Raw genomic sequence first — 133,290 nt, 5'->3', positions numbered from 1 at the left:
TTTTCACAATTCCCGCTGACAAATTATCATAAAAGGAAAATAAAATAAAGTTGCAAGTCTAAATTTTAATTTCACGAGGAACTCAAAATTTGGAACTCCCAAATCTGATAAAGCATTTGACAGTGACAATGAATATGGTAATAATTTTTTTTAATTATTAAGTTTTGATACATTCAAACCGTTTAATGAGAAGTTTAAAATAGTACTGGTTTTTCAGGTGTTCTGAATAGCAGGTTATGTCTACATCATTATCACAATTAGTCCTAGATGAGTCTTATATCTGTTTCCATCTTTCCCATTCCACTGACGTTTCCCTAATCAGCCCCTCGCCATATGCTGCCTGGGCTGTTACAGTAATTTCTACTTAACTTCCTCCTCAAAGTCATTTCACTGCCACTATCAAGACCTCTCTCCTGTTTTGGCCTATTTCCAACACACATTTAAGTCATCTAGGGAGAGCCTTTACTCTGACTCCATGCTGGTGATGACAATTTGGTTTTCTACGTATAGTGGGCTACAGGGAGAGTATATTGCTCTTTCTGATGCTCACATTTCTCATTATTAATGAACACACTGACATCCTCGTTTTACCTATCAGTATCATTTTTGGCCAATATCAATGCACCTTTCAAAGACAGTCCCACCCATAGTGTGCTGACCGTGTCAGACTTTTGATCCTGAGACTAGTAATTAGACCCTGGACCACTTTTATTTCCCCCACGTTGTGAATACCACTCTGAGATGGGGATTTGCATGCAGGAAGCCCACTGGGACTAGCACCTGTAATTAGGGTGGAGTTCAACTGCAAGGCATTTGTAACAGAGGCCATAGCCTCTGGCGAGCTCTGGAGCTGCGATGGCTCTTCAGAATTGTCTCGCCTCCAACAGGGGGCCCTGCCTCTATAATCCCACATCAGCCAATCACCAGATGTGGGCTGCCCCCAGAGATGAGGCATAACTTTGAGCTGGATGGCTCCCTTGCTAAGAAGGGCAATGGCTGTGAGCAGTCAGTGGCAATAGGCCACCAGCTGGGGAAATGAATGCCCTTTCCTGAAGGAGTTCTCACAGATGTTCCAGAGAACCTCTGTGCACCTGGGGGAAGGTCTCTCTGGTATTGATTGCTTGCATCACTCATTTGTATCACTCTGCACTTGCTTTTTTTTTTTTTTTTTTTGGAGACAGAGTCTTGCTCTGTTGCCCAGGCTGGAGTAGAGTGGCGCAATCTTGGCTCACGGCAACCTCCGCCTCCCAGGCTCAAGTGATTCTCCTGCCTCAGCCTCCTGAATAGCTGTGATTACAGGCGCCCGCCACCTTACCTGGCTAATTTTTGTACTTTTAGTAGAGACAAGGGTTTCGCCATGTTGGCCAGGCTGGTCTTGAACTCCTGGCATCAAGTGATCCACCCGCCTCAGCCTCCCGAAGTGCCGGAATTACAGCTGTGAGCCACTGCGCCTGACTTTCTTTGAACCTTAGAATACACTGCGAGGCTAGGATCTATGTCTCTTTATTTTTGAATCCATACCTAGCACGGTATCTGGTATGAGGAAGAGCTATACATTTTTGCTGAATACAGTTTTAAAGTTTGGTTAAATTTTATGTTTTTACTATTTTAGATGCAGGCTTTATTTCCTTATTTACTTTCTCTTAGTCACCAAAACATGTTTCTATTTCATTTCTAAGACATAAAATTTGAAACACTCACAGCTTGTATGTTATGTCAAGAAATTTGTCTACAGACATACCTTTAATCTTGATTAGTTTTTATCACTTGTTTTACATCTAAAACAGTGATGTCCAATAGAATTATTGGCTATGATTAAAATGTTCTAATATACACAGTCTAGTGTGGACCGTGATCTGCTCTAATTTGGCGTCATGATTGGGTGCTCTGTACCAAGAACATAGTCCCTGGTTTCGTAGGCTGAGCAGGAATGCAGAACCTGTTTGATCAGGAGCTGTGATGGATGCGACTCCTAGTGAGGAAAGTCAGATGCTAGTTCTCTAGGCATAGGGCAATTTTCTCTGACTACACCACACACCCATTCCAGAAATTCACTGCAAGTCAGCAGTTTCCTCAGTAGTGGATGGACTGGAAATTGCTTTGGCCTAGTTCCGTTCCCTATGGCCTCAAGTGTGGGATATTTATTTAGTGAGATCACTGAATAACTGGGGTTTTGCTTGTGGTATTTGAGTTGAAGCAAAATAAATTAGATGACGTTCACCTGTTGATATGGTTTGGCTCTGTATCCCCACCCAAATCTCATCTCGAATTGTAATCCCTGTATGTCAAGGGAGAGAGGTGATTGGATCATGGGGGCAGTTTTTCTCATGTTGTTTTCGCGATAGTGAGTGAGTTCTCAGGAGATCTGATGGTTTTATAAGGGGTTCTTACCCTTTCGCTCTCTCTTTTCCTTCCTGCCACTTTGTGAAGAAGGTGCTTGCTTCCCCTTCGCCTTCCATCATGATTGTGAGTTTCCTAAGGCCTCCCCAGCCATGTGAAACTGTGAGTCAATTAAAACTCTTTCCTTTGTATTACCCAGTCTTGGTAGTATATAGCAGTGTGAAAACAGACTGATACACCTGTCCATCCTATCTTACTTTCTGGCTCAAGGACATTTTAATTCGTTTAATCTTTTTTTTGTTTCCATTTCTAAAAGTCATAAATTTAATCCTAAAACTTTGCAGTTATTAAAAGAAAATCTTTTTTTTTCTCTCAAGATATATTCTAACAAGGTTGTCCACTTGATTGGAATAGTCTTTTCATTTAAAAAATGAAAATAAGAAAAGGATGCAATCAGTGAGTTATTTTCAATATTGAAAAAAACAGGTTTAAACCTCAAAATCTTTGAGCTTTACAAATTCTTAAAATTATATTCTAGTATCAGCAATGAGTATTGTAATATTAATATTAAAAAAACTAAGTTTTATCTAAGAAATGTTTGCAGAAATTCACACTAGATCAGCAATTTATTCAACATCAGGATTTTCTGTGTTCTATTTCCATTTGTGATGATATTTCCAGTTATATAATCTTTTCCTAGAGAAAGATGAATAATGTGAATTAAATGTGTCAGTTAAATGGATATGAATCTTTCTCTTGATATAAACACTTCACACAAAATTATTTTCAGGACATCCTTGGTAGTTGCCTAATTAGGTTATTGAACGATTTTTTAAAAATCCGTATTAGTGTTCTGCATTTAACTATAATCTACAGCTTTCTCCCCATTATTTGAATCCCAGCAATTCCAATAATGAGAACACTGTGTCTCATCCGTGTGCCAAACCCATCCGGTAGTAGCTGCTATAAAAAGAGGAAGGGAGGAGCAACCAGTACCCAAGTCAAGAAGCCCCTGACTTTGTCATATAAATTTAACAGAGTGGCATGCAAATGTTGACATTTGTCTATCCTTATTGAAGCAAAAATGTCACACCTCATTTGAAAGCCCTGCACATTGTCTCACCATAATTTGGAATCTGAAGGCTAATTCTGATTATATCAGGGAGCAAGGGCTGCACATTAGCCCCATAGAAGACCACCAAGTACAATCCCTCTCCATCTTCTTTCTTTGAAAGAAAGTCTAATTGTTTGAAATGTATTAAATCCATTTCAAGGTGAATTGCTATTGCAGTCAGTCACAGAAGGTAGTAAATCTCAAAGTGGGAGAATATATACTTATGATTTTTTAAACTCAAATAAATGTTTCATGTTGGACTGCTATATGAAATCATGAAAAATGAACTTGGAAAAATACGAAAAATGTATGCTTCATGCTTCTAGTACATTTAAATACCAGATTTTAGTGTGATATACAGTGATGGTTACCATAACAACACAGTCATCCAAGGCCTCAATTATGCATATAAGAAAACTGTCAGTGAAGTAGAACAGCCTCTGGTTGGAAATAACTATCTTTCTCATAGTCACCTAGTATTTCACCTTCACATCAATTTTCTAGATTTGGACTCTGAAAATTGCTGATCATCTATCCAAGTTGTAGATTCTGAGCCATTTCTCTTGATCAGTCCTGGAATACTAGAGCAAAAGAAGATAAACACAGTAAATGTGAGTCAGGCCCCCTTTTCTCAATGACTTAAGAACTCAGCATAACTGATGAGATGGAGTTGAAGCAAATGCTTCAATTAGGGAAAGGGGGAAGTCATAGTTTTGAATTAAATGATGTGATAATGGATAATTATTTATCTAAATGCTCTGAGGATAGCTTTGGAATAAAATATTACATGCATGATCCAGCATAAGAAATATTACTCTACCTTTCAACAAAACAGCTGATGGCATTTAGTATGTTGGCACATCAGTGTGGGTGCTTAGCTTATTTATTATTCTAAATGATTAGTAATGAAAATACATGCTCACAAGCAACTTATGATAGGCACCGAATCAAATTGAAACCATGGCCCCTTAATTTCCCTAAAAGATTTTCACACAGATAGTTTTGAGAAAAACAATAGAGAGCTGTTTCTAGTAAAGTATCTAATTTTTCAAAACTATCAGTGAAAAATGCCACCTTTCACACAAGTGCCATGCTTATACATTTTTGTCATTAGGCAGGGGTTCTGGCTTGAGGTCAGAAAAAAATCCAATGATGAAAATCCACCTCTGTAATGATAATAGCAAGTGTTTATGGAGTAATAACTCTCAGTGCCAGCTACTTTATTTAATATTATTTTACAATCTCATAACAACTCTTGAAGTAGACTCCATTTACTCTCCATTTCAAAAATCAAAGCTTATTATTCTCCACTTCAAAAATCCAAGTTTATTCCATTTCAAAAATGCAAGCTAAGCAAGCTTAAGTAATTTCCTCAATTTCAAGCACTCCTCTCGTTCATTCGTGGAATTTGATTGCAAAGTACCTGAAGGCAGATTCTGTGTCTGTTTTCCTCCCCATTGTGTGCCTACCATATAGTCCAGACTCTTGTCATCTGGGTGATACTACAAGATCAGAATATGAAACCTTTCAATACAGTTTTCCAGCAATAAAGTTCTGTGCTAGCTGTTGCTGACTAACAAATTACCCTAAAACTTGGTGGGTTCAGGACAATCAGCATTATTATTTCACAGTTTCTGTGGGTTAGGAATTTGGGAGCAACTTTGTAATTCTGACTCAGGGTCTCTCATGAGGTTGTAGTTAGGACATCAGTGGGACTGCAGCCATCTGAAAGTTTGACTGAGGCTGGAGGATATGCCTCCAAGATGGTTCCCTTATGTGATTGCTGGCAGGAGGCCTCTGTTCCTTGCCATAGGGGCTTCTCCATGAAACTGCTTAACTGTTCCCACTATATGATAGCTGGCTTCTCTGACAGTGAATGATCTAAGAAAGACACCAAGGAGGAGTCTACAATGCCTTTTGTGTCCTAGTTTAGGAAGTCACATACCATCAGTTGCTTCTGCCACATTATATTTATTAGAAGTGAGTCACTAACTACAGCCCACAATCAATGGGAGAGGAATAAGACTCCACCTTTTATAGGAAGCAATATGAAAGATTCTGTGAATATAGTTTCAAGCTATCACATGAGCAGACTTTGGAGTTCAGAAAATACTATTGCCATAGAAGCCCAAGAACATAAAAAAGCAGTCCAATTTGACTTACCTATAGGAACTGACAATATGGCCACAATCAACTTGCCTACACTAAATGTGATAAGTAATGTTAGGAAAATTTGCATCATTCAAATACTTTGAGTCCTGGTAATATTATATGTCTGGATAATATTGAGATGAGATGCCTATTCAAATAATATTGTGTCTCTAACATATAATTACCATACTGTAACATTTTTCTTTAAAGGTCTGGTTCATAGTCAGTACCACTATTCAAAAAGACTCAAGGGTAAGACAAATTATTGAGAGAGAAAAATAATGTAGATATAATCTATTAATATCTGTAGATATCTCTCTTGCTTGCTTTACCGGGTTTATGGATTGTGTTGATGCCTACGGTGCCATCTCTTTGTATTCTTAAGCTTACAGCACCAGCACCGTCAACCCCTGTTTTGTATTTTTCCAATCATGGAAAGCACCTCATTCAACCTTTGACATAATTCAAAGCCAGATGTAAGAGGAAAGAACCTGGATATTTAAAAAACCAAACAGCCAAACTGATTCTATCATACCCTAATAAGAAGATGAGAAAACAAGCATAGAGGTTAAGAAGTATCCCAAACACGAAACAAAGAATTGATGACTGGGATCGGATGTTTGGATTCTGTGCTCAAGGCTTGGGTATCTTCTGGTTTTTAAAAACGGTGTTTGTTTGTTTGTTTGTTTGTTTGTTTTGAGACAGAGTCTTACTCTGTCACCCAGGCTGGAGTGCAATGGTGTGATCTCGGCTCACTGCAACCTCTGCCTCCCAGGTTCAAGCGATTCTCGTGCCTCAGCTTCCCAAGTAGCTGGGATTGCAGATGTGCGCCACCACACCCAGCTAATTTTTGTATTTTTAGTAGAGACAGGATTTTACCATGTTGGCCAGGCTGTTCTTGAACTTCTGAGCTCAAATAATGCGCTTACCTTGGCCTCCAAAAGTGCCAGGATTACAGGTGTGAGCCACCGTGCCCAACAGTTTTTAACAATGTTTTTAAAAAACTTATTGTTATTAAAGAAATACATGCTCACCAGGAAGTTTGGGCATATAGAAAAGTAGAAAGAAGAAAACAATCACCACTCAGAATCAGCCACTTTAATGACTGGTATATTTCCTTTACATCTCTGGTTCACAAATATTTTTTACATTGTTGGAACCACCCTGTCCACATATTCTTGTTTATCCTGCTTCACTCACTTGCTAATAAGGAGAAACATTTCCCCAAATTATTGCAGGTCTTTATAGCTGTTTTTAATGTTTGTGTAATGGTTTAAGGTATGGTTGTCCATGATACTGAACACCTCTCTTTTATTGGATGATTGCGGTATTTCTATTTTTAATTTGTTTATTGTCATTAATAGTGCTGCAATGCTTGTCTTTGGGTACAAAGCTTGTTATGAGCTTGAATGCATTTTCCTAGGCCAGTTTCTATGCAGTAGAATTACTGGTTCAAAAGTTAGGGGAAATTTTAAGTTATTTTTACATAAGACCACAAACCATCCATGTCTTCAATAAGGTCAAATTACCTTAAACTTGAAATAATTGTATCTTCTTTCTCTAAACGTTTTCACTAAAACCTAAACAGATTTTTTGAATGCCATAGTCATCTGGTGCCTCAAGATAAAAATGCACTTTCTTGAAATTACCTGCTTGATCTTTTTAAACTTGGATCTTTGTATCTCTGAACAGAATCCATATTTAAATAGACATAAATTCATGTTTTATATGTTCATGTGATACAAGGTGTTTATGAGGCAAAATGCAAATGTCAGAAACCAAGCAACTGGGTTCAATATCCCAAGATTTCATCCTCCTCTTCCACTCACATTCACATCAAAGTGTCTAGGGACAGGTCAGAGGCCTTGTAGGCTGATTGAGAAAAAACACCAATTCGATTGTGTTCAATACAGCTGATGACATTGTATGATGAGAAAGAAACAGAGAGAGAAAGACTGCGTTTTCTTATCCCACCATATTTTTGCGTTCCTTTAGAGCTGGCAGAAAGGAAAAATAAAATGTGTTTATAAATCTACAAATACTTTCAGAGAAAGATACCCAAGGTATATATTTTAAGTGAACAAACCAGATTGTAATGTAGTATACATTGCACAACTCATATTATGGGGAAGGCTTTACCTTAAGTTATGGAAATGGGAATTATCGGGGGAGGGACATCCAATTTTGACTTTTTACATGTGTGCAGTTTTAACTAACTTAAGAACTACATGTATGGCTCTTATAATCAGGAAAAACATTAAGATTTTAAATCAGACAACATTAAAACTAAAATTCAAAGTCCGTATTAATAAACGTTCATTCTTAAAAATATGATGATTTCCCACTGCTATGACAATTCCTGCCACACTGACTTTTCTCTAGTTCTGTTACATCCATCAAACAGTGTGGAAAGTCTACTGGAAGAGCTCAACTTACAAATATCTTAGTTGTATTGGTGTCATTGTTGTACAGGCACTACTTTAAAAAGGAACACTTTTCCTTTTTTTATCTTTTTTCTTGAGACAGTATCACTCTGTCACCAGGCTGGAGTGTAGTGGTGCAATCTCAGCTCACTGCAACCTCTACCTTTCCAGTTCAAGCAATTCTCCTGCCTCAGCCTCCCGAGGAGCTGGGATTACAGGTGCCCGCCACCACACCCAGCTAATTTTTGTATTTTCAGTAGAGACAGGTTTCACCACATTGGCTAAGCTGTTCTCAAACTCCTGACCTCAGGTGATCCGTTCATCTTGGCCTCCCAAAGTGCTGGGATTACAGGTGTGAACCACTATGCCCAGCAGGAACACTTTTTCTGATAATAAAAAGCAGTGTATGTTCACTGTAGAATGTGGAAAAATATAGAAAAGTATAAAGAAACGTGCAAAAGAAAGAAAACCCTTTTCCATTCCTCTAGGGCTAATGGCCTTTTTTTCTTTTTACTATATTTTCTATGCATGTGCATGGATATAAGATATATGATCCTACATATATCTTCAGATATATTATTATTTTAGCAGCCGTCACTCAGAAAGAAAGCTGTCATTGTTTAGAAAAATCTTGGATTAATTAAAATGAAATTATTATTTTTGTAGGTCAAAGATGATCAAATATCAGCATTTTCATATGGTAGAAAAATGAGTCATTATCTATAAGAATACTTAAAAACAAAGAAAAAGCTAAATTTTGTAACATAAAAGTTGACCAGCAAATTCGGGGCTGGAAAAGAACAGAAGAAGGTGAAGAGGGAGAAAATGGCAGGTCAAAATGGCAGCCAAGTCGGGCTTGTGGAAACCATTCCCCCAAGAGAAACTGCCCAGTGCAGGGAAGCTCTTAAAATATTTAGGAAGATGGCATGTTTTACCTCAATTTTAAGTAATTTACATGATTACATTATCCCTTTTTCTAATCTTTCCAAACTTTCAGAGAAGTCATCTATATACACATTAGTTGTGTGTGAGAAGACCTGGACGGAAAAAAAAAAAAAAAAAAAAAAAAAACAAAAGAAAACAGTGCCTGGGTTGGATGAGAAAAGCAGAGATAAGAGATCAGCCATAGATGGGGAGATAGGAGTTGTGATGAAGCAAGAATGTAGGGCCAGAAGTGGCCTGGAGCACTTGAGTTCCCAGGAACTTGCAGAAATGTCCACAAGGATACTGGGTTTCACATAGAATAGGAGATTGACTGACCACATCTATCTCCAGGTGGTCTTGGCTGGAACATTTGGGCACACTCACACAAACACATACATATATGAAGACTGTAAGCTTTATGAAGGCAGGAGTGGTTTCAAATGTAAACACTATTGAATCCCTGTATTGGTTTGCTAGGGCTACATAACAAGTTACCACAATCTGGGTGGCTTAAACAACAGAAATTTATTATCTCACAGTTCTGAAGGCCAGAAGTCGGAGATCAAGTTATGAGGATACCAGTCATATTGGATTAGGGGCCCACTCTACTCCAGTAGGACCTCATCTTAACAAATGACATCTGCAATGACCCTGTTTCCAAATAAGGTCACATTCTGAGGTAGCGGGGGTAAGGACTTCAACATATAAATTTTGGGGGGACACAATTCAACCCATATCAACCCCCTTGGACATGACAGTTCCTGGCACATAGTAGACTCTCAACAAATGTTTATTCAATGAATAAATGATACATATAAATATTTCTTAATGTAGTTAAGATCAGTTCACTTGGGTTTTCTGGCTCATTTTCAGTAGATCATAAAAACAAAATACAGTTACAGAAAGTAGGGAGGCAGAGATGTCAGCTGAAGAGACAAGCTGGCTTCTAGATCAAGTGATTATATATCCCTAGTCATGTTCCAAAGTACTGTCTAACTAGGTTAGGTCACCCATAATTGAGTACTTTCTCAGGGATGACCCAAGCAAACCAAACATACAGTAGACTGGTACATACAGCAGAATCTCAACTTTTTCATTTAACACTGAGAACTACTCCGGCCAACTAGATCACAGTCTTCATGTCAGCTGTTACCACAATGTACTCCCTGGAAGTGTAAGAAGGAAAAGCAAGGAGAGTCATCTGGAACTAATAACCAGTGCCATTGATGTTTCCACTTTATCTACAGGAATGAGTTTGCCAAGGGCCCAAAGATACCTGCCCCTACTGGTTAGTGTTAAAGACATAATGACTTTCTTTCCCTTTAGGCTCCCTTTTGCTAAGCTCCATTATAAAAAATACCTACCTGGAGCAAGTTGCTTTCAATGTGTTTGGACCACCATGTTTTCCTGACCCTGCACCTGGTCCCTGAATTGAAATACATGTATTTCTTAACTCCTTAGTCATCAGTTTCCAAACTGTTGCCTTAGGTTGGTTATTTCTATGGCTAGTTATATTGAATTCATGCTGAGCGATTATCTTATTATCAGGTATGGCAAGCATCTGACTGTCATGCCACATAAGACTACAGAGAATGTTTTGTTGGTGGTTGTGACAACAAGGAGCTTGGGCTAAATGGTGGGTGGTCCATTTGAATGTGTGATGCATCATGGATTCAATCTACATGGGGATTCATTCATGTCTCAGGCAACTATCAAATAAATTGCACACTCAATTTTGCCCAATTATTCAGATAAATGTGACCCAATAAGTCCAGTTAGGATTTATTGATTATTTACTATGTGTCCAGGAAGTAGCAACCCTGGTGAATAAAATATTGCAGGAGGCATGCTCTCCTTTCAAGTACTATCACAGGTTGCCTCTCCAGGAAGTAGACTTTGAGCTGGAGATTATTATGAGGACATTTGTTGGGATCAACACCTGTGAATGTTTAGGGACAGAAGCAGGACTAGGCAGAGAGAGAAGTCAACCTCAACCCAAGCACAATAACAGCCCCCACTGACGCCACAGGGCTTTGGAGTTGGAAGGGCCCTTCAAAGTCACTCTAGGTTGGAGAGATGGCCAGGCCTCTATAACCCTGTATTAATCTGTCATTGAATGTGGGTCACCTCAGGAAGGAGCTTGACCTTGGGTGATAGGGCTGGACTCTATAGCTGAATAGTCCCTGAAGCTCATCTCTCATTACCCCTTCCTATAGCTGGGGATAGAAAGTTCTTCATTAAATGGTTTTTTTGGTTGAATTGTGTCTTCAAGAAGATAATCTAAAAGCACTGAAGTTATAACCTGTGATAGTGACTTTATTTGAAAACAGTGTCTCTATAGATGTAATCAGATTAAGATGAAGTCATTAGAGTAAGCCCTAACCTGATATGACTGGTGTCCCCCACAAAAAGAAGAAAATGCCATGTGAAGACAGGGACACACAGGGAGGAGATGGCCATGTGAACGCAGAGGCAGAGACTGGAGTGATAGGGCTGCAAACCAATAAATGCCAACAATTAATGGCTACCGCTAGATGCTAGGTAGAGGCACAAACGGATACTACCCAGAGTATTAGAGGGAGCATGGCTCTGAGGACACCTTGACTTCAGATGTCTGTCCTCAAGTACTGTGAGAGAATAAATTTGTGTTGTTGTAAGCCACCTAGTCTGTGGTACTTTGTTACAGCTGCCTTAGGAGACTAAGAAGGGGGTTCTAGGTGGCAGATAACAAGAATAATTCCTCAGGATGAAGTCAGTTTATAAATGAAATATTCAACTATAGAAATAACTTTCTGAAAGTAATATTTTGTAAGTGGATCTGGGGAGCTAACAATCTGGTTGAAACTATATGACTTTTATATATAAAATGGAAATAGATGGTACAGAATTACTGTGTGCAGGGTACTGACTGGATGAAGAACTTTATATGATTGGCTTCACCTACCCCAGTGGAGTCGGTTTTATTATCCACATCTCATAAATGAGAAAACTGAGGACCGAGGTTCAGTCATTCATCGACAACTAGAGAGTTGAGCAGCAACTGGGTGCAAACCTGAGTTTATACTTCCCCTGAAGCCAGTGCCCTTGGCCACTGGGTGACTCTGGAGGTGCAGTAGCACCAGAACAATAAGTCTGTAATAACCACTGTGGGATGTATGGGGAAGGAGAGCTGACAAAGGATCCTGGGTGAGGAAATGCATCCGGAACAAAGCAAACTTATTTCCATTACTGGAACATAGCCCAGAATACAGGTCATATGGATGGTTGGTTGGTGAGATCATTTCCAGTGCTTTTTGTGACACTGTTTTTTCCCCAGAGCTATATTAACACCATCCACTTAAAAAAAAAAAAAAAAGTAGCATTCCTATTTCAATCTGGTAGGAACAAAGAACTCCTATGACAATGGAAGTAAAAAAGACGAGAGAAGAAGAGAACAAATCAGGGTCTCATTTGTGTAACTGCTTCTACCCTAGCCCCAATTGTCCCCATGCCAGATGACCGTGTGGTTTTCATACTCAGATGTCATTAAACATACTGAAACGAATTTTGGTGCCAGCTTACAACCACAAGCCAAAATGCCCGTAAAAAAAACACACTTTTTATATTCTGATTCAGGTCAACATCAACTAGACACTATTTTGTTAAATTTCCATTTAAACAAAGAAATGACCATTTCTGATGAACTAAAAACTGACGTAACCCCCCAGAGTTGAGAGCTAGAATGAATACTGTTTTTAATTAACTCAATTCAATTTATCTCAATCCCACACTTTTTTTTTTTACTGTTTTCTATGTGCTAAGACTTATTTACTATGAATACAGACATAATGTAAAAAGTTTCTACTCTAAAGAATCTCACAATTTAGTGGAGAAATTAATAATTATTACTAAACCTGAAAGGAACTGTTATTGAAGTTACTTATAACGTGTGATAGAAACACCAGGGAAGAACACTCAATAGCAGGAAGTAAGTAAAGGCAGTAGGATAGAGGACTTTCCCAGTGGAGGGAACTTTAGAAGTGAGCCTTGGAGAAAGGGCAGAAATTATCCCAGAGGGCAAAGGAAGAGAAGTGGGCATTCTTAAAGATTACTATATAAAAAGTTGAGAGAAAGAAAGAGAAGAAGAGAAGGAAAGGAGAGGAGAGAAGAAAGGAAAGGAGAGAAGAGAAGAGAATGCCCTGGTCATTGCAAGAAACACTAAGTAGCTCAAGTTTAGCACACTATGCATGGTGGAGGTTGGGAGATAATGGAAGAGGAGAGAAAGGCAGTGTTTTGCATGCCATGCCAAAAGGTTTGGACTTCACAATGAAGGCAAAGGAAAGCCACCAATCTGCATTTTAGAAGAATTATCATGCAGTAGGGTGAAAAGTAAGTTGGAAGTAGGAAGAGGCTGGAGGCTGAGAGATGCCTTAGAAAGTTCTTGAAGTAGTTAAGTCAAGAATCTGGAGGTCCTGTACCAAGACAATTTTCTGAGAGAAGGAAAGAGGATGCTTTGAGAAAACAAACACACACAAAGTCAATATTTTAGGGACTGATTATAGTTGAGAGAGGGGTGGGGAGGGGCATGGATAAAGAATCAAGAACGATAAAAAGATGGACAGCTTAAAAATGAGGTGGCTCTCGTCACAGTTAACCAGCATGAGGAAGCCAGTGAGGGTTTGGGAGTAAAGGGTGAAGAAGTAAATTCAATTTTTAATAAGTTCAGCTTGCAATGCCCCTAGGAATCATCAGAGGACATGTGCCTCTATCCCAGGGAGAATCTGATTTCTTGTGTCCCTGATGTGAATTAACCTGCAGGTAAAGGACTACTGCCCAGAGAGGTGACAAGCTGGAGTTGCAAAAGCTACAGAAGGAAAGATTTTTTTTTTTTTTTTTTTTTTTTTTTTTTGAGACGGAGTCTCGCTCTGTAGCCCAGGCTGGAGTGCAGTGGCCGGATCTCAGCTCACTGCAAGCTCCGCCTCCTGGGTTCACGCCATTCTCCGGCCTCAGCCTCCCGAGTAGCTGGGACTACAGGCGCTGCCACCTCGCCCGGCTATTTTTTGTATTTCTTAGTAGAGACGGGGTTTCACCGTGTTAGCCAGGATGGTCTCGATCTCCTGACCTCGTGATCCGCCCATCTCGGCCTCCCAAAGTGCTGGGATTACAGGCTTGAGCCACCGCGCCCGGCCAGAAGGAAAGATTTTTAAGAAGAAAACAGTGATTGACCATGGCATACCTTACAAAGTAGTTATGTCAGAGAAAAGACCATTGGATTGCAAATAGGACAGTATTCAATGACCTTACCAAACCCAGTTTCAGTGCAATGGAAGGAGCAGAACTAGACTCTAGAGATTGTGGAAAGAAAGGGGATCCTACAGCCAATCCACGCCTGTAGTTACTATCTACACCACAACACAAAATCTAGGCTAGAATGCATGTAGAAGTAATGACAAACACACTGATTTATTTATTTATTCCTTCATTCAAATATTTATTGCATGCCTATTTTATACTTGCCAATGACAAAAGAGACATGTAAAAAATATAGTTGAGAGCAGGGGAGTAGGCAATAAACAAAGAAACTCATAACCTGATGTTTGGTGATAACAAGAGCAACAAAGTCGATTTTGCCTAGTGTCGATACAGAAGAAGGGCTACTGCAGCATTGACAGAGATGGCAAACACATGGGAAGTCAAGGTTTAGAGAAAAAAAGAGGCCGGAAGCAGTGGCTCATGCCTGTAATCCCGGCACTTTGGGAGGCTGAGGCAGGAGAATCACTTGAGCCCAGGAGTTTGAGACCAGCCTGGGTAATACAGTGAAACCCCATCTCTACAAACAATTTTTAAAAAATCGGCTGGATGTGGTAGCGCATGCCTGTGGTCCCAGCTACACAGGAGGCTAAGATGGTAGGATTGCTTGAGCCAGGGAGGTCAAAGCTGCAGTGAGCTGTGATTGTACCACTGCACTCCAGCCTGGGTAACAGAGCAAGACCCTGTCTCAAAAATAAAATAAAAAAGAAAAGCAACAAGCCAATAGTGCTCATTTGTTTATTTATTCACCATACTACAACTAATAATACAGGGAAACAGTTACAGACTGCTTACATCAGTGTATTCAATTAACAGGATGCAAAAATTAATTTACGAAAGAATCAAAGAAGGAGAAATAACATTAGAAAGTAAGACAAAGCATAGGGGTAAATTTGGTGTGCAAACCATTTCCCTACGTGCTTGCCAGAAGAGGGCAGAAAGTTTGTCTCTAAGTTTTAAAACAGCTGTGGCAAAGACAGAAGCAAAACAATAAAAACCACAACAATGATGACAACAGCAATAATAGTAACTATATTAATTTTTGTGCGTGCCAAGCACTGTTCTAAGTTCTTTAACCCTTACAACTCTCGGAGATAGCGTGTGTGTGTGTGTGTGTGTGTGTGTGTGTGTGTGTGTTTTGTTTCATTTTACAAATGAGGAAATCAATCACAGAAAAATTTGGTCAGTGTGGCAGATGGATTATTGTTATTAATTCTTCTCTCCCTCCCTTTGTCGTATCACCTAGCATTGCAATAGTACACAGTGTGTGTCCCCACCCCTTGACTTTGGGCTTAGCCAGTGGAAACTCTGCAAAGTTGACCGGAACTTTAAAGGTGAAGAGGCACATGTGTGTGATTGGGCATGACATCTTATGCACCTGTGATTCCCCATGGGGAGAATATACCCTGAGTAGCTGCTGGTCCAGAGAGAATGAGGAAACACATGAAGCGGGCCTAAAACCAATGTGCAGCCTGGAGGCAAGCTCTCCTAATCCTGGATGATTTCAGCCAAACTACAGCTGACCCATAGACCTGTGCGTGGAAACATGACTATAAGCTCCTGAGAACTGGAGATCGTTTGTTAAACAGCAATGACTAATTAACACGTTCAGTTTCAATGCACCCCTAACGTGGAGTCCCAGAATATCCATAGTAAGCAATGGATTTTACATTCCTTAGGTGGTCTCATGAATATTCATTCTTACCACCAAGCTTTTCGTAAGAATTGTGCAGTTATTAGAATTCAGTAAGTAGTCTTCATTGTGCCTTTTATAAGCATGCTTTTATAAGCAGGTTCAAACAATTCATTTCCCATGCTTGAAGACAGGAATAAAACCAATTGCTTATATCTATCACAATATATGTACGAGAAAGAGGAAAAATTTTAATCCAGTTATACAAAAATTTTAAATCAAAAGCAGGTGACCCAGAAAGAAAACAAGAAGGGAAAAACTTGCTTTAGTCATGCCTTTTGCCTAAAGTCTACCTAGCTTCCTACTCCTAGGCTTAGGATTTTGCATGAAGGCTGATAGAAGCACGGGGCTCAAACCAGTTCTAGCTGATGCCAAAATATTACAGAGAAAAAGGCAGCAGGAAGCAAGGCAAATAGAAGACAAGGAAGAGGAAAAAAATTAGGTTTCTCTCAAGCCTCTCAGATTAGTCATTAACACCAGTATTTTATCCTTTGGCCATTATAAAAGTTAATTTTAATCAGATTTAGTTATCCTAATTTCTAAATCATTTTTCATGCTTCCATTATTCTCTATGTCTTTTATGGTATTTTAAGATGGATCTGATGTGAAACCCTACTGTTTGGGCATCTGTAACTAAAAACACTCTGACTCCATAGAATTGAAGTTATTTTTAGAATACTGAAAATTCCCCTGGTGCAACAGACATAGTGATGATCATAATATTTTGAAAAGAAAGTGTCTGGTTGGGTTGTATGTAAGAGAAGGGCACACACACACACACACACACACACACACACGCACACATACATACACGGACCAGAAACAAGTGGCCAAACACCAGGACTCAGATTTTTTTCCCAGTATGTATTTACACAAAGAGTCTTTACGGTTGTTGAGATGGATCTACTAACGTCAACAGAGTCTTTATTAAGATTTTTCAGACCACTGATGAAAGACATAAAAATGATTAATAAATCAATTATAAAAGCTTTTTAGATTATATTTTAAAAGAAAAGCTAATCTTATTCAAACTGGCAAGCATTGTTATTCAAGAGAATAAAGCCTTTTTAAACCACCTTCTGGTGGCTTTTTAAAAAATACTTTATTTGAACTCTTGTTCTCATAGTAAGTTGAAACTTTTATCATCGTAATAGTGTAGAAATAATTCTATTCCCCTTAACTTCTCCTATATTCCTGGCAAAGTATTAGCTTTAGTGAAGTAGTCAAATAAGTTCTTTGTCAACCCGAAAAGCAAAACTCTTGCTTTATTTGGTGGGGGGAGAAAAACTCTGCTAAATAGTTGTTTCTGGGCTGGGTGCAGTGGCTCAAGCCTGTAATCCCAGCACTTTGGGAGGCTGAGGCGGGAGAGTCGCTTGAGCCCAGAAGTTTGAGACTAGCCTGGGCAACAGGGCAACATAGAAAGAGCCTGTCTCTACAAGAAATAAAAATGAACTAGTCAGGCATGGTGGCATGTGCCTGTGGTCCCAGCTACTTGGGAGGCTAAAGTGGGAGGATTGCTTGAGCCCAGGAGGTCGAGGCTGCAGTGAGCCAGGATCATGCCACTGCACTCCAGCCTGGGTGACAAAATGAGACCCTGTCTTAAAAAAAAATAGGTGGAGTTAGCAATAGAGAAGGTTCTAGTAGTATATCATCCAGTACCAACTCCTGCCCCTGAAGTGGATTGATCAGGAAGCATAAATGCTCCATGGCATACTGGGCCCTTCTAAGGCAACGTGTTCACATGGTCATATTTTTTATAACATTTGTAAAACTAATCAGTCTCACCCACAATTAGGTAAGACTACTGTCTCTTCCCACTGTGACTTCCCTTCCTTGTATTGAGTGGCGTTGAAGATGGCCATGGCATTTTTGAAATATGCCTAAGGTGAAGTTGAATTAAGAACAGTTCGGGTTTAGTGGGATATATTTGTATTTCATATTTAAGTTATTACCAGCCATCCTGATGTAGGAATGGCTTTCAGGAACACCGCTACCATCTACTGTGATGTCTCACTTGGAATCACAAGGAAAAGGCGTAGGGCCAGAGGCCATAAATTGTAATGTGTATCATTGTGCCTAGCAGCACTAGCAGTATGGGGTGGTAGAAGAGAAACAAGATTTGAAATATAGACGGCCAAAAGCTACTTTGTGAAAAACCTCTCCCAAGCATGAGCTATATGGAATTGTAAGCAGAAGATTTAGTTCTCCATGACCTCAAGTCAAAATAGAAGTTCTTTCCCATCAGGAATAGACTGTGATACTCAACATATCCAATTATAAACTCATTACACAGTAAAACTGTTATAAATTATATACACTAATATATGTCTATTTTTTAATGAAATCATGAGAAATTATTCTGACATGGAGAAATAAATTGTAATTGAAAGATTCTTTTAGACCATAACAAAATTAATAATATTTGAAGAGGAAGAAATAAATTTTGAATAGAGACTCTTGGATTGCTTACTAATCCAACTAATAAAAATAAATTTATAAATTTATTTGAAGAAAATTAAATTTCTTGCCAATTTGACAAGAAATACTAATACTGACAATGATTAACATAAAAATCATAATACACCACTAAACAAGGACATCAATGACAAATTCTGTAATGGATGTCATTAGTTCAAAGATTGTGATTAGTCATTGTGTAAGGAAATTTAAAATACCTTGAAATTTGACAGCTTATACATGAAAAAAACTTGATAGGTTCTCCAAATTCGACAACAAATTCTACAAATTTACCACATGGCCAAAAATGAATTAGGAAGCTGAAAACCAATTTCTTTTCTTTTTTTTTTTTTTGAGACGGAGTTTCACTTTTGTTGCCCAGGCGGGAGTGCAATGGCGTGATCTCCACTCACTGCAACCTCTGCCTCCTGGGTTTAAGCGAATCTCCTGCCTCAGTCTCCCAAGTAGCTGGGATTACAGGCGCACAGCACCACGCCCAGCTAATTTTTCTATTTTTAGTAGAGACAGGGTTTCGCCATGTTAGCCAGGCTGGTGTCGAACTCCTAACCTCCGGTGACCCGCCCACCTTGGCCTCCCAAAGTGCTGGGATTCCAGGCATGAGCCACTGTGCCCAGCCAGAAAGCCAACTTCTAAACTATCAATAATTTTTTAAAACATTTCATCAGTCATGCTAGATAGAGGAAAGAATGAATCTATTCCTGTTACAAAAAAAAAAAAAAAAAAAAAAATCACTGTCATTTGAAGAGGTTATCAAGGAAGATTTAGCTAAAAAATGTAGGAAAAATAGTATAGAGATGTGTTAGGGAATTAATATGCTATGTTCTAGATTTTGTGATGCTTTGGGTTATTTGCCAGCTTTTTTAATAGTTGTAATTTGTTGTTATTTTTTTCCTCATTGTAAAATACATATTTGTATTTTTTGTACCTAATTTTGAATTTGTAATGTAGTATTTTTTTCTTGAAGAGGACCCTCAAAATCATATAAGCTTCAAGCCCACAAAATCTGGAATCTCTGCTTCCTTCCCTCTCCCCCTTGATGTAGGCACAGGCATACACACACACACACACACACACACACACACACACACACTCTTACATCATTACTACTCCCCCACAGTTTTGGTAGTGAGTTTTGCCACCCACAGAGGCAGACATTAGGCCTCTGGAATATCACCTGACCCCAAGGGAGCTCTGGTTCATTGAGCCCTCAAGACAGAACTGGAGAAAACCAAAGAAACTATTGCCACTGTGGAGAGACCCCTGTGAGCAATGGCGGGATTTGGTCCAGAAGGTCTCTAGGGAACATTCCTCATTTTCAATCATGGGCACCTCAGGAGCTCTGTTTCTGGGATGTCTGGTGGAGTGAAATTCTTTTGACTCTCAAGGACCCCATGGAGGATATAGAATCCCCAATGGGTCCTCTAACAAACACCACTTCCCAGCATCTTCTGGGCTTTTAAGGGCAGCGCAAGCACCATGGCTCCTTTGAATAACTTTAGGCCCCTACCTCTAAAACCATCTCACACTGGAGAGCGAGTAGCTTGGCCCCTACCTCTAAAACCATCTCACACTGGAGAGCGAGTAGCTTCTCAGTCCCTGGGGAACATCAGCAGTGAGGAGCCCCCATGGGTTCTCAGGGGAGCAGCAGTTGAGTGGTTGCTTTGCAACAAACTGGCCCAAATCCCAGGGAATCCAAGGGCTGGCTTCTTGTGTATGAAATGCAACTCAAGGTAGTGAAATAGCTTTGCAAACACATGTTAATTTGCAATGGGCCACACATTACACTTGGGTTAGGAGGTACCCTAGGAAGAGGAGATGTTGAACAGGCAGTGAACACCCAGCAAAGTTGAAGACACATGGTAAGCACACCACGAGACGTGATTTTAGATCTCATACTCTCCCCATCCACACAGGCTAGCCCAATTTTCAACAGGGTTGACCTTGATGCAAATCTCACCGCCTTTCTCAGTTTCCCTGTGAAATCAAATCAAACATGGACAAGTTACAGTTTGAGTGAAGATCGGGAGTAACAGGGAGGCATCGCATCTACCACACACTGAATTCCTTTGAAAATGTGCTATAGGTTTGTGTTTTCCTTCGAAAGTTTTCTTGCAGCCCCAGCTGCCACTTCTCTACCCTCTCCTGACTCCAACCCTAAGCAGCCTCAGCCCCATTGCTCCTCCCTCTCCCTTCCTTGAAGTGAAATCTGAGTACTGGTGTACTGAGCCTGGGGACTTCCTTCTCTACCCTCTCCTGACTCCAGCCCTAAGCAGCCTCCCCTGACTCCAGCCCTCTCCTGACTCCAGCCCTCTCCTGACTCCAGGCCTAAGCAGCCTCAGTCCCATTCCTCCTCCCTCTCCCTTCCTTAAAGTGAAATCTGAGCACTGAGCACTGAGCCTGGGGACTTCCTTCTCCTAGTGAACTTGACAAAGCTCCTTTTCAGCTTTTCAACTAAGATAGGTCTCTCCCGACATAGGAATGTTAGTACCAGTTGCTAAAATGGTAACTGTTTCTCCATCTGGCTACCTAGATAAAATGAAGAAGAACACTGCTATTTTACCACAGAAGTCATGACTGATGGTGTCCTCTCTGGCAATATATATCACTGCAGCTCTCTAAATAGGATTTTTACTTTCTCAGATCAAGTTGAAACTTAATTTTAGTGTTTTCTCCATGCAGGCCCATTAAAGGAAATTTGAAAAATTCATAAAAGTTGAAAGAAAAGAAAAATGAATCAGCATCATTCCACCCCTCACATTACTCACGGTTCACATTTTTCTGGCTTTTCTCCCAGATTTTATATTCACTTAGCTAAGATTTCTGTTTCTTTGTTTATCAAACCTACTTCTATCCACACTGTATATACATGTCTGTATATTGCTTTTTAAATATAGAACCTAAATATTTTCCATGTTATTCCATAGATCTCACAGTATCATTTAAATATTTACATGACCAAGCCTCAAGTATGTAGTTCATTTTGGCTTATTGTATTAGTTTCCTATTGCTGCTGTAACAAATTGCCACAAACACAACAGCTGAAAAACAACACAAATTTATTATCTGACAATTATAGAGGTCAGCATTCCAGCATGGGTCTCACTGAGCTGAAATCAAGGTGTCAACAGGGCTGTACTCCTTTCTGGTGGCCCAGGGGAGAATCGTTCCCTTGTCCTTTACAGCTGCTAGAGGCCTCCTGCATTCCTTGACTCGGGGCCCCTTCATACATCTTTGAAGTCAACAACATTGCATCTCTCTGTGCCTTTCTCCCATAGTCACATCTTCCTCTTTCACTTTTAAGGGCCCCTGGGCCTTAAAATATATAGTTTGGATGTGTGTCCCACCCAAATCTCACATTGAAATGTAATCCCCACTATTAGAGGTGGGGCCTCGTGGGAGGTGATTGGGTCATAGGGGTGGATATCTCATGAATGGTTTAGCACCATCTCTCTTGGTATTGTCCTTGCGTTTGTGAGTTCTCATGAGATCTGGTCATTTAAAAGTGTGTGGCACCTCTCCCATCTTTCTCTCCTGCTCTTGCCATGTGAGGTGCCTGCTCCCACTTTGCCTTCCACCACCAGTCAAAGCCTCCTGAGGCCTCCCCACCAGGCTTCCTGTAGCGCCTGCAGAACCATAAGCCAGTGAGATCTCTTTTCTTATAAATGACTTGGTCTCGGCCGGTTGAGGTAGCTCACACCTGTAATCCCAGCACTTTGGGAGGCCAAGGCAAGAGGATAACTTTAGATTAAGAGTTTGAGACCAGCCTGGCCAACATGGTAAAACCCCATCTCTAATAAAAATACTAAAATTAGCTGGGTGTGGTGGTGTGTGCCTATAGTCCCAGCTACTCAGGACACTGAGGCAGGAGAATCACTTGAACCTGGGAGGAGGAGGTTGCAGTGAGCCAAGATCGCACCACTGCACTCCAGCCTGGGCAACAGAGCGAGACTCCATCTAAAATAATAATAATAAATAAATAAATGACTTTGTCTCAGGTGTTTCTTTATAGCAATGTGAGAACGGTCTAATATAGGCCCATTCAATAATCTCCCTGATTAGCAACCGAATTCCATCTGCAACCTTACTTCCCCTTTTCCCTGCCAAGTAACATATACACAGAATCTGGAAATTAGGTTGTAGACATCTCTGGGTGGCTCTTGTTCTATTATTATAGAATGATAGTGTTCCACACATCTGTAAGTATTCCACACTTATCTGTCTCTCATTATTGAGCTTTTAGGTTGTGCTGTCTTATTATTGAGATTTTAGGTATCTCATTTTTAGTATGATATACAATTTTATAATAAATGTCATTGTTCATTTTACTTTTTCCTTATTAGGTAAACCAATCTTTCTTAGTTACAGGTCTTTTCTCTCTTAAAGGGGCAAATTATAGAGAGTAGAGATGTTCTGAGCAGGTGTTGGCACTGAAAGTCATGTAATTTAGCAAAAATAATACTGGAATTCTAGTCCATACCCCTCCTCCAACATTTACTAGCTGAGCAATTTTGGACAAGTCACATAATGCATTGGACAATTTTCCTTATCTGCAGAAAGGGAAAGCAGCCCTTATCCAGGCATTATCACAAGGTCAAATGAGATTATGTAAACTGTGATGTAACTGTATCATTAGTGGTCATAGTGGTGACTATCATGACTATGATAATCTTTTTTTTAGTCTGAATATGTTCATATATGATAATAATGTAATAATTGAAACTACATCAGAGAGCATGGCCTTATTTTTTTTTTAATGATTTCTGGTAATAACATACCTCAAATCATTTATCTTGTCTAAAATGAGAAGGAAAAATCAGAAATATTATTGTAGTAGGAATCAGGCTGAGAAAGAAGGCTTTTTAAAAAATTTTAATTATAATTCCAAACTATGCTTCCCCTCCTCCCTTGCTCCCTGCAGCCACCCTGGCGTCAGTGTAGCCTTGCCATCAGCAGGGCAGTCTCACCCCATGACCTTCACATTTGTTATTTCACCTTCGTGGAATGTTCTCTCCCAAACATCTGCTTGGTTCCCTTCTTCTCCTTCTTTGCTGAAACATCTCCACAAACATTACATCCCTGGATCAACCGATATAAAGCTGCTCCACCACCACCACCCTGGGCATTCCCAACCCTCTTCCCTTTATTCATTTTTTTTTTTTTTTTTTCTATATCACCACTAGGGTCTAAATTCCACAAGGGCAGGGATTTGTGTCTGTTTTATTTGCTGTGCTGTGTTCCATGCCTAAAATGGTCCGCTATATATTATGCACTTAATAATTGTTTTAAATGATTGAACTGATTTTAATGCAGTCCAAGAAATTCATCCAATGGGCTAATGGACTCTTTTTAGCAGTAGTTTTCTCCATTAAGTCATACTCTTCACACTGGTTTGGACAGCAACAGGCCTGTGGGGAGAGCAGGCAGATGCAAAAGAGTGTGCACATTTATGAAGCTTTTATCAGAAAAACAAATGCCCAAGATGACCATTTACTCTGATTTTTAAAACTGAGGTATAAACAGAGAGCCATGGACTGAGCATGGTGGCTCATGCCTGTAATCCCAGCACTTTGGGAGGCTGAGGCAGGAGGATTGCTTGAGGCCAGGAGTTTGAGATCAGCCTGGGTAACATAGTGAGACCCCCATCTCTGTATAATAAATAAACAAAAATTTAAAAAATGAATAAGCAGAGAGCCATGTTGTGTAGTTTACAGTGGTTGGTTTGGAGAAAGAACAAAGAAAGAAGGCATAAATGAAGACTTTTGCATAGAGATAAGTCCAGGTGGATACGTCACTCAGTCCTGTGAAGCTGTCCTTGTGACCTTTGGTTGAAAGCTGTTGTCGTCATTAGGCACACCTTGGTTTAATGTTGAAAGGCAGAAATGTAAAGAAATTGGTATTGAATCTGTAAGTATAGTAGAAATCCACTGAGGTGGTGAGCGAATCGAATCTCAGCACGCCCTTCACGCATCTACAGCAGGAAAAGCCTGTGTTAGAGAGAGAGGAATACCACACTGAGTACTTTAACTTTATTCATCTTTATGAACTTTTCATAAACTAATTTTAATTGTCCTTTACCCACAAGCAATAAGGACTCACCACACCCCTGCCCTGCTTAGACATGCTGTTATTTTACACTCATGCGTTTGTGACTCTTGTCTAATTTTATTCCCCCTGTTCAGAAAAATAGAATAGCTGTTAGTCCCGGCTTCCTGGCTGTTCTCTCAGCTTCCCCTTCCTTCCTGTCCTTCTACTCCAGGCCCATGTTATTTCTCTTAAAGCAAGTTTTCAAAACATCAAGGTAGATAAAGATCTAGGAATCATAATTCTTGTATACTCCTTAAGCACAATGTTTTTTTTTTGGTTTTTGTTTTGTCTTGGATCCCATATCCCTAACAATGAAACTGTGCCAAGAAACCATTTGGAAAGTAAAGCCAAGATATATCCCTGTGCAACTAGCAGCAGATAAACAGCTTTCAGTTTAATCCTAATGAGAATGAGCAAATGGACACCGATACTTGGCTTAGCATTTCACCAGCATAATCCCTTTCCCATGCAGTGAAACTCTTCTGTGACCTATTTGTGTGAGTATGTGTGTGTAGATATAGAGTAGTCCCCCTTTATCCATGGGGGATACATTGCAAGACCCCCAGTGGATGCCTGAAACCCTGGATAACACCGAACCCTATATGAACTGTGTTTTCCTACACATACATACCTATGATAAAGTGTAATTTATAAATTAAGCATGGCAAGAGATGAACAATAACTAAAAATAAAATAGAACAATTATAATGTACTGTAATAAAGTTAAATAAATGTGGTGTCTCTCTCTTTCAAAATATCTTTTTTTTCTCTCTCTTTTGAGATGGAGTCTCACTCTGTCACCCAGGCTGGAGTGCAGTGGTGCAGTGGTGCAGTGGTGCAGTGGTGTGACCTTGGCTCAGTGCAACCTCTGCCTCCTGGGTTCAAACAATTCTCCTGCTTCAGTCTCCCAAGTAGCTGGGACTACAGGTGTGGGCCACCACTCCTGGCTAGTTTATGTATTTTTAGTAGAGACGGGGTTTCACTATGTTGGCCAGGCTGGTCTCCAACTCCTGATCTCAAATGATCAGCCCACCTTGGCCTCCCAAAGTTCTGGGTTACAGGTGTGAGCCACTGTGCCCAGCCTCAAAATATCTTATTATACTATATTCATACTTATTTTCCAAACTTGGTTGAACATGAGTAACTGAAATCGTGGCAAGTGAAACCCCAGATTATTTTGTATTTATTCTCCTAGGACATGAGGTGTTTAATTCTGGTAGTATTTAGAAATTTCTAGAAAATCCATGTGAATGTTCAAGTGAATGGAAGTATATGTCACACTTGTCTTTGGTGAAATCATGAGTGTATTGGAGGATTTCCACTCACAAAGATCGCCTCTTTCAACCTAAATGGTAACACAACTGCCAGGGAAAATGTGGGGGGATTTTAATCCAGGTGCTCTCACCCAGCCCCGTTTCAGTGGACTCCAGTCTTGCATACCAATTTAGAATGGTCAAGCTTCAGCTCTAGGGTTCAGATGAGAGTAGACACAAAGGGGCATCTTGCGTCCAGGGCCAGTTCAGGACATCCAGTTTGGGCCTGAGTCAATTACTGATGGGGAGAAGTTGGCCAGTTCCAAGAGAGTCCTATAATTAACTATCAATTAATGTGGTGGGAAATTTATATAGAGACCAGAATATGGAACTGGGAATCAGGATCAAAACTTCATTTTAAAGATTCTAGATGTGAGACTTCCTCAGCAGATCCAAAACAAGGTTGGTGAGACCAGGGGCAATCTATGGGACAACTAGCTAATATTTCAGTTTGGGGATAAAATTAGACTCACAACTCTGAATATTTGGAAACTAGATTTGATTCTTCTCTGAACGATAAAATTAGCTTGAGGGGATTACTGAAAGTGAACGATTCAAAGAAATACCAAGGATTCACCAACAAACAGGACTTCGAGAAATTTGAGATATCTGATTAAATTTTTGGAAAATCTAGAAAGTTTATTTTATGTTGGTAACCAAAAAAACAACATTTTTTTTTTGCTAGTGGTTTTTAATTTTTTTAATTATACTTTAAGTTCTAGGGTACATGTGCACAACGTGCAGGTTTGTTACATAGGTATACATGTGCCATGTTGGTTTGCTGCACCTATCGACTCGTCATTTACATTAGGTATTTCTCCTAACACTATCCCTCCCCCAGCCCACCACCTCCCAACAGGCCCTGGTGTATGATGTTCCCCTCCCTGTGTCCATGCGTTCTCACTGTTCAACTCCCACTTATGAGTAAGAACGTGCAGTGTTCGGTTTTCTGTCCTTATGATATTTTGCTGAGAACAATGGTTTCCACCTTCATCCATGTCCCTGCAAAGGACATGAACTCATCTTTTTTATGGCTGCATAGTGTTCCATGGTGTGTATGTGCTACATTTTATTTATCCAGTCTATTATTGATGGACATTTGGGTTGGTTCCAAGTCTTTGCTATTGTGAATAGTGGTGCAATAAACATACACACACATGTCTTTATAGTAGCATGATTTCTAATCCTTTGGGTATATACCCAGTAATGGGATTGCTGGGTCAAATGGTATTTCTAGTTCTAGATCCTTGAGGAATCGCCACACTGTCTTCCACAATGGTTGAACTAATTTACACTTCCACCAGCAATGTGAAAGCATTCCTATTTCTTCACATCCTCTCCAGCATCTGTTGTTTCCTGACTTTTTAATGATCAGTATTCTAACTGGCATGAAATGGTATCTCATTGTGGTTTTGATTTGCATTTCTCCAATGACCAGTGATGATGAGCATTTTTTCATATGTCTGTTGGCTCCATAAATGTCGTCTTTTGAGAAGTGTCTGTTCATATCCTTTGCCCACTTTTTGATGGAGTTGTTTGTTTTTTTCTTATAAAATTGTTTAAGATAAAAGAACATTTCTTATTCAGCTACATCTCTCCTTGAGTTCCTGGTTTGTGGGCAACGGTAAAGAAGGGGTGGTCTGGAAGTAAATCTGGATTCACAGTAAGTAAAAATAATCCACACCAATTCTGAGGGGAAGGACCGAGTTGAGTATTTTCCCAGTCAGTATGGTTCACAGACTCATATGGTTCAGGGCTCATAAGAGCTATGAAAAATAAGGTACAAAGAATAAGGAACATAAAATATATGAGGAATTATCTTTCTCTTCTCTAGTTAGCCTGACCCCTGTTGGCCTCTCATTAAGAAGGAAATCTTAGTTATTAGTGTTTTCCTGGAAGATGAACATTTTTTCCATTAAATTCTTTTATGTTATCCAAAAGTCCACATAAAATAAAAATGATATATATTTATGGGATTAAAGACTTCAGAAAGTCCAGCAAAACTATTTCCAGATCTCAGCTCTTCCAATAACAATCCAGTTTTATCTCAAACCTACAGGGCCATAACTTTTATGTGCAGAAAATGTTACAGGAGTTGCCTAACTATTGGCAATTAAAGATTTTGCCTGCCTTCACTTGGCTTATTTTATTACAAGGAAACTTAGGGTGAGTTTATTGGGAGGCTGTGCTGGGATGGCCCTAGAATGGAAACACTGTCGGAGAGAAGAGCTCTGGGGGTGTCTCCAGATCTGCAAAGGGACAAGCCCATCAGTGGTAGAAATTGCTAGCAAAGTGAATCCTTATTGATCCTTGTGGTTGACTCAATCCTTGGACTGCAGACGTCTTGTGGGAAGAAATACCATTTGCGGCAGTTAGTGTGGGTGCTGTTGACTGAGTTTCCTCCTGCTGCCCTTTGGGTACCCAAAACACTAAGGTTCAGAGCTGCCAAGGGCTTTCCCCAACAGTACAAACTCATCCACTTTCATTCCTGGCTTGAAGGATCTTGATACAATAGAAGTTTTGGGTTCTTTCCATATTCCTCCCTCACTCCTCTGCTATGGCCCAGCTGTCATTGTGGGGAAGCTAGAGGTGGCACAGCTGGGAGTCTTGTTTCAAAATGAATTTCAAACTGTGGCTCAAAACCCACATGAGACTTCAAAAAATAATTTTTAAAACAAGCTAAAAAAATTCTAGTGAATTCTTCTTACTCATGTCCAGCTGCCTCTGACTCAGGTAAACAAGGGCTCAGGTCTCATCTGCCCCTGCCACTGTCTGTCTGTCCTTTGATGTTGGCTTAGTTGTTTGCCCTGTGACCTCAGCTTTCTGATGGATTCAAGAAAGGTTTGAACTTGCAGTTTGTCTGGCTTTTTTTTTTTCTTTCTTTAATCATTTTAAGCCCAGACCATCTGGCTTTTTGATGTTATAAGGGTGGGAGCCACGCTATTCCTTTTTTTTTTTTTTTTTTTTTTTTTTTGAGATGAAGTCTTGCTCTGTCGCCCAGGCTGGACCGCAGTGGTATGATATCTCAGATCACTGCAACCTCCACCTCCCAGGTTCAAGTGATTCTCGTGCCTCAGCCTCCCAAGTAACTGGGATTACAGGTGTGCACCACCGTGCCCAGCTAATTTTTAAATTTTTAGAAGACACAGAGTTTACCATGTTGGCAAAGCTGGTCTCGAACTCCTGACCTCAAGTGATCCGTCTGCCTCGGCCTCCCAAAGTGCTGGGATTACAGGCGTGAGCCACTGCCCCCGGCCTAGAGCCACGCTATTTCTAACTCCCACATCTCGGAGAGGGAACTGGAAGTCTCCTCCATAGAACCTAACAAAATGGAAATGTTTGTCTATAGGTCTCTGCATCAAGACACTGCCAAGCTATGGACAGCAGGAACTGTGGCTCCTCCTGTTTATCCCCAGGTACATTGTGGTACCAGGTACGTAGTAGGTGCTCAGGAAAAATGCCTGGGGCTTTTTGCTGCATTTTCATTTTAAGTAATCCTGTTCTCCCTTGTATTTCTGGGGCTAGCAACATTGGCATCACCTGGGAGCATGTTAGAAATGCACATTTTTTGCCTCCACCCTATCACTGAATCTGGAAAGTGAGGGGGTGGATGGGACCCCACAATCTGTGGCTTAACAAGCCCTTCAGGTGATTCTATTTGAGAATCACAGGTCTTAGAGAAAGATAAGATCTGCAGTTGCTTCTTCTTGCCCTTTCAGGGCTAATGCTGTGAGGTTTCAGGCGCTAGCCCTGATTTCTCACCCCTGGACACAGCCTAGACTTTCTCAGCTACTTTGTACTTGCCCATGCAGTTTCCCAAACCCTGAATCAATGACCTCAATTTTACCTCCTCCCAATTTAAGTGAAAATCAGTGGCAATCAGTAAGCTAAAAAAAAAAAAAAAAAAAAAAAAAAGACAGCCGGGGGAGCAGTGGCTCATGCTGTAGTCCCAGCACTTTGGGAGGCCAAGGTGGGCGGATCACCTGTGTTCAGGAGTTTGAGCATAGCCTGACCAACATAGTGAAGCCCCATCTCTACTAAAAATACAAAAATTAGCCAGGCGTGGTGGCACACGCCTGTAGTCCCAGCTACTCGGGAGGCTGAGGCATGAGAATCGCTTGAACTCAGGAGGCGGAGATTGCAGTGAACCAAGATCGCGCCAATGCATTCCAGCCTAGGCCACAGAGTGAGACTCCATCTCAAACAAACAAAAAGATGGACTTTCAAAATCTAGCCAGTGGTTTTTCAACCTTGGCTGCATATTGGAAGCACCTAGGGAGCTCTCAAAAACAAAACAAAAAAAGCTTCACACCAATTAAATTATAATCTCCGGGGATGTGGCTTTTTGCTTGTTTGTTTTTTAGTTCTGCAGGTAATCCCATGAGCCAACAATCTTCCAGAGAATCAACACTCTGCTTCTGGCTTGGTAGAGAGACTCTGCCCTCAATTTTTTTTTTTTTTTTTAGTAAAATAAACCTAACCTCAACATTGGCTTTTTTTGGAGTAAGGCATTTCTCTCTCCCAGCACCCTCCACCCCACATCATGTGTGCCCTCTCCATGTGTGACCATGAAGGCAGAGATGGGGCTGTGTGTCAGTTCCGGGCACACAGCTGTGGAGCTGACTGACTGCTCTCTAATATCCCATCCTGGCTGCACCAGAAAATGATCTGTAACACACTAAGGCGGAGGGGGTCCTCCTACGTTCTGTCTTTGGGTTTCAAGAGCAAAGAAAGTGCATGCATTCTGTAACTGCTCATTACCCTGGATCCTGTGTCATGGAGAGGTAGAGAGAAGGTTCTGACAAGTAAGGCATTTATTGGAGAGTGAGTTTTCACTTTTAATAAACATCCAGCCTATTGCCTGGGCAAGTCAGCCAGCTTTGAGGCAAGTGAACTAGGTCATTGTTTCTGCTAAACTTTTCAGTGCAAAAGCAGCTCTCCTGTTAGAGAGCAGATCTGCCCATCTTTGCAGAAGCTGAGTGACACATTGGCACATTCTCCAGCTCCTTCCTTCTGATAGTTCCTAGCAGGTATGCACGAAAAGAAGTGTGTGCACAGGATGGGGACCAACACAGCTTGACAGCTGAGACCACTAAGCACCCTATCCTCCTCCCGTAACAACTTCTGCGCCCTACCCTGCTCCAGCTTTACCACCAAAACTCTCCTCTTATGCTTCTGAAGTTGGCAGGACAGCAGCCTTGTCTCCCACAGCTCCATGCAGCTCCATCATCTGTGCATCCTTATCTACATAGCACCATCTGGTCCTATGCAGCCTGGCCCCCTGGGCACCCACCAGAGCCATCATATGGTCCCACAACACCTCTGCAGCCTTGCCTCCTATGGTCTCCTGCAGCTCTGTCATCTAACGGGCACTTTCCACCTCCATGAACTCCTTCACCCGCAGCATCTCACTTCCTCTGATAATCACAGGCAGAATCAATCTTGCTTTTCTTGAGTCCAGTAGTAGTACTTTATACATACTGTGTATTCTAGAACTTTTCTCACTTTATTATAATTATTTGCTTGTAGTCCTTTCTCCCTTAATAAACTATATGTTCTTTGCAATCTAGTTTTTACTCATAAAAAATATAAATCCAGAGCCAGTAAGCAACTCATTAATGCTTATTGGTTTGATTTCAATACATGTTAAAGTTGTCTTGGTTGATAGTTTGGAGTTGGGTGGAGGAAAATGGTAAGCCCAACTTTGAGGACAACTAAGGAGTTTCTGGGGAGCCCATATAGGTGGAAAGAGGCCATCACAATGGAATGGTATGGTCTGCAAAGGTGGACAGCTGTTGGTGAAGATGGTGGACGATTGTCCAGTATGGCAGTACCCAATGGCAACAGAATGTGAGCCCCAAATACAAGCCAAATGGAATTTTAAATTTCTAGTGACCACATTTTAAAAAATAGTAAAAAATGGCTCACGCCTGTAATCCCAGCACTTTGGGAGGCTGAGGTGGGTGGATCACGAGGTCAGGAGATCGAGACCATCCTGGTTAACACGGTGAAACCCCGTCTCTACGAAAAATACAAAAACTTAGCTGGGCGTGGTGGCGGGCGCCTGTAGTCCCAGCTTCTCGGGAGGCTGAGACAGGAGAATGGCGTGAACCTGGGAGGCGGAGCTTGCAGTGAGCCGAGATCGCACCACTGCGCTCCAGCCTGGGCAACAGAGCGAGACTCTGTCTCAAAAAAAAAAAAAAAAGTAAAAAAAATTGGTAGAGTTAATTTTAATAATGTATTTTATTTCACGTAATGCAGTTGACCCTTAAACAACACAAGTTTGACTTGTGTGGGTCCACTTATATGTAGATTTTCTTCCACCTTTGCCACCCCTGAGACAGCAAGACCCACCCCTCCTCTTCCTCAGTCTACTCAACACGAAGATGATGAAGATGAAGACCTTTATGATGATCCATTCCCGCTTAATGAATAGGAAATGTATGTTCTCTTATGATTTTCTTAATAACATTTTTCTTTCTCTAGCTTACTTTATTGTAAGAATGCAGTATATAACGTACAAAAATTTTTTTTTTTTTGAGATGGAGTCTCGCTCTGTGGCGCAGGCTGGAGTGCAGTGGCGTGATCTCGGCTCACTGCAAGCTCCGCCTCCTGGGTTCATGCCATTCTCCTGCCTCAGCCTCCTGAGTAGCTGGGACTACAGGCACCCGCCACCACGCCCTGCTAATTTTTTGTATTTGTTGTAGAGATGGGGTTTCACCGTGTTAGCCAGGATGGTCTCAATCTCCTGACCTTGTGATCTGCCCTCCTCGGCCTCCCAAAGTGCTGGGATTACAGGCGTGTGCCACCGAGCCCGGCCACAAAATATGTTTTAATTGACTGTTTATGTTATTGGTAAGGCTTCCGATCAACAGTATGCTATTAGCAAAGTTTTTGGGGAATCAAAAGTTATACTTGAATTTTCTACTGTGCAGCAGTTGGTGCCCCTAACCCCGTCAATGTTCAAGTGATAATATGTGAAATATTATCGTTTCAATATAATCAATATGAAAAAATCAAGGTATTTGATATTCTTTTACCTTTCTGTATGAAGACTTTGGAATTTGGTATGAATTTTGCACTTACTGTTCATCTCAATTTGGACTAGCCACATTTCAAATGTATTTCAAAGCCACATGCAGCTCACATCCACCATATTGGACAGCACACTCTAGAGACCGAGTAGACCGGGAGAAGGCCAACTCCTCCTTCTATACTTTGGGGCAGGGAAACAAAAAAAAAAAAAAAAAAAAAAAAAGCCAGGTCCCGCCTAAAAGGCCCCAGGTTTACAAAAAAGGAGGGCCATGCCAGAAGAAAAGACTGCCACTAACAGGGGTGCCATGTAACAAAGCCGTTCTTTTAATGAGCCTCCCCACTCGATGCTGGTTTTATACCACTCAGTTTCATTATCCGTGTTATTATGGGATAATAACACACAGGTGTTGCAGATAAATGACCAGGCCAGCAATTTATGAGGGGCCATTCATCTTAGCCTCATGGCAGGACTAAAGGGGAAAATAGACAAGTTCATCCTTACAAATCCAATTAGAAGCAGTAAGTGAAGATCTTCCTATAGCAGGACAGGGAACATTCGAATGTCAGACGCAGTTCAGAAGAGGGAGAAGGTTAAGCATACCCCGAAGCTTTTATGTGGAGCACGAAAGTTCAGCTTCTTGAACATGGAATTTTCTGGAAAACACAAGGGGAAAGCCTGAGCTAACATCACCAAAAGGAAGCAGCAATTTTTCGGGGAGATTTTCTCGAACAATCTATTGCAAAATAACCAGCCACTTAAGGAAAACACTGTATATTTAAGTTATTTATATTCCTGCCTGTGTTTCCGGACAAATAGCAAAGGTATGTGGGAGGAAGGGGAGCCAGGAAAAGCAAGGGGACAACAGAGACTGTTCACCTCTCACTGGTTCAGAAAACAAGTGAGTGTCCAGAGAACACAGCTCTGATCTGGAGACTGACCTCAAGCATTGGGAGACCCCTGTTCAGGATATCTTTTTCAGGGTGAAAGCACAGAAGGAAGTATTGTTTGGTCTTGCAGAACTGTAATAGCAAAACCCTGCACCTGCTCGATCCCTCAGATCTGCTTTCTAGATTACTCAGGGATAGATAAATTCTTAGACTGAAGCAAAACAAAATGTACACAACCTTAAGTTGTTTTCAATATTTAAGAAAGTTCATCCAATAATTAAAAGGGCATCATTCTAGGCAACTGGCTCACCCCTTTGCATTTCTAGCTAATAACTGCCAAACAGCTTTGTTAAAGAGTTGTCAAAATATGGAACGACTCTAGGTATTTTTAGTTAAGGAGATTTTTTAAAAATAAGATTTTCATTTATGTTCTCACTCAGTCACCTTAGTATTTCAAGCCATGCCTAACTAAATAAACCTCCATAAGGTTTGAGATACGAATGCTTTAGATCAACATTTCAGACTACACCTACCCAGTACCTATTTTGTTGATAGACTCCACGCTTCAGAGCCAGATAAATACAAAATAGCACATAAAATAGCAGACCACAGTGCAAACAGCAGCCTGAATGCCTATACTACAATAAAGAGATGAACGTGCCTTATAATATCTTCAAAAAATGAAATACCTTTTAAATCAGAAAAAGCCACTTAAATACACACTAGGTGATTGAAAACACATAGTTAATGACAAGGAGTTTTGTGAGATAAGAAACCAGAAAAGAAGCAGGCCGCTGACCTTGTAGGACCTAATGGCTTCTTTTAAAATAAAAACATGAAAAGATCTTTCTTCCTTTTTTGAGCAGAAAAAAACAAAAAGATTCCTTTGTAAACACACACATACACACCCCAATGTCAGAACTATATCAAGGGACCTAGCTGTTTAAATATTTTATTGCCAACAAATTTCACAGACAAGTACTTCTCTCCCTCATGGAGGCTAAGGTTTCTCCTTGGTTGGATATTAGAACTTGCAGGGTGTTTGGGCTTTTTCAGGTTGTTATGAAATAGCTACTGCTCCAACATGGGTCTTTGTGATTGACTTTTAGGCACAAGTTAAGCTGCCTCATTGATGCAGGAGGTAGAAATAAATTATTTAGGCAGATAGGGTAAAAGAGGCCTCGGCAAGGCTTTCCTTCTAACAAAAAGCAGCCAAGAAATTACTCTCTTTGAACAAAGAGCAGCCTGAAAAATCGAGCTGCAGACATAGATAAGCAAGGTGGAAGCTTGCACAGGTGAATGCCAGCAGTGGTGCCAAAAGAAAAGGGCTACCTGGGGGCCAGGTATGTTCAACATGGAGGCTCCATCTTCCCTTTTCTTTGTCACCATGTGTACAGTAAAGGAACAGGCAACATGGCGCCAGACAGGTAGCGGACCCATCTGCGTAATAAGAAGATCAGGGTGTGGGTGGCCAGCTTTTCGTGCCCTATGCAAATGGCACACCTAGCCCTAACCAGTTTTTCGTGCCTTATGCAAATGGCACACCTGGTCCGACCAATCTTTCGTCCCCTATATAAATCAGACACCACTTTCTCAAGTTCATCTATAAAACACACTACGTTTCACACAAAAATTAGCCGGGCGTGGTGGCGGCCGCCTGTAGTCCCAGCTTCTAGGGAGGCTGAGGCAGGAGAATGGCGTGAACCCGGGAGGCGGTGGAGCTTGCAGTGAGCGGAGATCGCGCCACTGCACTCCAGCCTGGGCGACAGAGCGAGACTCCGTCTCAAAAAAACAAAACAAAACAAAACACTACATTTCACCTCAGAAGCAGAAACCCATTCAGGACCCCTCTCTCTGCGGGAGAGAGCTCTTCTCTTTCTTTCACCTATTAAACTTCTGCTCTTAAGCTCACTCCTTGTGTATCCGTATTCTAGTTTTCTGTGACCGTGAGACAATGAATCTCAGGTATTTACCCCATACAACAATGCTGCTTCATTATCATTTTGGAAAAGCCAGTTTTCTTTCCTAGTTTGGCTCTGGGAAATGGTGGGCTGGTTCAGTCCTCTGTCCCGTGGGTTCCCCATGGGATGAGGATGGGAGGGCTGCTTCCATTGTGTGCTAGTTACTCGCCTAATCCCCAAGACTCCCACCAGCCCATTACCACACAGGTTAGAGGCCGCAGATGTTATGTACCTTTCCAGATTCCTCTTGTAATTAATGTTGTGGAAAAGCTTTTCTGAGGCTATGGTTCCTAAAGGGAAGTTAATAGTATGTGTTACAAAAAAAATAACTAGAAGCAGGAATCTGTGAAAGGATTAGAATAGCTACATTGATAAATCTGGCCTCTCTTTTTCATTCATCACATCTGCCATGACTGGCTCCCATGTCGACTGTTCATGACTCTTTTCAAAGTATCATTTTCAAAAAGTTAAAATCACGGTCAGGTCAAAGGTTTAATTCAATTAATTAATGATGGAACCAATGAGATAATAAAGGTATCTCAAAGAGCATTGGAAATTTATAGACATTAAAAAAGAAGAGTGTTTGAATGAGATTGCTAGGTTGGATACAAAACTGCTTAATGTCCTACAGGGCAATAAAACTATAATCTTTGGGAAAATGATTTGCATCTCTACTAGACGTTATACAACTTAACAAGTCACTTCACAAAGTCTGGGATCTTTAACAAATGGTATATAGCAAGTTATTCAAAGGTATCTTCCTATGGAAGGCCCTGGGGTGGGCTTATAAACCAACATACTATTATGACATTGAAAGGATATCCTGAACTCTCCTGGCCTTATTTCCAAGTTCTAGATAATTTTTCTTAGCACTTTTCTTCTTAATCCTTCCCTGTTCTATTTCCATCCATTATGAAGATGGTCAGAAGAATGTGCTGGCAAGTAGTTTTCAACACATACCAGAAATTCAGAGAATTGAGATGCATTTTGGAGTTGGGGTAGATGGAATAGGAGAGGGGGACTGAGGCAAAACCAACCGACAGATACAGTGGCTTTTTTTTTTTTTTTTCTTTTTAAACTGACTATACCTCTAGGTTTAATGTGCCTTGTCATAATCTGATAAACTACTTTGGGAAGCAGTTTATCAACTGCATTTTGACTGAATAACACATGGAGAATGCACATGCTCATTTTTTCATAGATAAGAGCCTCTTGATTTATCTCATGTTAATTATGCAATTCTATAAATGTTAATTTGTAATGGGCTAGGGACCAATTTGCAGGAAATAGAACAATAGAAACCAAAGTGAAAAACTGAGGTTTGGAGCCAAGCTCAGGGTGGGGGAAAGTGCTGGGACAAGGAAAGGAGAGGAGTTAGAGGTTGTGACCTCCTAGAAGCATCGTGACCTAGAACAGTTAGAACGGAAGCTGAACAAAGGTCTCTAGAAGTGGAGGAAAGCCCCTGGGTATAGAGATGGGGTCACAAGGAGCAGCAGATTCAGAAAGAAAAAATATGTGTGGAGTTCCAGGGCAGCCTGGATATCAAGCTGTGTTGTAAGAGCTAGCTGAAAAAGTGTTACAAGTGGTGACATTGCCAAGGGGGACAAGGTGATGGGAGCAGTCCACCCTTACCTAGGCAGAGCATTGTATCTCTGTAATTTTTCAGAAATTCTGGTGGATGGTGATAATGAAAAGCAAACTGACTCTTAGTTTCATTGTTGTGTGGAAATAAAGTCCACCCAAAAGAAAACAAACAGAAGCTCTTTATTCAGAGCAAGGGAGTCAGCCACCATCACTTGCAGAGACTCCAAGGTGGGCAGAGGAGTAGGAAAGATTTATGGTAGGATAAAAAAGGCTCCGAGTATGCTCTGATTAGAGGTTGCCAGCATGGGGAAGCTGGAGGTGGGACAATTAGAAATGGGGCATCTTACGTGATTGATTTGGGGAGCATATTTGCCTTTCTCTGGTTGGTCCTGAGTTGAAAGTGGAGGCAAAAACTAGGGAGGCTGGCAGTCACTGACCAAGTCCTGACCATTCTTGGCAGAGATTGTGGGTCAGGATTCTGTTGTCCTATATGATCGGACCACTGTCCATTTGTATAAGATATGGCCATTGTCCGTCAGTATCTCAATTGTTTCTAAATATTCTACTTGCATTCCTTTATTGCCTGCACCTTAGCAGATGGCTCTCTTGGTATGCTGCAACTATATAGAGATCTAATTGTAGTGTAGCAGGACGAGCCGCAGACAAAACTCCTCAGACACCGAATTAAAGAAGGAAGGGGTTTTTTCGGCTGGGGGCATCGGCAAGACTCCTGTCTCAAGAGCCGAGCTCTCTGAGTAAGCAATTCCTGTCCCTTTTAAGGGCTCACAACTCTAAGGGGGTACGTGTGAGAGGGTCATGATTGATTGAGCAAGCAGTAGGTACGTGACTGGGGGCTGCATGCACTGGTAATTAGATCGGAACAAAACAGGATAGGGATTTTCACAGTGCATTTCTATACAATGTCTGTAATCTATAGATAACATAACTGATTAGGTCGGGGTCGATCTTTAACTACCAGGCCCAGGGTGTGGTGCCGGGCTGTCTGCTTGTGGATTTCATTTCTGCCTTTTAGTTTTTACTTTTTCTTTCTTTGGAGGCAGAAATTGGGCATAAGACAATATGAGGGGTGGTCTCCTCCTTTATTAGTTGTATTAAAGTTGTACTGAATATGGATCAATGATGTTGACAAAAGAGTCAAACTCTGTAAAATATTTGAAGAGATTTATTCTGAGCCAAATATGAGTGACCAAGGCCCAAGGCACAGTCTCAAGAGGTCCTGAGAACATGTGCCCAAGGAATCCATAGATGGATTCATAGGTTTTCTCATTGCAAATTGGTTGAAAGAGTTAAGTTGTTATCTAAAGACCCAGTATCAGTAGAAAGGAGCATCTGGGTTAGGGTAAAGGGTTGTAGAGACCAAGGTTCTTATTATGCAGATGAAGCCTCCAGGTAGCAGGCTTCAGACAAATTAGATGGTAAATGTCTCTTACCAAACTTAAAAAAGTGCTATAGTCTTAGTTAATTAAGTTCCTGGATCAGGAAAAGACCTGGAAAGAGAAGGGGATTCGCTACAGAAAGTAGATTTTCCTCACAATAGGCAGCTTTTCAGGGCCATTTCAAAATATGTCAAAGAAATATGTTTGGGGATAAAATACTTTGCTTTCTTTCACGGCCTGCTATTTGTCAATGTGATGCTATACTAGAGTCAAGTTGGAATTTAGTTTCTTATTTGCTACAAAGAGTCTGCTTTGTCAGTCTTAAGAGCTCCATTTTAATGTTAATGCTGGTCAGTTGTGCCTAAACTCCAAAGGGAGGAGGGTATCATGAGGCACATCCGACCCTCCCACTTCCCATCATGGCCTGAACTAGTTTTTCAGGTTTACTTTGGAATTCCCTTGGCTGAAAGGGAGGTCCATTCAGTTGGTTGGGGGCTTAGAATTTATTTTTGGTTTACAATGTAAAAAAGAGAAATCTGATTTATCTGGTAGCCATATTCAGGACATCCTGGCCATGAAGACACTCAAACGCTGACACAGAACCTGGGTTCTGGTGATGCATAGACTGAGCTATGATATTCCTGACTTGATGATAGTCTCTTGCACTTTTAACTTGTAATTCTCAGTAACTCTCCAGCCTGCCTGCACATTACTATGACAACCACAGTCTATTAAATCCGAATCTCTGGGCATGGGCCCCAGGAATCAGTAATTTTTAAAAATCCCCCAGGCGATTGTAATGTACAGGAAGTTTGAGAATGAGTGCGCTAACCCCTGCTACTTAAAGCCTGGTTCCCCAGTCACTGGCAACATCCGCGGCACACAGGAGCTTGTTAGAATTGCAGAGCACTGGGCTGCACCCTCCACCTTTGGAATCAGAATCTGCATTTCAACGAAGCTCCAGGTAATTAGCATGCGCCTTGAGGTTTGGGAAGCGCTACTAAACAATTGGTTCAGTGTGGTCTCTTTGTGAAGAGGAGAAACACGAGGATTATTTCCCATTTTGCCACCCGAAGAAGAGATCTCTCCTCCCTGCCTTCACCCCATTATCTGACTGTAAACATTGCTAGAGGTGAAAGCTCAGGCCTTCTTCTCTTGGAGAAACTGAGCAATTAGTCACCAGAGCTAGACTTTTAAAAATTAAAATGCCTAGTGTGGTCATGAACAGTTCAGTTGCTTATCAGAATTCCCAAAAACTTAAGGAGAAAAGAAAACCGAAAGCAAAAGCCACCCCCACCAAAACACAAAGTTGTCTTTTTTTTTTTTTTTCCGAGATGGAGTCTCACTCTGTCACCCAGGCTGGAGTGCAATGGCACGATCTCTGCTCACTGCAAGCTCCGCCTCCCGGGTTCAAGCGATTTTCCTGCCTCGGCTTCCCAAGTAGCTGGGAAGACAGGTGCGTGCCACCACGCCCAGCTAATTTTTTTGTATTTTTTAGTAGACACAGGGTTTCACCATGTGTGCCAGGCTGGTCTCGAACTCCTGACCTCATGATCCACCCACCTCGGCCTCCCAAAGTGCTGGGATTACAGGCGTGAGCCACCGTGCCCAGCCCAAAGTTGTCTTTTCCCAGGAAAACATTTTAGGTCAAAGAGTCAAAGGTTATTCCATTAGATTACCAAAACCCTTGAAGTTTGTTAAATAAATTAGTGTCAACAACAACAACAACAAAAAACCCTCTGATTTCTTCATGTTTTAAAAGTATTTCTAAGGAAGAAAAGATTCAGGGTGGGATTAAGTAATAATGAAATATTTGTGTTTGTCCTTCTGTATGTGGAAGAGCTAACATCCAAAATAAGAATATCTTGTTCTTATTTTGGATGTAAAGTTAAAACTTTTTGACAAGAGTCTTAAACTGAATTAGGTAAGGCATGGATATTTCTCTAGAACCACCCCCCCCACACACAAGAAAGAGTCTAATACTTCTTATCACATCTCATAAAAATTGTAAAGTCTACTTCTAAAGAAGAAGTTAAATTGTGAGGATATGGTATAAGGAAATGACATCAGATGCTAACTCCAATCCACAAGAAGTGACGAGAACCAGAAGTAATAAATATGAAGGTTAATATATAACAAACTCTGTAAAGATATACTTGCTCTCCTTTCTTCTCTCAGCCGCTTTAAAAGACATAAGATTATGTAAAGCAATAATTATAACAATGTATTTTTAGGTTTCTAACATATACAGACACCGCATATATAGCAGTAATAGCACAAAATAGGGGTAGGGAATGGAGCTATATAGGAATAAAGTTTTAATATCTTACCAGAATTAGGTTAGAATATTAGGAGTGAATTATAATAAATTAAGATGTATACTGTAAGCTGTAGAGCAACCACTAAAAAAAAAAAAAAAAAAACCTTAAAAAGTTAAAATGTAATTAAAGGAATTAAAAGGATACACTAGAAAATGTCTACTTACTACAAAAGAGAATTGTAAAGAAGGAAGACAGGAACAAAAAATACCTGAGACATGTAGAAAGCAAATAAAACAAAATGGCAGACATAAATCCAACTGTATCAATAACTGTAAAGTAAATAGATTAGACAATCCAATCAAAAGACAGCGATTATCAGACTGGATAAAGAAAACAAGATCTAACTATATGCTGTCCACAGTAGACACACTTAGGTTTCAAAATTGTAAGGGTATGTTCATGTCTAAGGACTGGAGTCTGTGCTGATTGTGGATGAGTACATTTAATCTACTGTGTGTTGGGCACTGAGGTACGATGATTTTTTTTTTTTGGTCTTAACTATAGCTCTTTTGTATGAAAGATCCTAACCCTCTAATACCAAGACAATTTCAGCTCTTTCAGTGAGCATCCTGGAAGATTCAAATATTATTCTCTCCTAATAAGTTCAAAGAGGAGAGGGAAAAGATGAGGCTATAAACTATCAAATTATAATTTTCAAGAAGTTAAAAGCATAGTTATACATACAATAAATGAACATATTTTGAAGATTTATTTAACTCACAAATGAAGGAGCCAGCAGGATGGTATAGCTGGTCCAAAGGAGAATGCTTGTTCCTTAAGCATTTATAGTCTCTGAAAGAATGCTGAAACAAGATCTCCAAGCTAGAGACAAAAAATGCTTAATGTCAGATGGGGGAAAAAACCCATAATACTTTTCTAATGGAAAGAAATCATCTACATCTCTATCTGACAAAATCTCCTTCCCATCTCTTTCAGTTTATCAATTTTTTTACAAGTTGTCATCTAATTTTATAAAGTCTTGGGTTTAATCAAGTAAATAAGAAATCAAAGTTGCCTACATTCGCTGCACCTTAGGTGGGCATGAAGATAACGTTCTAGATGACACGGAAAGGGCACACTGTAATCTTTCTATGATCTAAGTTTTGGAAAGTTTTTCTTAACAACAGCAGATTCAATTGTGAAATACTTTATAATATGACAACCACAATCACATGGCTAGTATTTACTACTGGTTCCTTTCCAGGCACTCTGTTGAGCACTTTATATACTTTACTTCATTTCCTCCTCCTCACTCCAACAGTAAGGGATGGGTATATAATGATTCCCTCCAATTTTGGATGAGAAAATTAAGACTCAGATAAATTAAGTAAGCTCTCCAAGGTAACACATCCAGTAAAAGGTGTAGCCAGGATTTGAACTTGTGATGTTTTTACTCCAAAAAACTTTTTGTATTTCAAAAAGAGGATTTCTAAAATGTCTTTGTATCCACAATAGTGCCTTGAATGTAACATGTATTCAATATGTGTTTCTGGTGACTTAATTGAAATTTCAACCAACACAAGCAAAAAAAAAAAAAAAAATTAACAAATAAGTTTTTAAAGTCTTTCCTTTTGAATTTCTGTACAATTTCTCCTTCCCCATAGAAAATTCTTCTCTTTAGCCAGATTCCTTCTCATTCCCTTTAGCTAAAGATGCATAAAATTATACAATGATTGTATCACTCCAAAATACTCTGCAAGTCGGGAGCATGTATGGACATAAATCACTCTTTATCACAAAGTACTGGCAGTGGAAATGTACTGGCTTTTGTTGTCACGGGGGTTAATTTTGAAATTCCATCATCTCTTTCAGCAAGGTATCTAAAAACTTCATGGACAACAATCATTCACTAGATCACTTGAGGAATGAGTGAATATAAACTTAAACTTTTCTTTTTTTTTTTTTTACAGATGAAAGACCAGATAAGCTAAACCAGGGTCACAGAGCAAAGCCTTGAAAGAATGCAGAAAAGAAAGCCAAAGTTTTCACTTGAAACTTAGAGTTTAACTATTGAACAATCCCTGCCAAAGTTATTTTCTTTCATTTTAATAAGTCCTTTCTTCAGGAAAAATAATGCCTTAAAGACAGCTGGTTATAAATGGGCAGGGAGAAAACACTTCAGGAAAAAGAATATCTGAAACATGTTTGGCAGTGACAATTTTCTTGATTCAAACAGTGAGTGATTTTTGTATTTCCACATGAGTGACCACGTTCAACAAGATGTAATTGCCAAACACCTGGCATGTGTCACATACTCTTAGCTAAAAACAGAGCCATGGGAATCGAGAGCCCATCTGTGATCATGTACTGGAGAAGGGCTGAAGTTAATAATCAAAACGAGTCTGTCTAGATGTTCTTTTCCAAAAACTATGCACTTACACTTACAGATCTCTTTCCACTTAAATAGCTTGAGTGTGTGCAGGTGTTCTGCAAGACCTGAGCTGCCGTTGTTGTCAAATTCAATCTTATCTTCAGAAGCAGGTTAGAAATGAGCCAAACGAACAATCTGATCATTCCATTTCATGGTGCACATCATGGGAGCACCTGGGTTGTGTCCCAATAATCAGACATATGACAAAGGTGGGGCAATGGTGAGCATGGCACTGGCCCAATTTGTCCTTTATTCAGAAAGTCACAGAGCTTGTCTGTATTTGGAAAAGGCCTTGATATACAGGCCTGAGCTAGGGCAAGAGGGGACAAGGAGTGAAGAGGACAAAGAAGTAATGCAACAACATCAGAAGCTTCTCAATCAATCAGAGCAGATGGTTTTGGGGACCACACAAACTATTTCACTATTGAACTCTGCTGGTGCCAGGAGAAAGCAATCATAGATAATGTATAAACAAATGGGTGTGGCTGTGCCCCAATAAAACTTTATTTACGAGAAGAGACAGCTGGCTGAATTTTGCCTGCAGACTATAATTTGATTACCACTGAGTTAGAGGAATAGACGTCCACACATGACTTCATCTTGAGCTTGAACATTAAAACTACAGATGTCATGATCTGACCTGGGATGTTTTTTTGCCATCTCAACACATCACAGAAAGTAGACGTTTTCAAAATCTTTTTTTTTTTTTTTTTACACATAAGCAGATTTCCACAAACTGAACACACCCATGTAACAAGCAGTCAGATTTCAAAACACAGAAAGATCATCACCAGCCCCTCAGAAGTCCAACATTATGTCTGCGAGACACATCCCTGTTGCACAGTTGAAATGAGTTGGAACTCATTCAATGCTATTTCTGTATAGTGCTCCACTGTGTCAATATTGTATTTATCCATTCTATTGCAATGGACGTTAGGTAGTTTCCAGTTTTTTTACTATTATGAATAGTTCTGCTATAAAAACTCTAATCCATGTCTTTCAGAAAACATACAGTCATGTGTCACTTAATGATAGGGATATGTTCTGAGAAATGCATTGTTAGGCAATTTCATCGCTGTAAGAACATCACAGAGCAGACTGACACAAACCTAGATGGTACACCCTACTATACACCTAGGCCATATGCTAGAACCTGTTGCTCCCAGGCTACAAACCTGCACAGCATATTCCTGTACTGAATGCTGTAGGCAATTGTAACACAGTGGTAAGTACTTGTGTAACTAAACATACTTAAGCATAGAAAATGTACAGTAAAATATGGTATTATAATCTTATGAGATCACTGTTGTATATGTGACCTGTCACTGACCAAAACATCATAATGCAGGGCATGGCTATGTGTACAAATATTGTTAGGTCCGTATCTAAGAGTGCAGTGGCACTGCTGGGGTAGGTTTAGTAGACTGCTTTCTACACACCGTTTTCAAAAGTAGTTTGCTCAAGTGGTATACCCCACTGTGGTATGTGAGAGTTCCATTTTCTCCACATCTTTTCTAAGTGGTATTTTTCATCTTTCTCATTATAGACATTCAGGTGGGTGTGCAGTGGCATCTCATTGATGTTTTTATTCATTTCCCTAATAGTTAATGAAGTTGAGCAACTTTCATTGAGCTTATTGGCCATTTGGTTATTATTATTATTCTGTAAAGTGTCTCTTTAGGTCTTTTGCCCATGTCCCTATTGTGTTGTTTGTCTTTTTCATGCTGATTTTAAGATTTCTTTTTCTGAATTCTAGTTGTATTGCTGTGTAACAGGTTGCTTAAAACAATAGCGTAACAATAAACATATATTCTCTCTCACATTTTCTGTAGGTCAGGAATTGGGGAACAGTTTGATTGGGCTAGTTCTGGCTTGTGATCTCTCAGGAGATTGTCAGATGTCAGCGGGGGCTATAGTGATCTAAAGGCTTGACTGGGGCTGATAGATCTACTTCCAAGATAGTACACTCACATGGCTTATAAGTTGGTGCTGTCTGGTAGGAGGCCTCAATTCCTTTCCTGTGTGGTTCTCTTCACAGGGCTGCTTAAGTGTCCTCATGACATAGTGGTTGGCTTCCCTAAGAGTAAGAAATCTAAGAGGGCAAGGCAATAGGCATAATTCCCTTTGTGTGTTAGACTAGGAAGTCATATACCCTCACCTCTGCCATATTCCATTGGTCACACAGACCAGCCCTGATTCAATGTGGCACTACACATAAGCACAAATACCATGAGGGGAGAATCCTTGGAAGCCGTATTAGTCATTGTTCTCTAGGGGGACAGAACAAGTTATATATATATGAAAAGGAGATGATTAGGGCGAATTGGTTCATATGATCACAAAGGTGAAGTTCCATGATAGACCGTCTGCAAGCTGGAGAATGAGAGAAGCCTAGTAGTGTGGCTCAGTCCAAGTCTGAAAGCCTCAGAGCCAGGGAAGCCAACAGTGTAGCCCCCACTCTGAGGCTGAAGGTCTGAGAGGCCCCAGGAGGCTCCTGGGGCAAGTCCCAGAGTCCAAAAGGCAAAGAACCTGGAGTCTGATGTCCAAGGGCAAGAAGAAAAAATGGTGTCCTGCTCCAGAAGGGAGAGAGGAAGCAAGAGCCAGTCGAGTATCCCCCTTCTTCCACCTGCTTTGAGCTAGCAGGGCCCCGCACCCTGCATTGAAGGTGGGTCTTCCTCTCTCAGTCTGCTGACTCATGCATCAATCTCCTCTGGAAACACCTTCACAAACACACTGAGAAACAATGCTTCACCAACCATTTAGGTATCCCTCAATCCAGTCCAGTTGACACCTAATATTAACCATCACGGGGGCAATCTTGGAGGCTGGCTACCACACGAGTCAGTTATACCAAGTCATTTTTGAAGAAGAAAAAAAAAAAAGGAAACGGTGAGGAAAAATCCTTTGGGATGTGCTTTCAATCATGCTAAAATGTCTTCCCTTCTCGTCTGACTAATTAGCCATTCTTCAAAATTCAATTCAAGTCCCCAGTGCATCAGTTTCCCCGCGGTTCCACGTTTATGTGCTTACACATGCAGAGTGACATGAGACGCTGCCTGCCTACTGATACAGTTTTCGGGATCCCCAGAGGTTGCTGACCCCCACGATACTCTGTTCTACTAAGTCATGCCTGAAATCCTGCTTTAGTGCTTTTTTAATTAAGATTTTAATCCTCTTTTAAAGCAAGCATCTTTAGAAGCATGTAGTGTTATGAGTCATTTATCCCATAGTTATTAAAGGGGCATCCAAGAGACGGTTTTCAGGTTAAACAGAGGCACCAGGCACCTGAGAGGAGAGGAGGAATTTCTCAGCTGGATAAGGGGAACCTGGCAACAGGTCTGGGACTGAGAAGAACCAAGACAGATGCCTTGGAAACAAAATTTAAGGAAATATTTGCTCTCAGAGTCATGCAAGTATGGAGCTGGCACCTGAGAATGAAGACCCCCTTAAACGTTGCACCCTAGGTACCAGGGCTCAGCCTATGTACACACAATCATGGTAACAATCCCAGGGCTGACAACTTTAGGTAAAATGACTAGTTATTGCCATTTATTGGCAGTTCCATATGATTCAACTTAATATTTATTTACTAATTTACTAATTGTCAGGCACTTTGCTCAAACAATTATTAATCCTCTCAAACCTCTACAAAATAGGCATCGTCCCCATTTTATAGCTAAGGAAAGTGAGGCTCATCAAAGCTACAAAACTCGCCCAAGTTCACACGGCTCGTAAGAGGTAGTGCCAAAAATCCAAAGTAGGTTGGCTTAAGTCCCACCCCTACGCTTTTTCCCTCTCACCATGTTGTATATGTCTAGAGGAAGATAGAAATTGACAGCTATGGGTGTGGTGTAACTTGAGGCCAGCTGAGCAGAGGTTTACTCTATTATATTAGCAATGACCTGCAATGACCCACATTATACAAACATATTCATGCCACCTCTTAAGTGAAGCATAAACATTTGTGTCTGCAGAAGATGGCATGTGCAGAAGGAACTAATAAAAAGTTCTCGTGAATGAGTAACTGCAGTTGAGAGAGATGTTATAGATGGAGCAGGGCGGATCTATGTCCACAGAGAGCTGCAAAATCTTTCAATAGAAATTTCTGTTTCAGGACCAGTGAGCCAGTCTAGTCTTTGTCCATTTCCTGTGAAAAGGAAAGAAGTTTTTTTTTAATCTTTTTATTTTTTGGTATATGAGAAAGTGATTTTACAGATAAGCGTAGCTATTGTGAAATTCTGTTTTGAGTCATAAGAGCCACTGCAAATTTTAACCTGCAAGAAAAGAAATGCCATTTTTTTAGTGGAATCACTATCCTTTGCTTTTTAGAATGAATTTATGAAAGTGTAGGTCAAAATTGCCAAATGGTGGCAAATTCATATGGTACAACCTAATACATAATCAAGAGCAGGGTCAGCAAAATTTCCCTGCAAAGGACCAGACAGTAAATACTTTACGCTTTGCCAGTCAAAGGGTCTCTGTCGCACTACTCAATTCTATGAAAGTAACCGTGGAAAATATGTACATGCATGGGCATGGCTGTGTTCCAATAAAACTTTATTTATAAAAATGGGCAGTGGGCTGAACAGGCCATAGTCGGGCAGTCCCTGATCTAGAGGCAGTACTCAAGTGTAATTTAGTATTTTTCTTTGCTCTTCAATATTTTGATTGTTTTTTTGTTTTGTGGTCTTATTGTTTTTCTTTTTTTCTTTTTTTCTTTTTTTAATTATACTTTAAGTTCTGGGGCACATGTGCAGAATGTGCAGTTTTGTTACATAGGTATACACGTGCCATTGTGGTTTGCTGCACCCGTCAACCTGTCACCTACGTTAGGTGTTTCTCCTAATGCTATCCTTCCTACTTTTTTAAAAAAACCAAGTTTTTAAATGCTAAAGTGATGAGAATAAAAAATATCCCAGACAGTGCAAAGCATCTTTGAAGGGTAGAGAAACGGTTTGGCCACAGTGCACACAATTTAAAGGGCCAGCTGTTTTCACTCTGCATCGCTAGCTGAAAGAGCCATCCGGTCTCATAACAAGTTCCAGGCTTCAATTTGGTATTTCAAAAATAGAACTTGTTGCTGGAACATCTCTATCTTTAAACATTTGGAGGGGATGCTAAATAAATCACGGGCCAAATATGTTGTGTGTCCAATGCTATTGTTAGGTAATACATGAGAACCTTTGATTTATGTGTATAACTATGTGATCTTGTGTATGCAAATAAGAACACTGTATACAGGGGAATTAATGCTGAAAGAATAAATAAATGAATGAATAATATAGCTACACCTGAAAGTACTAGAGGTACCTGTGTGTGTATATTGATTCAAACTGACATTGTGATCACTGTCACAGGCTTAGATTCTAGATCTGGTTTCCCTATTAAACCTTAGGCAAATCTTTTGGCCCATATCATAGCTCCTTCCTCATCTATAAAATAAAGAGGTTAGATGAGATCGGAAGGTTGCAAACTCAGATGCCTCCAGGGGCCATGCTAATAATACAATAACTAAGCATTGTGTAAGACAATGGACAGATGTTAAGCTAATTGTGCTATAATCTGCTTTTTGGTTTGGCCTATTAGAACAAGGTAGAGGACAAACGTTACCACTTGCAAAGTTCATCTTTGGCCCGTGGGTTACCATCTCGTGACCCTAAGAACTAAAGTAAGGTTTCTGCACTATTGATATCTTGAGCCAGATAATTTTTTCTTTTGGGGGCTGTGTTGTACATTATAAGATGTTTAGCAACATCCCTAGCTTCTGCTTCCTACCTCCCAGTAGGACTCACTCCCACCTCTCCAATTAGTGGCAATCAAAAATGTCTCCAGACATTGCCAAGTATCTCCTAGGGGGCAAAATCACCCCTGGGCTAAAACCACTGATGTTTCGAGATAACTATGCAAACACGGGTTTTGAGGCCTGGATGGTATCAGTGCTACTCAAAGTGTGGTCCCTAGACCAACAGCACCGGCATTATTTGGGCATGGGCTGCACTCACCCTGTACCTACTGACTCAGACTCTGTGGGGATGGGACCCAAGAACCGGTGTTTTAGCAAGACCTCCGGGTGACTCTGAGGCTCACTGAAGTCTTAGTGGCATTGGAGTTGATTCTTCGGAGAGCAGTTTAAGTTCTTCCCTCTTGAACGGAGGTGAAGATAATGGGAGTGATCAGGATTCTGACAGGCAGGTTGGAGAGCAAAATGCTGGGGGAAGAGAAGAAACAGGGTTCCACTTGGTTTTTCATCCATGAGAAGGGGAAGAAGGGAGTGGAGGCCTGATTTTAGTGGCATTTGATGAATGACCTTTAAGGATTTTAAATAACATGGGGTTCCGGAGATGAACTTTATTCACCACTTACTTGTGTACAGTAGTCCCCTTATCTGTAGGGGGATAGGTACCAAGACCCCCAGTGGATGTCTGAAACCACGGATAGTACCAAACCATACATATATATACATATATGTATACACACACACACATATATACACACACATATATATATACGTATACATACACACACACGTATATATACACGTTGGTTTTTTCTTATACATACATACCCATGATAAAGTTTAATTCATAAATTAGGCATAGTAAGAGATTAACAACAATAAATAGTAATAAAAGAGAACAATTATGAGAATAAATTGTAATAAAAGTCACGTGAATGTGGTTTCACTCTTCCTCTCAAAATATCTTATTGTACTGTACTTACCTATTTTTGAACCGTGGTTGATTGACAGTGGGTAACTGACACCTCGGAAATCGGCACCTCCCGTATAGGGGGGCTACATATAGAATCCAGGCTCTCTTCATACATTTGGGCCATGTATCTATAGTGAGTTGATGCTAATCACAGTGACTGCCACTCCAGAATAAAGCCCCACGCATGACTGCAACTCTTCACTTCCTCTGCTTCTGCTGATAGAAACTTACATTCTATTTTTTTGAGACGGAGTCTTGCTCTGTCACCCAGGCTGGAGTGCAGTGGCACAATCTCGGCTCACTGCAGCCTCTGCCTCCTGCATTCAAGCGATTCTTTTCTTTCCTTTTTTCTTTTTACTTTAAGTTCTGGGATGCATGTGCAGAATGTGCAGGTTTGTTACATAGGTATACATGTGCCATGGTGGTTTGCTGCACCTATCAACCCATCATCTAGGTATTAAGCCCCGCATGCATTAGGTATTTGTCATAATGCTCTCCCTCCCCTAGCCCCCTACCCCCCAACAGGCCCTGGTATGTGATATTCCCTTCCCTGTGTCCATGTGTTCTCGTTGTTCAACTCCCACTTAAGAGTGAGAACACGTGGTGTTTGGTTTTTCTGTTAGTTTGCTGAGAACGATGTTTTCCAGCTTCATCCATGTCTCTGCAAAGGACATTAACTCATTCTTTGTTATGGCTGCATAGTATTCTGTGGTGTATATATGCCACATTTTCTTCATCCAGTCTATCATTGATGGGCATTTGGGTTGGTTCCAAGTCTTTGCTATTGTAAATAGTGCTGCAATAAACATACATGTGCATGTGTCTTTATAGTAGAATGATTTATAATCCTTTGGATATATACCCAGTAATGGGATTGCTGGGTCAAATGGTATTTCTGGTTCTAGATCCTTGAGGAATTGCCACACTGTCTTCCACAATGGCTGAACTAATTTACACTCCCACCAACAGTATAAAAGCATTCCTATTTCTCCACATCCTCTCCAGCATCTGTTGTTTCCTGACTTTTTAATGATCACCATTCTAACTGGTGTGAGATGGTATCTCATTGTGGTTTTGATTTGCATTTCTCTCATGACCAGTGATGATGAGCTTTTTTTCATATGTCTGGTGGCTGCATAGATATCTTCTTTTGAGAAGTGTTTGTTCATATCCTTCACCCACTTTTTGATGGGGCTGTTTGTTTTTCTCTTGTAAATTTGTTTAAGTTCCTTGTAGATTCTGGATCTTAGACCTTTGTCAGATGGATAGATTGCAAAAATTTTCTCCCATTCTGTAGGTTGCCTGTTCACTCTGATGGTAGTTTCTTTTGCTGTGCAGAAGCTCTTTAGTTTCATTAGATCCCATTTGCCAATTTTAGCTTTTGTTGCCATTGCTTTTGGTGTTTTAGACATGAAGTCTTTTCCCATGCCTATGTCCTGAAGGATATTGCCTAGGTTTTCTTCTAGGGTTTTTATGGTTTTAGGTCTTACATTTAAGTCTTTAATCCATCTTCAGTTAATTTTTGTATAAGGTGTAAGGAAGGGGTCCAGTTTCAGTTTTTTGCATATGGCTAGCCAGTTTTCCCAGCACTATTTATTAAATAGGGAATCCTTTCCTCATTGCTTGTTTTCGTCAGGTTTGTCAAAGATCAGATGGTTGTAGATGTGTGGTGGTATTTCTGAGGCCTCTGTTCTGTTCCATTGGTCTATGTATCTGTTTTGGTACCAGTACCATGCTGTTTTGGTTACTGTACCCTTATAGTATAGTTTGAAGTCAGGTAGTGTGATGCCTCCAGCTTTGTTCTTTTTCCTTAAGATTGTCTTGGCTATACAGGCTTATTTTGGGTTCCATATGAAATTTAAAGTAGCTTTTTCTAATTCTGTGAAGAAAGTCAGTGGTAGATTGATGGGAATAGCATTGAATCTATAAATTACTTTGGGCAATATGGTCATTTTCACGATATTGATTCTTTCTATTCATGAGCATGGAATTTCTTTTTCCCTTTGTGTCCTCTCTTATTTTCTTGAGCAGTGGTTTGTAGTTCTCCTTGAAAAGGTCCTTCTCATCCTTGTAAGTTGTGTTCCTAGGTATTTTATTCTCTTTGTAGCAATTATGAATAGGAATTCACTCATGATTTGGCTCTCTGTCTATTAATGGTGTATAGGAATGCTTGTGATTTTTGCACATTGATTTTGTATCCTGAGACTTTGCTGAAGTTGCTTATCAGCTTAAGGAGTTTTGGGACTGAGACGATGGAGTTTTCTAAATATACAATCATGTCGTCTGCAAACAGAGACGATTTGACTTCCTCTCTTACTATTTGAATACTCTTTATTTCTTTCTCTTGCCTGATTGCTCTAGCAAGAAATTCCAATATTATGTTGAATAGGAGTGGTGAGAGAGGGCATCCTTGTCTTGTGCTGGTTTTCAAAGGGAATGCTTCCAGCTTTTGCCCATTCAGTATGATATTGGCTAAGGATTTGTCATAAACCACTTTTATTAATTTGAGATACGTTCCCTGAATACCTAGTTTATTGAGAGCTTTTATCATTAAGAGATGTTGAATTTTATTGAAGGCCTTTTCTGCATCTATTGAGATAATCATGCGGTTTTTGTCATTTGTTCTGTTTATGTGATGGATTACATTTATTGATTTGCATATGTTGAACCAACCTTGCATCACAGGGATGAAGCCAACTTGATCATGGTGGATCAGCTTTTTGATGTGCTGCTGGATTTGGTTTGCCAGTATTTTATTGAGGATTTTCACATCGATGTTCATTAGGGATATTGGCCTGAAATTTTCTTTTTTTGTTGTGTCTCTGCCAGGTTTTGGTATCAGGATGATGCTGGCCACATAAAATGAGTTAGGGAGGAGTCCCTCTTTTTCTGTTGTTTGGAATCCTTCCAGAAGGAATGGTACCAGCTCTTCTTTGTAATTCTGGTAGAATTCAGCTGTGACTCCATCTGGTCCTGGGCTTTCTTTTGGTGGTAGGCTATGACTGCCTCAATTTCAGAAGTTGTTATTGGTCTATTCAGGGATTCAACTTCTTCCTGGTTTAGTCTTGGGAGGGTGTATGTGTCCAGGAATGTGTCCATTTCTTCTAGATTTTCTAGGGTGTGTGTGTGTGTGTGTGTGTGTGTGTGTGTGTAGAGATGTTTATGGTATTCTCTGATGGTAGTTTGTACTTCTGTGGGATCAATGGTCATATCCCTTTTATCATTTTTTATTGTGTCTATTTGATTCTTCTCTTTTCTTCTTTATTAGTCTGGCTAGTGGTCTATTTATTTTGTTAATCTTTTGAAAACACTAGCTCCTGGATTCACTGATTTTTTTTGAAGGGTTTTTATGTCTCTATCTCCTTCAGTTCTCCTCTGATCCTAGTTATTTCTTGTCTTCTGCTAGCTTTTGAATTTGTTTGCTCTTGCTTCTCTAGTTCTTTTAATTGTGATGTTAGGGTTTCAATTTTAGATCTTTCCCACTTTCTGATGTGGCCATCTAGTGCTATAAATTTCCCTCTTAACACTGCTTTAGCCATGTCCCAGAGATTCTGGTGTGTTGTCTCTTGTTCTCATTTGTTTCAAATAACTTACTTATTTCTGCCTTAATTTAGTTATTTACCTAGTAGTCATTCAGGAGAAGGTAGTTCAGTTTCCATGTAGTTGTGTGGTTTTGAGTGAGTTTCTTAATCCTGAGTTCTAATTTGATTGCACTGTGGTCCGAGAGGGTGTTTGTTATGATTTCCATTCTTTTGCATTTGCTGAGGAGTGTTTTACTTCCAGTTATGTGGTTGATTTTTAGAATAAGTGCTGTGTGGTACTGAGAGGAATGTGTATTCTGTTGATTTGGGGTGGAGAGTTCTATAGATGTCTATTAGGTCCACTTGGTCCAGAGCTGAGTTCAAGTTCTGAATATCCTTTTCTATCTCATTGATCCGTCTAATATTGACTGTGGAGTGTTAAAGTATTTCACTACTATTGTGTGGGAGTCTAAGTCTCTTTACAGGTCTCTAAGATCTTGCTTTATGAATCTGGGTGCTCCTGTATTGGGTGCACATATATATTTAGGATAGTTAGCTCTTCTTGTTGCATCGATCCCTTTACCATTATGTAATGCCCTTCTTTGTTTTTTTGGATCTTTGTTGGTTTAAAACCTGTGTTATCAGACTAGGATTGCAGCCCCTGCTTTTTTTATTTTATTTTTATTTTTTTGCTTTCCATTTGCTTAGTAAATACTCCTCCATCCCTTTATTTTGAGCCTATGTGTGTCTTTGCACAAGAGATGGATCTCCTGAATACAGCACACCTATGGGTCTTGACTCTTTTTCTAATTTGCCAGTCTGTGTCTTGTAATTGGGGCATTTAGCCCATTTACATTTAAGGCTAATATTGTTATGTGTGAATTTGATCCTGGCATCATGATGCTAGTTGTTTATTTTGCACATTAGTTGATGCAGTTTACTCATAGTGTTGATGGTCTTTACAATTTGGTATGTTTTTGCAGTGGCTGGTACCAGTTTTTCCTTTCCATATTTAGTGTTTCCTTCAGGAGCTCTTGTAAGGCAGGCCTAGTGGTAACAAAATCCCTTAGCATTTGCTTGTCTGGAAAGGATTTTGTTTTTCCTTCGCTTATGAAGCTTAGTTTGGCTGGATATGAAATTCTGGGTTGAAAATTCTTTTCTTTAAGAATTTTGAATATTGCCCATCTGCCCTCTGAGTGGGCTTGTAGGGGCTTCTGGCTTGTAGGGGGTTCTGCAGAGAGATCCACTGTTGGTCTGATGAGCTTCCCTTTGTAGGTAACCTGACCTTTCTCTCTGGCTGCCCTTACCATTTTTTCCTTCATTTCAACCTTGGAGAATCTGAAAATTATGTGTCTTCGGGTTGCTCTTCTCGAGGAGTATCTTAGTGGTGTTCTCTGTATTTCCTGAATTTGAATGTTGGCTTGTCTTGCTAGGTTGGGGAAGTTCTCCTGGATAATATCCTGAAGTGTGTTTCCAACTTGGTTCCATTTTCCCTGTCACTTTCAGGGACACCAGTCAATCTTAGGTTTGGTCTTTTCATATAGTCCCATATTTCTTGGTGGCTTTGTTTGTTCCTTTTCATTCTTTTTTCTCTAATCTTGTCTTTATGCCTTATTTCATTAAGCTGATCTTCAATCTCTGATATCCTTTCTTCCACTTGATCGATTCGGTTATTGATACTTTTGTATGCTTCACGAAGTTCCTGTGCTGTGTTTTTCAGCTCCATTAGGTCATTTATGTTTTTCTCTAAACTGGTTATTCTAGTTAGCAGTTCCTGTAACCTTTTATCAAGGTTCTTAGCTTCCTCGCATTAGGTTAGAATATGCTTCGTTAGCTCAGAGGATTCGTAATTACCCACCTTCTGAAGCCTACTTCTGTCAATTTGTCAAACTCACTCTCTGTCCGGTTTTGTGCTCTTGCTGGACAGGAGTTGTGATCATTTGGAGGAGAAAAGGCATTCTGGTTTTTGGAATTTTCAGCATTTTTGTGCTGGTTTTGCCTCATCTTCGTGAATTTATCTACCTTTGGTCTTTGATGCTGGTGACCTTTGGATAGGGATTTTGTGTGGGTGTCCTTTTTGTTGATGTTGATGTTAGTGCTTTCTGTTTGTTAGTTTTTCTGCTGTCAGGCCCCTCTTCTGCAGGTCTGCTGGAGTTTGCTGGAGCTCCACTCTAGACCCTGTTTGCTGGGTATTACCAGTGGAGGCCCCAGAACAGCAAAAATTGCTGCCTGCTCCTTCCTCTGGAAGCTTTGTCCCAGAGGGGCACCCACCTGATGTCAGCCAGAGCTCTCCTGTATGAGGTGTCTGTCAACCCCTGTTGGGAGTTGTCTCCCAGTCAGGAGGCATGGGCATCAGAGACCCACTTAAGGAGGCAGTCTGTCCCTTAGCAGAGCTCTAGTGCTGTGCTGGGAGATTTGCTGCTCTCTTCAGAGCCAGCCGGCAGGAATGTTTAAGCCTGCTGAAGCTGTGCCCACAGCTGCCCCTTCCCCCAGGTGCTCTGACCCAGGGGGATGGGAGTTTTATCTATAAGCCCCTGACTGATGCTGCAGCCTTTCTTTCAGAGATGCCCTGCCCAGTGAGGAGGAATATAGGGAGGCAGTCTGGCCACAGCCACTTTGTCGCACTGCAGTGAGATCTACCCAATCTGAACTTCCCAGCTTCCTCAACACTGTCAGGGGAAAACTGCCTACTCAAGCCTCAGTAATGGTGGACACCCCTCCCACCACCAAGCTTGATCATCCCAGGTCGACTTCAGACTGCTGTGCTGGCAGCAAAAATGTCAAGCTAGTGGTTCTTAGCTTGCTGCGCTCCATGGGAGTGGGACCCGTAAGTGAGACCACTTGGCTCCCTGGCTTCAGCCCCCTTTCCAGTGGAGCGAATGGTTCTGTCTCACCAGGGTTCCAGGCATCACTGGGGTACAAAAAAAAAAAAAACAAAACAACTGCTGCAGCTAGCTCAGTGTCTACCCAAATAGCTGCCCAGTTTTGTGCTTGAAACCCAGGACCCTGGTGGTGTAGGCACACAAGGGGATCTCCTGGTCTGCGGGTTGCAAAAACCATGGGAAAAGCATCTGGGCCAGATAGCACAGTCCCTCATGGCTTCCCTTGGCTAGGGAGGGAGGTCCCCGGCCTTTTGCACTTCCCAGATGAGGCGATGCCCCACCCTGCTTCTGCTTGCCCTTCATTGGCTATACCCACTGTCTAACCAGTCCCAATGAGATGAACCAGGTACCTCAGTTGGAAATGCAGAAATCACCCACCTTCTGCATTGGTCTCACTGGGAGCTGTTCCTATTAGGCCATCTTGCCAGATCTCTCAAGCAATTCTTCTGCCTCAGCCTCCTGAGTAGCTGGGTTTACAGGCGTGCACCACTGTACCCAGCCAAAACTCACTTTCTCTTTACCCGGACCCACACTTTCCAGCAGAACATATTTCTACCTCCCCTCCCCCAAGCAGGAATGAGCACATGACTCAAGCCAGACCTATCAGAATCCTCCTGCCATTTTTCAAACTAGATCTAGTGTGCTGGCTTGTGAGAATGATTCCCACGCCACAGAAAGAAGTAGGGGGAGAGATATGGAAAGCTGATGGTGTTTGAGCTGGTTCCAGTTGCTCCTACATCCTTCCTGTGGTTTGAGTGTGTGTGCCAATAAATGCCTCCTCTTTTTGGCACAGGTTGAGTCAGCTTTCTGTCAACTGCAACCACCATGTCCTGACTAATACACAGTTCAGTAATAGTAATCTAGAAAATATGACTGCCTGTTACCTACTAAGGATTATGACCTGGGTTTAGGGTTGTAAAATACGTCATAGAATAATCCTAATCCATCATTTTTCTTTAGACTGACAGACCTTCACGAATATTTATAAAAGGAGCAAAATGCTAAAAGAGGTTTTTGAATAATACTGTTTTAATTTAATTATGATTTGATTATGAAAGACGCTTTCCCTCTATTCTCATCTCCACATTGACTTAGAAAAAATAATTTCCATATTGTTGTTTTTGTTTAAAGAATTAGACCCACCAAATATCCTGGGAGTAGGGGGAGTTTTTGGGATGTGTGTGTGTGTGTGTGTGTGTGTGTGTGTGTGTAATAAATATTCATTGAAGGACATCTAGCAAATCCAGAAATGAAAAAGAAGAAAATTAAACTGCTCCATAATCCTACTATTCAAAGATAACCATGATTAACATTTGTGTCTTTCAATTTTTTTCCCCTTCCATATAGAAGTTTAAAAGCCCTATTTACTTAACCTCTGGAAATCACCAAACACATCAAGATGTACTTATTAGGTGTATAGAGTTGTGCTGATTTCTTTACAAAATAATCAAACTAAACCTGTTCTATGATCTCTAGATGCTTATAGTCTATAGGGGGGTTACAAATTTTTTCCTGTAAAAAGCCAGATAGTAAATATTTTAGGCTTTGAGGGTCATATGATCCTGTCACAACTATTCCCTTCTTGCTACTGTAGTGAGAAAGCAGCTATAGACCATATGTAAAAATACATATATATGTGGCTGTGTTCCAATAAAACTATTTACAAAAGTAAGCATGCAGACTGAGCTACCATCCCCTACACAAATCCAGCAGGTCAGCATTTTAATGCCAACTAACAGAATATTTTCTTTTATTGTAGATTAAAATGTAATCATTATTGTGTTTTATTGTCGATTAAAAATTTTTCTTTTTAATATAGATTTCTACATTAAGCAACTATCATTTCACTTGGTGAAGAATAAAGAGGACTATAGTAATCGATAGTACCCTACAGAGCCACTGACAAGAGGAATGAATGTTATTTGGAATAAAATCTGCATCCTCAAATATTCCCACATCCTCAGGAACACATATATGTGCCAGGAAAAGATTCCAGGACAATAAGCCAAGTGGGATTGTCTTAAGGCTCAGATTCGTAGCTAGACTAACTAGAACTTGACTTATATACATCTGCTAGCAAAGCCAGCAGAAGCTGTATTGGTACTTATCTATGAGACAAAGGCTCACTTTATTAACATATATTTCTGTCTGTGAAAGCTAAGAACAGAGAACATTGCTGAGGCCTGGTATGGATGAAACATCCAGATGTGACCTGAGTGGTCCCTAGTTTCCACTGGTTCTAGGATGGTGAAAATAAATGGGAACTACTCTGCATTGGATCAATTTCAGAACTCCCTAGAGGTCTGAATTGTCCTCTGCAATGAGTTAGGAGAAGAGTGCTTATGGGCCACTTCTGTGCTCATTGCTGGAGTCCTTCTGGCTTCCCAGCAAGCAATGGGGTGGGGATGGTTTGTCACTGTACCTTCTTTCAGCGTGAAGAGATGATCCCCACAGGACCTGACTTGTTGGTGAGCCTTCTTTTCCCCTAACTGGGCTGACTCATGGGATGCATTGTAGCCCAGACACCCTAAGAGCTAGCTCAAAAAGAGAAGGCTGTGATAATTACTCCCCAGGGGGCAGGAGAAGCTTGCCTGAGAATTTAGTATGGGGATCCTGAGGGCACACTTTAGGAGGAAAACCTGAAGGAAGACTAAAAGCTGAGGCTTCAGGGAAGGGCACCCAGGAGGTCTAGAATGACAGCCAGATAGAGAGAAACTAGAGTAAGGATTGAAACTTACAAATGGGAGACTGCGGAAATCGAGCTAGGACTGGAGCTGAGAAGAGCAGGATTTGGGGTTTGGGGTTTGGGAATGAGTAGAAAAAAAGTCCAAATTGTCTATGAGGTCGCCCTGAAGCCTAACCCAGCAGAGGTCAACCAACCACCCCCATGGTAGGGACTGCAGTCTGGTTCTCAAAACTTCAGTGTGCATAAGAATCATTTGAGGGGCTTGCTTACAATGCAAATTACTAGACACCCACCTTCCTCTTCAGGGATTCAGATTCAGTTACAGCTAAAATGGGACTTGAAGATTTACTTTTTTAAAAACATGTCAGGTGATTCTGATGCACTGGTCCCTGAATTATGCTTTTGCGAAGACTGGACATAAGATAAAATTATGTCTTCTCTGCTATCGTATCTATAACTGCTACTGGGGTAGCTTGATCTCCAACCTGGCCTTTTTCATTTGTTTCATATTTTTAATCTTAAAATAACTTGTACTATTTGCCCTAATTTTCTTTTCAACCATGTTCTGAGGTAGGAATTTTTATAATCACTTTTAATTGAGGTTCACAACACTTCATGTGGAGTAATCAACAGCTGAGCTCACAGCACTGAGACCTTCTGAGCACAATGTCAGTGCTCTCGCCCTATTACATCAGATATTTGTGCAAAAAAAAAAAAAAAAAAAAAAGAAAATGTGTAGGATCTAGTAATCCTACCCAAATCTCCTGGGTCTTTGAGGACCAGAATGACTCAGGACTAAATCAGAAGCTGCTCTAGCTTATATATAGGAGGCATGCAATATGACAATTCAGTAGCACAGCCCCGAACAGAGATGAAATCTTTCAAGGTAGAGTCAATGTGGTTGGAGAGTGTAGAAGGGGAAAATGGCATTATTGAAAAGGCCAGTGTTTGCACAGCTGCTGGTCCAGCTCGCAGAGCCTAGGATCAGAAAAACCAAACTTGGCAAGATTCACCCTGGCAGAAAAGATGCAAGAAGGGCCTGCAGCTGGTCAAAGAGAGCTTCGAGCAAACTGGTGAATGTGGTTTTCTTGCTGCTCCACATCACCTAGGCCTGAGTCCTTCAGATCCACAGAGGAGGCTTTAGGTTCAGCAGAGGAAATTAAAGAATCATCTTCTGGGTAGACTTAGGGTAAAATCAGCCATCTCCAATGGGACTCTGGTTTGCCCTCAGAACTGAAGGAAGGAATTAACCTCAATCTTGTGATTATCATCCAGGAACATGGGAGAGGTCCCAGCAAATAAGATTCCCAGGGCACACATCTTAGAGCTACTTCTATCTGACACCTTGTTACTCATAGTGTAGTCCATGGACCAGCAGCATTAGCATCGCCTGGGAGCTTATTAGAAATGCAGAATCTCAGGGGTACCTCAGACTGGATTAAAATCTGCATTTTAATAAGACTCCCCTAGGTGACCTCTGTGCACATTTAATTTGAGACTTTAAAGCAGACACTCCGACCTTAATATGTATTCAAAATAATACATGGGCTAGAACCTGTTGGGATTAGATCAGCTGCCAACATCAGAAGCAAGAGATAAATTTTCATAAATTTTAATGATTTTCCTGGTCATCCCACGTTACTTGCTTTACTAGAAAGTAAAGATGTACAACAGGTTTAGAAAGAAAAAAAAGTTATTTATTTATTTATTATTATTTTTTTTTCTTTGCGATGGAGTCTTGCTCTGTCACCCAGGCTGGAGTGCAGTGGCTCAATCTCGGCTCACTGCAGCCTCCACCTCCTGGGTTCCAGCAATTCTTGTGCCTCAGCCTCTGGAGTCGCTGGGACTACAGGCATGTGCCACCACATCCAGCTAATTTTTGTGCGTGTGTGTGTATTTTAGTAGAGATGGGGTTTCACCACATTGGCCAGGCTGGTCTCGAACTGCTGAGCTCAGGCAATTCGCCCACCTCGGCCTCTCAAAGTGCTAAGATTACAGGCATGAGCCACCATGCCTGGCCCAAAGCCATTTACTTCTAATAAATATCCTTATTAATTTGTTAATTATTAATTCATGCCCAACTCTCTCCACAAAAAAATTAAAACTGTTTTTAAAAGTATGAGTAGAGTTGTAGCAGCTTTTATTTTCCAAAATAGCCACAGCAGTATTTCCCATCCCTTCCAGAATCTTCTCATTTCTCGATTGAAGGATGGGCTCTATTTTCCTTCCCTGGGAAGGACTGCGTTTCCACCCTGAGGAAAAAATGTGGTAGCAGTAATGCTACCTAACTTCCAAAGCTAGGTCATAAAAGGCAATGTAGCTCCTGCCCAGCTCATTCTATCTTGGGATAGAATCTTGTGGTACCCAGTGGGTACCCAGCCACTATGTCAGTCATATGGACAGGTAACATGTAGGTGTTCTGGCCATAGCCCCAGTTGTTTTGGTCTTGTCGTCAAACAGCATATAAGTGAATATATTAGTCCATTTTCACGCTGCTGATAAAGACATACCTGAGACTGGGAAGAAAGGTTTAATTGGACTTACAGTTCCACATGGCTGGGCAGGCCTCCGAATCGTGGCGGGAGGTGAAAGGCACTTCTTACCTGGTAGCAGCAAGAGAAAAATGAGGAAGAAACAAAAGTGGAAATCCCTGATAAACGCATCAGATCTCGTGAGACTTATTCACTATCACGAGAATAGTATGGGAATTACCAGCCCCCATGATTCAATTACCTCTCCCTGGGTCCCTCCCACAACAAGTGGGAATTCTGGGAGATACAATTCAAGTTGAGATTTGGGTGGGGACACAGCCAAACCATATCAGTGAGCAAACCTTCAGATGATTCCAGCTTCCAGCCTTTGAGCGGCCCCAGCTGATGCCATGTGGAGCATAGACAAGCTGTCCTGCCAAGCTCTGCCCAAAGTGTATATTTGTGAACAAAATAAATGTGGACGTTGTTTTAAGTCACTATGTTTTGGGATAGTTTGGTATACAAGACTAGATAACTGAAACACTACTATAAACTCATACCATAGTTATGAGAATAAGGTAAAAGGAAAATAAAACTAGGAAAGGAATAAACCTAGCAATAAGAAGAGTTTTGGGAGAACCAAAGCTTTTTTTATTTCTGAAATACGAGGGTTTTTTTGTTTGTATGGTTTTTGGTTTTTGTTATTATTTTTGTCTATGCTTTCTGGCAAAGAAGAATATAGTTTAAGGCAATGTTTGTCAAACTTTAATGTGCATACAGATCACCTGGGGGTCTTGTTAAAAAGCAGATTCTGACTCAACAGGTCTGGAGTAGGGTCCAAGATTCTCTATTTCCAACAAATTTCCAGGTGATGTCAAAACTGCTGTTCCCAGGATCACATTTTGAAAAACAAATATGTAAGGTAGCTTCGGCAACTCTTCTGCAACACATAAAAATGAGCTTCAATAAGCCTGTTCACCATAGAGTAAATGTATAAGGCAGATGAAAATTCACTAAGTGATCTGTGTGGGGCCAAAACAATGATGATCAAATACAAAGTGTGCTAATGGATTAACTTGGTCCAAGGAAAAAATTTTAAATATCTGAGGTTGGACTTCATTTATGTCTTTTCGTTTCTTTCTTTCTTTCTTTCTTTCTTTCTTTTTTTTTTTTTTAGATAGAGACAGAGTCTTGCTATGTCGTATGTTGTCCAGGTTGGTCTCGAACTCCTGGCTTCAAGCAATCCTCCTGTCTTGGCCTCCCAAAATGCTGGGATTGGACTTCACTTCTCTTAAGCAATGCTCCAAAAATATTATTTCTTGTAAAATGTGCTTTTGATAAGATTTGCAGAGCAGATTGTGAACACAGTGCCAGACATTTTCTGTTGCCAATTAGGGAAAGATCCATATGTTTCAACCATCAAAAAGATAGGGTAGTGCTATGGTTTGAATATTTGTCCCCTCCAAAACCCATGTTGAAATTTAATCTTCAATGTGGCAGTATTGAGAGGTGGGGGCATTTAAGTGGTGATTTGGTCAGAGGGCACAGAGCTGATTCATGGATTAATTCATTAATGGGTTAATGGATTAATGGGTTATGGCAGTGGGGAGTGGTGGCTTTATAAGAAGAGGCAGAGAGACCTGAGCTAGCATGCTCAGCCCCCTTGCCATGTGATGTCTTGAACCACCTCAGAACTCCACAGAGTCTATACCAGCAAGAAGCCTCTCACCAGATGTGACCCCTCTACCTTGAACTTCTCAGCTTCTTTAACTGTAAGAAATAAATTCCTTTTCTTTATCAACTATCCAGTTTCAGGTATTCTGTTATAAGCAACAGAAAACTGATTAAGACAGGTAATGTTAAGTTAATCTTAGGAAATTTAAAATGCCAATCCAAGACAGGCATTTGGATGAAGGTCCACACAGCCATCACATGCGGAAGACAAACCAAGTAGGATGTATATGGACACATAAGAGGAAATGTATTCTGGGAATCAGCTCACGTGACAATGGAGGTTAAGAAGTCCTATGATCTGCTGTCTGTAAGCTGGAGAACTAGGAAAGCCAGTGGTGCGATTCAGTTGAGTCTAAAGGCCTGAGAACAAGGGGTGGAGTGGGGAGTAGGGTGGGAGTTGGGGGAGTGGTGCACTGGTGTAAGTCCTGGAATCTGAGATCCTGAGAACCAGGGACACAAATAGATGGATGCCTTAGCTCAAGAATTGAGAGCAAACTAGACCTTCCTCTGCCTTTTGGTACTATCCAAGCCCTTAATGAATTGGGTGGTGCCCACCCACATTGGTGAGGGTGGATCTTCTTTGCTCAGCCTACTGATTCAAATGCTAAGCTTTTCCAGAATCTTCCTCACAGACACAGTCAGAAATAATGTTTTGCCAGCATTTCTGGGCATCCTTAACCCGGTCAAGTTGATACATAAAATTAACTACCACATCCATGGAAACGGATCAGTAGCTCCCTCAAGAAACAGTTCTGGACTATTCTGAAGTACAGATAAATGAATAGCCAAAACCTCAAATATGGGCCACTTAGTGTTCAGGGCAACCCTACAAGATAAGTATTATTTGCTCTTTTAGGGAACTTTTTGCGCCGAGCTTGACCTTCAAGATTACACAAATATAGGTTTTGCATGAGTAGTCAGTATAATTTAGCACTTAACTGATTTCCATCCATAGAAGCAAAGGCTGAGAAATGACCAAAGAAAGCTGCAGACAAATGAATGTTTTTCTTCACACATTTCTCTCAAAGTGCTAGGGCTATAACAATTGTCAATTACAGACAGAAATTCCTAAAGTCTGCCTGTTCCTCACAGAAAATTATGAACTGAGAAATGCAGGCTTCTAATCCAAAGGAAGAAATAGGCAAAAAATGAAAAACGGTTATCTAATGAATGAGGCTGGATCCACAATTAAGGGAATGAGAGAATTCCACTTTCTAAAAACAGAATGGGCTATGGTCTGGGCCCAACCAGATGGAAATATACTAGAATGTAAAATAGACTGGATATAATACTTCCTTATGGAATTTATTCAGTAGTAATTCTAAATTTGCACCTAGCTTATAGATAATTCAAAAACTGATGAGGATAGAGGGAAACCAGTTGGGTAAGGGGAAAGTGGCTGAAGAGAAGTTGACCGTGACCAACTTTTTATACAGACAGAAGTAACATCTTAACATTCAAAACATTCAAAAGGTTTTATCTGTCATCATTTTAGACTCATTAGTGCTTCAGAAAACTTTGAAAATTCTTTAGCATAATGAAATGGTGGCGTTTATTATCCAAAATGAGAATGTTCTCATGTTTCAGTAATTAATGAAATACATGGTTTGTAAATTTAACCTGAGGATCAAAGCCGTCTCTCAAGGAATGGGCAGCTTCACCAATTAGTGAGAGCCTGTCTGGAGTTTCGCGTGGGAATCATGTTCCTTGGAGATTTCTACCACCACTAACTTAGATTTCAGCTTTCAAGTCTTTTAGGTCAGTTTCCACTCATGTAACCATTGTCCCCTTTCCAAAATTTACTATCATCTTTTAATTTACTATCATCTTTTTTTCCCATTCTATCTTATAGAGCTATACCTTTAAACAAATAATCTTTTGTGTTTCACCTTAGCAGGATTTTGTGAGGAGTAGACATAAATGTGGGTGTTCAATCTATCCCATTTAATCAGAAGGTCAGTATATCTATCAACTGTTTATGTTAATGGCTATATTTTTATTTCCTAATTTTTACTGTGTGATTGTGTGAGTGTGTGTGTGTTAATTGCAGTTGTCTTTATATCTGTTAATAGCTTTTATCCCTGGGATATGTTATTGCATGATTATTCACATTCCACTTCATATACTTTCTCCTGTTTTAACATTTTGTTTTGTGTTATTCAATAAACACATATTATTTTTACATTCTAAAAAGAAGTTTTCATCTTGGAAAACACTAATGCATCAATGACATTTATTTCTTGTGGTTATTCAGGGAAGACAAAAACAGTTAAGGAAGAAGAAAGAAAATAAGTAAGATAAATGAAATGAAATGTTCACAAATATCAGTACTGGAATTTAGAGTGTCCTGAAATAAAAAGAGAATAGTTTCTTTTGCTAGTATTTTACTCATGTTACTACACTAGATTCTGAAGAAAAATAGTGTACATTAATTCATTAACAATTCATTGACACTTGACTAAGTGCCAGGCATCAAGGTAGGTCCTAAGATTACAAAGCCATAGGAAACCCAGTCTAGTGGAGGAGAGAGACACATAGATCAATGATTGCATTACAGATTTATGAGTGCCATGGTGAAAACACAAACAAAGCTTTGTCTGACACAGAGACACAAAATATTAGTTCTCCTGGGGCAGGAGTGGGTAGGGGTGGGTTAAGATCTCCAGAAATGTGACATTTGAAGTGAATCTTTTACCAACTTCCCTTTGTGTTCCAGTGCTTTCTGCTAATGTACTGAAAAGAACAAAGCAGGTTTTTATTTTTCCTTTTCCTGAGTTTCTTTTTTTGAAAAATGGAAATATATTAATTTTTCAAGCATACTTCCAGACAGAGTAATGAGAGTTAGTTTCGGAAAGATTTGTTTCTCTTGGCTTGGATTTCCCAACAATATTTTAAAAATGAAGTTAATTCTTCTAAGGTTTACCATAGCTAAAATTTACTGGTGAATGTAACTTTTTGGTAATATATTTGCATATTACACAAAAAAGAATGTGTAACTATTATACAGTACAAATCTTCCTGGCATTCCTGTATGCCATATCCTGGTTCCTACCACCCACCTCCATCCTCAGGTAAGTACTCTCCTTAGTTTCACATGCATCTTTTTTTTTTTCTGAATTTTGAGCAAACAAATCAGTGTTGATTCTTACCTCTTCCTTTTTTATACAAGAGTTATTTCTGGCAAATGCTAAGTTTGGCCCAACAATCTATCACCTAGAATTTAAGTTAACAGCAGACTTTTAGTTAAACATTAAAGACTGAACACCCACATTGATTTCTGATCCTCCTCCAATAAACCCACGAAAATTCTATTAAAAAATGAAAACAGCGTAACTTCACAAGATAGAGAGAACAGGAGAAATGAAACCAGTCAGCATGAGATACCATGAGAGATTTTATTATTTGTTCATAATCATTTCCTCCCTGCCTATACTTGTTCTGCTTTCCTATAGGTAGAATTACTTCTCCACCCCATGTACTTTGGGCATGGCCATTTGACTTGCTTTGGCCAATGGAGTGTGAGCAAATAATACATAAGATATGCCTGCACAGAAGGATTAATGCACTTCTGTGGTTCAGTTCTTTTCATTGTGCCTCTGTCCTTTACCAGGAGAATAAAATTCCCCAGACGGTGTCTGCTCTCAAGCTAGAGAGCCAGAATGCAAAGTCACGTGGAGCCAAGCCCAGTGGAGCCTAGAGGAGCCACAGCTCTCATGTAACTTAAACAAAAGATCAGTGCTGTCGTAAGCCATGGAGATTTGGGCGGCATTTGTGGCTATAGAAATAGCTCACCAATATAAATTGTGGAGTGGTAACTGGAGAAAGTAAATGTCTCACAGAAAGATTTTATAGATATTAATATCTAGAGGTCCACCAACATTAAATATAACTCAACAAAAAATCACCCCACACCCCACGATGAAAGTCAACTGTCATCAAGTTCCACCTCTGCTCACAAAGCTTTGAATTTTATTTTCTGTGCTTTAGTCTTAAATATGAACATACAACTGAGAAAAGCCTGCAACATGACAGACAGAAAACAAAACACACACAAATAAAGGAAGCTGAAGGAGATGGAGACAAATCAGGAGGAATACAAAGTTTAAAGAAATTAAATTAATATTCACAGAACCATAAGTTATGAACGGTACTTTATACATGAAACAAAACTAGGATAACATGTTAAAAAAAGAAACAGAAAAATGTTCCTTAGCCCAAAGGAAAATATTCAGTGAAAATTTTAGAAGATAAAGTCAAGGTGATCTCCCAGCCATACTGCTCTATTGAACAAACTCATTACCATTGGAAAACCACTGCCATTATCTGGTGTCCCATGAAATTGTACAACTAAATAATCCATAGGGTAAGAAAATCCAAAATCAAAATGGATGGAAAATGTGAGAGAAAGGATAAGAAAAATCTGTCTGGGCACAGTGGCTGGGCACAGTGACTTACACCTGTAATCCCAGCACTTTGGGAAGCCAAGAAAGGAGGATCACTTGAGCCCAAAAGTTCGAGACCAGCCTGGGCAACATGGTGAGACCACATCTCTACAAAAAAAAAAGAAAGAAAGAATGGGCGTGGTGGTGCATACCTGTAGTCTCATCTATTTGGGAGGCTGAGATGGGAGGATTGCTTGAGCCTGGAGGGTTGAAGCTGCAGGGAGTCATGATTACATGATTACACCAGCCCGGGTGACAGAGTGTGACCCAGTTTACAAAAAAAGAAAAAAAGAAAGAAAAAAAAAAAAAAAAAAAAATCTGTCTCGGCCGGGCGCGGTGGCTCAAGCCTGTAATCCCAGCACTTTGGGAGGCCGAGACGGGCGGATCACGAGGTCAGGAGATCGAGACCATCCTGGCTAACACAGTGAAACCCCGTCTCTACTAAAAAATACAAAAAACTAGCCGGGCGAGGTGGCGGGCGCCTGTAGTCCCAGCTACTCAGGAGGCTGAGGCAGGAGAATGGCGTAAATCCGGGAGGCGGAGCTTGCAGTGAGCCGAGATCCGGCCACTGCACTCCAGCCTGGGCGACAGAGCGAGACTCCGCCTCAAAAAAAAAAAAAAAAAAAAAAAAAAATCTGTCTGGCAAGTCCACTATCTAATAAATAAAAGCTCTAGAAATAGGGAATGGGGAAAGCAGAGGAAAAAACTCATAAAATAATATATTAATATGTTCTAAAACAGAAGGGTCTCCAGACTAAAACTCACTGAGAGCCTAGCATAAATAGATAATAGATAGTAGATAGTAAGTAGATACATAGGTAGATAAACAGATAGATAAGACCTGAGTGACATCAGGGCATTGTGAAATTTCATACCACCAGAAATTTTTTTTTGAAAAAATGCATAAAGCTTCCTGTAGGAGGGGTGGAAGTGTGAAGATAACATATAATGGATTGGAAATCAGATTACCTTGTAATTCTTAATAGAGACATAGGATGCTACAAGTGAAAGGGACAATGCCTTAAAATGTTCAAATAATTCTATATCCAGCCAAAGTATCAACCAAATGAGTGGTTAAAATAATAACATTATCAGACAGAAAAATACATAAAAATTTACCTCTCATATATTCTTTCTCAGAAAAACACTGATGGAAATGTTCTACCAAAACAAGAGAATAAACATGCAAATAAAAAGGACAAAAGAATGAAGAAAAATGTGATTTGTTGGTTATATATCCCAATAAGTAGGGGCATGAAAAAAATTATTATGTGGTCCGGGATCCAAAAACAGCAGAGCAAGGATGGCTCTTTTCTCCTTCATGATATCTTGGGTCTCAGTTGGGATAATCCAAATGACCAGCAGTAACTCAAATGGCTGGAGGCTGAAATAGCTGGAGCCAGAGAATCTATTTCTGTAATGGGTTCTTTATCCACATATATGACACCTGGGTCACCATGGCTGAAGAGGCTGTCTACTGGAACTGTCTACTGTCTACTGGAACTGTCTGCTGTTTACTGAAACTGTCTACTGGGACTGTCTACTGGAACATTGTGGGACTGTCTACTGGACTGTCTACTGGAACTCTACTGGAACATTGGCATATGTTATACATGTGTTCTTCCAACATGGTGATCTCAGGGTAATTGGACTTCTTACATGGTAGCTTAGGTCTCTCAGAGCAAATGTTCCCAATTAACAAGACAGAGCTTCAGAGCTTTTTATTACCTAGCCTCAGAATTTACATAACATCACTTCTGTCTCCTCTATTGTTTAAAGCTGTCACAAGCCCACCTGATTAAAGAGGACAGGACACAGATACCATTATTGATGGAAAAATTGTCACAGAATTTGCAACCTAATATGGTTTGGCTCTGTGTCCCCGCCCAAATTTCATGTCAAATTGCAATCTTCAATGTTGGAGGAGGGGCCTGGTGGGACATGATTAGATCATGGGGGCAGACTTCCTCCTTGCTGCTCTCGTGATAGTGAGTTCTCACAAGATCTGGTTGCTTAAAAGTGTGTAGCACTTTCCCCTTCACTCTCTCCTTCTTCTCCGTACACATGAATCCTTCACCTTCTGCCATGTTTGTAAGTTTCCTGAGGCCTCCCCAGCCATGCTTCCTGTACAGCCTGTGGAACTGTGAGTCAATTAAACCTCTTTTCTTCATGAATTACCCAGATTCAGGTAGTTCCTTATAGCAATGCGAGAACAGATTGATACACAACTATGTTTTAAAACCACTGCATATGGGATCAGTGATTCAGGGGATCTGACAAAAAAGTGTAAGAGAAAGAAATCCTAGGGAGATAGTCATGTCTATGCTAAACTTTAGAAGAATTAACTTAAATTTTCTATATTGTTATGACTAAACTACAAAATCGAATTGCTCTCTTCCCAAAAGCCTTACACAATGGTACCGGAGTCCAGTTGCCTAACACGTAACACCAAAGTGTTTATTTAATTTCAAACATCTCCTTCGCTTTCCTATTGATATAATTTGAAATCCTTGTTGGGTGAATAATAGATTTTCAAGTCAGAATGGAGAAGCAAATATTTCCTAAACTAACTCTCATTATTCTGTGTGGAAGTATGCTTTAACAATTCATATAAAAACCATGGAAACTAGTGGATTTTCCCTACGCTCTCATTCCAGGTTGCCGAGAGGGCAGGATAGGTGGAGACCAGAATGTAAACTCTGGAAAGTCTCCACAGTCAACTAAAAGTTTGGGTAAAGAAAGGAGAAATATAAGAGCATTTCAGAGGGCAGACTTCCTCTGAGAACAGGAAGCGGAAGGGTTCACAAGTTCAATGCAGAAGGATGTTCAGAACAGGCTCCACTGGAAACATTATCACCTTCATCAGGGATGTATTCTTCATAATGAAAAGCAGCTGTCTGCCCTTGCAGGGGTCGGGGAAGTTTCTGCCCCAGTGGAAGCCAGAATGTACCATGATACACAGAGACGGTCAAAACTACTTTTTGCCTTTAAACTACAAGGACACCTTTTTTTTTCCTGTGAGTTTCCAGTGGGATAAGGAAGTCTGCTCACCCAAGGCTAGCTGTTGATTTCTTCACGCTAAGGCCTCACTGATGCCAGTACCCATTGTTCTGTTGTGTCACTTCTCTTAAGTAAAAGCGAAGCTGTCTGTAATTAGAAAGGCGATGATGTCATGGAGGAAAGGGCCAAGCAGCAGACTTTGCACAAAGCCCCAGGCTGCAGCTGCAACCTACACTGTAATTTTAAATTTAAGTCCAAATTACAAGCTAGCATAACCCAGCAACAAAGGGGCTTTCTCCTACTAGGGACACACAGTAGCCAGCAGGCAAGCCTCAGGTTGTTAAAATTCTACCTTCCCTCAGGGAGAGAAATTTTATTTAAATCTGGGAGAGTGGATGTTTTCAAGCAGTTGCATAAACTTGCCAGGCAAAGCCAGGGAAGGCTTTTGCGTGGCTTGGTGAGCGAATGGAAAGCAGCTCATTCTGAACAAAAATTGGTAAAAGTACACTGACTTCTGGCATCTAGTTTGGCTTCCTACCTAGCGTCATTGAGAGTTAAAACTCAAAGGGCCTGGGAGCAGTGGCTCACACCTGTAATCCCAGCACTTTGTGAGGCGAGACAGGCAGATCACCTGACGTCAGGAGTTTGAGACCAGCCTGGCCAACGTGGCAAAACCCTGTCTCTACTAAAAATACAAAACATTAGCCAGGCATGGTGGCTTACACCTGTAACCCCAGCTACTCGGGCTACTCCGGCTGAGGCAGGAGAATCACTTGAACCTGGGAGGCAGGGGTTGCATTGAGCCGAGATTGCACCACTGCACTCGAGCCTGGGTGACAGAGCGAGACTCTGTCTCAAAAAAATAAAATAAAATAAAATAAATCCCAAAGGAAATCCTAAGATTTAATAGACATGCCCTTTTACTTTCTGACATATGTGCTGTTTGGGGATGGAGAATTTTAAAACTATAGCCTATGTGCCCTTAATCCCCAGCCCTCTGGCCATTCCACCTCTTCAGTGGAGAATCACTCCCAGAGACACACCTCCCAAGCTCCTCATCTGCCAGCCTGTGCCCACCATCCCCAAACTCCCTCCTCTCACCCTATTTCTAAACTTCTCAGGAAAATGGCCCACCATTAACCCAGGTGTCCCTCTAGAGACCTTGAAGTAATGTTACTTTCCTCTTCCCCTTTTCAATGGATTCACCAAATTCTTCCAGAATTATTGCTTGAATGAGCCCCCTTCTCTCCACATTCTTCCTTAGGTCGTATCTTCCGTTCCTTGCATTACTATAATGGCCACATTTCTGGTCAACCAGTCCCCAGGCTGCTTGAGACTCTGGGTTCTTTTCCACATGACACTGATTTCATGATTTGTCATCTAAATCATATACTCAAAAAGTCTAAATTGAGGCTAATGTGTAAAGCAGGCCACATGATAATTGGCACAGAGCCCACCCTCAATAAATGTTACTATATGGATTATGGATATTTTTCTCCTTGACGCTCACAACCCAATGAGAGAGACAGTACAATAGCCCATGGTATTGTTTTTCCCATTTAATGGATTTTTAAACAAATTCATAAATATACGCTGAGCATCTTCAATGTGTCAGGTCCAGTGGTAGGGGTGGCATATAGAGAAGAAGCGACAGATACAAGGCCTGCACGGCCTTGTCTAGTGGATAAAGCAGACATTTGCACGTAGTTAAGCAATTGAGAGCAGCGTGTGATAGGAGAAAGACAGGGCGCTGCAGACTAGTGGGACACACAGGACATTTGCCTTTCAAATCAAACTCCCTTGCATTGTTATAAGAAAAACACAATAGAGACAAAGTAGCTTAGAGGCCTGGCTGCGAAATCTGAATCCCGGTTTTGATTCCTGCCCTCAATACTTGCTAGCTCTGGGTGCCGGGAAGTCACTTAACCTACCTGTTCCACAGTTTCCTCATCTGTAACAACAACAAAAATACTGATGGTGAGGATGAAGTGAAATAATAAGTGGGAAACATCTTGCAAGAAGTAAGCATTTGATAAATGTCAGATGATATTATTGTTTATATTGTCATTATAACATTAAGAGCTCTTCTCACAGATAGAGCAAAGGCTGTAGTTAGAATACTCTCTACAAGGAATATATGTGGCTCATTAGGCCTCCAGGAACCTGGTGCATAAATCTTAAAATCTTACTACTAAATACGGCTAGGAAACACTTTCAGTTGTACATGAATAATATCAGATTTCTGTGATTCATTAATTGAATATTTATTTTCTCTCTACAATGTGCCATTCACTGTGCCAAGTCTTACTCAATGTTAATTTCCCTGTAATAACAGCACAGTTCCTAGCACATATCAGAGATAAAAAGACATGTTTAAAAATTTTAAATAGCTGATGTTTCGCTCTCTGAAACCAAACAAAATTAAACACAAATGTCATAAACTCTAGAGAAGTTTAAAAAAATACAGTTCATACTTCTCAGAGATTCCTACAATCCCACCTAAATGTTTCCAAGGCCCTAAAAGGAATTTTCCAGAACATGCTGGGTAACACATTTTTCCCAGCGTAAGTAGCCTTCTTAGATCTGGATTTTAAAATAAACTAGATCCCAATATCACTAAAACCTTTATTTTCCTGTTTTCACAATCTTTGGATTCAAAGCTTATTTTTATTTCATGACATTTGTAGTAGCTGAGATATATATCACAAACAGTATTTTAGCCTTAAGAGTACTAAAAGGAATTTTGTTAAGTAATTCGTAGATAAAACGATGAGCTAAGTTATCTTGCTAGCTAAATGATTAACACATCAAAACAGCTAGTTTCCCAGAGCTAAAAGAAACGGTTTGGATTTGTGTTGGTAGCTGTTTGCAATTCAAATTAGTTTGTCAAGTGGTTTCAGATTCTTCAATCAGGGTCCTGAAGTTAACCTGGGGACACTGAGTGAAGGCTGTAATTGCAAAGATGTTTTCACATGGGTGAATTGGAAGCACTATCGATGAAAAGCAAACGACGGAATAGGGCCCTGGATTGCTGTGGCTGAATGGAAGGGAAAATGAAACAGTGAGTCGGTTGTCATTTTCTCGCAAGCAAGGCAAAGTCACTGAAGGGATCAGAGAAAGGTTTAAATGTGGAACGATCAGTCTTAGATGTGATCTGGACTTCAATTGAGTGGAATTTCTTGAATCCTTGATGTGGATGAGGAATGCGGAGGGGCCCAAGCGAAAGCAGATTTACTGGAAAGGAGAACTGGAAATTTCAAGGGGTTTGTTTTTGTCATTGTCAACCCTTTTAGCAAATAACATTGATGATTAGGGTGGGTGTTATTCTTGTTGTTGTTTAAGGAAGTACGAGAATTTGTAAAATGCAGAGAAGCAAAAGTTAGAAAACTAAAATTGCTTGCCACCAGAGATCAACTACAGCATTTAGGCCTTTTTCTTCCTTACCTTCTTTCCTTTCTTCCTTCCCTCCCTCCTTCCTCCCCTCTTTCCTTCCTTCTTTCGCATCCATTTATCCATCATCTACCTAGCTCTTTTTATATAGCTATTTCTTTATTATTATATAGTTATATATCTTTGTCATTTGTTATATGAAGTTTGCATTGTCACTGCTTTTAAAATGTTTTGACCTGTAATCTTTAACTTGCATCCTTTAACCCAGGGGGTTTTCTGGCTTTGTTAGGCAGGGTGGCTCATGGGAATTCATGGCCTCTTATTCTGTTAAAAAATTCCTTGCAATCAAGAATATGATGTTTTTTCTTGGTTTAAAACAAACAGAAAATCACACAGAAGTAGAGTTTGCACTAAATATATATTTTTAAATTTCTGCCTGCAAAATTACGTTCCACTGCCTCCTCTTTGCTCAGTTTCCCCCTTATATCTCTCCAGATGTAGCCTCTGGAGCTTCCTTGAGTCTCTGAGAGATTATTTCATAGGACAGGATCAGAAATGACTTGCCAAGATCCCTGCAGAAGTATCTAGAAGGATGGATAATTTATAATTAGAACAATAAGTAATGGTGGTTAACATCTTGCAAGGTGTTATATATTTAATTTTTTTTTTTTTTTAACAAAGTCTCTTTTTACATTCATGAACTCAACCAGGAGTGGTAGAAAGATAGTTTGGATCATGAGTCAAGGTGCCTTCAGTTCTAGTCCTAGTTTTTTCTCAACTATTACCTTCTATAAGCACTTAAATTCTCTGTGCCTCCATTTTCCTATACATAGAAGGAAGTGGGAGGGTTTGATGGTTAGCAGACCAGATGCTTGCTGAGATCATTTCCAGGTCAGCAACTGCATTGTATTATGAAAGTTTTGGTGGCCCCATATTGGATGGGCATTGAGGCATTATTTCCATTAACTACCAGTAAACAGTAGATTTGCCATGGGTGCACACTTAGATGAAACCTGAGGATATACTAATTTGGTGAGGTTGGGGGTGGGGGGCAGGGGAATCCAAGGTCTGATTTCCCCCAAGCAAAGTCTGCTAATGTTTTTCCTCTATGCTGCTTCTAGTTTTTTGGATAAGCTAAGTGAGTATGGGTGTGTGCATATAGATATGCAGGATAATTTATCACACACATACTTCATGGGGGAACTGGCACCAGTTGGTACTTCCTGACCAGCTCCAGTCAGTGCTTTCAGAGAAGAAAATAACTTGTGCAGATGCCTTTACGTGTATTATTCCACTTAATTCTCACAGCACCCCATCAGGGTAGATCCCCCGTTTTGTAGATGTACAAACTAGGGTTCAGAGTGATTTAGTAACTTGTTCAAAATGTGAACACGAATCTATAGGACTCTAGGGCCAAAGTACATTTCAAAGGACTCCGCTTTGACTCACTCTACTGAGGCAGAGGGAAAATAAGAAAACAAGGGCAAGAGGAGCAGGTGAAGAAGTGGATTAAAGGAGTTTCCTCTGCATGGTGCTGTCGCAGAACTACTCTTACAGATAGTGCAGCACAGGTGTGGGTCAACAAGTTCCTTTCCTATGCTCCTTTGCCATGTTCTTTTGCCTTTCTTTTGGGATTATCAGGTTTCCCAGGGCTCCCAGGCTTTCCTATCACTCCCACAAGCACCCCATCCTGATGAGCCATTACCAATATTTCATGTTCTAGAATCATCTTGTCTTCTGTCTCCTGCAATAGAAACTTCCTTTTCTCTATACGATTGTTTCAGCTAAGTGGAAAGCAATCTGATTGAGTGGATCTATATTAGAATGTGAATGCCTAAAATGTTCTCATTATTAAGAAGGATGTTGATATATGAAAATCTGACAAACGCCATTATAAACAGAAATTGAGTGAAGAAAACAAAAATTCGGGCTTTTGGGAGAAGGTGAGATATTTGGGGACTGAGAAATGTCAGGAGCCAGTCAGTAGGAAGTGGAGTGGATGTTCCAGCTACAATTCCATGGCATTAGGGGGATCTGAAAAGGAAGCTCAAAGGTCCCTAATAAGAAAGGAGCTCCTGTGTAGGAGAGCATCTGCGTATTAAAAATAAGGCTGATCCCAAGCTGAAACAAAAAACAAGCAAATTGTGATATTGTGGTATCTATTTGGTCTTTGACCCTGTTTCCTGGCATACAAATCCTAAATTACTTAGAAATTCTAAAACGTTGTCTTTTTGTACCCTAATGAGTTGACTGATAGCAGGCAGCCCCTAGGCAGCTTCAGGATGGGGGTTTGTCACCCAGAAAGACTAACTTTTAGCACCACTCCCAATCTCCAGGGAAGGGAGAGGAGATGTTGAGTGTATCACCAATGGCCAATGGTTTGATCAATCATGCCTAAGTAATAAAGCTTCTAGAAAAAACCAAAAAAGACAGGATTCAGAGAGCTTCCAGATAGCTGACCATGTAGAGGTTCCTGGAGGGTGGTGCCCAGGGAGGATATCAAAGCTCTGCACCCCTTCCCTCATACCATGCCCTAGACATCTCTTCATCTGTATCCTTTGTAATGTCTTTTATAATACATGAGTAAACGTAAGTGTTTTTCTGAGTTCTGTGAGCAACTCCAGCAAATTAATTGAACCCAAGAAAGGGGGATTGTGGGCAACCTGATTATAGTCAGTCGGTCAGAAGCACAGGAAAAATAACCTGCAGCTTTTAATTGGTATCGTAAGTGGGGGTGGGGGCAGTCTTGGGGACTGAGTCCTCAACCTGTGGGATCTGACACGCTCTGGGTAGAGAGTGTCAGAACTGAATTAGAGGACATGCAGCTGGTATCTGCTCCTTGATGTGTACAGGAACGCCTCCCCACCCCCACCCCCCCCCCGCACCCACTCCCCCACACATATTTGATCACAGAAGTTTTCTGCATTGTTGTTGAGTGAGGAAAAGTAAAAGTGCTTGGAGTGTGTGTGTGTGTGTGTGTGTGTGTGTGTGTGTGTGTGTGTGTGTTTTCGTTTTCCCCACGTTCAGACAAACGAAAGGTGGAGCAGTGGTGAGAGAGAGCAGGCAGTCCACTGAATTTGGGCCCACAAAGGCCCCCTGCAAGAGCTGCTGGTGTTTGCTCCCAAATTGCAGAGTACATGAAGACAATGTGTTTCCTGCTTTCCAGGGCATAGGTTAGTACTCATGGCCCTGGGCCTGGGCATTCAGCCACATCTGTTGGCCCTGCCGCGTACTCAGGGGTGGGAGGGTAAAGCAACTTCTGGGAATGGCTTCCTGTTCCCTACTCCAGGAGCTAAGTCCAAGAAAAGAAAAAGAAACTAATTTCACCTTTTCCTCTAAACGTCATTGTTATTGACACAGCCAGTCTGCAGTGATCAATTAAGCAAATCTGAAGACTCAAATGCTTTTATGCTTCTTATTTAAAAGTTGCTTAGAATTTATTCCTTAATTCCAGATAAGTTACCAAAAGAGAACATTTAAGCAACTTATCCAAGATCACTGGACAACGGTGTGGGTCCAACCCCTACATACGTAGCACATACAACTGGCCTGATTGGAGGGACCGTCCAAGAATCATCCTCCTCCATATTCTCACACAACTCTCTGCCCCTTTCCAAGTGCCTACACTTTCCAGAATTGAGAGTCATTCCTCAGTGTCTTGAGAGTCCCCTTATTCAAGTCCAAATCCTAGGGCAGGAATTGCACTTGATCTTTTATCAACAGTTTACCTAGTGGAACATTCTGCCTCATACCTCTTTCTGATACAAATGTCTGGAAGCCGGGCCTTCCGGGGATAAGGCAGGAATGGGATGCTTCACCCTATTGTGGGAGAAAAGAAGACTGGAGGTAGGAATTTTCCAAAAACAAACCTTGTTAGGGGCCTGTGCTGCTTCCAGCTGGATAGCTATCCCACGTTGCAGCTTTATTAATTAATCTTCCTCTTGGGAGTGTGTTTTAAGTACCAAGCAATAAAATAGTCTGGGAATTGACATGTTTAACTAAATTGAGGTTTATTTCAACTTATTTACTATCTTCACTGATTCTTTTACCTCTCTCTGGTCCCCAAACATAAGCAGCCCCAAAGACTGGCCCTGGCTCCTTTTTTCTATACACTATTAATTTGGATCACTCTCACTCTTTCAGGTTTAAGAATCACAATTGGGAGGCCGTACCTCCAAAGTTTGTCTCTAATCCAGGGGCCAACAAACTCTCTCTGTAAAAGACCAGAGAGTAAATTTGTCAGGCTTTGCAGGCCATGCAGTCTATTGCAACCACTCAACTCTCCTATTGCAGCATGAAATCAGCCAAAGACCATACGTCAATGAATGGACATGGCTGTGTTCCAATAAACTTTATGAACACTGAAATTCCAATTTCATGTAATTTTCACTTGTCACAATATATTATTCTTTGGATTTTTTTCCCCAACCACTTGACAATGTGAAAACTATTCTCTAGCTCATGGACCTTAGTAAAGCAGGCAGTCAACCTCTGTTCTGACCGATACCGTTCTCCAAGTTCCAGGCATCCTGCTGTCAAAAACACCCTCAGACTTGAAGTTTCTAATATGAAAATTGCTCTGTCTTTTATCCACCCCACGAAACAGCTGTTCTTCTTGACTTCTTTGTCTTAGGAGACCAGAATTCTCCCAGAGTCCCAGCTGGAACTCCAAGGGTTTCCTTGGTTTCCATTTGTCATCCCTTGTGCAAAACCAGTACCCCAATGCAATGCATCCAGCATCTGTCTCTCTCTCTCCTGTCCTCAAAGTTCTGCATATATCCAAATTAATTTTCCTAAAGCAAGATTTGTATTAAAGAACACCCTTCAAGGCCTCTACTGTTTCCTGCACACAGTAGCCCAGCCTGCAGCACCCTGCATTTATATATATGCAGTTTTGCCTCTGAGGGAGTTTTCTAGTTTCATTCTCCACTATTTTCTGACACACATTTTCTGTGCAAACCAAAATGACTTGCCTTCAACAGGTGAAATTAACATGCTGGGAGCAGGCAGGGAGTTCCTACCTCTATGCCTTTGTTCTTGATCTTTTCCTCCATTAAATCCTTTTCCTGCACCCCTGGATCTATCAAAAAGTTCATGACCAACCATACTGAGATACCACTTTACTTATATATACTAGGGTGACTATCATAAAAAGACTGACAACAACAAGTGTTGACAAGAATGTGGAAAATTGGAACCCTCCTATGCTGTTAGTTGAAATGTAAAATAATACAACTGCTTTGGAAAAACAATCTGGCAGTTCCTCAAAATGTTAAACATAGAGTTACCATGTGACTCAACAATTCCACTCCTAGATACACACTAGCAAAATGAAAACATATGTCCACACAAAAACCTGTACACAAATATTAATAGCATTATTCACAATAGCCAAAAAGTAAAAACATCCCAAATGTCTGACAACTGATGAATGGATAAACAAAACGTGGTCTATTTATACAATGAGATAATATTAGGGCAAAAAACAGAGCTGGGCACGGTGGCTCACACCTGTAATCCCAGCACTTTGGGAGGCCGAGCTGGGTTGATCACGAGGTCAGGAGATCAACACCATCCTGGCTAACACGGTGAAACCCCATCTCTACTAAAAATACAAAAAATTAGCTGTGCGTGGTGGCATGCACCTGTAATCCTAGCTACTCAGGAGGCTGAGGCAGGAGAATTGCTTGAACCCGGGAGGCGGAGGTTGCAGTGAGCCAAATTCATGCTGCTGCACTCTAGCCTGGGCAACAGAGCGAGACTCCATCTCAAAGAAAAAATAAAGAAAAATGGAATGAAGGTTTGATACATCCTATAATATGGATGGACCTTGAAAACATGCTAAGGAAAAGATGTCAGACACAAATCCCCACATGTCATATGATCCTATTACTATGAAATGCCCAGAACAGGAAAATCTATAGAACTTGAAAGTAGATTTGTGATGGGCTGGGGTGGGAGTGAAGGGTCAAGAGAAAATAGGAGTGACTGCTAATGAGTAGAAGGTTTCTTTTAAGGTTGATGAACTATTTGAAAATTGATAGTGGTGATGGTTGCACAACCCTCTGAATACACTAAAAATTATTGAATTGCAACTTTAAGTGAATTGTATGGCATATGTATTAAAGCTCAATATATATTTTTAAAAGGCTTGTGGCCAAATCATTGTAATTTGACCTTTAAAAATATTATCTTTATTTTATAACTACATTATCTGTTTTACTCACTTGACATTATATTTTACTCTGTAATATTTTTCTGCCTATATTTTAATTTTCCAACTACATTGTAAACTCATACTTTTGTTGTTGTTGTTGTTTTGAGATGGAGTCTCGCTCTGTCACCCATGCTGGAGTGCAGTGGCGCGATCTGGGCTCACTGCAAGCTCCGCCTCCCGGGTTCATGCCATTCTCCTGCCTCAGCCTTCCGAGTAGCTGGGACTACAGGCACCCGCCACCACGCCCAGCTAATTTTTTTTTTTTTTTGTATTTTTAGTAGAGACGGGGTTTCACCGTGTTTGCCAGGATGGTCTCAATCTCCTGACCTCATGATCCGCCCGCCTTGGCCTCCCAAAGTGCTGGGATTACAGGCGTGAGCCACCGTGCCCGGCCAACTCACACTTTCATATATGTGTGTGTGTGTATAAATATGCTTGTGTTTGTTGATTTAATTCAGGAGACAATTCTGAGTAGTCAAAATAAAGTACAATAATTTAAATTACTAGAGCTGAAGACTATAGGATGTCAACTGTGAATATATCAAGCAACTCACAAGCTACCATACTGATGTGACATGATGAAGTGGGAAGGAAAGCCATCTGGAGTTTCACTGGTGAATTGATACATCTTGCACTTACCATTGTGTATCCCCCGGACTTTGATCAAATGGACATGGGCCTTCTGATCCGCAGAGTGCCTGGAAATTAAGGTATTTAGTTATGCTTATTTTGCAGCTTCCCCATGTATAAACCCAAAATATAATGGAGTCATGTATATTTTTTAAATTTATTTTTTAAATTTTAAATTTAAATTTACTTGAACAACTATTGATGAAGAACCTACTGTGTGCATGGCATTGGACTCAAAGATGATCTGAGTAAATTCAATAAGCAATAAATGACCATGCTAGTGTGGCTGTCAGCTTGCTGCATACTAAGCATGTGGTACTCTACATTCCATTTGCTAAGAGTTTTTCTAAATGCTTATATTTGGCACATGGGTTCTTGAAAAATATCAAAAAATACACTTCAAACTGTATATCATCGGTCTATATTCAACCCATATTGATTAGGTCAGCAAGAAATTAAGTATATGGAAACCAATACAATCCTGTTTGTGTTTAGCATTTTCTCTGGAGAGCATCCATGATCCATCCATGAATTATATCCAAGTAAATGTTGTCAACACAAGGGTTAAAGTACATTAATAGTAATCTAGGGCCCCAAAAGACTTTCTACCCAGGAATACTATTCAGAGTAAAGTGGCAGCAATATATTAAATTACTCTAAGGCTTGACTTTGGGGGAGCGCAGTCAAACACCATTTGTCGCCCAAGTGTCTCTATTTGAATTACCTAATTCTCAGCAGGTGAAAATAAAAAGTCAAAACTATAGGCAAAGCAGGACCCTTGAAAGGCCAGTTTTCCACAGATTGCTTTATACCCTCATTTTCAAGGTTACTCAGCCCACAGTTAAAAGGCTCACCAAAGCTCACCAAAAGCCACAGTGTCCACCTACAAACATGGGACCATGGTTGTAGTTAGTAAAAACATCATTGATTTGCTTGGAGTGTCCTCTCTTTGTATCTCCTCTGGGAACTCATAATAGTTGTGACCAAGGATTCAGAAATTGGAATCCTAGCCAATTGCACTGGCTTTGACTTAGAGACTCAGTTTCCTCTTTTTGCCATAACAAATTACCACATACTTAGTGGCTTACAACAGAATACATTTGTTATCTTACGGTTCTGGAGGTCAAACCTGAAATGGCTTTCACTAGGCTAAAATAAAAGTGTCAGCAGGTCTGGTTCCTTCTGGAGGCTCTAGGAGATAATCCATTTCCTTGCCCTTTTCAGTTTCTAAAGGCTGCTGGCATTCCTTGGTTTGTGGCCCCTTCCTCCATCTGCAAAGCATAACATCTTTCAATCCCCACTTTTTATAAGGATCCTTGTGGTACATCAGGCCCACCGCCAAGGTAATCCAGGATAATGTTCCCATCTCAAGAACCTTAACCACATCTGTGAAGTCCAATTTCTCAGGTAAAGCAACATATTCACAGGTTTCAGAGATTAAGATATGGTCATTTTGGGGGGCCTTTATTCTACCACAGAGACACAACAAAGAGGAAGACTCCTTGACTAGTGATCATCACCATCATCATCATCATCATCATCATCATCATCATCATCATCATGGAATCAAAGGAGATCATTTTGGAGCTTTAGGATTTGACTGCCCTGGCCATGTGCAGTGGCTCACACCTGTAATCCCAGTACTTTTGGAGGCCAAGGTGGGTGGATCACCTGAGGTCAGGAGTTTGAGACTAACCTGACCAACATGGAGAAACCCTGTCTCTACTAAAAAAAATTAGAACATTGGCTGGGCTTGGTGGTGCATGCCTGTAATCCCAGCTATTCGGGAGGAAAATTACAGTCAAACGGGGTTGTCCTCTGGTGGGCAGGAGTGGAGGTCAAAAGGTGCTCAGTGGGGGAGCTTTTTGAGTCAAGATGAGCCAGGAAAAGGACTTTCACAAGGTAATGTCATCACTCAAGTCAGGGACCGGCCATTTTCACTTCTTTTGTGGTGGAATGTCATCAGTTAAGGCAGGGCAGGGCATTTGCACTTCTTTTGTGATTCTTCAGTTACTTCAGGCCATCTGGGCGGGCGGACGTGCAAGTCACAGGGGATGCAATGGCTTGGCTTGGGCTCAGAGGCCTGACACTGTTCTCATGATAGTGAGTTCTCAGGAGATCTGATGGTTTTATAAATGGCAGTTTCCCCTAAACTTTTCTCTCTCTTCTGCTGCCTTGTGAAGAGGTACTTGCTTCTCCTTCACCTTCCATCATGATTGTAAGTTTCCTGAGGCCTCCTCAGTCATGTGTAACTGTGAGTCAATTAAACCTCTTTCCTTTATAAATTAGTCAGTCTCAGCTACTTCTTTATAGCAGTGTGAGAATGGAGTAATAAACCATCCATGACAATATTCTTTGATTTTTACCTGGTTCACTAATTTTAACTTAGTTATAATTTTAAATAATTATAAGTAAAGATACTTCCTGATTTCCAGGGGATAAACTGGGGCACAGAATGGTTATTCGGTCCAGAAAGAGGAAGAAAAATAACCCAGGGGGATGCCAGTCTGAGGCAGCCACTTCCAGAGACTGTAGGCCAGCTCTGAGAAATGTCCAGATTAGATAGACTATATCTGGAAAGATAATCTTGTCCCATGACTGCAACAGACCACTTGAATTTACATGCCAGGTTTATTCAGAATTTATGCCTAGAAATCCCCAGAATACACTAGAAAATCCCAAACTGTCCTGAGACTGAGCACCTAAAGTTGCTGGGTCAAGAAAATATTTTTTTAAATGAAAGAGACTTGAGCATATCTCTGTATTAAGGGGTAGAGGCAGAAGAGGGAAAGCAATTAAAGATAGAGGAGAAACAATAGTCACAAACTAGAAACAGCTCGACCATCATGAAAATGCTTAAACAAAAACTGGTGCATCCATACAATGCAATACAACTCAGTAATGAAAAGGCACAATCAACTGCCACTACCCACAAAATGGATGACTTGTAAAATCATTATGCTGAGTAAAAAAGCCAGACATAAAAGAGTACGTACTACATAAGTACACTTACATGAAATTCTAGAAAATGTGAACTAACTTATAGTGACAGAAAGGAGATCAGTGGTTGCCTAAGGTTAGAAGCAGAGAGAAAGGAATGAACAGCAAAGAGGCACAAGGAAACTTTTGGAGGTGATGGAAATATTGTATCTTGATCATGGCAGTGGTTTCACGGATGTCAAAACTCAGCAAATTGTATACTATAAATGGATACCATTTACTGTACATAAATTATACTACAATAAAACTGATTTACAAAAAGAGGGAAGCTTCTTGGGGGCCCAAGGACTGGATGAGGAACCCCTTTTCCACTGGGAAAGAAGGAAAGTACAATCACCTGATGGGTTCTTCTGGCCTACTGCACAGATAAAACCAATTCACTGAGAGAGTGGTATTGCAGTAGAGAAAGACTTTAATAATCACAGGGCCAGCTAAGTGGAAGAACAAGAGTTTAGTACTCAAATCAGCTTCCCCAAAAGCTTGGAGGGTAGGGTTTTTCAAGGATAGTTTGGCAGGCAGGGGGCTAAGGATTGGGAATGCAGATTGGTTAGGAAAGAGATTGTAGGGGTGTGGAAAACAATCCTTATCTGCTGACTCAGCCTCTGGGTGGGGGCCACAGGACTGATTGAGTCATGAGTCATGGGTTGGGGTAGAGTCAGTTGGTTGTCAGAATACAAAAATCTGAAAACCATCTCAAAAGACCAATCTTAGATTCTACAACAGTGATGTTATCTACAGGAGCAATTGGGGAAGTCACAAATCTTGTAATTTCTGCCACATGACTCCTGAGTAGTAAGGGATTACAGAAAAGCAAGCTAGGAGGCTGGGCATGGTGGCTTGCATCTGTAATTCCAACACTTTGGGAGGCTGAGGTGTGAGAATCTCTTGAGCTCAGCAGTTCAAGGCCAGCCTGAGCAATATAGTGAGACCCTGTCTCTTTAAAAAATAAAAATAAAATAGCAAGTTAGGGAACAATGGCTGGTTATCGTTTATATCTATATCTCAGCAGAATTCAGGCCTCTCCCATAATCCTAATCTTGTGGCCCTGTATTAGTTTTACAAAAGTAGTTTTAGTCCCTGAACAAGGAGGGGGTCTGGGAGGGACTATTATCATCCTTGCTTCAAAGTTAAACTGTAAACTAAATTCCTCCCACGGTTAGCTTGGCCTATGCCCAGGAATGAGCAAGAATAGCCAGATTGTGAGGCTAGAAGCAAGATGGAATCAGCCATGCTAGACTTCTCTCACTGTCATGATGTTTGCAAAGGCGGTTTCAGAAGGAGGCCAAAGCAGAAATGGTCACAGATCCATTCATAGATGAGAAGAGGCTTCAGAGAGAAGACAGTGGTTAGCCACGATACTCTTAATGTTTTCTTAGGATGTAATGGCCCAAGGGGTTCTTTCCTGCCCCTGCACAAAGAAAGACCATGGTATTGTAGCAAAGAGTTTAATAGACAGGCTGGCCATACCACATGGGAGATGGAGTCAGTACTCCAATCATTCTCCAAAGCTTCCAAGTTAGGGGTTCCTCAAAGGCAACTTTGGGGGAAGGGGGTGGGGGTGGCTAGGCTTGCAGCTGGTTGGTTGGAGCAGAGATGAAATCATAGCCAGTTGCAGCTGTTCTCCTGTGTGCTGAATCGCTTCTGGGTGGGACCACAGGAGCAGGGTTGGAGGGTCCAGGTGGAGCCATGGGTGTCAGACATACAAAAAGCCTGAAAAGATATCTCAAAAGGCCAATCTTAAGTTCTACAATAGTGATGTTATTTGCAGGAGTAATTGGGGAAATTGCATATCTTATAACCTCTGGAATAATGGCTGTCTATGGTTCATGTTTGCATCTTAGCAGAACTCAGGCTCCTCTCCTCCCTGCAGCCTGATGGCCTTCCATTAGCGTTACAAAAGCGATTCAGTTTTATGGGAGGCTTTTCATCATTTAAACTATAGCCTAAATGTCTCTCAAAATCAGCTTGGTCCAAAAGCCCAGGAGTAATTAAGAGAAAGGCAAAATGTGGGGTGGGTTAGCTCAGCTCACTGTTAAAACTTTTCTCACTGATATAATTTTCGCAAAGGCAATTTCAAGAAGCTCCCTGCATTACTGCCCACAGCAACGAGTCTCCTTTTAACATGCAGATTCACATCGATCATAATGAGCTCAACTTGCATCTGAAGACTGGAGACTCTCACACATCTTAACCCACAATGTGTGCTATCCAGACAGAATATTTGCAAGGTCTAAACTTCTTTTAAATCAAAATTCAGCCCACCTTCAGCTTGGTATTCCTGCCACACACAACCCCTGACAGCTTCAGCAGAGAACTGGCTGATGTGTTCTGAGTGTTATTTTCTTTGATTCCTTCTGAGTGGCATTTTCTTTCATTTCTTCCTGTGTCTCTTTAATTACTGGGAGCTCCAGAAGCAATAAGAAGCTGGGAGGAAAGATTTTGTCAGAAAGCTTCAGGCTGAGAGGAGAACCTGAAAGATAGGGATCTGCCAGCACCTCTGTGGTTATCGACTCTTTCATGTAACCACTTACCAGAGTATATCAGACGGTATTTTGCAGTAACGAAGACAGAGCCATAGCAACCAGACTACAAAGAGAAGCCCAGGCTTCTGGAAATGGCTCCAAGTCTCTGAAGAGATGTTAGCATTTCACAGCTTCCATTTCTTTTTGTGTTTGTTTCCTTTTGGTAGCCACTGGAGATAAGCCGTGTTTTCTTTACACACCCCAAAACTAGGGAAATTTTTATTTACCACAGCTGGGTACATGGGCCTAAGACTGGAATTCTTCAGTTAACAGTCATGTTAAATGGAAATTCATTTTCTCAGTCATGAAAACTATTCTCAGAACATATTTTCTGAGCTGCTGTCTAATATCTGGGGCTTTTTCACACTAATAATAATCTTTTTCTCCTTCCTGAAAAACTGGAAGTTATAATTAAGTAGAGGAAGCAAAAAAACCCTTCCCTTGACACTGTGCTAGTTTTGTGGAAGTCCTTCATCAGGAATGAGTCACTCATGTAAATTGAAAGCTGCTCTGGGTCCCCACCTTTGAGTTAGAGTCCCCGCAACTTCTCCACTATAGCTATTTGGGTTTTTACAAAAGAATAATGATGTGAGACCCCAAAAGAGGACAAAATATGTGACTATGTTTGTGAAGGTAAGCATGACACTGCATTGTCCATTGGGGGCCACCCCTCTGGTGAAATAGGTGCCTACTGTCCCTTATCACCCACCAAAACATGTATCCACCCTATGTTTAAAATTGTGTAGGCTACCAAAAGAATTGAAAGTAGGGACAGAAACAAATACTTGTACATGCGTGTGCATAGTAGCACCATTCGCCATAGCCAAGAGGTAGAAACAACCCAAATATTCATCAGTGGATGAATGGATAAACAAAATATGGTCTATCCATACAATGGAAAATTATTCAGCCATAAAAAGTAAAGCAGTACTGATAACACTATATAATTAAAGCCGACTGATAGACAGGTGTATTCAATTCATTCTGTTAATATTAAGCCTTCTGTTCTCAACTAGAGGGGGAGAGATAGGCAAACAGACTGCTCACTGCTGTGATAAGGACAGGAGCAGGGGTGGGAAAGTGGGAGTTGGGATAGCTGCTTTGCCCAAAGAGCTCATAGAAGACAAATATTGACAGCATGCCTTGTACTAGGAGGCCACACCCTGCCCCAGCTTGAATCTTAAGAAAAGTTAATGAGAAAGGCAAGGCAGAATTTGGTTTGGAGTTCAAAGGAGTGATAAAGAGCATAGTAAATATTAATGAGAGTTTAGAGATGGAAGAGCTCTCAGAAGCTGGATGCCTCGCAGGCTGAAAGCACAGACTAGGCCTGAGTTCTAACTGAGAATCAGGAGTCAGTTAGAACTGTCTAGACCTTGGTTAGGTCACTACATGACTATGAACTTGGCCATGCCATGTAACTTCCTGGGTCTTGGCTTTCTTCGCTAAGTGCTTCCCCAGACTGAGCTGGCATCACAAATGTCTGTGGAACATTTAAAACATAGACTCCCCTATGGCTGGAGAGACGGCACCTTGGAAATGAACCAGTAGTTCACAGACTTGAACCCCCTGGGACTTGCGAATACTCAGATTGCTGGTTCCCATTTCTATAGTTTCTGATTCAGTAGGTCTAAGGGGGAGACCTGAAATTTTCCATCTCTAACAAGTTCCCAGTGAAGGTCATGGCTCATCACACACTGAGAACCACCAAGGAAAAGCTAAACTAGTCATTACCAACTCTGGCTGGTCATCAGAATCACCTGGAAAATATTTAATAAATACCAGGGCCCCACTTCATATGTAGTGAACCAGGGATCCTCTACAGTCTAGACACTTCTGTCTAGCTCTAGGTCTCATGATGCTTCTGAAAGATGAGCCTGGGATTGGGCTCTTATAGTGAGTGGGATTTGGAGTAAGCTAGAGGAAGACACTGGCATTCTGTTTGGGTCAGAATGAGCAGTAGCAAGTTCCGGGGCAGGAATCAGCAAGCTATGGTGATGGTTATGGGAACCATGACCCAACTCATCTTAGGTAATATTTATTAACCACTCACTGCATTTATTTATCACCTAAAGAAGTGGGGGAGGGAGATACAATAGGAAAAGAAAAGTGACTTTTGCACAGAGATGCTTGGGAGAGGCCTGAGGAAACTTCACAAAAAGTTCCAGACAATGTCAGTGCTAGTCTGCCAATATCTATTCCTGTATTCTTTTTATTTTCCCCCAGAACTAAGTCTAAATAATAACAGAAGCATTTCAAATAAAAATCTTGGGGCATAAATTCCTAAGGAATGAAATCCAATGTACTGATGTCTTGGCAAAAAATATGTCCTTAGATGCCATTTCATGGAGGACCTGGTAGAACAATTGCTCGTAGAATATTCAGTTGGTGGAATGGAGTGGAGGAGTTGATCCGTTCCCTCTGGTTACTTCATAAACCAGACATCTTACAGCACAGATACAGACCTCTATAGCTGATCCTCCCTAGAGCTGCTTTCACCAATTATTCAGATATTTCACTTTGGGTTGCCTGCTTTAACTTAGATCATTTTCTTGAACAGATATAACAGGCAAGAAGCTCCTATTTCTTCAGGAAAAAAGCTCAGCATGTATTCACTGACAGGCACACATAACATGGGCACAATGTGCCTGGTAAGCATCTGTAACGTATAATTTAAAAATTCTTCCAAGAGTTTACTTAACTTGGGCCAACTGACAAGCTCCCTCCTTGCCCCCATCCTTGCAATAGGACTAAACTTCCTTAAGTGTCTTCTATACTACTGTGAATGATGTGATCATGCAGCTGATGGCATGGCTATTGTGGGAATTCTTCCTAGTAACTACAGTTGTTTTATAAAACTTCTTTCCAAGAAAAGTGTAAGTTATTTGAGGTCACACTCTTATATACTTTAGCTACTTACAGCACTTAGCACAGTGTTGAACACATAGTACATTTCTTTTTTTTCCCCCAAAGAAATACACAATAGAATCCCTGGATGGTAGAATTGGTTTGCTCACTGATCAGAAAATGGTGCCTCACTGATCAGAAAATGGTGCCTCGAATATAGATGTTTAATAGCTTCACAGCAACCATATTCTAGACTTCCACCATGTCATCCCTAGATTTTTCTTGTGACTTTGATTGTCTCTCTTTTCTATCTAGTTTATTCTATAGCCATAGAATACAGCCAGTATACACCTCACTCCTGTACAGTCAATTAGAGTCAGTAGAAAGAGGGTTGACCCAGAATCAGAGATCTAGTCTTGTTACTTTATATCCATTGAACTAAAACTCCCCATTTCCTCTCCTCCCTCCCTTCACCAACCACTGTTTTATTCTCTAACTCTGTATATTTCACCTTTGTTGCTTTTTATAGATTCCACACATAAGTGAGATCATGCAGTATTTGTTTTTCTGTGCCTGGCTTATTTCATTTAGCAAAATGTCCTCCAGGTCTGTACATCTTGTGGCAAATGGCAGGATCTCTTTTTTAATGGCTGAATAATAGCAGTTAGGTAGGATGAACAAGGCTAGAGATCTAATGTACAACTATAAGGACTATAGTTAATAAATTGTATTAAGGATTTTTGTTAAATAAGTAGATTATAGCTGCTTTTTTCATTTAAAAAGTAACTATGTGAGATGATGATATGTTAATTTGCTTCATTATAGTAAACATTTGGCTGTATATATCTATCTCTTAACATCATGTTATAAACCTTAAATATACACAATAAAATGTATTTTTCAAAAATGGGATGTCTGGGTTTGAGTCTCAGCTGTATCTTGGGCAGCTGGGTGACCCCATACCAATCAGTCAAGTTCTTCCAGCCTCCACTTCTATATCTGAGAAATGTGCATAATGATGTCCATCTTAGCCTTGTCTTATTGCTCTAACTTAACTATTACTAACTTAAAAGCAAAGACTGGGTTTTCTTTGCTTTTAAAATCATCTCTTTCTTTGCCCATTTGGTCTATTTCAAGTTACCTGTTAGAAGAATGAAGGGAACAAAGGGATGATTCTGGGGTTCAGGAGAAATGTAAAAATCAGAATTGTTTTTTGCCATTTTCTTCTATTTTGTATTTTCTTAGCTTAAGGATAGAGTATAGCACCAATGTTTGTGCAGCTAGGGAAACTTCAGGGAAGCTCGGAGACTTTGGGAATTCACTTGCCTGACAGCCATCTAGTGAGGCTTCTAAGCTCATAGCCTTATGTTGTCCATTTTTGAAGGCGCAGAGAAACACTTGCTAGTGAATTATATTTTCTAGGTATTAACAATTCCTTAGAAGTATGATGTGATGTGCTAACATTTCAGATATGATTATTGTGTTTATCATAGGCCACTGAGAGGTAATTATGGGAAGACTTCTATTAAATGCCACAGACTAGACCATTTTCCTGCCTTCTCCTGTCAACAGGTCCCATGTGAAGGTTACTATGGGAAACTCTCCCTACTGAAACAGTAGTCATGTCTGCAGCCTGGGAGGTTCCAGTAACAACACAATTGTGCTCACAGACATGGCCCTCTGGGATTTCATCCAAGCTATAGAAGACTGCCTGGTTGGGGAAAGAGCATTTTATAAACAAAACTAAAAGAACAGGGTGTTCATTTACACTCCTGGGGAAAGAATCAATAAGGGCTATGACTTGGTTGGCTCAACAAAACTGACTGACTTTTGAGTTAATTTGCTAAGGATTATAGATGGTCCCTGACTTACGATGGTGAACCTATGATTTTTGACTTTACAATGGTGCAAAACCATTGTGTTTTCACTTTCAGTACTGTATTCAATAAATTATATGAGATATTCTTGTAGTATTACATTATTATAAATATCAGATTCTAAAGATTATAAAATAGGCTTTGTGTCAGATGATGTTGCTCAACTGTAGGCTAATGTAAATGTTCTGAACATGTTTAGGGTAGCCTGGGCTAAGGTATGGTGTTCAGTGTATTAAATGCATTATCAACTTACAATATTTTCAATTTACAGTGAGTTTATTGGGATGTAATCCCATTGTAAATTGAGGAGCATTTGTACTTGTGTTTCACCTATTGTGGGGTCCGTCCCACAGGCCCTGACCCAATGATGGATGAATAAAATACATTGACACAGATATTCTGCCTGTCAGTCCAGTTAAGGGTCTAGGCCCCTCACAGACACAAAGGAAGGTATAGTAAAGAGTAGCAGCCATGGCCCCGTTCAGCCAGTGAAGCTTGCATTTATTCAGTATAGATTAAATGACAAAGGTCTTGAGTAAACACCACTAGAGGGTAATTGACCTGGTTGCCACCCCCCAACCCCCCAGTAGAGAGCAATTATGCACCCACAGTTCATCAAAGGTTGGTTTTAGGACCACATTTGTAAACAAGTTATTTAGGTAAACTACTTTACATTTCTTTGTATCTAGGCCCTAAGCTTTTAAGAGAATTCAGCTGCCTTCAGCCAAATGCTATGCAAACCCCCAGGCATTCCAAGAGGGTTTGTGTTTATTTCCTTATAATTTTACAATTTCTTCCACCATCCTGATTGAATCCCCATAACCTATATAGAGAGAGTCATTTTCCAGTCATTTCTTGGGGCCATTTTGTATGAAAAGTAGAATCTAATCAAGATGCAAGTAATATGAGAAGCACCAAGGTAATTTTAAAGAGCAACATTTGGTATAAAAATGAGTGTTTATGCCGGGCGCGGTGGCTCACGCCTGTAATCCCAGCACTTTGGGAGGCCGAGGCGGGCGGATCACAAGGTCAGGAGATCGAGACCATCCTGGCTAACACTGTGAAACCCCGTCTCTACTAAAAATGCAAAAAATTAGCCGGGCGAGGTGGCGGGCGCCTGTAGTCCCAGCTACTCGGGAGGCTGAGGCAGGAGAATGGCGTGAACCCGGGAGGCGGAGCTTGCAGTGAGCCGAGATCGCGCCACTGCACTCCAGCCTGGGCGACTAAGCGAGACTCTGTCTCAAAAAAAAAAAAAAAGAAATGAGTGTTTAACCAGGAGACTGATGATGCTTGTCTTGGTATAGGAATCACAGAGCACAATAGTGACCAGAACTTTCAAACTCTTTGAATTGAGGAATTGCTCTGAAGCAAAACCATAGAAATAAGCAGAAGGAAGCTAAGAAAGTGTAATGTCTTACATTGGGTTTTCTAGAAGCAGACCCTGATATCAGGATTTAGGTGCATGAGAATTATTGAGTTGACACTCTGGATATTCTCAGGAGAAAAGGAGCAAGGAAGCCAGCAGAGCAGGGGAAGGAACAAGCCAAGGGGCTAAGCTTAGTTTCAACCTTGCTTTTGGACTTCCCAGCCTCTGGAACTGTGAGTGTGTGATCAGCATGGAGAGCTCTGGTGTATAAAAAGCACTGTAGAGTCATGTCTTGAGGCAGGAGGGTCTGCTTTCAGCATCCCCCCAGCTGTGGGCTGCAGGGAGGTAGGGAGGAAACAAGGCAACTCCCTTTGACCAGAAGCAATTCTCTGGAGAAGGGGACAGCTGTGAGCACCTAGCATTTGGGGGAGGAGCCCAATAAAGAGAAGGTGAGTAGGGGGCACCACCAGGATCTACTTTAGTTGCTTACCCAAAGCCACAAATTAGTGGCACAATCGAGACTAAAACCCATCTCTCAGCCTTGGCACTGCCTTGTCAAGTCTACTTTTTACAATGGCAATACCTACCAGTATGCCATTCTTTATGAAGCATTTTCAGAGCTACTATTTCATGCCCACCATAATCCTGGGAGATAAACAAGGGCAGATATCTGTGTTCTCACTTCATGAATGAGGACATGGGGGCTAAGAGAGTGATCTGGCCCAAGGTCATGCACCTGGAAGCAACATAGTTGTGAATAGAACTTTGTTCTGTGGGATAACAGCACTTTTTACAGGTCAGAAGTGATATCTAAGAGAGAGCACAGTCTAGCTCTTAGTATCTGCTGGGCACAAGCTCATTGTCAATTTGGTTTTGTTCTGTCTCTCATTTGCTTTGTCATTTGAGCCTCAAACAATGACCCTCATCTGAACAGGGACTTGCTCGAGGAACATGTAAGTCCCTTGTCATGTATCACCAGTCCTGGAGTGGGGTTTCTGGTTTCCATTTCTAACTTTTGATACCCACTCTTAGTAATAAGAAAAAAAGTCTATTTTTATAAAATGACTCAAATGTCTCTGGAAACATTTATAATGTTTGGAATGTTGTGTTTTAATAATTTCCTTATCTGTATGAAGTAAGGAATTTTAATGCAAGTGCTAATATGAAATTCCTCATCACTGTGGGGTTTAAATTTTGCTTTAGGTTTTCCTTGCATTTAAATTTAATCACAGTTGATCCTCAAGCGAGCTGAATTTGCTATAACTTCCTCGGCTTATTGCTTATTTATGGGGTGCTCTCTCTGATTTTCATCTTATCTTTCTCCTCCATTTTCTTCAGCCTCAAAACCTTCCTTATGACCTAATGGTTTCCTGCACAGGCATCTGGATATCCACAGCCTGCTCCAAATTCTGCTGTGAAATGTTCAAATCTTTGATGAGGTCACCTGCACAAAGGCATCAGGAAGTTGTGGAGTGAGACGATATTAGTTCCAGACCACAGTCCACCTTGCACTGACCCTGTAATCTTGTAGCAAAAAAAATCATGGGTGTTTACAATTGTCCATACCCTTTGACCTAGCAATTATATCTCTTACATCTATCCTAGAGAAATAATTGTAGATATGCCCAAAGGTTTGGTTATAAGGATGTTTATGACCACAATTTTTTTTTTTTTTTTTTTTTTTTGAGACGGAGTCTTGCTCTGCCGCCCAGGCTGGGGTGCAGTGGCCAGATCTCAGCTCACTGCAAGCTCCGCCTCCCAGGTTTACGCCATTCTCCTGCCTCAGCCTCCCAAGTAGCTGGGACTACAGGCGCCCGCCACCTCACCCGGCTACTTTTTTGTATTTTTTAGTAGAGACGGGGTTTCATCGTGTTAGCCAGGATGGTCTCGATCTCCTGACCTCGTGATCCGCCCGTCTCGGCCTCCCAAAGTGCTGGGATTACAGGCTTGAGCCACCGCGCCCGGCCTATGACCACAATTTTTACAAGAAAAAAAATATTGTTTAAGGGCTGCTCAGTGGCCTGTTTTTGTTTCCCCCACATTCATATGTTAAAGCCCTAACCCCCAATGTGATAGTGTTCAGAAGTGGGAGCCTTTGGGAGGTAACTAGGTTTAGATGATGTAATGAGGGTGGAGCCCTCATCTCCCTCTCTTCCTCTTTCTGTAATATGAGGTGGGAAGATACAGCAAGAAACATCTGCAAGCCAGGAGAGTGTCCTCACCAGGAACCTTGATTTTGGACTTCCTAGCCTCCAGAATTGTGAGAAAAAAATATCTGTTGTTCAAGCCATCCAGTCTGTAGTATTTTGTTATAGTAGTCAGAGCTAAGACGTATATGATAAAATACTATACATCAGTGGGGCTCAAACCAGAAAGCTTGTTAAATAAAACACAGATTGCTGTTCCTCTCCACCCCCTCAGAGTTTCTGATTCAGTAAATCTAGGATGGGGTCTAGGAATTTGTATTTCTATCAAGTTCCCAGGGGATGGTGATGCTGCTGATATTTGGACCACACTTCAGGAAGCACTGCTATACAGGAATATGTGATGACATAATCTCTTTATATTATTACCCTTAAAAGATAATTTATGTGACAAAAAGTACTTTAAACCTATTTTGTGAATTAATACCAATATGTCAAAAGTTGAACGGTGGTTAATTTAGTTATCTTTGAGTGGTAGGATTATGGAGGTGAGGTGCATAGTATCTTCTCTCCACACCTCATTTTTTTGCATTGATTCAGAACTCATAGACTTGGGTTTAATCCCATCCTTAGTTCTCATCTACTGGATGATCTTGAGCAAATTAGCTAATTCACAACAGCCAAAGCTTCCTCGCCTGTAAACAGATAATGACACATACCTCAAAGGTTATTTTGACTATTAAGGAAAATAATGTAATCTTTATGTATTCGTTCATTTAGCACATATCTGGGAACCTCTACTATACCCCAGGCACTAGGCTGGGGACTGGAGGTGAAATGATGGAAGACTCAGTGTTTTGACCTCACACAACTTCAAGTTTATTGAGGAAAAAAGATATTCAATCCCCCTCATCGTTCTCCCCATACAGACAGACAGACTTCAGTGATAGCACATCTGAAAATAATTCTAATTTTCCAAATTGCTGATTTATAGGGGTCTCCCTGGTTTTTCCAATTATGAAGGAATACAGTTCTGGATTCTTCTAAGCAGCTAGTCCTTCCAGAACAATTTGATTTAAACAGAACTTTTCAAGAACAAGGTTGCTACATGAAGTGAGTCAAATGTCCCTCACAATGTGCCATTCCTGGACTGTAGGTGTGGCCCTGTCCCACCCTGGGTGAAGGGCCATCCCTGCTTTACAGAGGGCTTGGGACAATTAAAAATTCCTGACAGAGAGTCCCCAAACTCCCTCATGCAAAGTGAGTCTGATTCCTTATTGAACTTTCCACGCACGGCTCAAGGAGAAAAGTAACCTCTCCCTCCCCTACCCGCCCAAGAACCCGGAAGTAAATGCCTTCTCTGTCCATCAATGAAGGCACTTGGGGCAAACTTCTTGACATGACAAACCAGTATTTGAATGTTTGAGATCCTCAAGACATGTAGTCTAAAAACCACACAGCAGAGGGGAGCACAGGCCTCCAGTATCGGCTCTCACCCTGGAGATGCCTTGCTAATAGAAGAAGATTCTTTGGAGCTGTGGTCATGATGAAATTGGCCCTCCCTTGTGGGGAGTGGGAGAGGCCCCAGGATATGGTTTATCATGGGCAAACCCTCACCTTCCGGGCACTGCCCTTCTCAGCCTCCCTCTGGGCCAAACCTCTGGCTTTATCTTTTGATAAGGCAATCTGTTTACTCTACCTGCCTCTGTGCCTGGGAGGTGCCTCGCAGCAGCAGCAGCCGGCAGTGGGAGTGTTTTACTGCCCTCACTACAATCTCTGGGCCTATAACTATAAAAAGAAAGAAGCTGGATTAGCCCTTTCAAAAAAAAAAAAACCCAAACCATAAAACTTATACAACTTCAAAATCAAAAATACAAAATAATTACTATATTTTAGGAGACCATTTTTCACCAGGTATCTTAGGCTTTATATTTCCTGGCCTTTATTGAACTTCCAGAAGAAAGTTGTAAAAATGCTCACCAAATGTCACTGTGAAAGGAAGGGAACACAACTCATGAGACAGAGGTCAGTAAAAACCATGGTGGATATAAATACGATGTCATTTCCATTTAAGGGACTATTAACATCTAAGTGAGAACTATGGTGAAAAAGGAACCCTTACAATTTTGTAAAATACAGAGTTGACTTTGCTATAGGGCTCTAGTCCTATAATATATAATTTAAAAGATAACCAGTCTAAGAATCCATTTTTAAATTGAGATATAATTCACATATCATAAAATTCATGGTGTTAAAATATATAATTCAGCAGTTTTTAGTAGGTTCACAAAGTTGTTCAATCATTACCAGTTTCTAATTCCAGAATATTTTCATCACCCCATGAAGAAACCCCATACCTGGTACAATGTGATGTTTTGATATTTGTTTATAACATGGAATGATTAAGTCAAGTTAACTAACATACCAATTACCTCACTTATCTATCATTTTTTTCGGGTAAAACGTTTGAAATATACTCTTAGTTATTTTGAAATACACGTGATTGTTTACTATAGTCACCCTACTGTGCAATAAATCTCAAAACCTACTTATCCTGTCTATCTGAAACTTTGTACTCTTTGATCAACAACTCCCTATTCGTCTCCACCATCCCGAGTCTCAGGGAATCATCATTTCACTTTCTACTTTTTTGAGTTCCAGTTTATTAGATTCCATATATAAAAGTGAGTTCATGCAACATTTGTCTTTCTGTACCTGGTTTATTTCACTTAGCATAATGTCCTCCAAATTCACCCATATTATTTCAGATGGCAACATTCCCCCCTTTTTAAGGCTGAAGAGTACTCCATTGTGTATATATACCAAATTAAAAAAAAATTAAATATATATTCATGCATTGATTGAAAAACTCCTGAGTAATAAAAGGATATTTCTGTATTAATGTGTTAATAAAAGCATGTGTTAATAAAATTGGGCATATAAATATGTTATTAATAGCTAATTTGTACTAAGCACTAACCATAACACAATATATGTGTTAATAAATTTAATTCTCACAGTAATGTGATAACAGAAAAAGAAAGATAATTACAGAAAAAGAAAATTAAAATCACCCATGGGTCCTTCTTATTCAAGATAACCACAAAGAATATTTCGGTGGTTTTCCTTTCAGTCTTTTTGACATTATTTATTTTTAAGTTTATCTTTTTCCTTGGACTGTGAATGCCATTTGTTTTATTCCTATCTTTCCAAAAAGCCTGTCACTTAGCAAATATCCAATGAATGTTTGATGTAATAAATCAATTAAGTTTGAATGGCAGAATATTTTAAATTCCACAGTATTTATATGATTTATAGAAATAATGGATAATGTGCTTAGAAACAGTTGCTTCATGTCAAGAGCCAATCTTAGTTTTGGGAACTAAATACATGCTTAATTTTGAAGAATTGGCCATTAGAAGATAACTTTTAAAGTCTTTGGTGGGGAGAAGGTTATAGAGGCTGTTGTGGTTCCATAAGAAAAGCCAGAGACCAGCCAGGCATGGTGGCTCACGCCTGTAATCCCAGCGTTTTGGGAGGCTAAGGCAGGAGGACCCCCTGAGCCCAGGAGTTTGAGACCAGCCTGGACAACGTAGTGAAACCCTGTCTCTACAAACAATAAAAAATTAGCTGGGCGTGGTGGTGCATGCCTCTAGTTCCAGCTGCTTGGGAAACTGAGGTGGGAGGATTACCTGCTCCTAGGGTGCAGGATCACCTGCTCATTCGAGGCTGCAATGAGCCGTGATCATACACACCACTGCACTCCAACCTGGGTGACAGAGTGAGACCCTGTCTCAAAAACAAAAAACATTTAAAAAAAGAAAAAAAGAAAAGCCAGAGACCAGAACTCAAAGTCTCTGGGATTTCACAGAGAAGGTGGCATTAGTTGACTAATCAAACTTCCATAGACACAGCTCTTTTATTGCTTCGTGCACATTGTATGCTTAGTGTTGTGTTCAGCTGCAAATAATTGAAAACCCAACTTGAATGACTTAAACCTACAGGTTTTTTTTTTCTTATGTAACAAGAATTTTGAAGATAGGCAGTTGTCAATGTTCAGATCAAAGCTGTGCCCCATTCTGGCTGGGTCCATGTCTGTGCAGTTCTCTTAGTCTTTCCCTCATTTTCATGGTAACAAGCATCCCTTCTGTATTCAAGCAGGAGGAAAATAGGAAGAGAAAAGGGAAAGGCCACACCAGCTGGCTCAGTCTCCTTTTATTGTCATGGGATCTTAGGGGTGTCGCTTTTCTGGCCAGAAACCTCTGTGGCTGGTGGTGCCTTTGCCTGACTTTTGCTCAGGCCTGCTCAGCTCGTTCTGCTCACTTGGCGTGGCAGGCTGTGCTTGGCTCACACTACCAGCCTGGATTCCACACCTGCCAAGGGTGAGCCAGGCAGGGAGTGGCGGGGGTGTGTGAATGAGCAAGCCTGGGGTCTGGCCACTGCACACAGTCAGGTACGCTGGGTGCTGCAGTGGGGCAGGCAGCTCCCGGTGCTGAAACAGACACTGGCTGTCTGCGAGGCTGTGGCTTGATCAGGTGCATGGCAAGCAGCTTCCCCAGTTGGCACCAGGGAATGTGGTGGCATTCAGAAGCTCAGCGACACCAGAAACCACAGGACCTCCAAGAGGAAGTCACAGCCCAGGCTCGGGGAGCTCCCGGGTCTGGGTTCCCTGAGTGGCTGCATCTCTTCTCTCCTTCTCTTCACCCACAGCGTGGTGAGCATGGGGCACATTTCAGCCCTGTTTATGTTATAGCTCTTTTAGTTCTGCCATTTGGTAGGTCCTGAGTCCTTATCCCGCAACCAAGAAGAATGAGGTATGCAGATAAGTGGAGGGTGAACAAGATGAAGAGGAACTTTATTAAGCAATAGAACAGCTCACAGAAGACCTGCAGGAGCAGCTCCTTTCACAGCCAAAGTGTCCCATTGAGTGTTCAGCTCTTAGCAGAGGGGAGACCCTGGAGTGGGAAGCTCCTTTCTGCAGGCAGTTCATCCCATCATCTCTGGACGTCTCTGAAGCTCTTACCAGAGAGGAGGCCCTAGAGTGGGTAGCTCCTCTATGCAGCTGGTCATCCTGATGTCTCCTGCTATTAGCAGAGAGGGTGAGAGGATAGGTCCTCTCTGCAGATGGTAGTCCCCTCGTCTGCTCTGCCCTGTCTGCGCCTGGGGCTTTTATGGGCCTCAGAGGGGAAAGTGTGTGCTGATTGCTTCATGTGCAGCCATGGGCGGTCCCAGGAAAAAGCACCACAACCCCCCTACTCTGGTCCACAGGACTGGAAGCTGGGTCCCCAGGCTTCAGGTCTTCCCCAGCCTGAAGGTGGGGCTTCATTGGGGACCCACCCCCTTCTGCCCAGGAACCTGTCTGCCTCCCACTGTTGCTCATGGTGCCTGGGCTCGGCCCAACTTTGATCCAAAATTGGAGCAGGTGCCAACAGCAGGGAGAAACCAGGCAGTGGGACCGGGCACTTCCAAGCCTGTGAGAGCAGGGCGGGGGCCTTCCCAGGCCCCCAAGAGTGCAGGGATGCCTGGGTCTGCAGCTGCGGTTTGGGCAGATGCAGCTGTGCCTAGGAGGGCAGGGCTCCCACCTGCTCCTTGAAGTGGGAGGCCTGGGTCTGCAGCCAAGGTTTGGGTGGCTGCTGCAGCACCCAAGGAGCTCCTGCCCCAACTCAAAAGGGGTGGGGTCCCACTGGCTCCACAGAGCTGCAGCCTCACCTGCACCTCCCTGCTGCAGGCAATGTGATGGTAGCAGCAGGCCATCTGGAGTGGCTGCTGCCATTATTATCACAGAGGCAAAGGCTTCGTGGAAGATTTCTGTTTAGGTCTCATTGCCCAGAATCAGGTCACATGGCTTCTCCTAGCTACAAAAAGGTCTAGGGAACAGAGCTGGGCATACTGCTACTGCAAAGAGAATTGAGGTTATGTTAGCATGGAAGAAAGGGATCAAGAGATATTGTATGCAAGTGACAGTATTTGTCATACATGCTCCTAATAACCAACAGCTGTGGGGCTCTTTATGTGATCCCAGTTAATGTATAAAAAGCACCCTTTACAGTTGGCATCCAGAATGGGGTAGCTTTTAACAATAAGGATAACTATGTTTACTACAGCAAGCCCTTTGAACACATATTTTTGTTTGATCTTAAACCAATTCTATAGAGTAGTAAGTTAAGTCTTATCATTCCCACTGTACAGATGAAAAAACCAAGACTCAGGGCAGGTACAGCTACATAATGTGTACATGGTGGACACAGAACTCAAATCGAATTCTTGTGCCTCCAAATCCTGCGGCAAGAACTGTATTTCTGGTTCTGCCTGCTCAGTTGGCACTGCATGTTGAACCTTTGCTAAGGTCATAGACTTAAAATACTAGACACAAACAGGGTCAACTAGAGTTGGGAGCCTGTGGAAGACAGTATGTCTGTCTGTGGTTTCCTCTGCCTGAGATGGCCTGTGGGCTTTTGGTTTTGTTTGTTGCAACATTCTAAAAGGCTTTCTGGCTGCAAGCGTGGGCTAGCAAATGTAGATGGAGGAGCTGTGGCCAGCTGTGGGCGGTCACACCCCTCAGAACCTCAGCACACAATGGAGCATTGACCAACAGTCCACGGCAGATTGCAGCCCTAGAGTCAAGTGAGGTGCTGGGTGGAGGGGGGGGCCACCTTTGCCTTGGGTGCATGACAAAAGCTTGTTTTTAGAAAGACAAATCCTTCAAGAGTTCCATTTTGAAACATTAGCATTTTCCTTTGGTTGCTGAAGCTTTTTATGATGTAGGACTTTGAGGGAAGTTACAAGGGTATTTCAGTGACCAAGACCCATAAAACGCCATCCACTAAACTGTAGACAGAATGCCTTTGTGTGGCTCTGTGAAGAAAAGTCATACAATACTTGGAAATAAGCAGAAGGATGACTGCACGTCCTTGCCAACTCATAGTGAAGCACTGTCTACCAAAACCATCCAAGAATATTTCATTCTCTAGGGAAATGTATCTTGGTTTGACTTACCTATTTATCACTGACTAGGATCTGAAGCATCTACTCTATGAAGGTAGATTGTAACTGGTAGTTTGATAAGTTACAAATGACTTTTGCAAAGTAGAGTTGCAGCTCCTTTCTATTTGGTAAAAAACAAAACAAAACAAAACAAAACAAAATAAAAACCCCCCAAAACCCAAAGGTTACAGTTTTATTGCCGTGTAGGACACAAAAGTTTTGTATCTATCTTTGCAATCACATTTTAACTTTTTTCCCACTGAGTGTGTGTGTGTGTGTTTATGCTTCTCCTACATGCTGGTTTCCTCATTAATGAATTAAATATGTCTTTGATACATGCTCACCATATATTTGTTTAAAAGTCATGTTTCTAGCTTTTTGAAGTTGACTTTGACAGTGTCTTGGCAATTCTTGTAGAGAGAATCAATTGTAGTTTAAGGAATTTAGCAATGTGAAGATTATAAAAAGTGCAAAGAGGAAAATCTCACTGGGAGTATATGTGCTATTTAACTTGATCCTTGCCTTCAGCTGTTCATAAACACTGCCTACAAGCTATTCCTCAGTGTGTTGGTATTGGACTACAGAACAAAATCAAAATAAACAAAACAATACAAAATGAGAAAGCCCAATGCGAACAAATGGATGAACACAGAAATCATAATTTTAGAAATAAAATGGAATCTGGTAGTGGTGGCCACCCAGAGAAGATCCTTCTTGCTTCTGAATTCTGTCTCTCTGCAGGTACTTACTTTTTCTTTCCAAGCCCAGCATCTATTTTCAAGGCCATGTGCATTTGATGGAATTTCTGGTGCAAAGGAAAAACAAGCTGAATCAAGTGCATTTTATCCTAATCTCCACAGCAGTCATTTTCTCCTTCAGGAGAGGGGAGACACATTGTAAGGATCCAGAAGCCAGTGCCATCTCAAATGAATACAAGCCTTAAACAGTCTTTATTTCTCCCATTTGATGCCCCTGTCCACTAACAGGGACTCGTCTGGTTTCAGGTTCTAGAAATGGTTTCTCTGTGATCTAGTGACAAAGGATTACAATTGTGTTTATTTATTTCAACCATCTTGGTAATGGATCTGACAGTTTGGTGAGTGAGAAGTGTTAGAGAAATAAACAAATTATGTCCTGCTATTTATCATGTGTGTATCGTGTGTGTGTACATGTGCACATGTGTGTGTAAAAGAGGGCTCCTATTTGAGGTTACCCTTCAGTGTTGGCACTTCTCCTTAAATTTAAACAGAGATAATTGAAGATCCATGTGTTTTGTTGGTAAATTTGTTCCAAGAATAGTAACCACTTAGAGGCATCTTCACATGAGTTCCTCTGATCTTTGGCCACATGTTTCCACTGCTGAGGCAATTGCATGTGGGGAGACTGGGAATGTCCAAATAGTTGGTTTGTTTAACTCCAGTAGTGTTATTCCTCCCAGCAAAAACACCTAACCTCTAGGATATCTGGGATGATTTCCACCAGATGGGTCACAGGAAAGAGCTCTGGGGATAATCCATGTCAAATTTCTGTTATGCATGCTTCGTGCAATTTCCAAATGCCTATAAATAGTAAGTTAACATGATAATATTTTTATTTCTGTCTGCAATCTATTTACTATCTGTCGCTTCATGGGCCCTCAAACAATTTGCCTGTCATTCCAAGAAAAATAGCAAGAACCATATATATAATCACAAGACTTTTTAAAATAACATTGGTGGTGTTTAATATAGGGCCTTTCATCTCTCTCACTAAAAATAATATTTTATGTATTTTGTCATATTCCTAGATACCAACCAGTAGGAAATCATAAATGTGTTGGAGAATCTTTGAATCGTGTCTGTTGTAAAGCAATGGGTTCATTGTCTTCTCCCTGAGTTTATCCTATCACTGTCCCACCAATGTAATAACTTTATATTTTTAAAGATATTAGGTTGGTCTGACATTACTCCTCCCAGAGAACCCTCACTCAGTTCTGATCATAATTGCTTTTTCTATTAGGAGTTCAGAAACCAAACCTTTGGTGATCATGTTAGACTCTTATCCATTAGAATCCCAATTCTTCAGTCATCCAGTGCCCATTCCCTTCTCTTTGAGTCTTTGATGATGGGTAAGAGGGCTCAGGTTAAGCTTTCTCAGTGCCTGAACATGTCTCTTATCCCAATAAGGAGACTCAAAAATATTTACAATATATTAGCATGCATACATTTTGGAAATATTTGAAAAAAATGAGACTACTCTGAAGTATGTCAAATAATTCTCACCAAAACCGAAACTCTCTCATCTGTCTTTTAAGGTGTTATTTCCATATATCCCTGTCAAAAAGCTTCCTTCTCTTGTCTAGTGATGTAAGAAATAAAAACACCTTATTTCTTAGGTGTTTTTACTGAAATAACCATGTTAGTTCTATTGCTTGTCTCTCTGATCTAAAATACAATCATCGTGCTCTCAATTTTCTTTTCCTGGACAGTAGTTTCTTTAACAGTTCATGAGTGGGGCATGATGGCTTTGTGTCTTGCTACAGATCCCCCAAGGCATAGTATGCCAAAAAATCAAAATCTAGTTTTTAAAATGGGATTTGACCATATTTTTTTCTTAAAATAGGGGAACCTATTATATAATAGTCTCTGGCATAACTTCTGACTCATAACTTCTGATATTTTGCAATAGCATGTTTCCTTGACTCAATCAAGAGAAATAATGGTCTATGTCCTTTCCCACAGCCATTCTCCATGCAGAATAAAGTCACCAAAGGCTAAGAGATCAAAATGATCAAGGAACAAGGTTGTTTGAGGAGACCTGTCCACTCCCCCAAATCTAGCAGCTTTTCTTTTCTAGCACTGTAAGATGAAGGGGTAAAACCAAGATAAAACACCTCACATCATCATTGAAGGTTTCTCTAGTTCAATTTGTACTTCGATGAATTCTTCAGGTTTTCTTTAAGTTTTCTGAAGAAGTATTTGAGCTTAACACTCCTCTTTCAAAAACCTAGACCAAAAGTCCTTTATGAGTTTTCCCTGATACAAAAGGTTCATGTGCCTTTCTGTCTGTTTGCTTTCTTTGACTCCATGTTTCTCATGATATTTGCTTTAACTTAGCAATGCTTTGGATCTATATGGATGCATGGAAGGATCCTTCCATTGTGAAACTTGCACAAGTTTTTGTTGTTGTTGCTGTTGTTTTTTAATTTTTCTAAAATGACCGGAGACACGGACCACATTCAGGGTTGTGTGCCAGACCCTCGTCTCCTTGAGCCAGCTCATTCCAATATTATAACCTCCACGAGAGTAGGGACTGCTTCTCCTGCTAATGCTGAATCCCTAATACTTAGCGCAGTACCTAGTACACAGTAGTGCTCAATGTGCATTTTTGAAATAATGAAATTAATGCCTTCCCATAAAGATCATTAATACAGTATGAGCCACTATTCCAAGGATCTCGAAGTGCAGTTAACCTCTGATGGGCTAGGGCCTGGAGATTTGTGTGTATACTAAATCCCTCTGGATATGCAGTGAAAGCTGCGGACATTCTGCTGAGGGAGGTTTAGATGCCCACAAAGAGTCAGCCAATAATTCCAAGATTTACCCTCTTCTCTCTACTGTGGATGAGTGATTGTCTGTGAAGAGACAATGCCCAGGACTGAGGTCCCAGAAGGGGGCTTCCTGAGTAGTGAGAATGTGGTGACCGGCAACAGAGACTTGGAGATCACCGATGGCCAACAAGGACTGTGAAAAGCTAGGCTCACAGAGAAAGTTGAAGAAACACTATGAGGAAGAAAATGTACAGAGCTAAACCTTCCCCAGGACAGAAAAGTTCCTTCAAGCATATACTGTGAGCAAGATTCTGGAGGCACCCTTGAGTTAAGATATTTGTGTATGAAATGGAAATTGGCATCTGAAACTGAGCCAGGACTGGGAATCTGAAGCGAAGGTGTCCCGGTTACCAAGAAAAGTGAGTCAACAGTTTCTAGACTTTAAGTGCACAGTGGAAAGAGAAAATGCACAGGAAAAAACAAACAAACAAACAAAAAACAAAAAACAATGTAATTCAACTAATCACCAGGCTAGGAGCTAGATATAAGGGAGGGTCACTTTCTTCATGGGGATGGCAGTTTAACTTGCATGACTGCCTGTCCTATACTTCAAAGGTCTGGAAAAGAATGACTGGTGATTCAAACTGAGCCAAACTGCAAGAAATAAGATTGGCTGCCCTGTGTACCCCCACAATTCTCTCATACCAGAGCAGTGGTGGTCAATCAGGAGCAATTTTGCCCCCAGGGGACATTGGGCAAAGTTCCATGACAATTTCAGTTGTCATAAATGGCAGGGGCAGGGGCAGGGGCGGAAAGTGCTTCTGGTATCTAGTGGGTGAAGGCCAGGGATGCTACTAAACATCCTACAGCACACAGGACAGTCCCCCGGCCCCAGCAAAAAATGCTCCAGCCCAAGATGTCAATAGTGCCGAGAATCCTGCACTAGAATAAAGGGCTTTGTGCACTTTCGACAGATGACCAGACTTGTCCACTGATTTCTGCTTCAGTTGACACATTGTGTGAATAAGGGGTTGTTACTACAAAAAAAGCAAATGGGAAAGCGCATGATTCCTGGGCACGGTCTTTAGAGAAGAAATCTTGCTGCTCCTCTGGTCATAGCAATGAAAAGTTCCTCAAGCTGCAATGGGACAGCTCTGGGAACTTTGTGTTTGGGTGCATTTCATCAGAAGGTGTGCTCAGGGAATAGCAGTGCACCTAACATTAGTCTAACGCAAGCATCATTCAAAGATCAGAAGGGTACATCTGGTGCAACTGATACCATGTAATTAATCTTGAGCTGGCCAGGTGCAGTGGCTCACGCCTGTAATCCCAGCACTTTGGAAGGCCGACACAGAAAGATAGCAGGAGGCCAGGAGTTCGAGACTAGCCTGGCCAACATGGCAAACCCCGTCTCTACTAAAAATTCATGGTGGCATGTCTGTAATCTCAGCTACTTAGGAGGCTACGGCAGGAGAATCACTTGAACTCAGGAGGCAGAAGTTGCAGTAAAGCCAAGATTGTGCCACTGCACTCCAGCCTAGGCAACAGAGCGAGACTCTGTGTCAAAATAATAATAATAATAATAACAATAATAATTAATCTTGAGTCAAACAGAAATGACATCACGTGTGTACCTACCTCCTCCAGGAGGGTAGCTAATTGAGAATAATGGGGATGTTCCTTCTTGATATGTCCACCATGGGTGGAAATTTGAAGGACAAACCTGAAGTGACAGGAGTTCTGAGCTACAGTTGCTTATAAGCAAAAAAGCACTTGTCTGTATTTTAAGATGACTGTGTTTCTCTTCCAAGCAACTTTCTTCAAAGCATTAATCACTGAAAACAAGGAAGATGTGCCAGTGGATATGCTTTTATTGTTGTTGTTATAGTTTTAAAACTACATTTTTTTCTGTTCTGTGAATTTTCAATAAAACAGACATTAACTAGCTTGACCCTTATGACATTGCAGATTTGCTTATTTGGCATTCTTCTTGTCCATTTTTTGTTCTTTCCTCCAGAATGCTGTCCTTTTATTGTTAGGCCACCCAGGGACGTCCTTGATCATTCAGGGTGTTGTGACATAGGCTTGCATTCTTGGGAGTGCTACCCCTTAGCCAGGGAAGGACTAGGAAAAGGTCAGGCCAGAGGAAACACAGATGTCGGAGATCTGAAAATTTGTGTGGGGCACTTCAGCTGGGCCAAGGCTGCAGCCTTCACCCTCCTACATCCTCCTCCTCTTCTGACAAAGCCTTTATGTCTCAATGTCTTTTCAAAGGTACAGCAAAACCCAAGCACATTATCTGAAGAGGAGATGACCAATGTTCCCTTCTTCCATTGGCAGAGGCCTGACCAAATCTTTTCCAGGTCTGTGGGCGTCCTTCGCATTCAGCAGCTGAGTGCTAGTCAATTCCACTATCCTCTCTCCTGAAGGAGCAGAGAATTGGGAGTGGTTCTGAAACAATGTTATTTTTATGGAGTACAAGGGATGTTCCAAAAATGATTATGATTCAGATGTTTCTTACTAACCCACTCCCAAAACACACTCTTGGGGGCAGAAATAAATTAATTTTATGGTATCAAAAAAGATGCTTTGGTTAATAAACTTACTCTGAGTATGCAATCTGTCAGATCAACAATTAGGTGATGGTTTACAGAAGTCATAAAAAAAGAATCTCAAGTCTGAAAGCTCATGTGCCTTAAGTTCGTGTCACTAAGGGGAGGGATAAATGAATGTGGTGTTTGGAGAAAATTAATTTTGTGACTTTGCAGACATTCCTACAGCTAAAGCTATTGAAGTTAAAGGGCATGTGTAAGGTAATGGTTGAAAGGAATCTGTATATGATGTGACAAGAAAGATACAAAAGCTTAGAACATCTAACAGAAAAGTAGCATAATTGCACGTACTCAGAAAGCATACATGCGTGTTGAAGATGCATGTTGCAAAGATAAATTCTACACTTAAAACAGTTCCTGGGCTATGCATGAAATTCCTCCATGAAAAAAAAAAAAAAAATCCAACTACCTTTTTGTAGCCATAAAATGTACAAGCCAAAGGGCTAAAGAACTTCGCCACAAACATTTAATAGTTCTAGAATAAAAGTTCATGGTTTAGGAGGTTTCAGTGAAATGATTCGGTCAGAATCTATTTCTTTGCAGAAAATGACTACTCACATTGCCAAACTCTTACTATGAATATGGTCAGTCTTTGGAGCCAAAAGAAATAAATATAAGATGAGGGTCCACTAAAGGAATTCAAACAAATAGGAAAACTTAGCTACTTGAAGTTGACACAGGAAGTTGACGGTTTCACATTCACAAACTAAACAGCCCTAGGAAATGAGAATGTATTATATACCAAAGACAAACACGAAAAAGCATTTACAGAATACCCAGAACAGTCCCCAGCACACAGTTTTGGTTTCCTGTAAAGCTGTCATCATAAACGCAGGAAATCTGGAGGTCTATTCTCCATCTGATTTTTAACATTATGTTTTATGAGAATGTTGCATTTGGCTGTACTTGTATGACTCTAATATGTATAAAGGTAGACAAACTATGGCCTGTGAGCCAAGTCCTCCTGCCTGCCGCCTGGTTTTATACAGCCTGCAAGCAGAGTGTTTTTCACATTTTTAAATGGTGAAAAAAATCAAAAGAAAAATAATATTTCATGACAAGTGAAAATTAATTGAAATTAGGATTTCAGTGTCCATGAATAAAGTTGATTTGGAACGTAGCCACGCCCAATGGTTTACATATTGTCTGTGGTTGCTTTTGAGCTCAAAGGGCAGAGTTGAGTAGTTGTGACAGAGACTGTGTATGTGGCCTTCAAAGCCGAAAATATTTACTGGCTGGCCCTTTACAGACAAAGTTTGCCAACCCCTTCTCTAATATGCAAAGGCCAGCTTAATCTGAAAGTGAACACTCAAAAGAACACTATGGAGAAACCAGAAGAGGGAAGAATGCACTCTTCGTGGTGAATCTTCCGAAGTGGCACTTGAGCCTCTCTTACACATCTGCACTGGCTCCCATGCTGTCCCAGCCACATCAGATCAAAGAAGGCAGCCCTCCTCACAAAAACCTCGCTATTCTTTCTGCTACTTGATCTGTGCAAAGCTCAGGTGTGGTTTGCCATTTGGGGTCTGGAGGTTGGAATTAGTTGATAATTTTAGCTGATTTAGGTTACCTAGGTTACACCACAAATCAAAAATAGCTGAAATATCTGTGTAAATGAAAAACAAATGTACAGAGAGAGGGAGCAATCAATTTTCAGAAGATAGAGAAATGTTCTTTTGCATGGAGCCCCCATTGGTAATGAACTCCCTGGTGCTAAATGAAGGGAAGGAGGGAAGGGACTTTTGTGTCTCCCAGCAGGACCTCCAATCAGGCAACAGAATAGAAACTTTTCATTGATTGTGGGTCTTGGCAAAATTGAGGGTTGCCTGTTTGTACTGACACTTTGAAGTTCGATGGGTCTTTTGGTAATAAACTCCCTTCACAGTAGTGAGATTATGATACCTTTGGGAGTTATCTCATTATGTGTTTTGTGATTTTTTTTTTTTTGGCACACTTTTTTTTTTCTTTGAACTCTGATGAAAGATTAGCTTCAAGGCATCATAAGTGCCAGAGGTTGATGAAACCAGTCATAGACCCTCGCTGTTCCAAGTGGGATCCATGAACGAGCAGCATTGGCGCCTTCTCAGAGCTTGTTAGAAATTCAGAATTTCGGCACCTCCCCCAAACTTGCTGAATCAGAATCTGTGTTTTAACAGGATTCCCAGATTGTCTGAGTATACATTAATTTTTGAGAAGCACTGGTGGAAAAAAGTGCATGAGACTTGGGGTCCTGGGGATCCAGTTCCAGATTGAACTGATGCTAATTCACTGGTGACCTTGGGCAAATTTTTCACCATCTTTTTGCCTTGGTCATCTTCTCTTTAATGTGCTGCTAAATTCACTGTCTTAGTTCAGGCTGCCATAACAAAATACTATAGAACGGGCTTCTTAAACAACAACAACAAAAAGTTATTTCTCATCGTTCTGGAGGCTGTAAGTCCAAGATCAGGGTGCCAACATGATTGGATTCTGGTGAGATCCTTCTTCAGGAGGAAAGAGGGTGAGACAGCTTCCTGGGGTTTCTTTTATAAGGGCATGTGTCTCACTCATGAGGACTCTACCCTCGTGACCTAATTTCCTCCCAAAGGCCCTACCTGCTAATACCATCACATTGGATGTTAGGATTTCAATATGTTAATTTGGGAGGGACGTAAATATTCAGTTCATTAAAATCACCTTCTCCTACGTTTTGAACAATACTCTCATTGTCAAATGAGACAATAAGCATAAAACTGCTTGAAAAAGTATTACCTCCACTGTGGTTGTGAGATATTAGGAATAGTAATGGCTAATATCTACAGAACCTCAACCATGAGTCTTGCTCTGTGCCGACTTCTGAAGATGAACTTTCCTTTCAGTCACTAAAACTCTCTGATGATAGTAGTAACATCAGTTTTACCATACACGTGGAGAAACAGCCATTGAGAAATTAAGTGTCTCACCCAAGGTGACATATCTAGTTAGTTGTGAAACTGGAAATTGAGCCCCAAAGCCATATCCTCACCCCCGCACCATGCTGCCTCCAAAATACAATATTGAAGAATGGCAACAAATACTGTTATTTTCACAGATGACAGTCTAAACACCACTGCGCAGTGAGGACAAAGGCATGACATGTTTTAAACTCTGTTTTTGTACACAAAAAGGGAAGAAGAATAAACAAAGAGAAATTCCCTAGAGATGAATGGCCCAGAGAACACAAATCAACTTGAATGTGTTATCAAAATGGCAGCCAACAAGTTTCCATTGTGTTTGCCTCTAGTAGTTAAGTATGAAACACTGACTAGCACATTCAATAGGCAATGAGATTTCCCATTTTATTTCTGAGACTCATTGTATTTCTTACTTCTACATTGAGTACTTGAAGTCACAACTGAAGGAAGGTAAAGTCTTAAGAGTAGAAGGTTACAGAGCTGACTGGAAACTTATAATTCAGTTCCAAAATGTTGGAAGTATAGAGATGTTTTGTACATATTGCAAGATCTACTCTGATCCCTTTGGCAGCAGAAACATAAGGCATCCAAATAGTTCTAAACAAATGTGCTTGAATTTAGAGACTTTTTGAAAATCCTGTACTTCTTGGCTTGGAGCTAATGTTTATATCTTGCTTACTTTGTGCTGGGAACTGTTCTAAGAGCTTTTCAAATATTAACTCAAATATTAACCCTCTCAACAACCCTATTCAGCAGGCAGTATTATTATTATTCTACATTCCAATTTAGATTACTTGGATCATTACATAGCTGAGGGTGCACAGAGAGGTTAGGTAACTTCCCCAAGATCACACAGGTGGTTTATGGTAGAACAGGATTTTAAACTGAAGCAGTTGGTTCCACACTCTATGCTCTTGACTACTACCCCAGAGACCCTGCTAAGTAAACCTACCTCTCAGGGATTCAGGGATACTTTAAAAAAAACAAAACAAAAACAAAAACAAACAAACAAAAAACTTTGGTTTTAATGTGATTTTAAAATACGTGTCTAAAGTAGAATCTGGTTGTTACATTAGTAAAATGTTGATGCTTTCTTCTAAAAAATAAAAATAAGGGACAATTTTGATAGCTTTGGAGAGTCCCTGTGATTAGAGACCATGTGGACTAAATCATTCAACCCATGTTTTTCGTATTACTCTGCAGCAGTGGTTCTCAAGAGGTTTGGGGGAACGGCGCAGATTTTGCTCCACAGGGGACATTTGGCAATGCCTGAAAACATTTTCCACTGCAGTGATTTGGGGGTGGGGGGTGCTCCTGGCGTCCAGTGGGCCGAGGCCAGGGCTGCTGCTAAACATCCCACAATACATAAGACAGCCCACACCTAAAGAATGATCTGGCCTCAAATGTCAAAAGAACTGAGGTCGAAAATCCATGTTCTATGAGAATAAGAATTTAAATTCTGATAGAATTTATCTACTAGTTAACACACTAGTGCTAGTTAAGAATATACACAAGTAACACAGACTAGAGGAGAGGATGCTAGATGTTAGTGGTGAGAGACAAGTGGACAAATAGTTATAAAACTATGAGGAATGTGCTGGAACAAAGACTGTGCAGGGTGCTGAGAGGTACCTGGGACGGACAGGCACAAACTCAGCCTTCTCAGTGACTCTGGAGCTGCGTATTCTAGACTGAGGAGGCTGAGTTTACCAGCAGATAAGAGCCTGCAGAGCAGAGGAAAGGGCAGCCTGGGTTTGTTTTGTTTGGCGTTGTTTTATTTGGCTGCTAACTCCTAGAAATCTTTTTCACTCTGGCTGGCCTTAGCGCCTGTCTTCTGTCTTGTCTCTAAGACTTTCCCTTTTTCATCCTTAAGGAGTCCAGTGGGAAACTTTTGGAAAACCCAAGTTCATGCTGAACCAGAATTGTGAATTTTTCAGAAGATCTCCATGGAGGGTAGAAAGACTCAGCAAACCCCGTTCAAAAGCAAATGATCTTTTAAATTTGTTCGATCCTAGATTAGGACAGAGTATTCAGACTGTAGAAAGTGGCAGGGTGATGTGAAAGCTCTGATTTATCTGGGAGCATTAAAAGCTTTAAGGGAGCAAAATAGAGCATCACGGTAAAGAGCTAAATGGTAACAACAAGAGAAGCTTCTCCATTCCTTCCAATCAGTTTTATAAATCAAATGGATGAAAAGATTACTAAATCCTCTGGAGCTAAATGTTCTCCATTATTCTATTTGCTTTTCAGCCTCCAAAGGGGAGAGGTTAAGCCAAAGGGTTTTAGAGTCTGAGCTGCAGATGGAATGTGAACAGGCATGTGACTAACCCGCCTGTCATCGTGATGGCCTGCTTTGGTTGTTGTTATTGTTGTAAACATGACATCCTCTTCAGCAGAAGTTTACATTTTTAGAGGGAAGTTTTGGGGTTCCAAGTTTTCTCTGAATCCTCACTTTTTACAGAAATAGAGGAGAGGTAATTTGCCACATGGGTCCCCCCAAAACCAAGGTGATCTTTCGAACCTTTATTCCCAAAGTTCAATTTCAAAGCCAGAACAGTGCAGGAGTGTATACCTTTGAGGAAAGCGGCAGTTTGTTCTAATCAAATTGAATTTGTCATTTTCGTGAAACCTTAGGTTTCCTTCATTTTAGTTACTTTTTTGAGCGTTGACATGGAGGGGTTTGGTGATGAGGCTGGGAGACAGAAAGCGTCATCATCCATTTGTCACATTGCCCCCACTGCTGAGAGTTTTGGTCAATGTTGTTCATTTTCAGTTTGTACATACAAAGTGGCTCGTGCAAATAGATTGTTGATGGAAAACAGTGTCTTCTTCATGGGCAAAGGAGGCATCAAAACCACAAGCTTGAGAGCCTTTCTGCTTTTTCTTGGGATTAGTTCTGGATCCCTCAAAGAAAACCGTGGGCTACGAGGACCTACCAGTCCACCGCATATAACATATCCAGAAAACAGTTCCACAAAACAGGAATTGGTTCAGAATTTTGCATTGTGTACACTCAGATTGATGTTCTGTCTCCTTTTAATATAGGGAAAGATTGTTCCCAACTATGAGTAAAAGTTTTTAAAATGAGATCCTTCTACTATTAGAGATCTTTTAAAGTTCTTAGGTTTTCTGGAAGTGAGGGAACATGAAGACCCACCAGATAAACACGTTTGGCATCCTATACAGAGCTGCCAATGAACTGCTTTCCTTAGCGTGGAAAAGAAGGTTGAGACTGAAGAATAGTCTGAATTCTCCATGCATTCCAGCTTTCCAGGTCCAGGTTTTCCTTTCATGTTTAGATAAAACAGCTTAGGGCTCAATCACACAGGCTCTAGGAAGCCTTGCACTCATCCTAAAATTTCTGAGAATTCCCAGTGGATTACTTTCCACTTTCCAGAGGTTGCCTGCCTCTTCTTGCTCCCAACTCCAGACTGGGCTCAGGTACTGTGGGTCTCCCTCCTCCTAGGTCATATCTAGGCTTCTGAACACCTCTGGAATTACCAGCTACCATTCAATTCACACAGACACCTTTATCCTGGCTCCTCATTTTCTAAGTCCACAGAGTTCCTAAATTCTTAACTTTAGGAAGAGGAGGGAGAGGAGAAAGGGTGACTCAAGGGTGTTTTTTTGTTTGTTTGTTTTGTTTGTTTTTTTTATCACAGGTGAGTTACATCCTTTTGTTTCACCCCCTCCATTTCAGATCATGCACAGGGCCCCAACTCCTCAGTGAGGGAGGGATCTATCTGGGGCTGTACTTTTAGCCACACGATGTTCTGGGGCAAACTTTTGAACTCAGGTTTTCTTTAAAGGCTTTATTTGCTTCCTGATCCTGAACACATCCTTGGAAAAAGGAAAGGCCATAAAAAATATATACTCCCACCTCCTTTCAGATGAACTACTAGGAATCAGCAATTAGACCCTTAAACACGGAAATTAAAGGTTTTCACAATAACAGGTCAAACTTAATAGAATATGTTTCCTAAAGATGGGGATCTCAGTCTCATTTGTTTAATTTTGTATCTTCAGCGCCTTGAACATGACTGGCATATAGTTGTGCTCAAACATTATCTGTTGAGTGACTAACTGAATGAATGAATAAATGACCAATGGATATATTTAAGATTCATTTGTTTGATAAGAACTGATTGAGCTACCAATATGTGGCAGGAACTGAGATAAGCAATGTGGACCTTAGACAAATGGAACAGTACGGTCACTTGCCCCTGATGAGCTTCTGATTGAGTAGGGAATCAAGACACATACACAAATTGCTTTAGTCAAAGGGAGACCTTGGAGATCACATGATATAAGCCTAGACAAGAAATAATGGTAGAGCACAGCGGAGCAGATGGGGAAAAGGACTCTTAAGTCAGATCAGAAATCCATGGAGTATGACCGGGCATGGAACTCACACCTATAATCCCAGCACTTTGGGAGGCTGAGGTCGGTAGGTCACTTGAGTCCAGGAGCTTGAGACAAGCCTGGGCAACATGGTGAAACCCCACGTCTACAAAAAATACAAAAAAATTTAGCCAGGCATGGTGGTGTGTGCCTGTAGTCCCAGCTACTAGGGAGGCTGAGGTGGGAGGATTGCTTGAGCCTGTGAGGTCGAGGCTGTAGTTAGCTGTGATAGTGCCACTGCACTCCAGCTTGGGGAACAGAGAGACCCTGTCTCAAAACAAAACAAAAAAAAGAAAAGAAGAAGAAGAAGAAAGAGAAAGAAAGAAAGAAAGAAAGAAAGAAAGAAAGAAAGAAAGAAAGAAAGAAAGAAAGAAAGAAAAGAAAGAAAGAGAAAGAAAGAAAGAAAGAGAAAGAAAGAAATCTGTGAAGTAATTGGAATTCCTCTTGCTAGATAGGGGTTTTCCTTAAGTTATAAACAAATAATAACAATCCCTTTGAAGCCATATTTTCCGAAGGCATTACCGTTTTTATAAATGGTATACTCTTTGATAGATTCTTCAATAGATATTAATATTTTAACTATTGTTTTCCACAATGGCACTTCAAAAATATGCTATCCTTTTGTCCACTAAATACCATTTCCCAAAGCAAAAACAAACGACAAATTCATAACAAGGTGAAAATGTCTATAGCAAATCTAGTCTTCCATCCAAAGAGAAGTGGCAGCTTTTATGAAACCATAACCTTCTCCCTTTTCTTGAAGAAAGGAAATTGCTCTAGTTCAGCAGGTGAAGAAATGGATACTCTCCCTTCTTAACTTACAGAGTTAACCAGCAATATTCAAAAAAGGGAGGCACTGACTGCTGACGATGGTCAGTATAAGCCTGTGTAGTCCCGTAGGCCTCTGGGAATAATTAGCTCAACAGTGGACTGTGAAACACACACTGCTTCCTTCCTGGTTGCTGTTTGTTCTGCTCTGAGCTCCAACCGCAGCCCAATTGTTACCTATGGAGGAGGACTGGGGTCATGTTCTCAGGAAACTACCAGTAAGTAAATAGGCAGAACTCTTAGGAGCAGGGTGTGATGTAAGGACTTTTCGGCAGGTGAGCCTGTCCCTGCTATTTCTACCTCAAGTCTTTTTCTGTTGTTGTTTTTAACTCAGTCCATTAGCTGTAAAGGGGAATCAGTGATATGGACAGATGTTATAAGAAGCTTGTAAGAAATTCTTTATCTTTTTCTTTCCTCATTTGGTAATACTTTTGGGTTTGTCTGAGAGGCAGCTGAGTTTTCTCTCAATCAGATTGTCGAAGCCAAAATAAAGTATAGAGATGAATCTCTAAATTTAACATTTTATTTTGGGAAGCAGGGATTGCAGTTCGGGGCATACACACAGACTGGGTGGCCTTCGGTATGTCTGAAGAACAAAGAGAAGGTTGTGAGTTTTATTAGAAAGAGAGATGTTATGTTATCATTTTGAAAGAGAGCTTATTGGCACTAGAGAAGCTTTTGGGAGCTGGCAAGCTCTGATTGGTGAGTGGGTGTTTGGATGTTTGTCTCCTCCAAATCTTGTGTTGAATTGTGATCCCCAATGTTGGAGGTGGGGTCTGGTGGGAGGTATTTGGGTCATAGGGGGCAGATCCCTCATAAATGGCTTGGTGTCATCCCCTTGGTGATGAGCAAGTTCTCACTCAGTTAGTTCCTGCAACATCTGGTTGTTAGAGTATGCCCTCCTTCTCTCTCTCTCTCTCTCTCTCTCGCCATGTGACATGTGTGTTCCATCTTTGTCTTCTGCCATGAGTAAAAGCTTCCTGAGGTCTCACCAGAAGCCAAGCAGATGCTGGTGCCATGCTTGTGCAGCCTGCAAAACCATGAGCCCAATAAACTTTTCTTTATAAATTACTCGGCCTCAGGTATTCCTTTTTACCAACACAAAATGGACGAATACAGTGAGTGACTGCGGTAGGTAAAACCAGTCTTGGAGTCACAGCCGGTTGCTTCAGCAGCTGGGCTTGTAGAAAATTCAACTCTTGGAGCGGGGGCTATGTTCCCCCACTGCTTTTTCCCCCTGGCCCTTGATGCTGATTTAGTTGGGCATGACAATAATGACTCAATTTGTATAATGAGCTTTCACAAGATATCGCCCCTTACACGGGGCTGCAAACTGGCCATGTGGAGGACTTGCCCAGCCAGTTCTCACCATGTCGTATGGATATTTTTCTAAATAGATCTTATTTTATTTTATTTTATTTTTGAGATGGAGTCTTACTCTGTTGCCCAGGCTGGAGTGCCGTGGCACGACCTTGGCTCACTGCAACCCCCACCTCCCAGGTTCAAGCGATTCTCCTGCCTCAGTCTCTTGAGTGGTTGGGATTACAGGCACCCACCACCATGCCCAACTGATTTTTGTATGTTCAGTAGAGATAGGGTTTCACCATGTTGGCCAGGCTGGTTTTGCACTCCTGACCTCAGGTGATCTGCCCACCTCGGCCTCCCAAAGTGCTGGGATTACAGGTGCGACTCAGCCACATCCAACCCTTAATTCCTTGTTCTATGATTATAGCAGCATGAGTCTATTATAAACATTTTAGAAAATACAGACTAGCATAAAGGAAAAAATATAAATCAGCTACAAATTAAAAGCCCAGTGTAAACTCTGCTAACATTTGCTAACATTTAGTGTCCAATCTTCCAATCTCATTCCCCAGTGTGTGCGTTTTTTGTTTGTTTTGTTTTATTTTGAGTAAATACAGGTGTCTTGATATGTTGCCCAGGCTGTCACAATGGTCTTGAACTCCTGGACTTAAGCAATTCACCTCAGCCTTCCAAAGTGCTGGGATTACAGGCGGGAGCCACCACACCTGGCCTATGTGTGTTTTTTAAACAATTGAGACCATTTTGTGTATGTTGCTTCTTCTTTTCTTTCCTCATTTGGTAATACTATATTGCTGTTTAAGAACTGTTTGAGGAGTCTGATGACATATGTAGAAAGGGAATAGGTGATTAACCACGAGGACAAGCTGGTGTTGGTGACTGGAAGTCAGGAGAGACCATTGCCTGGCATCTCAGAGCCCCCAGGAGTGCCCACACCTCAGGGCACACAAATGAATAGATTTATACCAGAGAAGTTTCAGCCACACTCACCAACCAACCCCCAGGCCCTCTTTCACTGGCATCCTAATCCAGGTTGCTTCATAGAAGTCAGCTTACAGCCACACCTTTCCCCCTTAAACTTTTTTTGAACTTGAACTTCCAGTATAATTAGAGTTAAACCATCCCAGCAGCATAAGAGGAACGCTTGGAGGAATGGATAAAGATCCACTTGGCATATTTATGATTTTTCAAACCTTCCACAAAGATGGTGGCAGACATTTTCTTAAGTGGTAGAGATGTCAGAAATTTTATTTTTAAAAAGCCTTAACTCTGACTGGGTGCAATGGCTCACACCTATAATCCCAGCATTTTGGGAGTCCAAGGTGGGTGGATCACTTGAGGTCAGGAGTTCGAGACCAGCCTGGCCAATGTGGTGAAACCCCATCTCTACTAAAAATACAAAAAATTAGCCAGGTAATGTGGCGCGTGCCTGTAATCCCAGCTACTCAGGAGGCGGAGGCAGGAGAATTGCTTGAACCCGGGAGGCGGAGGTTGTAGTGAACCGAGATCACGCCACTGCACTCCAGCCTGGACAACAGAGCAAGACTCCATCTCAAAAAAAAAAAGAAAGAAAGAAAAAAAAAAAAGCCTTAACTCACTGTTCTCATTTTGTTCCCATTTTATAGTTTATAATTAATGGAAAGTATGAAGTATCAACCAAATCTGCTCAAACATAGCCATGCATAAGCAAATCCTTTTTATGTTTAATAACTGAAAATGATTCATCAAATTTTATTAGATGGTGCAAATGCTTAGGTCACTTAGAGCTTCAAATGGCTCCAAAATTTTCTCCCACTCTTCCCCCACCAACTTTTTTTTGCCAGTTGTATATTTAGTAAGCATGCCATACTGAGTGTGGATTGGAGACACTTTTTCCTGTAGGATTTTTGCCCTGTATAACGGAACAATTACAAGGGAGATGATTTGATATATAATAATTTATTATGATAAAATATTTTGCCCAATGATTAATTTTTTGGGGAGCAATGGGCATGGAACAAAGCTGCAAGAACATGAAAAGGGTCATCTGTTCACTTTTTAAAGAAATAAAGCTAACACAGTTGAGCACCTACCGTTTCCAATCTCAACTCCTTTAATCTTCACAGCACTATAAGATAGATCTCATTATTACACCCAGTTTAAAGATGGTAAAACTGAGGCATGAAGAGGTTAAATAATTTAGCCACAATAGAAAGAGGCAGAGCCAGGATTCAAGACCAAGTTGTCCAGTTCTGTAAACTCTGCCTCTAACCACTATTCTTACTTGGTCACAGACGCCTCAGCTATAAAAGGTCTTGAAAGGGTCTCTGTCTGCTTCACTCATCCAGCAACCACTCAAGAAATACTTATGAAGCACTTATTGTGTGCCAGGCATTATACCTGACCCTGGGACCCTGGGAACATAATGATCAACATACTGTCATGTAATACCTGCCCTCAAGGAGTACATTCCACTGGGGTAGACAGTTAAGTAAAAAAGCAATTATAATACCACTTTACCTTCCAACAGAATCCAGTTCAAGCCATTCTAGTCAGATCAAAAGCAATACTGTTTTTTAAACTTGGGAAATAAATTAGATATGCAAAGATACAGGCTTTTCTCCATAGAGTATACCTGACTACCCAGCACATCATGAATTAATTGACCCCTGAAGGCAAGCTAGGTAAGTGCCCTTGGGGCCTTTTGTGTTGCAGGAAGGATTATGTGAAAACCATTTTTATGTGTCAATTATACATTTTAAAAAACTAAAACAAAACAACAACAAAAAACCCACAAAAAGCCAACCTAGGATTTGCACCATAGAGAATGAGAGTGGATGAAAACAATATTAGAGAGTCTTCCTCCCACAAAACTCAACAAAATCATAGACGATAGGTAAGCCTGTCCCTGCTATTTCTACCCTAAGTCTTTGTTTTTTTTCTTTTTAAACTCAGGCCATGAGCTGTAAAGGGGAATCAGGGATGTGGACAGATGTTATAAGATGCTTCTAAGAAACTCTTTATTAAAAATTCCAAACATGTTATATTTTTCACCATCACCAAACACTTCCCTTCACTCTTCTTTCCTATGAGAGCAAGTCCTTCCATTTTTGGTATCCAATTTGGCTCTTCCTGAAATAGGTTACACCCCAAGTTGCTGCGTGATGCCAAATTGTTGATTGTAGTTTACGGTGTCTCCTTGAAACATGCCATATAATTACATAATCACATCATAGCTAATCTGGTTTATTGGAAGGCCTCTGGATAGGGCTGTTTGGCTAATCATTGTCCTGGAAAATCTGTCTCCTAGGATACTTCTCATACCCACTTGTAGCAAGGAACAAATACAGAGGTGGCCAGCTCTTCCACCCAGACATTCACCCTTGGTCTTTTGTAGATTGTTGTAACTAAGGAAAGGCTAGGGAAAGGGTGCTCTCGGCAGGATTTCTTGAAAGACGTCACCATTGAGCAATTGCTAAAGATTACTCAGAGCCAGCAGATGGAGCAGATAAGAAGGCCTTGATGAGGTTTTTGGCCAGTTGTGATTCCACCCTGAATTTAAGACCTGTTCCCTCTGATCTTAGGAAAAACCCAGAACCTCTACTCTCTGCTGATACTGGAAAGGGGAGGGCAGGATTTAGGCTTATCATGAACTCATTTATTTTTCCTTTAGCCCATAAAGCCTGATCTTTCCTGCAATCAAAACATGATGGAAAAGCCTAGCAGGCTATTGCAAAAGTATTATGTTTTCTTTATAGTTCATCTCTTGGGATTGCATTTTACTCTTGATTTTACCAGGCCCTTCCAAGCACGGGTGGAGGGGCGGGGGTGGGGGAAGCATCCTTCAGTTCTACTTGAAGGCATAAGAACTGAAACCTCCCCACTTTTTCTTGGAGAGTAGAAGGAATGTGTTTGCTATTTGTTCTTACTTGAGCTCAGTTTCCTGCAATGACTTTTTGAATTGTTTTATCAGGCTAACAATAGGAGACACAGTAAATTCATTTGTAAAAACTCTGCCTGACTTTGGTCTGTCATCTGTGTTTTTAAATACACTTGAGTTATTCTATTACCATTCTATTTAGTAGCCACCCACATTTGGAACGCTTCCACCTTGAGTGGTAGACATATCTTTTTTTAATTCCCATTTTAGAATGTTTTTAGAATTTACAATTTGTTTTTTAGTATACAGGATGGGCATAGATAGATGCCATCACTTCTTAATAGAGTTGTTTACATGATTTTTGAGGCCCCCAGTGCAAAATAACAATGTGAGGCCTCCTGTTCAAAAATTATTAAGATTTTCAGGCCGGGCGCGGTGGCTCAAGCCTGTAATTCCAGCACTTTGGGAGGCCGAGACAGGCGGATCACGAGGTCGGGAGATCGAGACCATCCTGGCTAACCCGATGAAACCCCGTCTCTACTAAAAGATACAAAAAAACTAGCCGGGCGAGGTGGCAGGCGCCTGTAGTCCCAGCTACTCTCGAGGCTGAGGCAGGAGAATGGCGTAAACCCGGGAGGCGGAGCTTGCAGTGAGATCCGGCCACTGCACTCCAGCCTGGGCGACAGAGCGAGACTCCGTCTCAAAAAAAAAAAAAAGATTTTCAAAACAGTCACAGCAGATCATTAAGCCCAGCACCAAGTCCTTCTGAGCACAGGGCGCTTCTCAGTGCAGGGCTCTTCTAAGCACAGGGCCTTATGTGACAGTGTAAGTTGCACACTCATGAAGCCAGCCCTGATTCTTGATTATTCACAGGCAATTTGAAGGTTACCCAGGCCCTGTGTTTTCCCTCATCCACTTTCCTGCTTGCTGACTTAAGACAAATCTCTGGCCCTTTAGAAACTGCTACGTTGAGTTATATAATGAAAATAAATGATATAAAATGAAATGTATTAATTTGAATACCTGGTAGAACTGAAGGCATTCAGTGGGGTGATAGGTAGAGATATTAAATAGTGAGAAACTTCTCCATTATCTGATTATTTTAGTTGTTCTTATTGTGAAATAGTGTGATAGAATGGGAGAAAAGAAAAACCACGGCCGGGCGTGGTGGCTCAAGCCTGTAATCCCAGCACTTTGGGAGGCTGAGGTGGGTGGTTCACAAGGTCAGAAGTTCAAGACCAGTCTGGCCAATATGGTGAAACCCTGTGTCTACTAAAACAAAAATCAGCTGGGCGTGGTGGCGGGTGCCTGTAGTCCCAGCTACTCAGGAGGCTGAGGCACGAGAATCACTTGAACCTGGGAGGTGGAGGCTGCAGTGAGCCGCAACTGCACCATTGCACTCTAGTCTGGGCAATAGAGCAAGACTCCACCTCAAAAAAAAAAAAAAAAAAAAGAAAAGAGAAAAACCACTAAAATGAAACTCAGATCCTCAAAAAGTTAAACATAGAATTACCATATGACACAGCAATTCCACACCTAGCTCTATACCCAAAAGAATTGAAAACAAGGACTCAAGCAGTTTCTTGGCTGATGGTTCTGCAGGCTTTACAGGAAGCATGGCTGGGTGGCCTCAGAAAACTTACAATCATGGCAGAAGGCAAAGGGGAAGCTGGCGCATCTTCACATGGTGGATCAGGAGAGCGAACCAACGGGAAAGTGCTACGTACTTTTAAACAACCAGATCTCATGAGAACTCACTCACTATCATGAGAACAGTAAGGTGGGAGGTCTGCCCCCGATCCAATTACCTCCCACCAGTTTCCTCCCCCAACACTAGAGATTACAATTCAATATGAGATTTGGGTGGAGACAGAGAGCCAAACCATATCAGATACTAAAATAAATAACATAATCAATTTGAAACCACACTTTAATTCACTTTTCTCAACTCAGATAATGCAGAGAAAGTGAGTGCACTGAGTTAATCAGTAACAGGGAATACACCTTCTTGGAAACAATGGATGTTTTTCACCCACTGTGACAAAAGTAAACTTCAACAGCTTCCCAAATATTAAAAGAAAACAGGGCTATTCTGTACCCATGGTAAATTAAAGTAGAAAATAATTATAAAAAGAGGAAAAAAAATCCAACACTGAGATTTAAAAGAAAATTCTCCTTTTAAGTACATTTGTCTTGAAATGAAAATATTAACTAAAATACTAGAATGTCTAGAAAATAATGATAACAAAAATAATACATGTCAAAATGTGTGGAATATGGCTGTTCTATACCTTTAAGCTATGAATTTAAACATTTACTTTACTAAAAATTTTAGTTAGTTAATTGCACGTTTAGCTCAAGAATTTATAAAAAGAACCATAAAATTAACTTAAGAAAAGAGAAGAAAGGAATTAATAAATGTAAAAGCAGAAACCAATAAGTTAGAAAACAGGAAAACCATAGAACTAAGAAACAGAAGAGCTGGCTCTTTTTAAAAGTAATAAAATAAAACAAGGTGCTAGCTAGCTCCATCAAGACAAATGGGGAAGGTGCAGAATTAAGAATGAAAATAGATAATTGAGCAAAGAGAACATTTTTTAAATTGCTATTCACCATAATTTCATGCAAATAAATTTTAAAATTTCAATGAAATGAATGTTTTCCTAAGAGAAAACGTTACCTTAATTGAGTCAAGGAGAGATAGAAAATAAAAATAGTAAATGCAGAAATGGGAAGATTTAAATATAGGAAATAAAATATAAAGGCCTAGAAAGTAATTTGAGTGATTGTATTTTTAAATTAATTCCATTGTTTTATTGTGATAAAATACGCATAACATAAAATTTACAGTTTTAACAGTTTTTAAGTGTACAATTCAGTGGCATTAAATCTGTTCTCAACACTATTCATCTCCAGAACTTTTTCATCATATCCAACAGAAACTTTCAGGCTGGGCGCAGTGGTTCACGCCAGCACTTTGGGAGACCAAAGCAGGCAAATCATTTGAGGTCAGAGTTCAGGACCAGCCTAGTCAACACGAAACCCCGTCTCTACTAAAAATACAAAGATTAGCCAGATGTGATGGCATGCACCTGTAATCTCAGCTATTCTGGAGGCTGAGACATGAGAATCACTTGAACCCAGGATGCAGAGGTTGCAGTGAGCTGAGATCCTGCCACTGTACTCTAGTTTGGGCAACAGAGCGAGACTCTTGTCTCAAAAAAAATAAAAATAAAAAAAGAAACTCTGAACCCATTAAACACCAATTCCCCATTCCCCTACTCCTTAGCCCCAGGCAACCATTATTCTACTTTTTGTCTCTATAAATTTTCCTATTCAAGAAACTTCATACAAGTGGAATTGTAAAATATTTGTCAGAAGTGTCTGGCTTCTTTCACTCAGCATGTTTTTGAGGTTCATCCATATTGTAGCATGATCAGTACTCTCTTCCTTTGTAAGGCTTAACAATATCCCATTGTGTATATAGAGCACATTTTATTTATCCATTCATCTGTTGGTGGACATTTGGATTATTTCTACCTTTTGCACATTGTGAACAGTGCTGCTATGAAGATTGGTGTGTAAGTGTCTGTTTGAGTTCCTGTTTTCAATTTTTTAAGGCATGTACCTAAAAGTGGAATTGCTGGATCATATGGTAATTCTATGGAGTGAATGTATTTTTAATCTTGGTGGAAAAAACAGCCTTCTAGGCCAGACATAAAATCCAGAAGCCATAAAGGGAATTATTTATAAATCTAACTACATAAAAAATATAAACTTCTTTATTTCAGAAAACGTTATTTCTAAACCAAAAGACTGGAGCAAATACTGCAACAGATATGACAGTAAGCTCACACAAATCATTAAGAGCAGATGGATAATCCAATAGAAAACAGGCAAGCAGGAAGTTTCTGGAAGGGAAGGGAGGGGAAAAAAACAAATGGCCAGTGAACTCATTCTGACTTATAATTTAAGAATCAAAAATCTTGGGAGGCTGAGGCAGGGGGATCACTTGAGCTCAGGAGTTTGAGACCAGTCTGGGAGAACATAGTGAGATGCTGTCTCTACAAAAAAAAAAAAAAAAAAATTATAAAAAGCTGGGTGTGGTGGCACGTTCCTGTGGTCCCAGCTCCTCAGGAGGCTGAGGTGGGAGGATCACTTGAGCCTGGGAGGTCGAGGCTGAGGTGAGCTTTGATTGTGTCACTGCACTTCAGCCTGGGTGATGAAGCAAGACCCAGTCTCAAAAAGAAAAAAAGAAAAATCAAAACGAAAATCAAAACAACAATGAGATGTTATACTAAACTATGGGTTGTCCAAAAAGTTTAAATTTTATAACACCTAGTAATGGCAAGGGTGTTAGCATACATTTATATACACTTGTTGATGGACAAATAAAGTTTTTCAGTGTTTTTGGACAGCAATTTGGTGACTTCTTTTAAAGATTATATGGCACATGATTGTAGTCCCAGCAGAGAGGTAGACAGATAGATACATGTTTCAACATTGTCATGCTAAAAAGTTGAAAGAAACCTGAAGGTCTATAGTTACAAGACTAAGTAAATTATAATACAATCAAGCAATGGAATGCATTCAAAGATAATGGTAATTAAATTATGAAGAATCAGGCTCACCAATCTTCTCTCCTCCCCATGGATTCTCTTCACCAGGTTTTAACATATTTGGAATTCCCTAGCATGGTGCTTGCGGGGGGCCTGCGTGTGTGTGCACGTGCGCACATGTGTGTACCTGAATGTTCTACTAAAATTGTTAAGTGCCACTCCTCCTATATTTTGTTTCTTGTCTTGCTCATGTCATTACCAGGAGCTGTGAAGGGAAATTGTTTCCGGAAGTTTCACAAGCCTCATGCTGTTGAAGAACTTGGGAAGGGTTCACAAAAACCTGGGCATCTGGCCGGGCGTGGTGGCTCACGCCTGTAATCCCAGCATTTTGGGAGGCTGAGGTGGGCAGATCACTTTAGGTCAGGAGTTCAAGACCAGACTGGCCAACATGGTGAAACCCCGTCTCTACTAAAAATACAAGAATTAGCTGGCCGTGGTGGCATGTGCCGGTAGTCTCAGCTACTCGGGAGGCTGAGGCACAAGAATCGCTTGAGCCCAGAAGGCAGAGGTTGCAATGAGCCGAGATTGTGCTACTGCACTCCAGCCTAGGTAACGGAGTGCGACTCCATTAAAAAAACAAAAACAAAAACAAAAACCTGGGCATTTTTGGGACCCCTGGCAGGTGCCACAGTGGAGCTTGTTCACTCCCCACTGCTGGGCTCTGAGTTGCTGTCCCAGGCTGAGCACACTGCCTTCAGCAGCCTTCCAGCACAGTTCTGCTCCTCATTTTCCTGAGCTGTTTACTTGCCCTCCCTGAGGTTGGCAAAGCCCATCTCTTTTCATCTGGGAGTATTAGTCTCCAAATCTGTGCAATTCAATCATTAGTCCCAATAACATCTTCACATTTTCAACCAAGAAGCCAGAAGAATTCCCAGTCCCCTGTGCCCTGTGCAGATAGACTGATGATCCCACATTTGACATACAGGAATGCCTTGGCTCGCTCCACCATGACTTTTGCTAGACATCTTCTACTCCCTCCTTCTCTTCAATGCAATTAAACCTGAACCTATGTGTAATATAAGTGTGATACTGAGCATGAATAAATGGTTTAATTCTCAACTTGTGTCCTATAGAAGCAACAGAATATGCTCAGGTTTAAAAAAATGAAAAACTTACATTATTTACTATAATAAGGCTCTTCTTTTGTGCTATTAAGGAATAAGCATTTTGATATCCTCATTTTCCTAGTATGTGTACTAAATCAAAAGAAAATAGCCCCTTGCTAATTTTAACACCAAATTTTTAAGTTAAGGATCTCTATCTGGTTTTAGGAGCTATAACAGCAATCTAATTCTGCCCTAACAATTCAGGAACAAAGAGCTATTAAAAATAAAAGTTGAGTCACATAACTGCTGGGTGTTACAGCCTTCAAGGACTTTCTACTGCCCATTGAACATAATCCCAAAGTGCCATAATTACTGACTTCATGTGCCTAAGCACGAGATCCGCTGTCCCCTCCAAGTCTTCTAGAGCATTGATCACATGGGCCTCCTCTTTCATTCCTGGAGCACACAAGGCGCTTTCGTGCCTCAGGGCCTCGTTCTGTTTCCTCAACACACTTCATCACCTTTTGTTTTTTAGAGCTTTATTAAGGAATAACTCACAAATCGTACAATTGATCCTGTTAAAGTGTACAATTCAGTGGCTGTTAGTACATTCACAAAGATGTGTAGCTGTCACCATGATCAACTTTAGAACATTTTTATCACCTCCAAAGAAAACCCCATATCCATTAGCAGTCTCGCCCCATTCCCCCATACCCTCAGTCCCTGGCAACCATTAACCTACTTTCTGTCTCTATGGATTTGCCTATTTTGGACATCTCTTATGAATGGGATTATACAATTTCTGGTATTTTGTGACTGATTTCTTTCACTTAGCATGATGCTTTCAAGGTTGATCCATGTTGTAGCATGTATCAATAATTCAATCCTTTTTATGGTTGAATAATATTCCACCGTATGTATATTTTATTTATTCACGTTTTGTTGATCCATTCATCTGTTGCTGGGCATTTGGGTTGTTTCTGCTTCTTGTCTTTTATCAATAATGCTGCTATGAACATTTGTGTACAGGTTTTTGTGTGGATGTATGTTTTTGTTTTCTTTAGGACAGGAATTGCAGGGTCATCTTGTCAGAGACGTTCAAACCAGAGTGACTCCATCTTGAATAGGGGCTGAGTAAAATAAGGCTGAGACCTGCTGGGCTGCATTCCCAGTAGGTTAGGCATTTTTAGTCACAGGGTGAGATAGGAGGTCAGCAAAAGATACAGGTCAATAAGACCTTGCTGATAAAACAGGTTGCAGTAAAGAAGCTTGTCAAAACCCACCAAAAGCAAAGTGGCAACGTAAGTGAACTCTGGTTGTCCTCACTGATCATTATACACTAGTTATAATGGATTGGCATGCTAAGAGGCACTTCCACCAGCACCACGACAGTTTACAAATGCCATGGCGATGTCCAGAAGTTACCCTAAATGATCTAAAAACGGGAGGAGCCCTTACTTCCAGGAATTGCCCACCTCTTTCCCAGAAACCTCATGAATAATCCACCCTTTGTTTAGTATATGATCAAGAAACAACTATAAGTATACTCAGTCGGGCAGCTCATGCCACTGCTATGGAGTGATCCTACTCCTATGAAGTAGCCATTCTTTTATTCCTTTGCTTTCTTTCACTTTACCCTATGGGTTTGCCCCAAATTCTTTATTGCATAAGGAAACAATATGGTAACTCTGTGTTTAAACTTTTGAGGAACTGTCAATCTGTTTTCCCAAGTGGCTCTACCATTTTACAATCCCATCAGCAGTATAAAAGAGTTCTAATTTCTCCACATCCTCACCAACATTTGTTGTTGTTTGTCTTTTTTTTTATAATAGTCCTTCTTGTATGTTTGATGAAATATCTCATTGTGATTTTGATTTGTATTTCCCTAATGACTAATTGAGGATCTTTCCATGTGGGTATTAGCCATTTGAATAGCTTATTTGGAAAAATGTCTATTTAGAATCTTGTCCCTCTTTAGAATGATTTATTTGTCTACCTGTTCACTTGTTTACCATCCCCCACCCCCCACCCTGCTGCTAATTTATAAGTTCTGTGAGGGTAGTCACCATGATACTTTTGTTCAGCATTGCATACCCACCACCCACAAAACCATCTGGCACATAGTAGAAACTCAATAAATATTGTGGCTGATTGCATTAATGTCTTCTGTACTATGCTAATTAGAGCTCATGGAAATAAGATAATCAAGGGTCCATGCATTCTAACTATAGCTCTCCTCTCTTCTAAGCTCATTGGGTTGTTCTATGACCTGCTTAGATTTTCATAAGATCTGACTCGTGTTTAATATTTGGACCTGTGCTGCCCTAGAAAACCTCTTTCTAATCTCACTATCAAAAGGTTGGCTTTCCAAGGAATGCTCTGTGTTTTTAGTCCATAAACAGGACACGCTTGCCATTCCTGTTACTGTTTTGCCTGTAGCTTTGTAGCCTTATTCTTCTGGATTCCTTACTATGTGATAGTTAGAGAAAAAGTGAGAAGATGAGGAAAGTATTCTACATTTTTGTTCTTTCAGGTTAATATGGCTGTAAAGAGAGGAATAAGATTTAATGATAATCGCTCTCCTCGTTTCCTGACCTCCTCTGGGCCAGCCAAAGTAGTTTGGAAAAGATATTGTAATAAAGCGTTTTGTTTTGTTTTTGTTTTTGTTTTTGTTTTACTCCTGAAGTTCATACCCCATCCCCACTCTTACTTAATTGCAGCAGCACTTAAAAGTCAATGAGATCACCCCAAGATAAGATTAACTTTGTAGAATTCACGAATTCCATGAACCAAAGGAAAAATGGCTGCTGGCTAGTTAAGACTATGTAGGTACAATGCCCATTACTATTTGGTCAAATAACATATTTTTATCATTTCTAATGCCTACATAGCATCCCATTATATGAAAAATGATGCAATTATATGTTTATTGTTGAGTGGTGAAAATCCCATCTTTGTTTTTAAAGTATGTAGGAAAATAATGTGAAAATAATATGCCAACTCTTAATATGGGTATCTAAGAATGTTTAAGGTGATGGATGGATTTCACTTTACTTTCTTATTATTCATCTCTACTTTAAAACTATTCTACAGTGGGAATATGCCAGTTGTGTAACTTTTAAAATGAAATAATAATGATGTGCAGCTATAAGTAAAGATATTCCGTGTCCAGAGTGAGCCAGTGATGCCTAGCGAGTCTGAACAGAGAAGCGCCTGCCTAGCTTCGTTCAGATCTCCCCGCTCCTCCCAGGCCCAGCCTCGCCTTGTCCACTGATCTGTCTGTGAGTCATCCTTTGCTTACTTCCCACCACACCCAGTCTCAAATGAATGCTCACTTCCTTCACAGCAAGTTCCTACTCTAATTGCCAAGGACTTCTAATTCTGTCTTCACAATGGGTCGAAGTTCAGACTACAGAAAATTAACTCTGTATTTTCATTAGCAGGGTTACTATTTTCTACTACGCAGTTGCTACTAACATTTTCTTCTATGTAGATTTATGTAATCAGTGGAATCTGTCTGTCTCACAGTCCTGCAAGTATGCCTTCTGCACATGCCTGAAAATTCCCCCTCCCCTAAGTAACTATAGTAATTTTATGAACTCTCACTTTTACCATAAGAATGAACACCTTCTAATCTGATTTTACCCAAAAGAATGTCTCTCTTTTACTCTCTTATTAAAAAGTCATCTGTTATCAACGCTTCCCCTTCTACCTGTCAGGCCTGAGCCCGAGCCCAAGCCAAGCCATCGCATCCCTGTGACTTGCACGTATATACGCCCAGATGGCCTGAAGTAACTGAAGAATCACAAAAGAAGTGCAAATGCCCTGCCTCGCCTTAACTGATGACATTCCACCGCAAAAGAAGTGAAAATGGCCGGTCCTTGCCTTAAGCGATGATATTATCTTGTGAAATTCCTTTTCCTGGCTCATCCTGGCTCGAAAAGCTCCCCCACTGAGCACCTTGTGACCTCCACTCCTGCCCACCAGAGAACAACCCCCCTTTGACTGTAATTTTCCTTTACCTACCCAAATCCTATAAAACGGCCCCACCCTTATCTCCCTTTGCTGACTCTCTTTTCGGACTCAGCCCGCCTGCACCCAGGTGAAATAAACAGCCATGTTGCTCACACAAAGCCTGTTTGGTGGTCTCTTCACACGGACGCGCATGACACTACCTCCACCCTCCACCACCACTCTTTTGAGGACATAGAGGTTTAAATTAACCTGCACTGTTTAAAATAATGAACTATTAGACATAACGTAAAGATCCAACCAAAAGGAAGAGGCAAGGAGCAGCATGGCCAGGTATTCAGAGCTCGGATTCTGATCCTGGACCATTTGGGGTTGAACCCCAGATGGCAAGTTAATTACCTTCTCCTTAACTCAGTTTCCCTGTCTGTAAAACAGGAGTAATCATACTACCTACCTTACAGGCATGCTGTTGTAGTGCTTAGAAAAGTGCTGGGCACAGAGGAAGCACTAGATTTGTTAGTTGTTAATATTTTCTTTCTTTTTCTTTTTTTTTTTTTGTGATGGAGTCTTGCTCTGTCTCCCAGGCTGGAGTGCAGTGGTGTGATCTCGGCTCACTGCAAGCTCCGTCTCCCAGGTTCACGCCATTCTCCTGCCTCAGCCTCCTGAGTGGCTGGGACTACAGGTGCCCACCACCACGCCCGGCTAATTTTTTGTATTTTTAGTAGAGACGGGGTTTCACCGTGTTCGCCAGGGTGGTCTTGATCTCCTGACCTTGTGATCTGCCCGCCTCGGTCTCCCAAAGTGCTGGGATTACAGGCATGAGCCACCGTGCCCGGCAGTTGTTAATATTTTCAAGCCTACAATGGAATATAATGTAGTCATTACAATGGGTGATGACGATGCATATTTATTAGCATGCAAGTTGCTTCACAATACGGCATTAGCTCAAAGAAGCAGATTTCAGGATTTCAGGACAGCGGCTACAACATGATCCCATTTGAAATATACATGCATCACATATGTATATGGATCTATGGACGAATATAGCACTGATACGCTAAGCAGTGGTTTTTACTGAGTGGTAGAGTTTTAATTGATTTTATTCATTGATTAGTTTCTTTTTCCTTATTTTCTAATTTTTCAGCATGAATTACGCATGACTTGAGTATTGTTTTAAAATAAAGAAAATAATTCTCTATTTGCCTGGTTGAATCCTGTGGCTTCAGGGTTTCAGATCCTTTTTACATGGGAGGTACATAAACACCTACATTGTTAGGATTGTTTTGTTGTTTGTTTGCTTGCCTGTTTTGGGAATGAATTATATTTAGACTGTAATCACTTTGGTTTTAGTCTTTTTACAAATGTATGTTTCCTTAAGTATCTAGTTTCTCTCTCTCTCTCTATTTTTTTTTTTTTTTCTAGAAGGTATCTACTCTCATGGAAGCTTAAGGAAGCACAGTTCAGCTCAAGCAAGCAGTAGAACCTAGGTCTCTTGCCTCCTACTCCAGGCGTCTTCCAACTACACCACCTTTGATTAATAACCATTGATCCCTTACGTTTACCAGAGCCTGAGGTGCTCCAGTTGCCCATGAAGATTTGTTAATTAGCTGTAAGTTTTAAAAAACATTCCACAACAGGATTAAAGTAACAGGTCTTTTAAATTCTTTTAGCTGAGAGGTACCAATGAACAACAATATTTGATTAATTAACATAGAAAATCAGGTCAGTCCCAATTGGTTTCTGTCTGCAGATAAAACTTAAATCATGCTGGTTGTACTTATGCAATGTCAGAATAGTTTGTCCAATTCAAGAAAAACTTCAGATCAGCTGGTTGTTTGGTATTACACAGTCCAAATATCTGGATACCTGGATTTTATAGAGGTTGGGGCTCAGAAAAATGATACCCCAAAGTATCAGCTGTGGCATGCTGAGCACTTTTGAAGTGAAGGAAATTGGAAGTCCTTAAAAGCTGCCTTTAGAACCAAGGATTTTGTAACCTTCCCTTGTTTCTACCCTTAAAGTGCATGAAGGGGCTCTCTCTGGGAGTTCCTTTATCTGTGGGAAGAAAACTTCTTGCAAAAGAGATTCAATTGTCTTAAAACCCCTTATCTATCAATCTCATCAAATAACCAGGAAAGATTGGCCACCAAAGAAGAGAAAAGACTAAAGGTCACCCCCATGCCCAGGCAGACTTTTCCTCTATTCTTCTGAGGGAAGGTCCAAGAGATTACCTGGAAGATTTTACTTACATGATAAGACAACCTTTGTTCATAGTGAAGTTCTACCTCTCACCTTCTTGAAATTTGTCAGTCACCTCTCCCAGAGCTCAGAGAAATTTTGTCCCAGGCTATTGTCTGTTCTATGGGCTCATTCATTTCCCCT

At 40.8% G+C, this 133,290-nt stretch overlaps 2 long non-coding RNA genes across 2 annotated transcripts; both read left to right on the top strand.

Annotated features, from left to right (window-relative positions):
* Nucleotides 1–73,648: 73,648 nt before the first annotated feature.
* LOC106995159 (uncharacterized) lies at nucleotides 73,649–108,422 on the top strand. Its single transcript, XR_001441914.3, has 4 exons — nucleotides 73,649–73,873; nucleotides 80,927–81,129; nucleotides 82,528–99,516; nucleotides 107,590–108,422. It is a non-coding gene; the product is annotated as an uncharacterized LOC106995159 (long non-coding RNA).
* Nucleotides 108,423–112,580: 4,158 nt separating this feature from the next.
* Nucleotides 112,581–131,069, top strand: LOC114674846 (uncharacterized). The gene is made up of 2 exons (XR_013412753.1): nucleotides 112,581–116,307; nucleotides 130,656–131,069. It is a non-coding gene; the product is annotated as an uncharacterized LOC114674846 (long non-coding RNA).
* Nucleotides 131,070–133,290: the final 2,221 nt, after the last annotated feature.

The sequence above is a fragment of the Macaca mulatta genome, chromosome X, assembly GCF_049350105.2.
Source record: "Macaca mulatta isolate MMU2019108-1 chromosome X, T2T-MMU8v2.0, whole genome shotgun sequence".
NCBI classification, from domain to species: Eukaryota; Metazoa; Chordata; class Mammalia; order Primates; family Cercopithecidae; genus Macaca; species Macaca mulatta.
Note: the sequence above shows the minus strand (reverse complement) of the source record. Positions and strands in the feature narration are given on the sequence as shown.